Raw genomic sequence first — 120,614 nt, 5'->3', positions numbered from 1 at the left:
TAAGTCTCTTTACTTTGCATAGTTCTCTGAAGTAAGAGTGTGTTTAAGTAATGTTCTTTAAATCTAAGGCTTACTTGAAATTGCATGGTTCCTTCTATGGTTAGGCCATATATAACTATAAATTAAACCTTTCCTCATTCTAACTTAAAAATCCCTTCTCAAAACTATACATGATCTAGATTCATTAATCACTAGTCGGGTAAGGAATATGTGTATATCAAATTATATCGAAACTCTAATCCCAGAACTGAAATGTGGAAAATCTACTTAATAAATAAAGAGGGAGCTTTAGAAGTTATTACAATTGTACACGGTAAAACACATCACACTAACTATAAGGGATGTCACATTGTTCAACTGTACATGGCCAATAAAACAGGGTGGGGAGAAAGATAACATGAACTTTGATTTGTAGACATCACAAGATATGTGATAAGATGATCTATGTGCAAACAGCTGAGAAAATAGAAAAAACTATTTTACAAAGACTTTTAAAAAGTTTTCCCATTAAGATCCAAAGTACCTTAAGTTGACCTTTATCACAACTGCAAATCTGAATCAAGTTGTGTACACCACTTCACCATTACCATGAATGTCAATGCTAAAACATAGCCTAAAGATAAAAATACATAGTACTGTGCAAAAATCTTGAGCCAGTCCTCATTTCGTTATATTAAAGAAAATTTGGAAATAGCTGCAGTCATTTTCTGAAACGTGCAAACATACATGGAAATTAAGCATAGAAGCCAAAAATAGCTTCAACAATACCTTCAAGCATGAAAGTCAATATTTGGCACAACCACCTTTATTCTTCTACAATACCTGTATTAGAACAACAAACAAAAACTATTATCAAAGTACATGAAACGCTTTCCCAAGATTAGCAACAGATTGTGATTATGTGCTGGCTATAACAGCTCTGGATGGTGAGCAGTTAGAGCCTGTGGTGAGACTCGATGCGCTTGGTACTCCTGATACTAGTGGTGTGCGATACTGCATATTTTGGTATCGATCCGATACCAAGTAAATTCGGGCCAGTATCGCCAATACCAATACTGATACGATAATTTTCAATAAATAAGGTGGATGCCTCATTGAATTGCTAAATCGCAATTAATTTTCATGACCTTAAGTGTCTTTTGTGATGTTTCCTTTGGTATTATTAATTAGTTAAAACCCAGGACATAATTAGGAGAAATAATTTGTCTGTATTTGGGAAAATCAGTAAAGATATTGCAATAAAAACACAGAACTTCTTGAAAACAGTTGACTACTGTTTTGTAGGCATCCAAAGTTTAAATAAACACATCTCCCAAAGCCTCGTCAGGTAAGTTGTAATACAGTTTTGTAGTAAAGATAAGGTAGATCTTTAGAGTTATAATACAATTTTAAAACTAAGGATATTTCATCTCTATTTTTTACATTTTAGTTAGTTTTCCAAGTTCACCAAAGTGTTTTAGTTTCTTTGTTTTTTCAAAAGTCTAATTTTTCTTTTTAATTCAGTTGATTAAAATGTTTTTTTTTTTTACGTGTTATAATTATTGTAAACTAGAATGATCTTGGTAAATTCTAACTATTGTACATCAGTCCTGGCATCCTCTTTATGTGCAGAAGACCTTTTCAGTCCAGTTCTTTTGTAATTTGTCAAACAGTAAATGGATCAGCTGACGAGCCAGGTGAATCACTCAGATCTTGAGTAATGTCTTTCCTGGATTTTTTCCCTACTTCTTAAGGACATGACATTCAGGTACTATTCATCTGCAGTATTTTTTCTCTCTCGTTTATTATCCATGTGACCAGTTTCCTTCGATTTTTTTTAGAACATACTGTACACCATATTGAGATACAGTGGTGTGAAAAGTGTTTGCCTCATTTCCAAGTCTTCTGTATGTTCGTCACACTTAAATGTTTCAGATCATTAAGCAAATTAAAATATTAGACAAAGATAACACACATAAACACGAAATGCAGTTTTTCTAAATGAAGATCTTTATGATTAAGGGGAAAGAAAACCAAATCCAAACCTACAGTGCCTTGTATGAAAAAGTGATTGCCCCCTAAACATAATGACTGGTTACGCCATCAAGTTATTACAATTGTACACGGTAAAACACATCACACTAACTATAAGGGATGTCACATTGTTCAACTGTACATGGCCAATAAAACAGGGTGGGGAGAAAGATAACATGAACTTTGATTTGTAGACATCACAAGATATGTGATAAGATGATCTATGTGCAAACAGCTGAGAAAATAGAAAAAACTATTTTAAAAAGACTTTTAAAAAGTTTTCCCATTAAGATCCAAAGTACCTTAAGTTGACCTTTATCACAACTGCAAATCTGAATCAAGTTGTGTACACCACTTCACCATTACCATGAATGTCAATGCTAAAACATAGCCTAAAGATAAAAATACATAGTACTGTGCAAAAATCTTGAGCCAGTCCTCATTTCGTTATATTAAAGAAAATTTGGAAATAGCTGCAGTCATTTTCTGAAACGTGCAAACATACATGGAAATTAAGCATAGAAGCCAAAAATAGCTTCAACAATACCTTCAAGCATGAAAGTCAATATTTGGCACAACCACCTTTATTCTTCTACAATACCTGTATTAGAACAACAAACAAAAACTATTATCAAAGTACATGAAACGCTTTCCCAAGATTAGCAACAGATTGTGATTATGTGCTGGCTATAACAGCTCTGGATGGTGAGCAGTTAGAGCCTGTGGTGAGACTCGATGCGCTTGGTACTCCTGATACTAGTGGTGTGCGATACTGCATATTTTGGTATCGATCCGATACCAAGTAAATTCGGGCCAGTATCGCCAATACCAATACTGATACGATAATTTTCAATAAATAAGGTGGATGCCTCATTGAATTGCTAAATCGCAATAAATTTTCATGACCTTAAGTGTCTTTTGTGATGTTTCCTTTGGTATTATTAATTAGTTAAAACCCAGGACATAATTAGGAGAAATAATTTATTTATAATTAAATAAAAAAAATGTTTTATTATTGTGGCGGCTTCTGGTCTGCGATGCCGCTGCAGGTGAGATGGACTCACCTTCACTGCATCTACAATGATGCCTCGCCGGCTTAAAACCTGTGCGCTGCTTGTGCTGTTGTTATTTTTGGTGTTGATGTGTACAGCTGGCAGCAGGAGGGCTGCAGCCATTGAATGTAGGCTACTGTTACAGCAACCGTGTGGACAGTGCGCGGCTCGGGGTGAGCCGGAGGCTGGCGCGCCAGCGGGACCTGTCAAGCTGGAGACGAAGGTCGAGGTGCGCGGGGGTCCTGTCACGCCTGAGGGCGGCGCGCTGTCCACTTCGGCACGCAGGCTGCATGGTCCTGCGTGCCGGCCGTCTGCCCAGCTGCCTATGAGCCCCAGCTCACTTCCACGCCTGCTGCGTCGCCGCTGCTGCTTGCCATATGGGTGGCCATCAGGCCAGCTCCTGGGCTTCCGCTGGAGGCGCGGGCGACCGCCAGAGTGGACACTTCCCCGTCGCTGGGCTGGGGCATGGGGTGCCGATGGTCCAGGCCGATTCCCTCGCCTGCTCGCGGGGTGAGGTGAAGCGAGCGATGGGAGTATGTGGTAGGGCATGTTCTGCGATGCCGCTGCAGGTTTGGTGGTGGTGATGTGTACGGCTGCCAGCGGGAGAGCTGAAGCCATTGAATGTACTGTTACAGCAACCGTGTGATTATTGTAAGAATAAATGATGCTGCAAAGCATGAAAATGCCATCGGGTCTGCTGTGGTGGCACTTTTTTTTTCTTTTTTAAATCTTAAGTGCACACAAACCAGTAAACAAATTAAAACAAATACTGTTGATAAACGAATACAAAAATTACAATTAAAATTCTCAACAACAAAAACCAAAAAATATAATAAACATGTAAACAACTTCACAACCCCCAAAGTGTCTAAATTACGTGACATGTCAGTGCAACACCGAAACATAAGAGTGGGGGAGATGGAGCAAAGTGTGCCTGCTCTCCGCTGACAAAGGAGCGGTGAGTCCAGCGACCTGGTTGTTTCGTTTTTGCCAAAAGCACAGCATTGTAAATGAGCAGAACTCAAAGTAAAGAATTGATATCACCAGGCTAGTATCGATCCGATACCGATGCCGACTTGGGATCGATCCGCCCACCACTACCTGATACGATATATGACACAGAGTCATTGTATTGCAAGGGAATCCGCACGTATGGCATGGAGAGCTATGTGGAAGTAAGATTTTTTCAGTGTAATTGCTGGAAATGGCTCCATCATCTGTAATTATTATTAAAGAAATCTTCAGGACTAGTCCTCTAATTTTCATGAATATCTTTTTTGGATGTTGGCTGACTTTTGCTTCATTCTCTGTCAGCATGATCCCACACTGCTTCAATAATGTTGAGCTTCAAACCATAGAGCCTTCTTTAATTCATTTTAGTGTCAGTTGATTTCCAGGGTTTATTTTTTTATTTCACTTTAGTTTTTACAATATATTTTTATTATATTGTATTGTTTTATTGTTGGATTGTTTTATTGTTTGCTACTCTCTGTTTTCATAAGGTTTAGTGTTAGGTTTGGTCTTTTTAATGAATATTTTAAACTGTTGTATTTCATGGCATCTGTCTGTATTTGGGAAAATCAGTAAAGATATTGCAATAAAAACACAGAACTTCTTGAAAACAGTTGACTACTGTTTTGTAGGCATCCAAAGTTTAAATAAACACATCTCCCAAAGCCTCGTCAGGTAAGTTGTAATACAGTTTTGTAGTAAAGATAAGGTAGATCTTTAGAGTTATAATACAATTTTAAAACTGATGCTCCGAAGCATGAAAATGCCATCGGGTCTGCCGTGGTGGCGATCGTTTTTTTTGTTTGTTTTAATCTTAAGTGCACACAAACCAGTAAACAAATTAAAACAAATACTGTTGATAAACTATAATACAAAAATTAAAATTAAAATTCTCAACAACAAAAACAATTGGTAAGAATATAATTAATGTGTAAACAACTTGACAACCCCCAAAGTGTCTAAGTCACGTGATGTGTCAGCGCAACACCGAAACATAAGAGGGACGGGGGGGCAAAGTGTGCCTGCTCTCCGCTGACACAGGAGCGGCGAGTCCAGCGACCTGGCTGTTTCGTTTTTGCCGAAAGCACAGCATAGCAAACAAGCAGAACTCAAAGTAAAGAATCCCGTCCTGCCTCCGATCTCCCTCATCCACGTGCTGGCCTCCACCACTTGTTAATTTTACTGAATCTGTGGAAGCTCTGCGATGCCACCACCAAACAACTGAGCTATTTTTACACACCGGCCAGCATCTGGCCAATCCAACACCTTTCATTGTTTATACCGTTACAAAAAAAATAAATAAAAATCATCGAGCCACCGAGCAAATGCCCGGTATGCCCGATGGCCAGTCCAGCTATGGCTGTACCATCAGTTAACCCTTTGGGTGCCAACGGTTGCCGACCCCTGGGATACGCCCTCCCTGCCCAGTGCACGCTCCCGACGCAGGGGGAACAATTCTGTTGGGGATACCTATCTTGGCACAGCACCAGTAACGAGGGAGAAGGAAACTGGTGGGAGCACAGCTGACACTAATCACAGGAAGGAGACAAGGAACATGCACAGGAAAAGGGACTGTCAAAATGACACAGGAAACTAACACTGAGACGAGCAAGAACAGTAACGTAAACAAGCACAGAGACAAGACTGAAAGGGGAACAAAACATCGGGAAAAGACGTGATGTAGTTTCCAGCCAAAGTAAACTTAAGCCTGAACCAGGCACGTGCAGAGGAGGGCAGGGCGCAGAAGGGGCTTGGGCACCTTCCCTTTCCTGATGGGCGCTCCAAGTGCCCTTTTCTTGAGCCTTTTTTATTTTATTTTATAAAAATGTTTTTTATGTGTGTGTGTGTGTGTGTGTGGGGGGGGGGGGGGGGGTCCTGCCTGTGCCCCTCAACAATAACATACAGTAACTATTAATCTCAGTTTTTCTAAATAAAAGGATCTGGCTTGCATCAATCACATGATGACGCTGACTACAAGCGTGCTGTGTGTGAAACAGTACGACAAACATTACCTGTCCTAGATCTGATATTTAGCGTATGTAATTCTATTTTAAATCCTATCTGTTGAAATTAAAAACAATATAATTTAGATTCCAGTTATTGCTATTTTTGACAAGGAGATAAACTTCTGTACTTTATATAGATGCTACATGCTTAATCCAACAATTAGAGATTTATGGCTGATCATTAAGAGCCACCAAAAAGAAATCTTTTTGCAGCTGTAGCTGAAACAAGCAGAACAGATATTATATAAAAAAAAAATACACACCTTAATTTGAGGTAGTCTGAAGAGGGCGGTATAGAGACCTGTGGCAGACAGAGTTCATGTCCTCTTCTGTTACCTGTCCTGTGCCCTTTGCTGCAGAATTAGCTACACTGTGAAATCTAACTGTACAATTTCCAGAAACAATAAAATATTTATCGTTCTTTGAAAACGTTGTGTATAATTCATCAAATGAAAAGAGTACACTTAAATGACTGTTTATAATCTCTAGTCAGTATTACTAGTACATATAAAAGCTGAAAGTAACAGCAGGACAACTGGAAAAGGGTGTTGTTTGGTGCCTGCTAAATAAGCAGCTAAGATTCTATTGCTATTATAATTGTTTTATTTTTTACAAATAATAATAACAACAACAATAATAATAACAATAATAATAATAATAATAATAATAATAATACTTTATCTTTATCTTTATCCTACTCCTCTCTGGCAGCAAGAATGGGTTTCATTCTTTTGAAACTTATTTTTATTATTTACATTTTTAATTTGAAATTATTATTGAATAATTAATTATTTTGAAAAAACTTTTTTTTACTCAGAATTAAGAAACTTCTTTATTTTAAATTCGATTTTTATTCAGTGTTCAGTGCTATTTCTGCCAATTCCTTTTCCATTTAAACTTTTGTTAATTTTCTAAACTTTATTTAGAAATACTCTATATATTGTGTGTACTGTTATATAACATTTTTTCTCATTGGTACATCTGCTGTGCATGTAGTCACTGGTTTTCTGTACTAAATTCTAGCAAGACCTACAGTGGAATTCTTTTTGCATAAATTTTTAATTTCTACTGATATAAAACCGAGAAGAAAACATTGGTCAAAAAGTAATATACAATGGTAGAGTTTGAAGAAATTCAGCATTGTGTGCCGAACAGTTTCTCCCTTCTTTATGACAGTAACCTGGGTAGGAGCAAAATGTGCTAAGCACGACATTACTCTACTGCATGCCAGCTTCACAAATGTTTTTCAGCAAAACTTTTCTGTACTACAAAAAAAAATAAATCTCATTATCGTGGCGATCGTGGCTCAAGAGTTGGGAGTTTGCCTTGTAATCGGAAGGTTGCCGGTTCGAGCCCCGGTTCGGACAGTCTCAGTCGTTGTGTCCTTGGGCAAGACACTTCACCCGTTGCCTACTGGTGGTGGTCAGAGGGCCCGGTGGCGCCAGTGTCCGGCAGCCTCGCCTCTGTCAGTGCGCCCCAGGATGGCTGTGGCTACAATGTAGCTTGCCATCACCAGTGTGTGAATGGGTGGATAACTGGATATGTAAAGCGCTTTGGGGTCCTTAGGGACTAGTAAAGCGCTATATAAATACAGGCCATTTACCATTAACAGAGATGGATGGATAAGTTAAATAAATTAGGGTTACAAATTATGTAATCGTTCATGTAACATAGCCATAATTTTAAAAACAAGAACAACAGCCTAATGCATCTTCTCAATTATTTCAACTCAGGAAGAGTCTGACAAAGAATATGAGTATTTAAAAGCTCTTTATTTCAAAGTGGGGTTTTGTGTATTTAACTACTATATAATATAAACATGAATTAACCATTAAATAAATATCATACTATAATAAATATACAAGTGACAAAAAAGTGATGCGAAATGAAAGTGATCAAAGACATTCAAATAATAATATCATGTTGAATAACACAATGTTTCAGTAAGGAAGGCCAGAAATAAAACAAATAGATACTTATCAAGCTGTTTGAAGCATTAAGGAGTCAACAAGTACTTAGCCTTTTTGTTTTTTACAAATTATAATAAAATATACAGGTGACTCTAAGATCCAATAAGTTGGACTGTGACTTAATAATATAAATGGAATAGTGTTTTTATTAATTGTTTTAAGTGATATGGAATCTCTTGGAGCCACAAATTGCTGTGTCTTTGCTCGCTTAGAATGAGCCCTAAACAAATACAAAAACTAGTTAAATATCAAGTTGTGACTAATTACAAAAATCAAACATAGTCAAGTGAACAAGTGAAGCATTAATGGGAAAAGAAAGCAACATCAAGAAGCTCCTCATCAGTTTAACATGGATGTCCAGGTTTCTGGTTCATGTCCAATAAATAATTCATAAGCCATTTTTCAGGAAATAAAAAAAAAAAAACAACAAAGGAAAAACAATGAATACTTTTTTAAATTCCATGTGATATAATCAAGAACAGTTTATGCACAGAAAACAATTCCTGTAAAAAATGGTGAAAAGCCAGATCGCTCATTAAGTTTCGTTGTGTGCAGTAACTGGAATACAATTCCAAAAAAACACAAAACAAAAAACAAGTCATTGCCATTGTATGGTCAACTCTGTGTGAGTTTTTACTAACTGAAGTCGCTTTCACTGTCGTACTGGTAGTAAGGGTTATCGTAGCCTTGGCTCTGAGCGTGTGGTTTGATCTGGGGTCGTTTCACAGCGTAGAGGTTGTTCTGACGTTGAGCCTGGGAGTTTGTGTTATTTTGGTCACTATATAACTCCTGCAGAGGGAAAACAATACAATTACTTTCACAGTGAAATGAACAACAAACGACATAAAAACGAAAAGCTTCATAAAATCAGGGAGAAATGCAAATCGAAGCCTACATCTCTATGGACACACAGAGACATACTGTCACAATCCTGGGTCTTTTGACCCAGCGTTTTGAGTTTTAGTTTATGGTTTATGTTTAAGCCCTTCAGGTTTTCTAGTTCATTTTTTATCATGCCTAGGTTGTTATAGTTTGTTATTAGATTCCCCTTGTGTCTTCCACCCCTGTTAAGTCTCCCTTGCCCTTCATGTGTTTCATGTCTGTGTCTTACGTTGTCAAGTTCAGGTTGTGATGTCTGCGACTTATGTTTTTTGTTTTATTTTGAAGAGATCTTGTGTTCCTGTGTTCATCGCGTTTAGTTTTACTCTTTCCCTGCAAGTTCATTATGTTCATGTGGGTTGTGCTGTTTTGATCTTTATAGTTATTATTTCCCTTAGGCTTAGTTCTTGTAATATGGCTTCACTGTGTTCCATGTTGTGTCTACTGTGCCTTTCTGTACCATGTTTCAGGTTCCTATGTTCTGTCTCCCCAGTTGCTGTTAAGTTTATATGTTTAGAGTTCAGTCAGTGTGTTTCCTGTTTTATTTTGAAGGTCCGTGTCTCATGTCAGTGAGAAACATGACGCATACTCACTGAGCTGTTGTCCACAAAGACAGGGCTTTGTCGACTGTTTGAAGTTATCTCCAGGTTGGTTATGCTGTTGGTGGTGGTGGAGTTGGTGGCTCGTGGGAGTTTGGGCGCACCATTGGAAAAAATTGGCAGGGTAATGAACCCTTTAAATGTGAATGAATCCTGGTTAATGTGTGGGTTTTCTATATCTCCATCTTTGCCGGTTTTGGAGATTTTCTTTGAGGATCTGATAACAAAATGGTAAAAAAGCATTACAGTTTACTATTACAGTGTTCATCAGGCATTTGCAAACTTTTACATTTAAAATTTGTAATAAAGATGTGGATAAATTAATGTTTAAAGTGAGTGGATGGGTTGGTGGGAAACTTACATGGTAGGGATTATTGGTAGAAGGATGAGGGATATGAGCAGCAGTCCCCCAAGAACAGAGCCCACAATTACCAGAATGAGCTGCCAGTCTAATAAAACACAACAAAGATTTAAGTCCTTAACTAATTTAAGTCCTTAACTGAATTCCCCATTGGTAGAAAATCTATTTTAGTATTTGTTGTCAATACTCATTAGGGTTTTTTTTTCTCAAAAATTATGTTTCAGCTTTCACTTTTAAAAACATACAGTATACTCACTTTCTGGGGCGTCCGTTAATGCAGCTGTAGGATCTGGTGAAGTAGCTGGGGCGTCTGTTACTGCAGCTGTAGGACCTGGTGAAGTAGCTGGGGCATCCGTTACTGCAGCTGTAGGATCTGGTGATGTAGCTGGGGCGTCCGTTACTGCAGCTGTAGGACCTGGTGAAGTAGCTGGGGCATCCGTTACTGCAACTGTAGGATCTGGTGAAGTAGCTGGGGCATCCGTTACTGCAGCTGTAAGACCTGGTGAAGTAGCTGGGGCGTCTGTTACTGCAGCTGTAGGATCTGGTGAAGTAGCTGGGGCGTCCGTTAATGCAGCTGTAGGATCTGGTGAAGTAGATGGGGCGTCCGTTACTGCAGCTGTAGGATCTGGTGAAGTAGATGGGGCGTCCGTTACTGCAGATGTAGGACCTGGTGAAGTATCTGGGGCGTCCGTTACTGCAGCTGTAGGACCTGGTGAAGTAGCTGGGGCGTCCGTTACTGCAGCTGTAGGACCTGGTGAAGTAGCTGGGGCGTCCGTTACTGCAGCTGTAGGACCTGGTGAAGTATCTGGGGCGTCTGTTACTGCAGCTGTAGGATCTGGTGAAGTAGCTGAATCTGGTGAAGTAGCTGGGGCATCTGTTACTGCAGCTGTAGGATCTGGTGAAGTAGCTGGGGCGTCTGTTACTGCAGCTGTAGGATCTGGTGAAGTAGCTGGGGCGTCTGTTACTGCAGCTGTAGGATCTGGTGAAGTAGCTGGGGCGTCTGTTACTGCAGCTGTAGGATCTGGTGATGTAGCTGGGGCGTCCGTTACTGCAGCTGTAGGACCTGGTGAAGTAGCTGGGGCATCCGTTACTGCAACTGTAGGATCTGGTGAAGTAGCTGGGGCATCCGTTACTGCAGCTGTAAGACCTGGTGAAGTAGCTGGGGCGTCTGTTACTGCAGCTGTAGGATCTGGTGAAGTAGCTGGGGCGTCCGTTAATGCAGCTGTAGGATCTGGTGATGTAGCTGGGGCGTCCGTTACTGCAGCTGTAGGACCTGGTGAAGTAGCTGGGGCATCCGTTACTGCAACTGTAGGATCTGGTGATGTAGCTGGGGCATCCGTTACTGCAGCTGTAAGACCTGGTGAAGTAGCTGGGGCGTCTGTTACTGCAGCTGTAGGATCTGGTGAAGTAGCTGGGGCGTCCGTTAATGCAGCTGTAGGATCTGGTGAAGTAGATGGGGCGTCCGTTACTGCAGCTGTAGGATCTGATGAAGTAGCTGGGTCGTCCGTTACTGCAGCTGTAGGACCTGGTGAAGTAGCTGGGGCGTCCGTTACTGCAGCTGTAGGATCTGGTGAAGTAGCTGGGGCGTCTGTTACTGCAGCTGTAGGACCTGGTGAAGTAGCTGGGGCGTCTGTTACTGCAGCTGTAGGACCTGGTGAAGTAGCTGGGGCGTCTGATACTGCAGCTGTAGGATCTGGTGAAGTAGCTGAATCTGGTGAAGTAGCTGGGGCGTCCGTTAATGCAGTTGTAGGATCTGGTGAAGTAGCTGGGGCGTCCGTTACTGCAGATGTAGGACCTGGTGAAGTATCTGGGGCGTCCGTTACTGCAGCTGTAGGACCTGGTGAAGTAGCTGGGGCGTCCGTTACTGCAGCTGTAGGACCTGGTGAAGTATCTGGGGCGTCTGTTACTGCAGCAGTAGGATCTGGTGAAGTAGCTGAATCTGGTGAAGTAGCTGGGGCATCTGTTACTGCAGCTGTAGGATCTGGTGAAGTAGCTGGGGCGTCTGTTACTGCAGCTGTAGGATCTGGTGAAGTAGCTGGGGCGTCTGTTACTGCAGCTGTAGGATCTGGTGAAGTAGCTGGGGCGTCTGTTACTGCAGCTGTAGGACCTGGTGAAGAAGCTGGGGCATCCGTTACTGCAGCTGTAGGATCTGGTGATGTAGCTGGGGCGTCCGTTACTGCAGCTGTAGGACCTGGTGAAGTAGCTGGGGCATCCGTTACTGCAACTGTAGGATCTGGTGAAGTAGCTGGGGCATCCGTTACTGCAGCTGTAAGACCTGGTGAAGTAGCTGGGGCGTCTGTTACTGCAGCTGTAGGATCTGGTGAAGTAGCTGGGGCGTCCGTTAATGCAGCTGTAGGATCTGGTGAAGTAGATGGGGCGTCTGTTACTGCAGCTGTAGGATCTGGTGAAGTAGCTGAATCTGGTGAAGTAGCTGGGGCATCTGTTACTGCAGCTGTAGGATCTGGTGAAGTAGCTGGGGCGTCTGTTACTGCAGCTGTAGGACCTGGTGAAGTAGATGGGGCGTCCGTTACTGCAGCTGTAGGATCTGGTGAAGTAGCTGAATCTGGTGAAGTAGCTGGGGCATCTGTTACTGCAGCTGTAGGATCTGGTGAAGTAGCTGGGGCGTCTGTTACTGCAGCTGTAGGATCTGGTGAAGTAGCTGGGGCGTCTGTTACTGCAGCTGTAGGACCTGGTGAAGAAGCTGGGGCATCCGTTACTGCAGCTGTAGGATCTGGTGATGTAGCTGGGGCGTCCGTTACTGCAGCTGTAGGATCTGGTGAAGTAGCTGGGTCGTCCGTCACTGCAGCTGTAGGACCTGGTGAAGTAGCTGGGGCGTCCGTTACTGCAGCTGTAGGATCTGGTGAAGTAGCTGGGGCGTCTGTTACTGCAGCTGTAGGACCTGGTGAAGTAGCTGGGGCGTCTGTTACTGCAGCTGTAGGACCTGGTGAAGTAGCTGGGGCGTCTGATACTGCAGCTGTAGGATCTGGTGAAGTAGCTGAATCTGGTGAAGTAGCTGGGGCGTCCGTTAATGCAGTTGTAGGATCTGGTGAAGTAGCTGGGGCGTCCGTTACTGCAGATGTAGGACCTGGTGAAGTATCTGGGGCATCTGTTACTGCAGCTGTAGGACCTGGTGAAGTAGCTGGGGCGTCTGTTACTGCAGCTGTAGGACCTGGTGAAGTATCTGGAGCATCTGTTACTGCAGCTGTAGGATCTGGTGAAGTAGCTGAATCTGGTGAAGTAGGTGGGGCATCTGTTACTGCAGCTGTAGGATCTGGTGAAGTAGCTGGGGCGTCTGTTACTGCAGCTGTAGGATCTGGTGAAGTAGCTGAATCTGGTGAAGTAGCTGGGGCGTCCGTTAATGCAGTTGTAGGATCTGGTGAAGTAGCTGGGGCGTCCGTTACTGCAGATGTAGGACCTGGTGAAGTATCTGGGGCATCTGTTACTGCAGCTGTAGGACCTGGTGAAGTAGCTGGGGCGTCTGTTACTGCAGCTGTAGGACCTGGTGAAGTATCTGGAGCATCTGTTACTGCAGCTGTAGGATCTGGTGAAGTAGCTGAATCTGGTGAAGTAGGTGGGGCATCTGTTACTGCAGCTGTAGGATCTGGTGAAGTAGCTGGGGCGTCTGTTACTGCAGCTGTAGGATCTGGTGAAGTAGCTGAATCTGGTGAAGTAGCTGGGGCGTCCGTTAATGCAGTTGTAGGATCTGGTGAAGTAGCTGGGGCGTCCGTTACTGCAGATGTAGGACCTGGTGAAGTATCTGGGGCATCTGTTACTGCAGCTGTAGGACCTGGTGAAGTAGCTGGGGCGTCTGTTACTGCAGCTGTAGGACCTGGTGAAGTATCTGGGGCATCTGTTACTGCAGCTGTAGGATCTGGTGAAGTAGCTGAATCTGGTGAAGTAGGTGGGGCATCTGTTACTGCAGCTGTAGGATCTGGTGAAGTAGCTGGGGCGTCTGTTACTGCAGCTGTAGGATCTGGTGAAGTAGCTGGGGTGTCTGTTACTGCAGCTGTAGGATCTGGTGAAGTAGCTGGATCTGGTGAAGTAGCTGGGGCGTCTGTTAATGCAGGTGTAGGATCTGGTGAAGTAGCTTGGGCGTCTGTTACTGCAGCTGTAGGATCTGGTGAAGTAGCTGGGGCGTCTGTTACTGCAGCTGTAGGATCTGGTGAAGAAGCTGGGGCGTCTGTTACTGCATTTGTAGGATCTGGTGAAGTTGCTGGGGCGTCTGTTACTGTAGCTGTAGAATCTGGTGAAGTATCTGGGGCGTCTGTTACAGCAGCTGTAGGATCTGGTGAAGTAGCTGGGGCGTCTGTTACTGCAGGTGTAGGACCTGGTGAAGTAGCTGGGGCTTCTGTTACTGCAGCTGTAGCATCTGGTGAAGTAGCTGGGGCATCTGTTACTGCAGCTGTAGGATCTGGTGAAGTAGCTGGGGCATCTGTTACTGCAGCTGTAGGATCTGGTGAAGTAGCTGGGGCTTCTGTTATTGCAGCTGTAGGACCTGGTGAAGTAGCTGGGGCATCCGTTACTGCAACTGTAGGATCTGGTGAAGTAGCTGGGGCATCCGTTACTGCAGCTGTAAGACCTGGTGAAGTAGCTGGGGCGTCTGTTACTGCAGCTGTAGGATCTGGTGAAGTAGCTGGGGCGTCCGTTAATGCAGCTGTAGGATCTGGTGAAGTAGATGGGGCGTCCGTTACTGCAGCTGTAGGATCTGGTGAAGTAGATGGGGCGTCCGTTACTGCAGATGTAGGACCTGGTGAAGTATCTGGGGCGTCCGTTACTGCAGCTGTAGGACCTGGTGAAGTAGCTGGGGCGTCCGTTACTGCAGCTGTAGGACCTGGTGAAGTAGCTGGGGCGTCCGTTACTGCAGCTGTAGGACCTGGTGAAGTATCTGGGGCGTCTGTTACTGCAGCTGTAGGATCTGGTGAAGTAGCTGAATCTGGTGAAGTAGCTGGGGCATCTGTTACTGCAGCTGTAGGATCTGGTGAAGTAGCTGGGGCGTCTGTTACTGCAGCTGTAGGATCTGGTGAAGTAGCTGGGGCGTCTGTTACTGCAGCTGTAGGATCTGGTAAAGTAGCTGGGGCGTCTGTTACTGCAGCTGTAGGACCTGGTGAAGAAGCTGGGGCATCCGTTACTGCAGCTGTAGGATCTGGTGATGTAGCTGGGGCGTCCGTTACTGCAGCTGTAGGACCTGGTGAAGTAGCTGGGGCATCCGTTACTGCAACTGTAGGATCTGGTGAAGTAGCTGGGGCATCCGTTACTGCAGCTGTAAGACCTGGTGAAGTAGCTGGGGCGTCTGTTACAGCAGCTGTAGGATCTGGTGAAGTAGCTGGGGCGTCTGTTACTGCAGGTGTAGGACCTGGTGAAGTAGCTGGGGCGTCTGTTACTGCAGGTGTAGGAACTGGTGAAGTAGCTGGGGCTTCTGTTACTGCAGCTGTAGGATCTGGTGAAGTAGCTGGGGCATCTGTTACTGCAGCTGTAGGATCTGGTGAAGTAGCTGGGGCTTCTGTTATTGCAGCTGTAGGACCTGGTGAAGTAGCTGGGGCATCCGTTACTGCAACTGTAGGATCTGGTGAAGTAGCTGTGGCATCCGTTACTGCAGCTGTAAGACCTGGTGAAGTAGCTGGGGCGTCTGTTACTGCAGCTGTAGGATCTGGTGAAGTAGCTGGGGCGTCCGTTAATGCAGCTGTAGGATCTGGTGAAGTAGATGGGGCGTCCGTTACTGCAGCTGTAGGATCTGGTGAAGTAGATGGGGCGTCCGTTACTGCAGATGTAGGACCTGGTGAAGTATCTGGGGCATCCGTTACTGCAGCTGTAGGACCTGGTGAAGTAGCTGGGGCGTCCGTTACTGCAGCTGTAGGACCTGGTGAAGTAGCTGGGGCGTCCGTTACTGCAGCTGTAGGACCTGGTGAAGTATCTGGGGCGTCTGTTACTGCAGCTGTAGGATCTGGTGAAGTAGCTGAATCTGGTGAAGTAGCTGGGGCATCTGTTAATGCAGCTGTAGGATCTGGTGAAGTAGCTGGGGCGTCTGTTACTGCAGCTGTAGGATCTGGTGAAGTAGCTGGGGCATCCGTTACTGCAGCTGTAAGACCTGGTGAAGTAGCTGGGGCGTCTGTTACTGCAGCTGTAGGATCTGGTGAAGTAGCTGGGGCGTCCGTTAATGCAGGTGTAGGATCTGGTGAAGTAGATGGGGCGTCCGTTACTGCAGCTGTAGGATCTGGTGAAGGAGCTGGGTCGTCCGTTACTGCAGCTGTAGGACCTGGTGAAGTAGCTGGGGCGTCCGTTACTGCAGCTGTAGGATCTGGTGAAGTAGCTGGGGCGTCCGTTACTGCAGCTGTAGGACCTGGTGAAGTAGCTGGGGCGTGTGTTACTGCAGCTGTAGGACCTGGTGAAGTAGCTGGGGCGTCTGATACTGCAGCTGTAGGATCTGGTGAAGTAGCTGAATCTGGTGAAGTAGCTGGGGCGTCCGTTAATGCAGTTGTAGGATCTGGTGAAGTAGCTGGGGCGTCCGTTACTGCAGATGTAGGACCTGGTGAAGTATCTGGGGCATCTGTTACTGCAGCTGTAGGACCTGGTGAAGTAGCTGGGGCGTCTGTTACTGCAGCTGTAGGACCTGGTGAAGTATCTGGGACATCTGTTACTGCAGCTGTAGGATCTGGTGAAGTAGCTGAATCTGGTGAAGTAGGTGGTGCATCTGTTACTGCAGCTGTAGGATCTGGTGAAGTAGCTGGGGCGTCTGTTACTGCAGCTGTAGGATCTGGTGAAGTAGCTGGGGCGTCTGTTACTGCAGCTGTAGGATCTGGTGAAGTAGCTGGATCTGGTGAAGTAGCTGGGGCGTCTGTTAATGCAGGTGTAGGATCTGGTGAAGTAGCTTGGGCGTCTGTTACTGCAGCTGTAGGATCTGGTGAAGTAGCTGGGGCGTCTGTTACTGCAGCTGTAGGATCTGGTGAAGTAGCTGGGGCGTCTGTTACTGCAGGTGTAGGATCTGGTGAAGTAGCTGGGGCTTCTGTTACTGCAGCTGTAGGATCTGGTGAAGTAGCTGGGGCATCTGTTACTGCAGCTGTAGGATCTGGTGAAGTAGCTGGGGCATCTGTTACTGCAGCTGTAGGATCTGGTGAAGTAGCTGGGGCGTCTGTTACTGCAGGTGTAGGACCTGGTGAAGTAGCTGGGGCTTCTGTTACTGCAGCTGTAGGATCTGGTGAAGTAGCTGGGGCTTCTGTTATTGCAGCTGTAGGACCTGGTGAAGTAGCTGGGGCATCCGTTACTGCAACTGTAGGATCTGGTGAAGTAGCTGGGGCATCCGTTACTGCAGCTGTAAGACCTGGTGAAGTAGCTGGGGCGTCTGTTACTGCAGCTGTAGGATCTGGTGAAGTAGCTGGGGCGTCCGTTAATGCAGCTGTAGGATCTGGTGAAGTAGATGGGGCGTCCGTTACTGCAGCTGTAGGATCTGGTGAAGTAGATGGGGCGTCCGTTACTGCAGATGTAGGACCTGGTGAAGTATCTGGGGCATCCGTTACTGCAGCTGTAGGACCTGGTGAAGTAGCTGGGGCGTCCGTTACTGCAGCTGTAGGACCTGGTGAAGTAGCTGGGGCGTCCGTTACTGCAGCTGTAGGACCTGGTGAAGAATCTGGGGCGTCTGTTACTGCAGCTGTAGGATCTGGTGAAGTAGCTGAATCTGGTGAAGTAGCTGGGGCGTCTGTTACTGCAGGTGTAGGACCTGGTGAAGTAGCTGGGGCTTCTGTTACTGCAGCTGTAGGATCTGGTGAAGTAGCTGGGGCTTCTGTTATTGCAGCTGTAGGACCTGGTGAAGTAGCTGGGGCATCCGTTACTGCAACTGTAGGATCTGGTGAAGTAGCTGGGGCATCCGTTACTGCAGCTGTAAGACCTGGTGAAGTAGCTGGGGCGTCTGTTACTGCAGCTGTAGGATCTGGTGAAGTAGCTGGGGCGTCCGTTAATGCAGCTGTAGGATCTGGTGAAGTAGATGGGGCGTCCGTTACTGCAGCTGTAGGATCTGGTGAAGTAGATGGGGCGTCCGTTACTGCAGATGTAGGACCTGGTGAAGTATCTGGGGCATCCGTTACTGCAGCTGTAGGACCTGGTGAAGTAGCTGGGGCGTCCGTTACTGCAGCTGTAGGACCTGGTGAAGTAGCTGGGGCGTCCGTTACTGCAGCTGTAGGACCTGGTGAAGAATCTGGGGCGTCTGTTACTGCAGCTGTAGGATCTGGTGAAGTAGCTGAATCTGGTGAAGTAGCTGGGGCATCTGTTAATGCAGCTGTAGGATCTGGTGAAGTAGCTGGGGCGTCTGTTACTGCAGCTGTAGGATCTGGTGAAGTAGCTGGGGTGTCTGTTACTGCAGCTGTAGGATCTGGTGAAGTAGCTGGGGCGTCTGTTACTGCAGCTGTAGGACCTGGTGAAGAAGCTGGGGCATCCGTTACTGCAGCTGTAGGATCTGGTGATGTAGCTGGGGCGTCCGTTACTGCAGCTGTAGGACCTGGTGAAGTAGCTGGGGCATCCGTTACTGCAACTGTAGGATCTGGTGAAGTAGCTGGGGCATCCGTTACTGCAGCTGTAAGACCTGGTGAAGTAGCTGGGGCGTCTGTTACTGCAGCTGTAGGATCTGGTGAAGTAGCTGGGGCGTCCGTTAATGCAGGTGTAGGATCTGGTGAAGTAGATGGGGCGTCCGTTACTGCAGCTGTAGGATCTGGTGAAGGAGCTGGGTCGTCCGTTACTGCAGCTGTAGGACCTGGTGAAGTAGCTGGGGCGTCCGTTACTGCAGCTGTAGGATCTGGTGAAGTAGCTGGGGCGTCCGTTACTGCAGCTGTAGGACCTGGTGAAGTAGCTGGGGCGTCTGTTACTGCAGCTGTAGGACCTGGTGAAGTAGCTGGGGCGTCTGATACTGCAGCTGTAGGATCTGGTGAAGTAGCTGAATCTGGTGAAGTAGCTGGGGCGTCCGTTAATGCAGTTGTAGGATCTGGTGAAGTAGCTGGGGCGTCCGTTACTGCAGATGTAGGACCTGGTGAAGTATCTGGGGCATCTGTTACTGCAGCTGTAGGACCTGGTGAAGTAGCTGGGGCGTCTGTTACTGCAGCTGTAGGACCTGGTGAAGTATCTGGGACATCTGTTACTGCAGCTGTAGGATCTGGTGAAGTAGCTGAATCTGGTGAAGTAGGTGGTGCATCTGTTACTGCAGCTGTAGGATCTGGTGAAGTAGCTGGGGCGTCTGTTACTGCAGCTGTAGGATCTGGTGAAGTAGCTGGGGCGTCTGTTACTGCAGCTGTAGGATCTGGTGAAGTAGCTGGATCTGGTGAAGTAGCTGGGGCGTCTGTTAATGCAGGTGTAGGATCTGGTGAAGTAGCTTGGGCGTCTGTTACTGCAGCTGTAGGATCTGGTGAAGTAGCTGGGGCGTCTGTTACTGCAGCTGTAGGATCTGGTGAAGTAGCTGGGGCGTCTGTTACTGCAGGTGTAGGATCTGGTGAAGTAGCTGGGGCTTCTGTTACTGCAGCTGTAGGATCTGGTGAAGTAGCTGGGGCATCTGTTACTGCAGCTGTAGGATCTGGTGAAGTAGCTGGGGCATCTGTTACTGCAGCTGTAGGATCTGGTGAAGTAGCTGGGGCTTCTGTTATTGCAGCTGTAGGGGCGTCTGTTACTGCATTTGTAGGATCGGGTGAAGTATCTGGGGCATCTGTTACTGCAGCTGTAGGATCTGGTGAAGTAGCTGGGGCGTCTGTTACTGCAGCTGTAGGATCTGGTGAAGTAGCTGGGGCGTCTGTTACTGCAGCTGTAGGGGCGTCTGTTACTGCAGCTGTAGGATCTGGTGAAGTAGCTGGGGCGTCTGTTACTGCAGCAGTAGGATCTGGTGAAGTTGCTGGGGCGTCTGTTACTGCAGCTGTAGGATCTGGTGAAGTAGCTTGGGCATCTGTTACTGCAGCTGTAGGATCTGGTGAAGTAGCTGGGGCTTCTGTTATTGCAGCTGTAGGACCTGGTGAAGTAGCTGGGGCATCCGTTACTGCAACTGTAGGATCTGGTGAAGTAGCTGGGGCATCCGTTACTGCAGCTGTAAGACCTGGTGAAGTAGCTGGGGCCTCTGTTACTGCAGCTGTAGGATCTGGTGAAGTAGCTGGGGCGTCCGTTACTGCAGCTGTAGGATCTGGTGAAGTAGCTGGGGCGTCCGTTACTGCAGCTGTAGGACCTGGTGAAGTAGCTGGGGCGTCTGTTACTGCAGCTGTAGGACCTGGTGAAGTAGCTGGGGCGTCTGATACTGCAGCTGTAGGATCTGGTGAAGTAGCTGAATCTGGTGAAGTAGCTGGGGCGTCCGTTAATGCAGTTGTAGGATCTGGTGAAGTAGCTGGGGCGTCCGTTACTGCAGATGTAGGACCTGGTGAAGTATCTGGGGCATCTGTTACTGCAGCTGTAGGACCTGGTGAAGTAGCTGGGGCGTCTGTTACTGCAGCTGTAGGACCTGGTGAAGTATCTGGGGCATCTGTTACTGCAGCTGTAGGATCTGGTGAAGTAGCTGAATCTGGTGAAGTAGGTGGTGCATCTGTTACTGCAGCTGTAGGATCTGGTGAAGTAGCTGGGGCGTCTGTTACTGCAGCTGTAGGATCTGGTGAAGTAGCTGGGGCGTCTGTTACTGCAGCTGTAGGATCTGGTGAAGTAGCTGGATCTGGTGAAGTAGCTGGGGCGTCTGTTAATGCAGGTGTAGGATCTGGTGAAGTAGCTTGGGCGTCTGTTACTGCAGCTGTAGGATCTGGTGAAGTAGCTGGGGCGTCTGTTACTGCAGCTGTAGGATCTGGTGAAGAAGCTGGGGCGTCTGTTACTGCATTTGTAGGATCTGGTGAAGTTGCTGGGGCGTCTGTTACTGCAGCTGTAGAATCTGGTGAAGTAGCTGGGGCGTCTGTTACAGCAGCTGTAGGATCTGGTGAAGTAGCTGGGGCGTCTGTTACTGCAGGTGTAGGATCTGGTGAAGTAGCTGGGGCTTCTGTTACTGCAGCTGTAGGATCTGGTGAAGTAGCTGGGGCATCTGTTACTGCAGCTGTAGGATCTGGTGAAGTAGCTGGGGCTTCTGTTATTGCAGCTGTAGGGGCGTCTGTTACTGCATTTGTAGGATCGGGTGAAGTATCTGGGGCATCTGTTACTGCAGCTGTAGGATCTGGTGAAGTAGCTGGGGCGTCTGTTACTGCAGCTGTAGGATCTGGTGAAGTAGCTGGGGCGTCTGTTACTGCAGCTGTAGGGGCGTCTGTTACTGCAGCTGTAGGATCTGGTGAAGTAGCTGGGGCGTCTGTTACTGCAGCAGTAGGATCTGGTGAAGTTGCTGGGGCGTCTGTTACTGCAGCTGTAGGATCTGGTGAAGTCGCGGGGGCCTCTGTTACTGCAGCTGTAGGATCTGGTGAAGTAGCTGGGGGGTCTGTTAATGCATTTGTAGGATCGGGTGAAGTAGCTGAGGCGTCTGTTACTGCAGCTGTAGGATCTGGTGAAGTAGCTGGGGCGTCCGTTACTGCATTTGTATGATCTGGTGAAGTAGCTTGGGCGTCTGTTACTGCAGCTGTAGCATCTGGTGAAGTAGCTGGGGCGTCTGTTACTGCAGCTGTAGGATCTGGTGAAGTAGCTGGGGCGTCTGTTACTGCAGCTGTAGGATCTGGTGAAGTATCTGGGGCGTCTGTTACTGCAGCTGTAGGATCTGGTGAAGTAGATGGGGCCTCTGTTACTGCAGCTGTAGGATCTTGTGAAGTAGCTGGGGCGTCTGTTACTGCAGCTGTAGGATCTGGTGAAGTAGCTGGGGCGTCTGTTACTGCATTTGTAGGATCTGGTGAAGTAGCTTGGGCGTCTGTTACTGCATTTGTAGGATCGGGTGAAGTAGCTGGGGCGTCTGTTACTGCATTTGTAGGATCTGGTGAAGTAGCTGGGGCGTCTGTTACTGCATTTGTAGGATCGGGTGAAGTAGCTGGGGCGTCTGTTACTGCAGCTGTAGGATCTGGTGAAGTAGCTGGGGCGTCTGTTACTGCAGCTGTAGGATCTGGTGAAGTAGCTGGGGCCTCTGTTACTGCAGCTGTAGGATCTGGTGAAGTAGCTGGGGCGTCTGTTATTGCAGCTGTAGGGGCGTCTGTTACTGCATTTGTAGGATTGGGTGAAGTATCTGGGGCATCTGTTACTGCAGCTGTAGGATCTGGTGAAGTAGCTGGGGCGTCTGTTACTGCAGCTGTAGGATCTGGTGAAGTAGCTGGGGCGTCTGTTACTGCAGCTGTAGGGGCGTCTGTTACTGCAGCTGTAGGATCTGGTGAAGTAGCTGGGGCGTCTGTTACTGCAGCAGTAGGATCTGGTGAAGTTGCTGGGGCGTCTGTTACTGCAGCTGTAGGATCTGGTGAAGTCCCTGGGGCCTCTGTTACTGCAGCTGTAGGATCTGGTGAAGTAGCTGGGGGGTCTGTTAATGCATTTGTAGGATCGGGTGAAGTAGCTGAGGCGTCTGTTACTGCAGCTGTAGGATCTGGTGAAGTAGCTGGGGCGTCCGTTACTGCATTTGTATGATCTGGTGAAGTAGCTTGGGCGTCTGTTACTGCAGCTGTAGCATCTGGTGAAGTAGCTGGGGCGCCTGTTACTGCAGCTGTAGGATCTGGTGAAGTAGCTGGGGCGTCTGTTACTGCAGCTGTAGGATCTGGTGAAGTATCTGGGGCGTCTGTTACTGCAGCTGTAGGATCTGGTGAAGTAGATGGGGCCTCTGTTACTGCAGCTGTAGGATCTTGTGAAGTAGCTGAATCTGGTGAAGTAGGTGGTGCATCTGTTACTGCAGCTGTAGGATCTGGTGAAGTAGCTGGGGCGTCTGTTACTGCAGCTGTAGGATCTGGTGAACTAGCTGGGGCGTCCGTTACTGCAGATGTAGGACCTGGTGAAGTATCTGGGGCATCTGTTACTGCAGCTGTAGGACCTGGTGAAGTAGCTGGGGCGTCTGTTACTGCAGCTGTAGGACCTGGTGAAGTATCTGGGGCATCTGTTACTGCAGCTGTAGGATCTGGTGAAGTAGCTGAATCTGGTGAGGTAGGTGGTGCATCTGTTACTGCAGCTGTAGGATCTGGTGAAGTAGCTGGGGCGTCTGTTACTGCAGCTGTAGGACCTGGTGAAGTAGCTGGGGCGTCTGTTAATGCAGGTGTAGGATCTGGTGAAGTAGCTTGGGCGTCTGTTACTGCAGCTGTAGGATCTGGTGAAGTAGCTGGGGCGTCTGTTACTGCAGCTGTAGGATCTGGTGAAGAAGCTGGGGCGTCTGTTACTGCATTTGTAGGATCTGGTGAAGTTGCTGGGGCGTCCGTTACTGCAGGTGTAGAATCTGGTGAAGTAGCTGGGGCTTCTGTTACTGCAGCTGTAGGATCTGGTGAAGTAGCTGGGGCATCTGTTACTGCAGGTGTAGGATCTGGTGAAGTAGCTGGGGCTTCTGTTACTGCAGCTGTAGGATCTGGTGAAGTAGCTGGGGCGTCTGTTAATGCAGGTGTAGGATCTGGTGAAGTAGCTTGGGCGTCTGTTACTGCAGCTGTAGGATCTGGTGAAGTAGCTGGGGCGTCTGTTACTGCAGCTGTAGGATCTGGTGAAGAAGCTGGGGCGTCTGTTACTGCATTTGTAGGATCTGGTGAAGTTGCTGGGGCGTCTGTTACTGCAGCTGTAGAATCTGGTGAAGTAGCTGGGGCTTCTGTTACAGCAGCTGTAGGATCTGGTGAAGTAGCTGGGGCGTCTGTTACTGCAGGTGTAGGATCTGGTGAAGTAGCTGGGGCTTCTGTTACTGCAGCTGTAGGATCTGGTGAAGTAGCTGGGGCATCTGTTACTGCAGCTGTAGGATCTGGTGAAGTAGCTGGGGCTTCTGTTATTGCAGCTGTAGGGGCGTCTGTTACTGCATTTGTAGGATCGGGTGAAGTATCTGGGGCATCTGTTACTGCAGCTGTAGGATCTGGTGAAGTAGCTGGGGCGTCTGTTACTGCAGCTGTAGGATCTGGTAAAGTAGCTGGGGCGTCTGTTACTGCAGCTGTAGGGGCGTCTGTTACTGCAGCTGTAGGATCTGGTGAAGTAGCTGGGGCGTCTGTTACTGCAGCAGTAGGATCTGGTGAAGTTGCTGGGGCGTCTGTTACTGCAGCTGTAGGATCTGGTGAAGTCGCTGGGGCCTCTGTTACTGCAGCTGTAGGATCTGGTGAAGTAGCTGGGGGGTCTGTTAATGCAGCTGTAGGATCGGGTGAAGTAGCTGAGGCGTCTGTTACTGCAGCTGTAGGATCTGGTGAAGTAGCTGGGGCGTCCGTTACTGCATTTGTATGATCTGGTGAAGTAGCTTGGGCGTCTGTTACTGCAGCTGTAGCATCTGGTGAAGTAGCTGGGGCGTCTGTTACTGCAGCTGTAGGATCTGGTGAAGTAGCTGGGGCGTCTGTTACTGCAGCTGTAGGATCTGGTGAAGTATCTGGGGCGTCTGTTACTGCAGCTGTAGGATCTGGTGAAGTAGATGGGGCCTCTGTTACTGCAGTTGTAGGATCTTGTGAAGTAGCTGGGGCGTCTGTTACTGCAGCTGTAGGATCTGGTGAAGTAGCTGGGGCGTCTGTTACTGCAGCTGTAGGATCTGGTGAAGTAGCTTGGGCGTCTGTTACTGCATTTGTAGGATCGGGTGAAGTAGCTGGGGCGTCTGTTACTGCATTTGTAGGATCTGGTGAAGTAGCTGGGGCGTCTGTTACTGCATTTGTAGGATCGGGTGAAGTAGCTGGGGCGTCTGTTACTGCAGCTGTAGGATCTGGTGAAGTAGCTGGGGCGTCTGTTACTGCAGCTGTAGGATCTGGTGAAGTAGCTGGGGCCTCTGTTACTGCAGCTGTAGGATCTGGTGAAGTAGCTGGGGCGTCTGTTATTGCAGCTGTAGGGGCGTCTGTTACTGCATTTGTAGGATCGGGTGAAGTATCTGGGGCATCTGTTACTGCAGCTGTAGGATCTGGTGAAGTAGCTGGGGCGTCTGTTACTGCAGCTGTAGGGGCGTCTGTTACTGCAGCTGTAGGATCTGGTGAAGTAGCTGGGGCGTCTGTTACTGCAGCAGTAGGATCTGGTGAAGTTGCTGGGGCGTCTGTTACTGCAGCTGTAGGATCTGGTGAAGTCGCTGGGGCCTCTGTTACTGCAGCTGTAGGATCTGGTGAAGTAGCTGGGGGGTCTGTTAATGCATTTGTAGGATCGGGTGAAGTAGCTGAGGCGTCTGTTACTGCAGCTGTAGGATCTGGTGAAGTAGCTGGGGCGTCCGTTACTGCATTTGTATGATCTGGTGAAGTAGCTTGGGCGTCTGTTACTGCAGCTGTAGCATCTGGTGAAGTAGCTGGGGCGCCTGTTACTGCAGCTGTAGGATCTGGTGAAGTAGCTGGGGCGTCTGTTACTGCAGCTGTAGGATCTGGTGAAGTAGCTGGGGCGTCTGTTACTGCAGCTGTAGGATCTGGTGAAGTAGATGGGGCCTCTGTTACTGCAGCTGTAGGATCTTGTGAAGTAGCTGGGGCGTCTGTTACTGCAGCTGTAGGATCTGGTGAAGTAGCTGGGGCGTCTGTTACTGCATTTGTAGGATCTGGTGAAGTAGCTTGGGCGTCTGTTACTGCATTTGTATGATCTGGTGAAGTAGCTTGGGCATCTGTTACTGCAGCTGTAGCATCTGGTGAAGTAGCTGGGGCGTCTGTTACTGCAGCTGTAGGATCTGGTGAAGTAGCTGGGGCGTCTGTTACTGCAGCTGTAGGATCTGGTGAAGTAGCTGGGGCGTCTGTTACTGCAGCTGTAGGATCTGGTGAAGTAGATGGGGCCTCTGTTACTGCAGCTGTAGGATCTTGTGAAGTAGCTGGGGCGTCTGTTACTGCAGCTGTAGGATCTGGTGAAGTAGCTGGGGCGTCTGTTACTGCATTTGTAGGATCTGGTGAAGTAGCTTGGGCGTCTGTTACTGCATTTGTAGGATCGGGTGAAGTAGCTGGGGCGTCTGTTACTGCATTTGTAGGATCTGGTGAAGTAGCTGGGGCGTCTGTTACTGCATTTGTAGGATCGGGTGAAGTAGCTGGGGCGTCTGTTAATGCAGCTGTAGGATCTGGTGAAGTAGCTGGGGCGTCTGTTACTGCAGCTGTAGGATCTGGTGAAGTAGCTTGGGCATCTGTTACTGCAGCTGTAGGATCTGGTGAAGAAGCTGGGGCGTCTGTTACTGCAGCTGTAGGATCTGGGGAAGTAGCTGGGGCGTCTGTTACTGCAGCTGTAGGATCTGGTGAAGTAGCTGGGGCGTCTGTTACTGCAGCTGTAGGATCTGGTGAAGTAGCTGGGGCCTCTGTTACTGCAGCTGTAGGATCTGGTGAAGTAGCTGGGGCGTCTGTTATTGCAGCTGTAGGGGCGTCTGTTACTTCATTTGTAGGATCGGGTGAAGTAGCTGGGGCGTCTGTTACTGCAGCAGTAGGATCTGGTGAAGTAGCTGGGGCGTCTGTTACTGCAGCTGTAGGATCTGGTGAAGTAGCTGGGGCATCAGTTACTGCAGCTGTAGGATCTGGTGAAGTAGCTTGGGCGTCTGTTACTGAAGCTGTAGGATCTGGTGAAGTAGCTTGGGCGTCTGTTACTGAAGCTGTAGGATCTGGTGAAGTAGCTGGGGCATCTGTTACTGCAGCTGTAGGGGCGTCTGTTACTGCAGCTGTAGGATCTGGTGAAGTAGCTGGGGCATCTGTTACTGCAGCTGTAGGATCTGGTGAAGAAGCTGGGGCGTCTGTTACTGCAGCTGTAGGATGTGGTGAAGTAGCTATGGCATCCGTTACTGCAGGTGTAGGATCTGGTGAAGTAGCTTGGGCATCTGTTACTGCAGCTGTAGGATCTGGTGAAGAAGCTGGGGCGTCTGTTACTGCAGCTGTAGGATCTGGTGAAGAAGCTGGGGCGTCTGTTACTGCAGCTGTAGGATCTGGTGAAGAAGCTGGGGCATCTGTTACTGCAGCTGTAGGATCTGGTGAAGTAGCTGGGGCGTCTGTTACTGCATTTGTAGGATTGGGTGAAGTAACTGGGGCGTCTGTTACTGCAGCTGTAGGATCTGGTGAAGTAGCTGGGGCGTCTGTTACTGCAGCTGTAGAATCTGGTGAAGTAGCTTGGGCATCTGTTAGTGCAGCTGTAGGATCTGGTGAAGTAGCTGGGGCCTCTGTTACTGCAGCTGTAGGGGCGTCTGTTAATGCAGCTGTAGGATCTGGTGAAGTAGCTGGGGCGTCTGTTACTGCAGCTGTAGGATCTGGTGATGTAGCTGGGGCGTCAGTTACTGCAGCTGTAGGATCTGGTGATGTAGCTGGGGCGTCAGTTACTGCAGCTGTAGGATCTGGTGATGTAGCTGGGGCGTCAGTTACTGCAGCTGTAGGATCGGGTGAAGTAGCTATGGCGTCTGTTACTGCAGCTGTAGGATCGGGTGAAGTAGCTATGGAGTCTGTTACTGCAGCTGTAGGATCTGGTGAAGTTCCTGGGGCGTCTGTTACTGCATTTGTAGGATCTGGTGAAGAAGCTGGGGCGTCTGTTACTGCAGCTGTAGGATCTGGTGAAGTAGCTGGGACGTCTGTTACTGCAGCTGTAGGATCTGGTGAAGTAGCTGGGGCCTCTGTTACTGCAGCTGTAGGATCTGTTGAAGTAGCTGGCGCGTCTGTTACTGCAGCTGTAGGATCAGGTGAAGTAGCTGGGGCGTCTGTTACTGCAGCTGTAGGATCTGGTGAAGTAGCTGGTGTGTCAGTTACTGCTGCTGTAGGATCTGGTGAAGTAGCTGGGGCGTCTGTTACTGCAGCTGTAGGATCTTGTGAAGTAGCTGGGGCGTCTGTTACTGCAGGTGTAGGATCTGTTGAAGTAGCTGGGACGTCTGTTACTGCAGCTGTAGGATCTGGTGAAGTAGCTGGGGCGTCTGTTACTGCAGCTGTAGGATCTGGTGATGTAGATGGGGCCTCTGTTACTGCAGCTGTAGGATCTGGTGAAGTAGCTGGGGCGTCTGTTACTGTAGCTGTAGGATCTGGTGAAGTAGCTGGGGCGTCTGTTACTGTAGCTGTAGGATCTGGTGAAGTAGCTGGGGCGTCTGTTATTGCAGCTGTAGGGGCGTCTGTTACTGAAGCTGTAGGATCTGGTGAAGTAGCTGGGGCGTCTGTTATTGCAGCTGTAGGATCTGGTGAAGTAGCTGGGGCCTCTGTTACTGCAGGTGTAGGATCTGGTGATGTAGCTGGGGCGTCTGTTACTGCAGCTGTAGGATCTGGTGATGTAGCTGGGGCCTCTGTTACTGCAGCTGTAGGATCTGGTGAAGTAGCTGGGGCGTCTGTTACTGCAGCTGTAGGATCTGGTGAAGTAGCTTGGGCATCTGTTACTGCAGCTGTAGGATCTGGTGAAGTAGCTGGGGCGTCTGTTATTGCAGCTGTAGGATCTGGTGAAGTAGCTGGGGCCTCTGTTACTGCAGGTGTAGGATCTGGTGATGTAGCTGGGGCGTCTGTTACTGCAGCTGTAGGATCTGGTGATGTAGCTGGGGCCTCTGTTACTGCAGCTGTAGGATCTGGTGAAGTAGCTGGGGCGTCTGTTACTGCAGCTGTAGGATCTGGTGAAGTAGCTGGGGCGTCAGTTACTGCAGCTGTAGGATCTGGTGAAGTTGCTTGGGCGTCTGTTACTGCATTTGTAGGATCGGGTGAAGTAGCTGGGGCGTCTGTTACTGCAGCTGTAGGAGCTGGTGAAGAAGCCTGGGCGTCTGTTACTGAAGCTGTAGGATCTGGTGAAGTAGCTGGGGCGTCTGTTACTGCAGCTGTAGGATCTGGTGAAGTAGCTGGGGCGTCTGTTACTGCAGCAGTAGGATCTGGTGAAGTAGCTGGCGCGTCTGTTACTGCATTTGTCGGATCGGGTGAAGTAGCTGGGGGGTCTGTTACTGCAGCTGTAGGATCTGGTGAAGTAGCTGGGGCGTCTGTTACTGCAGCTGTAGGATCTGGTGAAGTAGCTGGGGCGTCTGTTACTGCAGCTGTAGGATCTGGTGAAGTAGCTGGGGCCTCTGTTACTGCAGCTGTAGGATCTGGTGAAGAAGCTGGGGCGTCTGTTACTGCACCTGTAGGATCTGGTGAAGCAGCTGGGGCGTCTGTTACTGCAGGTGTAGGATCAGATGTAAATGCAATTATTAGTATATGATAACGTGTAAGTGTTTAGATTCAGCTAATTCTCAAATTACATGTATCATTATAATGTATCATAGATAATGAGATAAGTGTTTATTGGGGTTTTTTGTTGTTGTTGTATTTTAAACCTATTTGGTGAAGCCGCAAGGTGCAAGTTATAAGTATTATTATAAACAAAAGCATAATAAAAAAAATAACCACAACCAAAAATATGTGTATATTTTAAATGAAATTTTATGAAGTTTTAAATCATTAATTAGTTTTACATCCAGCATATTTCATGTACCCAAAGGTAAAGAAGTCCCTACCAACAAATATTTTCAGATTGCTCTGGCACAGTATATACTGATTGAATAAAACAAAGCGAAGTCCAACTGTTCACTGTAAAAAGTCTTTGATTGTATGTTTTTTTTTCTGAGAAGCTGCAACCACACAATAGCCAATCCACTGGTTTCACACGAACTTGTGACTGTCACACTGTCTACACTGTGCAACGAACCTGCCTTGACACATTAAGTGTTTCATGGAAAAAGATTTTAAAAGTCAGTTTATTGAAGTATTTGTAATTAAGTATCAAATTAAAAGAATGACTTTTTTTTTGTATTTGTAAATTGTAAAAACTAATAAAAATTAAATAATAAAAATCAAAACTAATTTTGTAATGAAGAAAAGAAAGTAAAAAAAAGCCCCAGGATTGACACAGATTCTGCACTGATACCATACAATTTGCTTAATTTAGCTTTCACACATAAAAAGAAGTAACCTGGCTGCAGAGTGCATTGGTAAGGGAATGTAGTGTAGCAACAGGGTCATAAGATAAGGTTAGACTTTTGACAGAAAGCACTAGTCAAATACTTAGATCTGCTTGTGCGTGTGATAAATGGTTGCAAGGGAAAACCTGAAGCAGGTGTGAAAGTTATACCTTTATTGTTAACACATAATACACGCTCATTTATTTTTCCCCCCAAAATAAATTATTTGATTATTAAAAAATAAAGTTTTTATGTCAAATAGCATTCTTTACTTTTAAGCCATTAAAATGTTTTTACTTTTTATGCTTAAAAAACGCCATCTGGTGGTGGGCCAGTGCGTGTGTGTGAGCGCGAGCGCGCCCCCGCGCTGTGCGAGCTTGTGCACGCGCCTGTGTCTGGGCCTGTGCTTGTCTGTGTGTGTGTGTGAAAATGTGTTAAACAAGAGTAAAAGTGCTTAGTTAAACTTGTGCTTTTGTAACGTTCAGTATGGCGAGACATACAGGTTGCATGCCTCGTTGCAAAACTTTATTTCAATTTTCAATCCGAAAAAGGAAAATGAGAATCAAAGTCTGAGTCGCAAAAAACTCTCGCGATCTCTCAAGCATAAGCTCACTGCGGCAGCAAAAACCCCTAGGTAAACAAGCAGGGAGACCTCCTGAAAAAACCCTCCGTTTTTCTCCAAAAACTTGATACTTGATTACTTGATAGGGACCCCTCTATTCCCAAAACTTATATTCAATAACAGGACAAAAACCCCTGAAAAAATCCTTAGTCTTTTTTCACAAATTCGGCTCCCACCCAATCCTTAGGCAATCAAGCAGGAAACCTCCTGAAAAAACCCTCCGTATTTTTATCCAAAACATGCGCAACAAAAAAACCCTAGAATAACTTGTTAGGGAACCCTCTATTCCCAAAACATATATTCGATAACAGGGCAAAAACTCCTGAAAAAATCCTTAGTCTTTTTTCTTCAAACCAGCCCTCTTACTAGCTCCGTCTCAAATTCAGCGCACAGCCTAAATTTTCCCTCGCTCCTACTCGCACCGAGCCGCAGCCAGCGCACAATTTTTTCCCTTGTTACTCTCGCTGTATCTGATCCTTAATGATTTGGGCTATTCGTTCAGACTTTGCGCCGGAGGCCAACTCCGCTTCCGAGGCATGCCTAACTTCGCCCCGCTGCCAATCACATAACAAAGGGGCGGCTCCCCTCGCACCCCGGTTAGCCAATCGGATACAGGTCCAATTTTTAGGACCTCACGCTGAGGTTAAGATTGGCACAGCGCTCCCAGAAGACGTCTGACTTCTATGGCGTTATTTTTGTGCCACTATTCTGAGCACACGTAAAAAAGTTTGCAGGTGCAAGTGTTGTATTTTGAGGAGAAATTTGTTTTGAGCGAAGAAAAGCTGAATTTGAGTGAACAAAATTCATTCCTGCGTGCAAAAAATGTATTTCAGTGTTTGCTACTATCCACACACACACACAATAGCAGCCCCTTTCGCTCAGTTTTTGCATTGGTGCTCGCTCGCAATGTGATACTTGCGCTCTCAACATTTCTGCCTGTGCGCACTCAACTCCAGGCACGTGCAGAGGGGGGGGGGGGGGGGGGGGGGGCTAGAGGGGCTTGAGCACCCGCCCCTTTCCTGATGGGTGCCCAAAGTGCCCTTTTGTTGAGGCAACTTTTTTAAAAGAAAAATTTTTTTTTTTTTTATGTGTGTGTGCGTGCGTGCGGAGTCCTGTCTGTGCCCCTCAACAATAATATTTAACTATTAATCACAGTTTTGCTAAATAAAAGGATCTGGCTTGCATCAGTCACATGATCACATTTAACCAATGATCGCCCTTGACGGCAGAACGCGCTGGTTACGAGCCAGGAACGAGCTCACAAAGAGCACGCGCATTTTTAGCGGTCCGGAGCTGTAGGAGAAACACAAATTAATTCAGAGACACAGACTGATGTGACAAAACCAGTAAGTAGGTCTACAGCGTAGTGTGTAGCACCCAGGAGTATTAGCTTATTACGTACACGTTGGTAAGTTGTCTTGTGGCAACTGACGAACTGAAACAAACGAGCGTGCTGTGTGTGCAACAGCGTGACAAACATTACCTGTCCTTTTATTAACTACACAAGTAGTGCTGGTGATAGCTGCTGGCTAACTGGGTAAGGCTGTAGCTCTGTCCACCGTTTTAGGGAACATATTTAGTTTTAAAGTATTTAGAAACATATTTAGTTTTAAAGTAAGTTTCCGGGCTTTTCTTGCCTTTCTGGAGGGACTATATTTCACTAAAAAACGATCTAATATGCATGTCCACATAATAATAATTTTAATTATAATATATTAAAAAACACACACTGTATTTTAAAGAACATACATTAAGAAGCAGATTATATTAGATTTATATTTTAAATAAGACAAAATTTGGATTTTACAGCAGTAAAATTATTGTATCTCTACAGTTTAAAAATGTAATAAGCTTTGCCCCTGCACAGAGTGGATAGTGAAACAAATGGAATCATCATAATGACATTATTTCATATTTATTTCTTCCTCCTCCTCATTGCTTTATTATTGTAGCTCTAGTAATAAATAATAATGTAAGGATTCTGGATCAGCACCATGATGCCCATAGTATATACAGTATTCTGAAGAAGGTCTAAAATGTCCCTGTGTGTGCTTGCATGTGTGTGTTTTATTTAGATGGATTTAAAAAAAAAATATTACTCATGATATAACATTGTCCAGACATGCCTGGTAAGGACATGAGGAGGAAACAGTAGGAGCTGTGTGAGGCTACTAAAGGCAGGGCTACAACATTTTTCTGTCATCATTTTATTATAGATTAAGTGCAAGAGTTGTTAGGTGTGGATAATTAGATTATAGTTTATTGCAATAGCAAGTGGAGAGTGATATATGAAATGATGGAAGGAAGAAGAGAAGCAAAGAGTGAATCACAGGCAGAGCCTAAATTATTTCTCACAGTTTTTTGTTGCCTTATGGTTCCAAGCGCTGTCACCAATCTTTGGATTTTGTTATTTTCTCATGACACTTGTTTAATCAGCTACCATCTCTCCTATGGACTTTTTAATGTCTACAATCTCAGATCAACACAGCCCTGCCCTTCCCATGTTAGACTTTTGATGAATGTGTGTTGTTGTTATTCAGCCTGGTTCAATGTGCCCCTTTTTAACTTTGAGCACCCGCCCCTTTAAACCTCTCTGCACGGCCCTGCTCAACTCCTTCTCTACACCATTATATTTGTGCCACAAAACCAGCCAATCACAGACTTGGATGCAAAAAAATCTGATTGGCTGTTCTGGTCTCCAATCAGCTTGAAATGACGAAATGCAATAGGAACACAGAGTGGCGGAGTTTGAAATATTACTCTTTCTGGGTCACAAAATAAACTTTTAAGATATTTTCATGCAAGAATGGTGCTGTGTAAACTTCAAATATCTGCTCGATTCATCAAGACATCACATATTTGCATAAGTGCTCTAACGTTTTCAGAGATGCCTGTTACCCACCAGCTGACCGGGTGGTCACTTGGGTTAAACATAATATATAAGGCTGAACTGACAAAAAAATCACAGACCAGGTGTTATAGGAAAAACCATAAAGCCTTTGAACTAAAACAAACGCTGTTGTAACAGTGATGTACACTGTCTTGTTGATATATATGTATGATTTGTATCACCTTCATGTTTCCAAACCGATATCATGAGCAGCAGCTTTCACAGCTGTGGCTCCAGCAAACATCAGCTGATACTAGAAATTAATTTTAAATAAATTACAACAACAGCTTATCAAGCTTGAACGTGCTGCTGTTGTTGTTTTGCGCAATATCCGCTTGTTTCCTGTTTCTGGCGCAAAGTGGGAGATAAACAAACAAGAGAGACGATCAGCTGATCATTGATTAGTTTCATGATTGAAGTAGCAACAGGAGAGAGAGGGAGAGAGAATGAGGGGAGAAGCGGCAGCTGTGCAGCGTAAAGAAAAAATAACTCCAGCTTTGTGTCTTTTTTTCATTCTAGCTGAAGTACGGGACTAATCGCGTTCCTTTTCCCCTTAATACGGATGTATTGTATTTGGTCCAGCCCAGAGTTGATCATGACGAATTGGCTAATCCACCACCTTCCATTGTTTATACCGTTACAAAAACAAACAAACATAAAAATGAAAAATCACCATCGGCCCATCAGGCAAATGCCCGATATGCCCAATGGCCGGTTCCAGTCCAGCTGTGCGGTCAGCTGGTGGGTAACAGGCATCTCCAAAAACGTTAGAGCACTTATGGAAATATGTGATTTCTTGATGAACCGAGCAGGTATTCGAAGTTTACACAGCTACATTCTCGCATGAAAATATCTTAAAAGGGGTAGCGGTCACGTCCGGTTGGGGGCTCTGTTGGCTCTCAGGTGACTGTTTCCTCGCGGCTGCGTGCAGCGGGGCTAGGGGAGGGTCTGTGCTGACGGACGTGGGTTACTGACCTGGCAACCTGGCTGCCCCTGGGTGGGTCCGGGATGGGCGTGAGGTTCTGGGGGCGCTCCGTCTCTGGGCTGGGGCCCGGGCCGGGCCTCGGGGGCTTGGGTCCTGGTTGGTGTGTTGCCGGGGTTGTGGGCGGGTGGGTGCATGGGGGCCCGGCCCTGGAGCAGGGTGCCGCCGGTGCGTCGAGCCGCCTGGGGGGCTCTTCAACTGGTGGGGGGGATGGTCACATCTTGCAGGAGCTTTCTTCTCTTCAGGAACTCTCTGCAGGAGGGGGAGATACAGGAGAGGTGGAGGAAGATCTCAGCCTGGGCGTTTACCGTCTTATGTAGTCTGGAAGATGTGTGGATGGTGGGGTGGGTGCAGTTTTCTCTGTGGTGGGGTTGGGTGGACTGTCCAGGGCTCTGTGGAGCCGGAGGGCGCTACTGCACTGGGCCCCGGTCTGATGGGCCTGGGCCCCCCTTCCCTGGCGGGTCGCGAAGGGTGGGAGTGCCTACTGGGGTCAGCGGGGGAGCTGGCCCCAGGGAGGGGTTACCTGCCCCTCCCTTCCTTCCCTCCCCATCTCCAGCTGCCTCCCTCTTCCCGCTCCTCCACAACCACCCACACATGCAGGGCTTTGGAGTGGGGGTATGTCACCAGGGTGCAGAGGAGGCTACCCCCCCCCCCCCCCCCCGTCCCCTTCTGGCTGCCTCTGCCTCAATTTGATCCCACAACTTAGACATTCACATTATTCACACTCTCATTACACATACATATAGGATCTTGGGGGTGGGCACAATCACGGAGTCCAAATTACCATCAGGGTGTATACCTCACCCCTGACGTCGTTGCCCACCTCTCAATTTTAAATACACTTAGTCATTGAGGGCTAGCAGGAGGGACTATGCGCTTACCTGCTGCTCCTTGGCAGGTAGCTCCATGCCCTCCTGGGTTTTAATTGCACCTTAGAACACATATGCATCAACACTACAATGAGCGGGTGGAGGGAGGTTTGGAGTCTTCTCCCACCCCCATTCTCTGCGGCCTGCTGGAGCGGGAGGGCTAGTAGGAGGAGTTGGCCGTCCGACTGCGGTCTGGGGTGTGGGGCCTCCCTGCTGCTGCGGAGTCGGGGCGGTCTGCCTCTCCCCACCGCAGGGAAAAGGGTAACACCACCTGGGTCTGGGTGCAATTCCCCCCTCCAGGGGCAAGGGTACCTAGACCCGGTTTGTAGAGTACGCTTGGGGAGTGTGATTGTGTGTACAGCGTCTCTTTATGTCTGTCTCCACGTTGGTTGAGTGTGGAGTGAGTGCATATGAGAGCATGAGGGTGGGAATGGATGTTTGTGTCTGTGTGTGCCTGTATGTCTGTGTCTATATGTCAGGTTGGGTATCAGACGCCACCTCTCTGGGGACACCTCAGGCCCTCCAAGGTTTGGAGGCCTATCTCCACCCACCACCACTTCCCCTGCCGGTGGCAGACTCCCTCAGGTGTCGGTGTGTTGGTGGTTCTTTGTGTCTGGGGGTGGGCGTCCGGGTACACACCGGCTCACTCCTTGGCGGCCGCTTGTCGGGGCCTGGGGCCTGGGGCTCGCTCGGGCCCCTTTGGAGGTGGGGTGCCCCCGGCCTCTCGGCCTGGGGCTCGGTCACTCAGGCACAGCTGGGGGCCGGCGGAGCTCACGGGCGCGTCACTGCAACTCCCCGTGACTTCTGCTCCGCGGCTGCTGGGCGAGCCCTCATCTGGGACTCTCCTCAGCTCTTACTGGAACAGTGGCGCGGCTGCCCCTCTGTTGGTCTTCCATGGTCTCTTGTGTTCTGGGGGCCTCTGGATGTCTGGAGTTTTGATCTCCTCCATACCCGCTTCACACCCTGGAGGACGGGGCTGTGGCCCCCCCACACTCCCTAGCAGATCATTACATGGAGAAACCTTTGGAATGCAAGCATGCTGATCCACACAGGTATGCACACATGGGTATTCACAGACGCGGACTAAAGCTTTCTTGGCTGCTGCCTCAAAGCACACTGTGCGCTGTCTATCTTGCGTGCTGCACAATATCGTTTATTATTTAGTAAATATTGATATCTATGACTAGCTAGTTTATTGTGATGGTGCTTTGTTTTCTCTATTATTATGTTGCTCTTTGTTGTTTGCTGTCTCCTCTGTTTGTTTTTTTTGTTTGTTTTTTTTTTTCTCCATACAGGTGACCCAGGAGTTCTTTTTTTTTTTCTCTCTCTTCCCCCCCCTTCTCACCGTCTCTTCTCCCCTTTGGTTTTCTTTCTTTCTCTCCCCCTCTTTCTCTCATTCATTCCCCCTGTCCTATTTATTAAAAAAAAAAAAAAAAAAAAAGACAAAGGATGAACTGAAGCTCTGCCATCACGTAATGTCGCATACTGCTGTTTCTGATGTCATTTTAAAAAAAAGAAAAAAAAAAAAAGAAAATATCTTAAAAGTTTATTTTGTGACCCAGAAAGAGTAATATTTCAAACTCCGCCACTCTGTGTTCCTCCGCCACTGCCTCGATTGAGTTTTGGATGAAATAGATTCTGGGATATTGCATATCGTCATTTCGAGCTGATTGGAGACCAGAACAGCCAATCAGATTTTTTTGCATCCAAGTCTGTGATTGGTTGGTTTTGTGCCACAAATATAACGGTGTAGAGAAAGAGTTGAGCGCGCACAGCAGAAATGTTGAGAGCGCGAGCAACACATTGCGAGTGAGCGCCAATGCAAAAACTGAGCGAGAGGGGCTTCTATTGTGTGTGTGTATGGATAATAGCAAACACTGAAATACATTTTTTGCACGCAGGAATGAATTTTGTTCACTCAAATTCAGCTTTTCTTCGCTCAAAACAAATTTCTCCACAAAATACAACACTTGCACCTGCAAACTTGTTTTTTTACGTGCGATCAGAATAGTGGCAAAAAAAATAACTCCATAGAAGTCAGGCGTCTTCTGGGAGCGCTGTGCCAGTCTTAACCTCAGCAGCAGATCATAAAAATGGGACCTGTATCCGATTGGCTAACTGGGGTGCGATCAGATACAGCGAGAGTAACAAGGGAAAAAATTGCGCGCTGGCTGCGGCTCGGTGCGAGTAGGAGCGAGGGAAAACTTAGGCTGTGCGCTGAATTTGAGACGGAGCTAGTAAGAGGGCTGGTTTGAAGAAAAAAGACTAAGGATTTTTTCAGGAGTTTTTGCCCCTGTTATCTTTTTTTTTTTTTTTGCTTGTCCCGTTCGGCTCTTTTGCCATCAGAATTATTGTCTAAAGGTGAAGAAAGATGCCCAACAGATTTACTTTACCAAATTGACCATCCCAGCCTTGCCGTAATGGTCCATTTGATTCACCCTTTTATTGTTTATTTTACTTTCTCTTGCTGAATACGGGACAGACTTGACTGGGGGAAAGAAGGGGAGAAAGAAAGAGGGAAAGAAAAACAGCTGAGAAGAGGGATGGGGGAGAAGGGCAAAAAACAAAAACCAACAGAATGAGCAGAGAAAAAAATGCATATATCGATCACCTTGATCACCTGTTGAGAAACAAAAAAGAAAACAAGCAGAAGAAAACAAGAGTAATAGAATAAACAACATCACAATGATATATGGGAATATGACAGTAAATACTAAATATTAAACATTATTGTGCAGCACATAAGATCAACAGAACACAGTGTGCTTTGAGGTAGGAGCCAAAAAGGGTGTAGTTTGTGGGTGTGATCACCCGTGTGTACACCTGTGAGCATGGACACGCTTGTTTTTTTTAAAAGGTTCCTTCATGTAATGATCTGCTAGAGGGTGTGGGGAGCCACAGCCCCGTCCTCCAGGGCATGAAGCAGGTATGGAGGAGATGAAAACTCCAGACATCCAGAGGCCCCCAGAACACAAGAGACCAAGGAAGACCAACAGAGGGGCAGCCGTGCCACTGTCCCGGAAAGAGCTGAGGAGAGTCCCAGATGAGGGGTCACTCAGCAGCCGCGGAGCAGAAGCCAGGGGAGGTTGCAGTGACGCGCCCGTGAGCTCCGCCGGCAGCCAGCTGTGCCTGAGTGACTGAGCCCCAGGCCGAGAGGCTGGGGGCACCCCACCTCCGAAGTGGCCCGAGCGAGCTCCAGGCTCCAGGCCCTGATAAGCAGCCGCCAAGGAGTAAGCCGGTGTGTACCTGGACGCCCACCCCCGGACACAAAGAACCACCAACACACCGATGTCTGAGGGAGTCCGCCACCGGCAGGGGAAGTGGTGGTAGGGGGAGATAGGCCTCCAAATCTTGGAGGGCCTGAGATGTCCCCAGAGAGGTGGCGTCTGATACCCAACCTGATATATAGACATAGACATACAGGCACACACAGATACAAACATCCATTCCCACCCTCATGCTCTCATACGCACTTACTCCACACTCAACCAACGTGGAGACAGACATAAAGAGACGCTGTACACACAATCACACTGTACACACAACCATACTCCGCGACCCGCCAGGCAAAGGGGGCCCAGGCCCATCCAGACCAGGGCCCAGTGCAGTAGCGCCGCCCGGCCCCACAGAGCCTGGGACAGTCCACCCAACCCCACCACAGAGAAAACTGCACCCACCCCACAATCCACTCATCTTCCAGACTACATAAGACAATAGACGCCCAGGCTGAGATCTTCCTCCACCTCTCCTGTATCTCCCCCTCCTGCAGAGAGAGTTCCTGAAGAGAGGAAAGCTCCTGCAAGATGTGACAACCTCCCCCACCAGTTGAAGAGCCCCCCAGGTGGCTCAACGCACCGGCGGCACCCTGCGCCAGGGCTGGGCCCCCATGCACCCACCCGCCCACAACCCCGGCAACACACCAACCAGGACCCAAGCCCCCGAGGCCCGGCCAGGGCCCCAGCCCAGAGACGGAGCGCCCCCAGAACCTCACGCCCATCCCGGACCCACCCAGGGGCAGCCAGCCAGTCAGTAACCCACGTCCGTCAGCACAGACCCTCCCCTAGCCCCGCTGCACGCAGCCACGAGGAAACCGTCACCTAAGAGCCAACAGAGCCCCTAATTGGCCATGACCGCTACCCCGGGTTGAGCCCCCCAAGGAAGATGCCTCCGGGGAACCCCAAGACGCCCTAAGCCTGTCCCTACTCCCACACCAATCACAACAGTGAAGGCGGGACCAAACTATGACCCCCCACCCCCACTAGGTGATGGAGCTGATCAAAGGAGCCCAGAGCAATTGATCTGATGTGGTGGCAGAGGCTGTATCAAGACTAATGTAATCTAATAGATAATTTCTATATTGGTTAGAATTAAGATTATTTTTTATTTTTCCAGTTCATGAGGACTGTTTTCTTGGCTATGCATAGGGCAGTGAAAACCATATGGGCTATATTCTTTTCTGAAGTGACATTATCTAAGCTGCCCAACAAACACACTAAGGGGGAAGTTGAAATGTTACATTTCAGACACTTTGATAAGTCTTCACATATCTCGCGCCAAAACTTCTGAACTGGTGGACAGAACCAAAGAGCGTGGATATAATTGTCCGGTGAATTGGTTTGGCAGTGTGAGCAGTTGTTGGTAGACGTAAAGCCCATCTTGAACATCCGATGACCTGTATAGTGCACTCTATGTAATATTTTGTATTGAATTAATTGAAGACTGGGATTTCTAATTAGATGAAAGGTTTTTAAGCAAATCTGAGACCAGAAGTTTTGGTCTAAGTTAACTGATAAATCCGCTTCCCATTTTGCAATAGGAAGTGATATTGATTCATCTGTTTTAGAAAGCGTTCTGTATATTTTGGATAGTAATTTGGGGGTTTTAAGAGTAAGAAATTGAACCACACTTGGTGGTGTTTGTAGTTCAACTTGACCCGGTTTAAATTTCTTTTTTACTATGGATTTAATTTGTTGATATTCTAAAAATCTTTTCTTGTTGATCCCATATTGTGTAACTAGTCTATCAAATAAAATAAATTCTGTTCCTTCTAGTATATGTTCTAAATATTTGATTCCTTTACCACTCCAATCTGAAAAGTTTATCATATTATTGTTTTGTAATATGTCAGGGTTGTTCCAGATAGGTGTACGTTTGCATGGGATTAATGAAGACTTTTCCCCTGTTATCGAATATAAGTTTTGGGAATAGAGGGTTCCCTAACAAGTTATTCTAGGGTTTTTTTGTTGCACGTGTTTTGGATAAAAATACAGAGGGTTTTTTCAGGAGGTTTCCTGCTTGATTGCCTAAGGGTTGGGTGGGAGCCGCAGGGCGCTGAATTTGTGAAAAAATACTAAGGATTTTTTCAGGGGTTTTTGCCCTGTTATTGAATATACGTTTTGGGAATAGAGGGGTCCCTATCAAGTAATTCTAGGGGGATTTGTTGTGCATTTTTGGAGAAAGACAGAGGGTTTTTTTCAGGAGGTCTCCCTGCTTGTTTGCCTAGGGGTTTTTGCTGGAAGCCACAGTGAGCTTATGCTTGGGGGATTGCGAGAGTTTTTTGCATCTCAGACTTTGATTCTCATTTTCCTTTTTTGGATTAAACAAATGCAAATAAATTGAAATAAAGTTTTCCAACGAGGCATGCAACCTGTATGTCTCGCCATACTGAAAGTTACAAAAGCACAAGTTTAACTAAGCACTTTTGCTCTGGTTTAACACATTTTCACACACACACACACACACACACACACACAGACGAGTACGGGCCCAGACACAGGCACGGGGGTGCGCGCGCACACACGCACTGACCCACCACCAGATGGCGTTTTTTAAGCATAAAAAATAAAAACTTTTTAATTAAAAATAAACTTGATAAAAATAAAGAATGCTATTTGATATAAAAACTTTATTTTTTAATAATCAAATAATTTATTTTGGGCGGGAAAAATTAATGAGCTATGAACTAGCATATTTTGATGAATATCATAATTCTATGGCTACCATATGTTTTATTACTTCCTTTATTGGGGCCACAAATCACTCTGTTTGACATAAGGGGTATAATATCCCTCCTGACATTTAACGCACATCACTGGTAGCTTTCCATTTTTCTACTACAAATATAATAGTGGTTTAGGAATGAGTACAAATATAAAATCTTAACCTAAATAATGGTTTTATCACTATTTATGAAAAGCATTTAAAGACTTGACCTGTGTTAAACAGTTTAGCTGTAATTGCAGCTCAATCTGATTCACATAAAAAACACAAGTTGAAAATGTGTGGTTTTAAAGTTTATGCAATAGGAACAGACTACTTACCCAAAAGGGCTACAAGTATCCAAAGGATAGACAGGCGTATGAATTTTTGAGCCATTGGAAAAAAAAAAATAAAAAAATCACCGTAAACACAGAAAAGACGTCCAATGAAGGTTAGGAGTGCTCAAGTCCTTAGTTCTCAAAATCTTTGTACGGTTAGAATTCAATTGCCCTTCACAGGCAGTTTTAATCGTTAGCCTCTTTTGGACAGTGCTAAAGTACAGGTCCCACCCAAAGAAGATAACCTAAGGGTTCACTTTTCAAGCCATTTATCTATTTATCAATTTTCCATGACATAGAGTATTTCAGTTATCATTTAAAAGTTGGTAAAAAAAAAAAATGTGTCAATGATCTAATGCAATATGAAAACCATCCCAAGCCTTTATATTTACATTTCAAGAAGAAGGAAATTACCATTAACCACTCTTTTCTTGTTTAGCCGCACATTTTTACATGTTGATTTTTTTAAGTCTCTTTACTTTGCATAGTTCTCTGAAGTAAGAGTGTGTTTAAGTAATGTTCTTTAAATCTAAGGCTTACTTGAAATTGCATGGTTCCTTCTATGGTTAGGCCATATATAACTATAAATTAAACCTTTCCTCATTCTAACTTAAAAATCCCTTCTCAAAACTATACATGATCTAGATTCATTAATCACTAGTCGGGTAAGGAATATGTGTATATCAAATTATATCGAAACTCTAATCCCAGAACTGAAATGTGGAAAATCTACTTAATAAATAAAGAGGGAGCTTTAGAAGTTATTACAATTGTACACGGTAAAACACATCACACTAACTATAAGGGATGTCACATTGTTCAACTGTACATGGCCAATAAAACAGGGTGGGGAGAAAGATAACATGAACTTTGATTTGTAGACATCACAAGATATGTGATAAGATGATCTATGTGCAAACAGCTGAGAAAATAGAAAAAACTATTTTAAAAAGACTTTTAAAAAGTTTTCCCATTAAGATCCAAAGTACCTTAAGTTGACCTTTATCACAACTGCAAATCTGAATCAAGTTGTGTACACCACTTCACCATTACCATGAATGTCAATGCTAAAACATAGCCTAAAGATAAAAATACATAGTACTGTGCAAAAATCTTGAGCCAGTCCTCATTTCGTTATATTAAAGAAAATTTGGAAATAGCTGCAGTCATTTTCTGAAACGTGCAAACATACATGGAAATTAAGCATAGAAGCCAAAAATAGCTTCAACAATACCTTCAAGCATGAAAGTCAATATTTGGCACAACCACCTTTATTCTTCTACAATACCTGTATTAGAACAACAAACAAAAACTATTATCAAAGTACATGAAACGCTTTCCCAAGATTAGCAACAGATTGTGATTATGTGCTGGCTATAACAGCTCTGGATGGTGAGCAGTTAGAGCCTGTGGTGAGACTCGATGCGCTTGGTACTCCTGATACTAGTGGTGTGCGATACTGCATATTTTGGTATCGATCCGATACCAAGTAAATTCGGGCCAGTATCGCCAATACCAATACTGATACGATAATTTTCAATAAATAAGGTGGATGCCTCATTGAATTGCTAAATCGCAATTAATTTTCATGACCTTAAGTGTCTTTTGTGATGTTTCCTTTGGTATTATTAATTAGTTAAAACCCAGGACATAATTAGGAGAAATAATTTGTCTGTATTTGGGAAAATCAGTAAAGATATTGCAATAAAAACACAGAACTTCTTGAAAACAGTTGACTACTGTTTTGTAGGCATCCAAAGTTTAAATAAACACATCTCCCAAAGCCTCGTCAGGTAAGTTGTAATACAGTTTTGTAGTAAAGATAAGGTAGATCTTTAGAGTTATAATACAATTTTAAAACTAAGGATATTTCATCTCTATTTTTTACATTTTAGTTAGTTTTCCAAGTTCACCAAAGTGTTTTAGTTTCTTTGTTTTTTCAAAAGTCTAATTTTTCTTTTTAATTCAGTTGATTAAAATGTTTTTTTTTTTTACGTGTTATAATTATTGTAAACTAGAATGATCTTGGTAAATTCTAACTATTGTACATTAGTCCTGGCATCCTCTTTATGTGCAGAAGACCTTTTCAGTCCAGTTCTTTTGTAATTTGTCAAACAGTAAATGGATCAGCTGACGAGCCAGGTGAATCACTCAGATCTTGAGTAATGTCTTTCCTGGATTTTTTCCCTACTTCTTAAGGACATGATATTCAGGTACTATTCATCTGCAGTATTTTTTCTCTCTCGTTTATTATCCATGTGACCAGTTTCCTTCGATTTTTTTTAGAACATACTGTACACCATATTGAGATACAGTGGTGTGAAAAGTGTTTGCCTCATTTCCTAGTCTTCTGTATGTTCGTCACACTTAAATGTTTCAGATCATTAAGCAAATTAAAATATTAGACAAAGATAACACACATAAACACGAAATGCAGTTTTTCTAAATGAAGATCTTTATGATTAAGGGGAAAGAAAACCAAATCCAAACCTACAGTGCCTTGTATGAAAAAGTGATTGCCCCCTAAACATAATGACTGGTTACGCCATCCTTAGCAGCCACAACTGCAATCAAGCCTTTGCGATAACTGGCAATGAGTCTTTTACAGTGCTGTGGAGGAATTTTGGCCCACTTATCTTATCTTTGCAGAATTGTTGTAATTCAGCCACACCGGAGCGTTTTTGACCATGAATCGCCTTTTTAACGTCAGGCTACAACATCTCAATCAGATTCAGATTGAATCAGATCAGGTCAATTGAGCTATTTGTATATATTAGAGCTATTTCTTATATTTTGTGAACTTTCTAATTGTCAAGAGATGTATTCTAAAGACACTTCTTCAGCTGAGAGTCCGAGAGTGGAGACACACACACACTGCAGATTTTACTTGCAAGGGCGGTCACAGAGCGCTCACGCAAGAGTGGGGGCCCTGTGATGTGCGCTCTGAGATAGCTCCTGTCTTTATTATATATACAAGGGTAATACAATAGTGAATACGTCTGTTCGTAGACAGAGGAATGTTGATGCGTATGTAGGTGTATGTGTGAGATTCTGTAAGAAGCAGCCCCTCTTCTTGTTAGGGAGTGAAGATAAGAGTGTTCAGGTCTCCTCTTCCTGGTAGGGAGTGAAACTGCTTGTCCAGCTCTTATTATCGCTGTGGGAAGAAACTTATAAAAGAGAACAGAACAAGTCTTGTAGTGAACAACAGTCTAAGTCATCAAAAGGTCATCATGCAGTATTCTATCATATGCAAACGTATATCATTAAAAGTTTATACTGACTACTAAGTACAATTTTCTAATGACATTCCCTCCTGTTTGTCACGTATAACTTTTGAGTGAGATATCAGTATGTAACATCTTGTTGTACATTTTCTGTCACATCATCATTAATCACACAAAGTCTTCATGTTCCAACAGGTCGGGGTCATCGTCATCATCATCATTTGTCACGGCTATGTATGCAGCAACAGTGGAAATAATTATGCGGTTAATCATGAGTTTTAGACATGGCAGTATACATGTTACAAAAACACAAAATAAAAGTAAAAATACTCCAACTCCAATGAGTAGTCTTAGCACCTGTAGCCAGGAACCAGTGTAAAGCCAAGAAAACCGGTCACTTGTATCGCTTACATAGTCCTGATTTTGGGCCTGTTGGATCTGTCTCAAGGCGTTCAGGGCGTCAGTCATGTTTGATAAGTGTACATTGTCTGGTATGTAAGTGCAGCAGGTGTTGTTGAAGAGGACGCAAAGTCCCCCTTTCTCTGCTAGTATCATGTCCAGAGCTACTGCGATCCGTAATGGATCAATTTCCTGGTTCTGTTGTTTGTTGATCTTGCACGAAGCATCCAGGAAAAGTCCAAAACGGTAGTCCAGAGTTTCAATCCTCAGCATGTTTTATCCGGTTCCCACCCAGGGGAACAATGTATGGAGTACTTTCTGTCCGGTAGTCCACATTTTGAATTCCTTGGGTACATCGCTCCCCCATATTGGGTCATGTGGCTGAATTTTGGGGATCTTCTTTTCCAGCGTACTGTAGAAGTGGTGTTTACTGCGTTCATCCTGAAAGTGTGGTCTGACAGGAATATGGGAGCACATGTTCCTGTCCAGCCTGGGGGCAGTATGAAATACGCCCGTTGTCCACATAGCCAGGCCATTCCTTGCACCCAGTACGTGCCATTAGATGGTCCAGTCGTGTTCACAGGGGCACCTTCTCCTCCTCCAGCGGTCCGGTTGCAGTTAGTGGTGTTTCCAAGCAGCCTGTTACCTTTGTTTTGTTTATAGCACATGGAGTGGTTCTTCCCTGGGGTTTGGTCCAAGAACACTGGGAAATGGATGGATGTATACCGGTTTGTCACATTGAAGTTGATCCAGAAAAGTTGATCACATGCTCCTTTATCAAGTCCAACGTCTTCAGTGGTGATTTTCTTGTATTGTAACCCTCCTAGAAGGTTGACGTGAAGTGTGTAAATAATAGATGGGTTTGTCGCGTCGATGGTGATTTGGCTGTGTTGGAATCCAACCTGCACCCCCACCTTTGTTGGAAGCAGAAAAACAGGGAGCCAAGGTCATAAGTCAGGCTCACTGAGAGTTAGAAAGAATGTGAATGCTTAGTTTGTGGCTGTGGCACATTTTGTATGGCTTCTTTTCTCTTGTTTAGTAGCTTTCTGCCTTCACCTGAGAGGGTGTGCCCTAAGTGTGTGACTTCAGGTCTCCATAATTGGAGTTTATTTAAAGATACCTTGTGGCCTTGCTCAGCCAAGTGACGTAACACAGCCATAGTATTTTGCTTACACCCTTCCTCTGTGTGGCCAGTCACTAAAATGTCATCTACGTAGAGTAGAAACTGTCTCTGTCTCTCAAAAGTGAAGCCAAACAGGTGTTGTGAATCGGGGTGTAAAGGCACTGAGAAAAAAAGCGTCTATCACTGAGAACCATTGTTCTTTTGGAGTGACTTGATTCAGTATAGTGCGGGGATTTGCGACTACTGGTGGCATCATTTCAGTGATTTCATTTACTGCTATCAGATCATGCATTAGATGGTATTTTGCAGTATTAGCTTTCTTCACCACTTAAACAAAACATCACTCTTTGTTTGTTTTATTATTTTTTAAATTCTCCTTTCTCAAAAACAGAAAATGAAATTGTAGTTGTTGGCTGAGAAAAACAAAACCCATTCTCTCTTTTTTTTTCAAGACAAGAAAGTAAGTTTTAACTTTTCTGCCTTATCGCCTAAAACAAAGCAGACAACCCAGCTCTCAGCTGGCTCTAAACTTATCATCATCAAGGTCGCATGATGAGAGCCACTTCAGAAGTCACAGTACTCCTCACTCAAGCAACATTTTAAAAAACAAAAAGCAAAAACTCAGCACACTACACAGAGAACAACAGCCAAGACACAACTGAAGATGCTGTTCTTCTTTGTTTTCCTTGAACTTTAGAATAAACTTCATCTGTATTAGTAAATCATATGCCTAATCATTATATGTCACTGTTATCCACAAGTGTGATCACAAATTTATTTATTTTTCAACCCAACAAAACAAAAAAAACAAAACAAAAAACAAGTTGCTGATGGCATGAACGCTTTACACACATGAGTCAGGATGCAAAAAAGGCATGCAGCTCCTGCTCTAAAAAACATGTTACTTGCTCATCAGCTTAGCAGTGACCACATATTTAATTCAGCTTCTCAATTTTGTAGCTTTAGCCGTTGTATACAGGGTTTAGCTTATTAGTTGTTAGTATAGGTGTGCTCTATATTTCAGTAATGTCTCATCTAGGATGACAGGTTTTCAAGCAGGTCAAATTCGTCTATGCACTTAATTATTTTAGATATTTTCTTTATTTTCTTCATCTCATATGTAATTGTACTGAATTTGAGCAAACCTTAAGCTTGATGCAGACTACTTTTAGCAATTATCCACCTCACATCATAACTGACTAAGGTGCCCCTTCATATTAATATTATTTCATTATTAATGCTATTATCTTTTATATAACAGCAATAGTATATTACAATATTTTATTTATATTTTATTTTGTATCCACCAAGGGCTGCAGGTGATCTGCAGTTCCACCCTTTCTCAAGCTGGAGACATTTTCCTTTTCACACAGTTTCCTTGGCTGAACGATGACACAACCTTAATATAACGTATGCATCTCTCAATTTCATTTAATATGTGTTTGTGTGAATTATGTATTTTCTTTCATTCTATTTATTCTGGGCATGGTCCTCATCCCAACTATGTTTCATTGTTAATACCAGTTTACAGGTTGTTATCCTTGCTGTTATCAGTTTGAATACATTACAGTTAAGCTCTAATTTAATTTAGCCTTTTGTTTATTTTACTTTATTCCTCTTGTATTTATATTTATTCAGTCGGGTCTGTTTCCAACCCTTTTTAAACTTCAGTCGGCTGATAATACAACCCAGTTTCTGTGATCTCTACTTTGATCTCTTATTTTTCAGTTCTCCCTTCAGTTTCGATTTCCCATGCTTGGAAAAGTCTATACTCTTCCTTACGTTTTAATTTTTTTTCTTTGGGTCTTTTGTTAATGTAATTTCTTGTTTCAGGGCAGCTCTCAGCTGAGTAATGGCTGAGGGATTGCACTTCCCTTTACAGCTGCGGTTTTTAGCTTTCTTTTAGCTTTTCTTCACCTAGTTGCACTTATTATTCCCCATTTTCAAAGATTTTGCTGGGCTGTCTCTGGCACGCCAGACTCCGGAGTGGTTTGCTGATACGCCCTTCTACTCCACTCTAAAAAGTGAAGCGGTATCAGTTTTATGAGACTAAACTCAACCGTTCTCCTTTGTCACCAGTACGTGAGCCTCAAGCAAAGAAAACAAAGCAGCGTATTGTGCTGTAAAATCAACTTACTTCTGGACACATACACAGACATTTGCACGCTAATTTGTCATGAAGTACTTTCGGCTACCTCTAACAGCAGTCTAAACACAGTTCCTTTTGGCGAACTTAAACCTTTTTTACTTTGTCTAAACGTATTTTAATTTGTCACGAAGTAATTTTGGCTACTTCTAAAATCGGTCTAAACGTATTTTACGTTTCTTTAAACCTTTGCGGCGGTTTTATATATCAAAATAGTGTTTCTCACCCTCAGATGTCTCACTGGTGGTTCGGATCGTCAGACTGAATCCCACCACCATGGACCAGACTATAGACACCGGCCCGGACCCAAATTCACGTCCCGGGGCTTTCTTCCTCGTCTAAGAGGGCTGTCGACAGACTTTGGCACGGCATCAGGAATCAGTGCACCAGATCCTGGATCAGAGTCACAGATAACAGTTCTGATATTTCTGATCCGGCTCGGAGGACCAAACTAAATGTCAAGAAATGTATTCTAAAGACACTTCTTCAGCTGAGAGTCCGAGAGTGGAGACACACACACACTGCAGATTTTACTTGCAAGGGCGGCCACAGAGCGCTCACACGAGAGTGGGGGGCCCTGTGATGTGCGCTCTGAGATGGCTCCTGTCTTTATTTATATACAAGGGTAATACAATAGTGAATACGTCTGTTCGTAGACAGAGGAATGTTAATGCGTATGTAGGTGTATGTGTGTGAGATTCTGAAGGAAGCGGCCCCTCTTCTTGTTAGGGAGTGAAGATAAGAGTGTTCAGGTCTCCTCTTCCTGGTAGGGAGTGAAACTGCTTGTTCAGCTCTTATTATTGCTGTGGGAAGAAACTTATAAAAGAGAACAGAACAAGTCTTGTAGTGAACAACAGTCTAAGTCAGGGGTGGGCAATCTCAGTCCATGAGGGCCGGTGTCCCTGCAGGTTTTAGATGTGTCCTCGAACCAACACAGCTGATTTAAATGGCTAAATTAGCTCCTCAACATGTCTTGAAGTTCTCCAGAGGCCTGGTAACAAACTAATCATGTGATTCAGGTGTGTTGACCCAAGGTGAGATCTAAAACCTGCAGGGACACCGGCCAAGTCGTGGACTGAGATTGCCCACCCTGGTCTAAGTCATCAAAGGGTCATCATGCAGTATTCTATCATATGCAAACTTATATCATTATAAGTTTATACTGACTACAAAGTACAATTTTCTAATGACACTAATATATTGTATAATTTAATTAGTTCAGTCTGTTACTCTTATTAGTCCCCTTCAGCTTGAGGTTATAAAGAGATGGCTGGACATTCTCCATCAGGAAGAATTTATCATTGCATTTACCACAGCAAGCCTTCCAGGTCCTGAGGCAGCAAAACAGCCCCAACCATCACACTACCACCATTGTATTTTACTGTTGGTATGAAATTCCTTTTCTGAAATGCTGTGTTAATTTTACACCAGATGCAATGGGACACAAACCTTTCAAAACATTTAACTTGTGTCTCATCAATCCACAGGTATTTTTTGAGTATTTTCCCAAAAGTCTTGGATATCATAAAGACCGCTTTTTTCACACAGGGCCATGTAGGTTAGGATTTTTTATTTTATTTTTTTACCTTTAATAATTAATACCTTTTGTGTTTACTTGTGTTCTCATTGTCAAATATTTTGAATTAATTGATGATCTGAAACACTTTAGTGTGAAAAACATACAAAACAATAACAACTCAGGAAACACTTTTTCACACCGCTGTATTTTGGACTCACCTTGTTGGTACAAAAAAACTAAGTGGAGTTTATGGGAATAAATGTTTTGTTTTTAAGACAGGCTGAAACACCTAATGAATCCAAGGTCCACTACTGATGATGTGTCCTAAAGTTTTAATATTAAAATCTAGATCAGTTTTCTAATCCCAAAACCTAACCAGGGAAGTTAAAAAGAAACTAAAAATGGCATTATAGCTTGTGATACAAGACCGAAACACCCTGTGGAGTTGAGGCACACAGCGATGTGTCCCATTGGTAAAGTTTCCAGGCTGCCTTTTCTCATAGTAGCCATTCCTCAAGACCATTTTTTTATTTCTGCAAGTTTCAAAATTTTTACACATTCACAAACAGCGGGACAGAGGAACACAGACAATAAAGACAACAACAACAAAAAATCAAAAACAAAAAAAAGGAACAAACAAACAAACAAAACAAAAACAACAACAAAAAAAACAGAGCAACAAACCCCACAACAGGGTACACGGCCAGCACTTATTAAGAACAGCAGAGAAGAAAAAAAGCAACTGGTATACATGTCAAACAACTCACAATCCAGTGAGTCCAATCCACAAGATCAAATCCACAAGATCAAATCCAAAGATTGATAGGAGGAGCCGATAACAATTATGCAATATGTCTGTTTTGCAATAACAGTTATGGGCAACAGCTCAGAATGAAAGCAGTTAAAACAACGTGGTCAGGACCCAGGGCGTGAACTGTCCTTCTTAATGTGGTCTATAAAGGGCCCCCATATCTTCCTGAACTTCTCCATGGAATCAGATGTAGAGAACCGAATTTCTTCCAAGTATAAACAGGAGACCATCTCCTCGAGCCACCTCTTGAAGCAGGGAGGGGAGGCAGATTTCCACTCCCCCAGAATCAGACGTTTGGCAATCACCATACCAAACACGAGGGCCTGTTGAACAGCAAAGGGAAGTGCCAAGGAGTCACTGGGGCAGCCCAGGATCACCATAAGACAGTCAGGATACAGTTGCCTGTTGTAAACAATGCTATAGAAACTAAAAATACTAGTCCAAAAGGCTGTAAGCGTAGAACAGGACCAAAAAAGATGGCCAAGAGTACCGTCCACAAGTTTACATTCATCACATTAGGGGGAAGACTTTGTTCGGATACAACAACTGGAAATGAGTGAAAAATCAGCCAACGTCCAAATGAATCAAGAGGTGGCTCGAGACTTTTGCATGTTACTGAATGTGTCCATTTGCAAAATCTTTACTACAAACATAGATAAATCTGACTAATGCAAACAGAAATGTTATATTAATGAATAATGTTACTACTTGTTTCTTGAGTGAGTCTTTAGTCATGAACTACAGAATTATATGAACTGTTTATTGTCTCTTTATTGTCTGATTAGTGTGCGTGCAAATGCAGATATCTACCTGCATTTGCACGCTACGTAGGTGCGTGTTTTGCCAGCTACGTGTTTTGCCAGAATGTTTTGTAGACATGCCATGACTACGCGGCAATAACAGCAAAACCTCTTGCAAAATCTAAGTCCAAAGTCACCTATAACTCTGCGCATCTGTATCCCCACCCAAGGTGTTTCTCCTGACAGTGACACATATCCCACCTATGATGACTGTGATTAAGAACATGATTTTCATGAAAGGGAAGGAGGGTGATAACAGCTTGGCACAAAAAGACAGCGCTAATCATTATCTTGAAGAACCCTTGTCCTTGAAGGCTCCTCAACTGATTGGTTTGATTTTTTTTTCCGCCAGCCAATAATGCAGCATCACAGTTCATGGCTCAAATAATATCACATAAGTCACCATTAAAATAGCTTTACTGCTTCTTGACGTAGGCTTGCAAATCTGGAAGTATGATGTGTCAAAGATCATTCTTCCAAAACATCCATTGACACAGAGTATAGCTCCAAACATGAGTCAGTCACTGCACACGTCCTGTGTTAAAAAGCCATTGTCTTTTGGTCACTAGCTGATTTACCCTTCATTTGAACAGGTGTTCAGTCTATTTCAGTCTCAGGAGTGTGTTGAATCTCTTGACCATGTTAGTGTTTTATGCACTGATATGATAAATGGGTTGGGTTGCTATGCAGTTAATTCTGGTAGCTGATTGATCAACAAATCAGTGCTCAGGTTTTGGTTACTGAAATTCTAGTATTTTGTTTCCATATAAGGACTAATTGGCAGGCATTTGTGTCTGTGCAATGTGTCAATGCCGTCTACACATAACTGTATTCTGACCTCTAAACACCAATGTAGCAGAAACTGTGAACTTAAACCTGAGGCTTTAAAACTGGAGGCCACAAACCTGTGTGCTGCATCGTATCTTATGTCATATCTGGTTCCAACATTTGGAGAGCCATGATGTGTTAGTCCAGAGTCCTCTGTGATTGTAATTAGGTGATGAGCTTGACATAATTTTCACACTATAAGTGATCCTCCATCATTCGCTTACAAGCTTTTTGACAACTCCCCATTCATCATTCAGGTATTTACATAATACTGGCCTTTTGAGACTGAAAGCCATTATTTTCCATCAATTATCATTGGGTATATTTATGACAACCCTTTGCAACCTATTACCAGGCAAGAACATAGCTCTGAAAAATTTTGGATTGCATGTCAGAAAATTATTTACTTTATATTTCTCACCACCGCTCACTATTCAGAGAAGTGGCGAGACCTAGAATCACCTGGTAATGCTCATACATCCGATACAGATAACAGTTTACGGGCATGGGAATTAGCATATGTGGCACGAAGGCTATATGGAAGCAAACATGGGAATAGATCAACGAGATTATAACTTGCCCCCATCGTCTGGCAGCAGAGCCTCTTGTCAAATAATACTGTAATAAAAAATTTAATCGTATCCGGGAGGGATCGCATCAGAGACTGTAAACTGTATTTACAAACCCAGTTCCTTGTTTGCCGAAATGGAAGGTTCTAGTGCGTTATTTAATGTCGGTAAGTGCTAATATATTTGCTCCTATTTAAATTCAGTAGACATGGACTACATAAGAAGGCCAATAGCTGTTATTATGCCACCAGAATCTGAATAGTTAAAAGCACCCAGTTATATTTATGTGAATACAGTAGCCTGCTTTGATATAGTACTGATATCTGAAGTTAAATTCTTCTAGTCCATGTACTGATCCATATCAATAAGCATTTCTAATCAACAGTATTGAGGAATCTTTTGGATTTTGATACTTCTGGGAGACATAACGACAAATGCGCTATTTTTTGTAACAAAAAGTTTTTATTGGCTTCTCTAATCCGTTCATCATCTCAATAACAGGTACAGCCTGGGAAATCGTATCACATGGGGTCTAGAACAAATAAGACAAAGGAACGGGGAGGCCTCTGCTACAAAATTTGGTATTGAGGTGACAGTCAGAAAAAAAGCCATACAAAAAAAATGTCTTTATCATGCATACTGAAGAAATTAAAAAAAAAAAAAAAAATGAACACACGTTTTTAGTGTTTTTGTACATTTTTGTAAACAATATCCTTCTAGAGATCATATCAAAACACATTATGGCAAGTAGCAAAAATAAGGGATATAACATGAGAAAAATGAATGTCCTATGAGGCATCTATAATGCAACACTGCTTGGCGTGGATGTTTTTTTACAGAAAAAAAGAAGAAGAAAGAAATACATTTGCATTTTGATGAGTCATTTGCTCTATTATTGTAAACACAGGCAGTGTTAAATGATTATACAATATGTCGAAACTATACTACAAATATTCCCACTACATACATGAAACGCGTGTCCCTGCTTTTTTTTTCTTTTTTTATGCTTTAGTGATATGAGGTATATTTAGGTCAATCTTTTTGTCTTTTTCCCCCCCTCCATTTCACCCACTCTTTTTTTCTTTTATTCCCCTCTACTTTAAAAGCATAGTGTGTGTTTGGAGTGAAGTGGCTGGTCAGTCAGTCTTTGTTCCCTGTGATCTGAGCAGCTTCAAAGTCTCTTGGCTGTGGAGCTCACAGACATAGGAAAAGGAAAGAGGAGTGGGGGCTACAGCTCACAGGAAATCAACTAAATTAAATATCAACCCTGGCTGCCGGGACAAAATGGCTTTAGCCACGGAAGACAAAGAAGGCCATTGTTTATTCTTGCGAGTGCAGGGCTGCATTTATGGGGAAGGGAGGTGGACATAACTTTTTCTCTTTCTTAACTGTATAACCGAACCGATTCCTTGGAGTTACTACATCAGTGTGTTTTAAGCAAATCATAACAAATGAGAGGGATTGGCTGTAGGTCCGGTGATTACTTGCCTTAAAGAAAAAAAAAAGAAAACAAAACAAAAAACAAGAAATCTGCAAAGTCAGTTGTGACTAGCGAAAAATAAATAAGATGGTAAAAGTATGCTGTCAACATACTCATACGTTTAAAGATATAGGGGTTCCAGCATGTCAGCCCATCTCTCGAAAACACTTAAATACAAAGAGGTACTCTCAAAATATTGTATAACAAAAATTATGGCAAATCTTTTTTTTTTTTAACATCACCCGAAAAACCGTAACAAAATAAAAAAAAGGAAAAAAAAAACACAACCCAACCCCCCCACCCAAAATCTTCTAGCCTTGAGAAAGGCATCACATCAAAATACATTTAAATGCCCACAGTCATGCCTAGTCAAACCCTATCAAAGCCCATCAAATAACCCACCCTCACCTCCCTCCCTCCCCATTACCCACCCTTCTATCCCTCCCTCCCCAAATCCCATTCACAGTTTTCTCCTCTTAAAATAATATTAATGATCATTAGCATAATAATGACGTATCACATATGCAAATTGAATGGGTTATTGTTGTTTCCAATGATGATTTGTTTTTGTTTTTTAAAAAGTGCTTGTTTCATTCCACTGACACAAATGAACAGCAAGGAGTGGAGTAGAAAAGTGGTGAAAATAACCCAAAAATAAAAGAAAAGGAAAAAACGGAGTTAAAATCACTTCTCCAACAGCACGTTGAAAAGATCACAGAGATTGGCGTTCACTCTCAAAACAGATGGCTGTAACGGTGGTGCAGAGTTACTTCGACAACCAAGCTGCTGCGCAGAAGCAGAGAGTGTTTGCACAGACTTCATCAACTGACACTGACCAATCAGTGATGTTCAAACATCCTCTTCACTTCAGAGCGGTGTGAAAACAATGCACTAGACTTTGCTACAAATCATCCTAACTGATGTACATGTGGTGCTCAACTAAAAAATAATAATAATAATGTGAATGTCTTCACATTTACAAAACAGTACCATAATCTCGACAAAGCTATACGCAGTAGAAACCATAGATGATCACCTATTGTAATTCGTTGTTCTGACAAGTTAAATAAACCCACCCCTCCCAAAAAAAACGAAGAAAAAAAATCAAAGCTTTGAAGTATCAAGAATACCTGTAAAACTGTGCTAATTGCATCTCATAATACAAAGTCTTATTACACAATTTTGCCTATTTTCCTGAGTTAATACGTTTCTTGTAACAGACAATATATACTTTTTTTGCCATTTGAATTCTGGGCCTTTCCCTGACACAAATGTTATTATTACTGAAATCATCAACACTATTATTACTTTACAATTGTATGATGATTGGTAAAACAAGGGTACAGAAGATGAAGAAAACAAAAAAACAACAGCAAGTTCATAGCTACCATCTAAATGTTTTAAATTACATTTATATCTACGGTACGTTCATATCAAAAATCACTACTCTTGAACAGAAAATTAAGCGACTACATAATAAAAATGATTTTTTTTTTAAAAATTGCATTTGAGGCCATGGAAGACCCTCCCTGGTCATTTCTGTATTAACATTTAATGGCAGTGTTAAAAAAAAAAAAGTTTGCTACAAGAACAAAATTAGGATGTTGGAGGGGGGCTTTTATGTAACAGAACAGCCCCCCCTTACTGGATACACCTCGTTTGACCCTTATCTGAAACTTTGGCTTGTCGGGGTTTTTGATCCTGTACTCACTGGCTCACTGATGTCAGCTAACAAACTGGTATACCCTGAGAATTCTGACACTGGAGTCCGTATTCGATGGTCGACCTCTGTCCCAGGATCACTGCCGTAGCTCAGAGGGGTCCGACGTCCTGACTTGAATTGGGAGCCAAAGGCTTGAGCGAAGTTCTCAATCTGGTATGTGGTTTCTTTCGGGGGGTTCAGTGGGGACAGGTCTGGGTAGGTGGAGCCATTTGTGGGTGCTGGAGCGCTTCCTCCAGCCTTGGATTGCTGCCCCTTGGAGCTCTCTGCCGGGGCAGTGAGGTCCTGGGGAGGTAGGTTGAAGGTGCCAGGTGAGTGCTGCTTCTCCAACTGCTCAGTGAGCTCCTGAGATGGAGTCAGCTGCTGGTGGCTAGCAGATTCCAAGCTTAGGTGGTAGCCTGTCTGGGAGGGGGATCCAACGAGCATACCATAGTGGGATTTTGAGGAGGACGAGGAGGCGGTTGATGAAGGAGCAGCGATGGGCAGCGGGGAGGGGACAGCAGGCGGGTAGCCACAGTCCAGTGGGGATGTGGTGTACACGTGTTTGTCAGAGAACAGGGGCCCTGTGGGACTGGAGCTGCTCGAGAGGAGCGGGAAGGGCCCTGTTGCACCGAGGCTGGGGAAGGGTCCGCTATGGCTGGTGCGTTCCAGAGCCTGCAGGAGGAACTTTGAGTACTCGCTCATCACTGCCGTTTTGTCACCACCATTCGGCGAGTCATCCTCCAACTCCGGAGTAACAGGAGCTGCTGGCTGAAGGTCCACATGGTGTGGGTGGTCTGACAGGTCAAAAGTCACATCATGGTGGTGTGTTCCCTCTGGTTTATGGCTATAATGGTCTAGCAGGCTTTGCAATACCTCATCTGGAATGCCCGACTTGTCGTGCTTCAGTTCCAGCGGCGAGGAGTCTAGCATGGCCAGGGTGGGCTCAGGTCCCAGGGAGCCCTGTATTACGCTACTGCCCTGGGATGCCATGTGCAGGGAGCCAGCTCCAAAGTCATTGTTAACTGCATGGAGGTAGCGCCGCTTTTTCACAAACTGCATTGCATCGTCATAGTTGCTGCTGGTGGTGGGCCCCTGCTTGTTGCCCCCGGGTCCCTGAAGCAGACCCATGTTATCTAGGCCAGAAGCCTCCACGTGATCCATGGAGCTGGGCTTCTGACCCAACAGTTTTTGTCCATCAGAACCATCTTCCAGAGAAAGGAGGCCCTTATCAAGTCCCTTACGGCCAGCCTTTTTAAACACCAATTTGGGAGTACGTCCCGGCATGACCTGGTCAGAGCCCGAGGGGTCCATGCTGAAATCTTGCAGGCCCAAGTCACGGGCCATCCCCCCAGAAGATGAGGCCGCTGCCGCCGAGGCATTCTTCTTTCTCTTGCGTTCGCTGCCCTCCCCATTTTTGGACTTTGCTCTCCTGCGTCCAGAGGTGGTAGAGTTTCCCTGAGTGAGTGAATAGCTGCCCTGGCCTAGCTCTGCTTCGCTGAGCTCCAGCATGCTTGGGTCTAGGCCCTTCTTTATGGCTTCTCCACAAGTCCGTTTGTGCTTCAGTAACCGGTCTGTTCTTGAGAAAAACTAAAAGAGAGAAATGTGGGTTTAGTCTCCGCTGATGGACATTAGTATCTCTAAAATCCCCTTTTTGAAATTTTAACAGAAAATACACTGCAGTGATAAGCAGCTGGGAACATAACCACTGAATTTGAACAACAGAACTTTATATTCGCTGACCTCTTGTGTGATACAGCTAATCCCATTAAGACCAGGGCTTAAGAGTGGCTTAGATATAAATGCTCAGATGCAAATTATGATAATATATGCACAACTGAAAGAAAAAGGATTTCAAACATATTTAAAAGCTCAAGGAAATGTACACAAAACTAAACAGAGACAGAGAGACTACAAAGTGCCTACTTGTTGGCAGGTGTCGCAGCGATATGGCTTCTCGCCACTGTGTGTCCTTTTGTGCCTCTCCATGTGGTACTTCTGGATAAAGCGCATGTTACACTGGTCACAGCTGAAAGGTTTTTCCCCTGAAAAATACAGCAGTGACAGCATCAGGGCCTGTGCAACTCCCAACAAGTTTACAAAATAAACACCCTGTTCTGGTAGAGCCATTTATTTGAGTTACTGTGTCGGGACTCACCACTGTGAATCTTCTCGTGCCGCTGGAGCAAGTACTTCTGAATGAAGCTCATGTTACACTGACTGCACCGGAAAGGCCTCTCACCTGTGCAGTCAAGAGTACAACCATCCGCTCACCACATTAATTAAATCCCAGCCCACGCCATAACTGAAGTCACAATAAAATCTATGCTATTCTGGTCGGGTTGCGCAAATATAAAGAAACCTGTGAGAGAGGTGCAGTAACCAGTAGATATAACAACATATTAGCATGTTTGAGAAACTGCACTGCATTACAGATTGCAGATTGCATTACATTGCAAAGATGCTATTACAAATCAATGTCTGTAATAATGGAAAAACAAGGAAATGGTTTCAAAATAAAACTCATATTGGATGGATTTTCCATTAAATGGTTTATGAGTTCTACTTCAATGAGCTAAGTAAGGAATTCCCAGCACAGAGAATGATTAAGATTTCCAGATAGACATGAGTAATCCGTGACTCAACGCTGGCTTTAGTGACTGTCTGGTTTCAAAAGAGGCCCCAGGTGCTTGTGGTGAAGAGCACAACGCCACATGTGTAGATCCCTCACATCACAAATCCAAATTTCATTTTCATTCCTCAAATTCTGGTAACAGATCTTTACCCCTAATGGTAGATTCCAGCTACCTTGAAATGAATCTGGAGCTATGTGATTTATACAAACTTCAGATGTGTTATAAAGCAAACAGACACAAGAAACAGGCACTTGTAGCTTTCTCTGTTCTGTTACTGATTTAACGCATCCTTTTTGCATCTCTCATCACTTCATATCCCCCCAACTTAAAGCATTGCAAAGCAACTTCAACAAAAAAAAAAATCATTTGAATGTATTTATTGTCTAAATGCATGAAAACAGTGTCAAGAAGCACTGAAAGTCTCTCACCTGTGTGTATGAGCACGTGTCTACGCAAGTGGTAGGAGCTGCGGAAGGCAGCATTACAGTGCTCACAGATATGTGGTTTAGAGTTGGGGGATAGGCAGGCTCCATCTGCATCCAGCATCAAGTTCTAGAAGGGGAAAAAAACAGAAACAAAATACAAAAAACATGAGTATAAGCTCATAATAATAATAATAATAATTTGCTGATTTGAATCAACACTGTAGGATACCTTTCAACTAACAATGCACATCATTTTCTTGTATAATGAGTCTAGAAAAGTCACCGACCTTTGCAGCATCACTGCGTTTCCTTCGAGCTTTGCCTCCCTGTCCATCTCCATTGCTCTTCCGTCCTCTTCTACCTGACGACTCTTTTGGCTCTTTAACTTGTCTCCCAGACATCTAAAGGCAAACACAACAAGCATTGGATTATTTAATTTAGTTCAGTTCATTGTGGTTCTTATTATCTTTGAGCAACTGTAACCACATAATTTCCTTAGGGACTAATAAAGTATTCTGATTCTGATACACGCAGTTAACAGATGGCTGTTATCACTGCTGTCACAGCCAACCAGGCACCATTATATGAAAATTTCCACCCTGAAAGTAAAGGGAAGAAACCAAGCAGAAACAAGGAAACTGGAAAATTTTACACTAAACTAAACAACAATAAATCTGAAATAATATCTAAAAAAAGCAACCCCATCTCACCGGTTCTCCAAGGGTGCGGACATTGCTGAGGCTGAGGTCATGCAGGAGCATGTTCTGGTGATTTTGGTGGTGGGTTCCAAAAGACATATCTGCCATGTCAGTACCACTTTTCCCTGCGCCCCCTCCACCACAATTCACCCCCTGTGCTCCACCCACGCCGTAGAGGGGCATACGGTAATCCAGCTCACTTGGCCGCTCCTGCTTAATGCCCATGCTGTGAAGGAAGCCCCCTGTGTTTGCAGCGGTGCCGCCCTGGTGTTCTGGAGGCGAGTCACGTTCTTTCTTCAGGATCATCTCCTGGGGCAACTCGCCCATGACGGACTGCGAGGCCAGCCGTGTAAAGCTGGTGACTGGCGGTAAGTGGCTGAACATAAGCATACCTGGTGCAAAATTGGGGTCCATGCCTCCGTTTCGCAAAAACTCATTGCCTATCTTGTCCTGAATAATACTCATGGTGGTAGGTTTCCTTTGTGCAGGGGAGGAGGGTAATTAATCTAAAAAGGAATGCAGGAGGAGAATATCCTGAAAGGGAGAACAGATAAAAAGCCGTGTTCATGATAACAGGCACGAGAGTTCACAGATCCAAACAAACCACTTCATTTTGATGTGTGTCCTTATCACAGCATCACTTCCTCAATCTATAACAGCTACAAAGCAGAGCTACAACAAATTAAACCATTATTGATTAAATAATTCCTACATATTGGCTAATTACCAAATTATACAAAAGCCTTTGTGCCCTACAATAACCTCTAAATTTTTAAACTTTTTATTTATTACATAATTTTCTAGGACTGACCAAAACACTGGGTTTGATACCTGAAAACCTCAGGGTATGATTTGCACAAATATATTCAGTTTCCAAATGGAAAAAAAAATTAAATCGTGCGATATGTCCAACTTAAAACAAATACCTCACTTTATAATTTACAACCAAGCATAATAAAACATCTATTACAACAATAGACTGAATTACTCTATAATAACTTGCATCAACACACTCAATATACCACAGAATTTGATAGGTTTCATCAAGAAATTTAAGTTTGAAAATTGTGTGAATGAAGATTTTTGATTTTACATAAAGGAATACAGGTATTTTCTGAATATACCAGAAAAGACATGGTAAGGATTAATATAAATGCATGTGAGCTTAGTGAAGTAAAGTCATAGAAACCCCAAAACTGTTAAGCTTTTTTGAGGGGGCACTAAAACCACACCATTTATATTCAATACCAGCAGGAGGAGGTGAAAAAAATTCAAAGATTGTATCTGAAATATTTAATCCTCCTCACGTATTGTTCTACATCTGACTCCACATGTGACTTGGACGGCAGCCAAAATAAAATCGGCGTAGTAGCTTGATCGCTTAGACGTGCATCCCTATTGTTTTGCACTTTGATGCATGCTGGACCACACCGCTTGCATCTCTGACTAATAAACCCAGCATGAGCGCAAAAGCTGGAGGCACTGGGCTGCAGTACTGGCAATTTAATTGGCTGAGTACACTTGCCTAAAACAAACGATATTTAGGTCAAATCGTGCCAGACAGGAGTGATTTTACGCAGACACAGTCGGGGGACTGTAAGCGCGGTGTTTGTGGAGAACAAGCAGCGTAAGAATTTATTGTTTGGTCTGCACCAGCTGACCATTTGGCTACGTGACACTGCTGTTCAACAGAAAGCGGATGAGCTTTTGTGATGCATAGTAGTTAGCCAGCTAGTTAGCATAGTTAGCTACTCGACTAACCACAATGAGACAACGCATCTCTGCGACCTCAATCAAAACAATCGCCTAAAAATGCCCCAGAAACGAAAACTCAGCCCCTCAAATAAAAGTCACAGCAATACCCAGAGTTACAGGACTCCAAATAACCGTGTGTGTGGTCAGCAATTCATAATTTGATAAGAAATATAATCTTTTAGCATGTTACCTATAGTTGCTATCAAGCTAGCTCACGCTAAAACAGCACCGCTGATTCAATGGTATCAAGGTGAATATTTATGAAATTAACCAGTTTCATTATTTGTAGGGAGCTTTTTAAAAAGTGAACTGGCACGTTTTGGGCAGGAAAATACAAGAAATGGCTAATAACGTGAAGTTAAAACGGACGCTGGCTTTGAAGTGAGCTCAGCGAAACGAAACGCTCATTCTCCAATTCCCCAGCTTTGATGACGCTCGTGAAATCAAATCTGTCTGGCTGCGAGCGACGCTGGCGCTCCGTTTATTGATAGCTAACTTTAGCTGCAATTAAAACCACACAATGCTCACCGGGACAGTCGGATATCAAATAATTCCTCCCCGTTTCCCCTCGTACATGCGGACTTCCGACCTAATAAGCGAGCTACATGAAAACTGCGTGCTTTGCAGCAGCTGTGTTTATAACAATCAACTTGCCACGAGCTAGCTCGTTAGCCGTTAGCTGCCCCGACTGAAAACCCGCATTACGGCCCGTGGAAGAGAAACAATGATGCTGGCTCTCCGTGCATCCCCCGTTTGCGCCGAGCCAGACAATCGTTCGCACGAATCTCTACAAAGTCCTAAGAGAAAATCGCTCCGATTAAAAACCAATTTAATTTCCCACTCACCTACACATGACCGCAGCTGGTTTCAAACGTGCCCGTATTCTCTCTGTAATCGCCGCTTTGGGGTTTTATTGCCAAAACATTGTTCTCCGGCGGTCGCTGTTTTCTTCCATCTTGTCCTGGCGCGGGGAATTATGGGTGTCGCGGACGGGTCGTGAGAGGAGACAGGCGAAGTGCTGCTGAGGTTTCAGAGGTGCTCAACTATGCTGCTTTAGAAACTCCGTTCATTACAGAAGCGTATAACGATACTGCCTCACTATAATGAGAGTTTAAGTGTAGATCTGCGACCGTTCTAATTGGGTTAATGCTTATGTTAAAGGATACTTTCAACTCCTTTGACACACATTTTAATATACATGGTTTGATGTGCACTTTGTGGCACTTCACAACATAAGCTATCTGCTGCAACAAAAGAAAACACGTTTTTCAGCATAACTCTGACACAGCATGTTTAGAATTTTAGAGTTATTGCGCAAATGCAAGAAAGCAGCCCCATAGATGACGATCAGCATGACTCCAGCCTGAGGACATGGTATTTGTCCTTTGGCTCTTGAGCTGTTCCTGATTAGAGTTTGGAGTGTGGCGGTTTATGTCGTCGACATGTGGCAGGCTGCTACGGTTTGGGAGTGCTGTTTACATACTGTGTGGGCTTGGTCTTCAGCTGTGTTTAGTATGATATTTAAAGTAACATATGCCTAAATTCTTGGACCCAAGGTTTCCCAACTTATTATTGCTTTGTAATGAGAGAACAGTATAACTTCAGTAGCAACTTAATTAATTTCATTTGCCAGTCATTGTGTTAATTCTTGTCATTTATCTCAGGTTTGGCAACAGAAAGCATAGAAATCATGGAAATCACAAAACGTTTTTATGGTGTAAGAGTTTGTACAGTCCTAACAAGCTTGAAAGTCAATATTTAGTATGACCACCAGAGATGGGCAGTAACGCGTTACAAGTAACGCGTTACAAGACCGATTAGGTCTGCAAATATTCTTCTTTTGCCTTCTACTTCTCAAATTGTCTTTTTTTTTTTTTTTTTTTTTTTTGCCTGTCCCGTTTGGCTCTTTTGCCATCAGAATTGTTGTCTAAAGGCAAAGAAAGATGCCCAACGGATTTACTTTACCAAACTGACCATCCCAGCCTTGCCGTAATGGTCCATTTGATTCACCTTCTATTGTTTATTTTATTTTCACTTACTGAATACGGGACAGACTTGACTGGGGGAAAGAAGGGGAGAAAGAAAGAGGGAAAGAGAAACAGCTGAGAAGAGGGACGGGGGAGAAGGGCAAAAGACAAAAACCAACAGAACGGGCAGAGAAAAAAAATGCATATATCAATCACCTGGATCACCTGCTGAGAAAGAAAAAAGAAAGCAAGCAGAAGAGAACAAGAGTAATAGAATAAACAACATCACAATGATATATGGGAATATGACAGTAAATACTAAATGTTAAACATTATTGTGCAGCACATAAGATCAACAGAACACAGTGTGCTTTGAGGTAGGAGCCAAAAAGGGTGTAGTTTGTGGGTGTGATCACCCGTGTGTACACCTGTGAGCATGGACGCGCTTGTTTTTTGTTTTTTAAAAGGTTCCTTCATGTAATAATCTGCTAGAGGGTGTGGGGGGGCCACAGCCCCGTCCTCCAGGGCGTGAAGCAGGTGTGGAGGAGATCAAAACTCCAGACATCCAGAGGCCCCCAGAACACAAGAGACCAAGGAAGACCAACAGAGGGGCAGCTGCGCCACTGTCCCGGAAAGAGCTGAGGAGAGTCCCAGATGAGGGCTCACTCAGCAGCCGCGGAGCAGAAGCCAGGGGGAGTTGCAGTGACGCGCCCGTGAGCTCCGCCGGCAGCCAGCTGCGCCTGAGTGACCGAGCCCCAGGCCGAGAGGCCGGGGGCACCCCACCTCCGAAGTGGCCCGAGCGAGCCCCAGGCTCCAGGCCCCGATAAGCGTCCGCCAAGGAGTGAGCCGGTGTGTACCTGGACGCCCATCCCCGGACACAAAGAACCACCAACGCACCGATGTCTGAGGGGGTCCGCCACTGGCAGGGGAAGTGGTGGTAGGGGGAGATAGGCCTCCAAACCTTGGAGGGCCTGAGATGTCCCCAGAGAGGTGGCGCCTGACACCCAACCTGACATATAGACACAGAAATACAGGCACACACAGATACAAACATCCATTCCCACCCTCATGCTCTCATATGCACTTACTCCACACTCAACCAACATGGAGACAGACATAAAGAGACGTTGTACACACGATCACACTCCCCAAGCGTACTCTACAAACCGGGTCTAGGTGCCCCCGCCCCTGGAGGGGGGAACTGCACCCAGACCCAGGTGGTGTTTCCCTTTTCCCTGCGGTGGGGGGAGGCAGACCGCCCCGACTCCGCAGCAGCAGGAAGGCTCCACACTCCAGACCGCAGTCGGACGGCCAACTCCTCCTCCTAGTCCTAGCCCCCCTGCTCCAGCAGGTCGCAGAGAATGGGGGTGAGAGAAGACTCCAAACCTCCCTCCACCCGCTCATTGTAATGTTGATGCATGTGTGTTCTAAGGTGCATTTAAAACCCAGGAGGGCTTGGAGCTACCTGCCAGAGAGCAGCAGGTAAGCGCATGGTCCCTCCTGCTAGCCCTCAATGTCTATGTGTATTTAAAATTGAGAGGTGGGCAACGATGCCAGGGGTGGGGTGTACACCCTGATGGTACTTTGGACTCCGTGTATCGTGCCCACCCCCAAGATCCTATATGTATGTGTAATGAGAGTGTGAGTAATGTGAATGTCTAAGTTGTGGGATAAAATTGAGGCAGAGGCAGCCAGAAGGGGACAGAGGGGGGGGGGGGGGGGGGTAGCCTCCTCTGCACCCTGGTGACATACCCCTACTCCAAGGCCCTGCATGTGTGGGTGGTTGTGGTGGAGCGGGAAGAGGGAGGCAGCTGGAGATGGGGAGGGAAGGAAGGGAGGGGCAAGTGACCCCTCCCTGGGGCCAGCTCCCCCGCTGACCCCAGTAGGCACCCCCATACTCCGCGACCCGCCAGGGAAAGGGGGCCCAGGCCCATCCAGACCGGGCCCAGTGCAGCAGCGCCGCCCGGTCCCACAGAGCCCGGGACAGTCCACCCAACCCCACCACAGAGAAAACTGCACCCACCCCACCATCCACTCATCTTCCAGACTACATAAGACAATAAACACCCAGGCTGAGATCTTCCTCCACCTCTCCTGTATCTCCCCATCCTGCAGAGGGAGCTCCTGAGGAGAGGAAAGCTCCTGCAAGATGTGACAACCTCCCCCACCAGTTGAAGAGCCCCCCAGGTGGCTCGACGCACCGGCGGCACCCTGCTCCAGGGCTGGGCCCCCATGCACCCACCCGCCCACAACCCCGGCAACACACCAACCAGGACCCAAGCCCCCGAGGCCCGGTCCGGGTCCCAGCCCAGAGACGGAGCGCCCCCAGAACCTCACGCCCATCCCGGACCCACCCAGGGGCAGCCAGGCTACCAGGTCAGTAACCCACGTCCGTCAGCACAGACCCTCCCCTAGCCCCGCTGCACGCAGCCGCGAGGAAACAGTCACCTGAGAGCCAACAGAGCCCCTAACCGGACATGACCGCTACCCCGGGTTGAGCCCCCCAAGGAAGATGCCTCCGGGGAACCCCCGATGCCCTAAGCCTGTCCCTACCCCCACACCAATCACAACAGTGAAGGCGGGACCAAACTATGACCCCCCCACCCCCACTAGGTGATGGAGCTGATCAAAGGAGCCCAGAGCAATTGATCTGATGTGGTGGCAGAGGCTGTATCAAGACTAATGTAATCTAATAGATAATTTCTATATTGGTTAGAATTAAGATTATTTTTATTTTTCCAGTTCATGAGGACTGTTTTCTTGGCTATGCATAGGGCAGTGAAAACCATATGGGCGATATTCTTTTCTGAAGTGACATTATCTAAGCTGCCCAACAAACACACTAAAGGGGAAGTTGGAATGTTACATTTCAGACACTTCGATAGGTCTTCACATATCTCACGCCAAAACTTCTGAACTGGTGGACAGAACCAAAGAGCGTGGATATAATTGTCCGGTGAATTGGTTTGGCAGTGTGAGCAGTTGTTGGTAGACGTAAAGCCCATCTTGAACATCCGATGACCTGTATAGTGCACTCTATGTAATATTTTGTATTGAATTAATTGAAGACTGGGATTTCTAATTAGATGAAAGGTTTTTAAGCAAATCTGAGACCAGAAGTTTAGGTCTAAGTTAACTGATAAATCCGCTTCCCATTTTGCAATAGGAAGTGATATTGATTCATCTGTTTTAGAAAGCATTCTGTATATTTTGGATAGTAATTTGGGGGTTTAAGAGTAAGAAATTGAACCACACTTGGTGGTGTTTGTAGTTCAACTTGACCCGGTTTAAATTTCTTTTTTACTATGGATTTAATTTGTTGATATTCTAAAAATCTTTTCTTGTTGATCCCATATTGTGTAACTAGTCCGTCAAATGAAATAAATTCTGTTCCTTCTAGTATATGTTCTAAATATTTGATTCCTTTATCACTCCAATCTGAAAAGTTTATCATATTATTGTTTTGTAATATGTCAGGGTTGTTCCAGATAGGTGTACGTTTGCATGGGATTAATGAAGACGCCGTCAATTTTAGAAACTCCCACCATGCTGTCAGAGAAGAGCTGATGTTGATGCTTTTAAAGCATTCATGTCGTTGGATGTTTGAGCTGATAAATGGTAGGTCTGAGATCTCTAGATTATTGCAGAGTGCTTGTTCTACATCTAGCCAAGGTTCATCTAAGAGGGTGTGTTTTAGCCATCCTGAGATAAACTGAAGCCTGTTGGCTAAGAAGTAGTGCTGAAAGTTAGGCAGTTCTAGTCCTCCTTTATCCTTGGTCTTTTGTAGTGTTTTTAAGCTTATACGTGGGGGTTTGTTTTTCCAAAGGAATTTGGACATACATGAATCTAGAGATCTGAACCAATCTTGTGGCGGTTTAGTTGGGATCATTGAGAATAAATAATTTATTTTTGGTAAGACCATCATTTTTATAGCGGCAACCCTTCCCATGAGTGATATGGGTAGACATTTCCATCTAGCCAGATCATCTTCTACCTTCTTTAAAAGTGGGATATGGTTTAATTTAGTTAGATCTGCAAGCTTGGGAGAAACATTAATACCTAAATATTTTATATTTCCCGATTGCAGTGGTGTAGAAGAGGAATTATGGAAGGAGCAATTAATCGGTAAGACTGTAGATTTTGACCAGTTAATTGAGTAATCTGATATTCTTGCAAAAGAGTTTATCAATTCAATCACCCCAGAGATATTGGTTTGTGAATTTTGGAGAAAGAGTAACACATCATCCGCATAAAGGCTGATTTTATGTTCCACGTTCTTGCATTTTATGCCCTTAATTACTGATTTCTTTCTAATTGCTGCTGCTAGTGGTTCAATAAAAATTGCAAATAGTGAAGGGGAGAGTGGGCATCCCTGCCTGGTGCCCCTCAAGAGACAGAAGCTGGAGGATGTCTGGTCATTTGTTCTAACACAAGCTGTTGGGGAATTATATAATATTTTTAACCAGTTTATGAAAGAGGATCCAAAACCAAATTTGTGTAAAGTTGCAAATAGAAATTTCCAGTTAACTCTGTCAAATGCTTTTTCTGCGTCTAAAGAGAATATTGTAGTTTCTAGGTTTTTACTGTATGAGTAGTCTATCAAATTAAGTAATCTACGTGTATTTGTTGATGAGTGCCTACCTTTTATGAAACCAGTTTGGTCAGGATGAATTAAGAGGGGGGTTATTTTCTCCAGTCTCTTTGAGAGAGCTTTGCAGATTATTTTAAGGTCTACATTTATAAGGGATATTGGACGATAGCTTGAGGGATATACAGGGTCTTTGCCTGGTTTTAGCAGGAGATTAATGTTTGCAGAATTCATATTTGATGGAAGTCTGCCCTTTTCTTTAATTTCCAACAACGTTCTGTAGAAAACTGGTGCTAGAATCGACCAGAATTCTTTGTAGAATTCTGCAGGAAAGCCATCTGGACCTGGAGCCTTATTATTGTGCATACTTATCAGGGCTTCCTGGAGTTCACCTGGTGTCAGTGGTGAATCCAGTGCCATTGCTTGAGTGTCCAATAATTTTGGAAGAGTTATGTTGTCCAAAAACTGATCAATTTCTTTTTTAGATGGGTTTATTTGTGGTGAATACAACGTTTTATAGAAATCCCTGAAAATGTTGTTTATTTGTATCGGTTCATATAATGTGTTCCCAGATGAATCTTGAACAGCACATATAGTTGTTTTTTCTTTATTTATTTTTAGCTGGTTTGCTAGAAATTGACCGGATTTATTACCATGTTCATAATTTTGTAGGCGTAGTCTTTGTACTAAGAATTTTGTTTTTTTATCAATTATCTCATTTAATTCTAGTTTTGTTTTGCGTATTTTGTTCAATGTTTCCTGATCTTGGTGGGATGCGTAGGCTTCTTCTAGTGATTTGATGTTTTTTTCTAATTCCTGAATATTTTTGTTTTCTTTTTTCTTTTTATGTGATGAGAAAGAAATTATTTTACCTCTCATCACAGCTTTCCCTGCTTCCCATAGAACAGAAGCTGATGTTTCGGGAGTGTCATTATAGTCCAAATATGAAGTCCACTCTTTTTTAAAATATTTAATAAAGTCTTCATCTTTAAGTAGTGATATATTAAATCTCCAGTTTTTTCTTGGCGTAGTATTATTCTTGTGCATTAGTGTTAAAGATACAGGACCATGATCGCTGACAGCTATAGGGTGAATCTCAGTGTCTGAAATGTCGTTCAGCAGTGAGCTGCTGACCAAAAAATAATCCAGACGAGAGTAGGAGTGATGGACATGTGAGAAAAAAGTATATTCCTTACTGGTGGGGTGAAGGGAGCGCCATGCATCGCAAAGACCAAAGTCGCTCATATACTGTTTGATTATATTTGTGGACTGCCAATTACGCTGAGTTCCCGCTGTATTGAGCCTATCCATGTCTTCATTTAGTCCAAGGTTGAGGTCACCTCCAAGAACAAGTGTGCCATCTAAGTGTTCAGAGAGTGCACTGAAAAAAACGTGAAAGAATGAGGGATCATCAACATTTGGACCATATACACTTGCAATACATAGCTTTTTATCACGTATAGATAGTTTAATGATTAAGAATCTGCCCTCTGGATCTATAACTGTATCGAGTACTGTGAAATTAATATTTTTATGTATTAAAATTGCTGCTCCCCTTTGTCTAGAATTATAACAAGCTGAGAACACATTGGGAAACTCAGGTGTTTTAAGTTCATTCGAACCTCTAAGAGGTCTATGGGTCTCTTGTAATAGGACAACATCCGCCTGTAGTTTTTTGAGTTGGTTAAATATTTTTAACCTCTTTTCTCTGGAGCCAGCTCCATTTATATTCCATGTAATGAACCTCAGTGCCCCCATAGATGTCTGTGTATAACTAGGGATGTATGCTGTGTGCGTCGCTTAGACAGGTGGAGAGAATACGTCACTTGTTCATAAATAAAGAGAAGGAGAGAGAGAAAAAATGTGTGGCGAGATGCTCCCTGAGTCTGACTTTGTGTATGCATAGTTACTAATATGAGTAGGCTTGGCTTAAGTGTGTGTGTATCTTATATGACTGTGTGCGCTGTCTGACTGATGTAAATGTGCTGCCGTTGAGCGCATGGTGTGTATGTGTCGAAATAAAGGATGTTTGTGGATGAGTGTCGAAGCAGGTGATCGAGGCAGTGAAAGGAATAAAGAAAGAAACCAAAGACAGGGGTGAGCAGCATAAAACCAAGAGGGGGAAAAGAGAGGAGAAAAAAAAAACAAAAAAAAACCGAGAAGAAAAAAACAAACAAACAAAACGTAAACATTGATATTGACATATGATATTTAAAGTAACATATGCCTAAATTCTTGGACCCAAGGTTTCCCAACTTATTATTGCTTTGTAATGAGAGAACAGTATAACTTCAGTAGCAACTTAATTAATTTCATTTGCCAGTCATTGTGTTAATTCTTGTCATTTATCTCAGGTTTGGCAACAGAAAGCATAGAAATCATAGAAATCACAAAACGTTTTTATGGTGTAAGAGTTTGTACAGTCCTAACAAGCTTGAAAGTCAATATTTAGTATGACCACCAGAGATGGGCAGTAACGCGTTACAAGTAACGCGTTACAAGACCGATTAGGTCTGCAAATATTCTTCTTTTGCCTTCTACTTCTCAAATTGTCTTTTAAGAACAGACCATACTGAGATATGGCAAGTTTTCAGCTAAATGATATGGTGGTGCAAAAATGATATTGTATGCCTGCCTGTACATTTGGCTAAAGAAAAGGGAACAAATTATGTGTTATCCTTGAGTTAGGTGAATGGTTTTATATACTTGAATGAGTCATAGGTGAGAGTGAAGTGGCTTGGCAAAACCAAACAAGAAAGAAAGAAAGAAAGAAAGAAAGAAAGAAAGAAAGAAAGAAAGAAAATTCCTCTAAAAATATTAAGGTACAAAGAGTGGACTGAAAATGAGTCACAGCCAATATCCAAAGAAAAACTTTCAAGGCCTTCAGAAATCCCATGGAAGTATTGATCAAGACACAGAAGCAAAATATAAAGAAATAAATACTTAAGAGGTTACAATGAATTCAAAATACTAAAACAAGAAACATGAATTAAGTCTAAAATTTCAACCCACTGCAGCTCGAGGGTCTGTAACGTGAAAAATATTCAGTGTAAAGGTTAAATTTTGCTTGACTTCAATAAATATACTTAGTTTAATTTATAATTTAAAAGTGATTTTCCAAAGGTTGGTTGACTGAATGACACTTTAGGGAGCCAGCATGTAACTGAAACCCGCCTAGAGACAATACACAATCACTACTTAATGTTTTTTATGAGCTTGTTCAAAGGTTAGTGGTTTATATATTTTAATCATTACTGAAGCAGCTGTACGTTGAGTTCCAAGAAAGGGAGAAATTGTTCTATTTTTGTCCCAGTCTTTCATGCTTTAACACGAACTGTTAAGGAATTCAATAGTAGTGGATTTTTTCCTTGTCTTGATTACACAAAATATCACCAAGGCCTGTTGTTGATCCATCAGCTGCACTTTGAGAACCAGTGCTTAAAAAAAAATTGAATTAAAGTCAAGATCACATCGTTCTTATTTTCTAAAGATAAGGTGATGGTTAGCATTTCTTTGGAACAATCTAGAGCTATTGACTCAGCCTATTTTATCACCCGTGTAAATGTTATTGCAGTGGAATAGTGGTGGTAAACATTTCTTTATGGAACATTTTATTTTCTATTGAATAAAAAAGTAATAATAATAAAATGAATGTTTCTTCTGTTGTGTGATGAGTCTTTATTTAGGTTGTCGAAGCACTGCATTTGTCATTGAGTAGAAATGGTTATTCTGACTGATTGCACAGCAATTCTTGAGAGCTTTTTTCCTCCCACGTATGCATTTTCATTTGACAGCCAATATCATAAAGTATATATATATATATATATATGTATATATGAATAAAAAGGGACACTTTGTTTTTTTCATTGTGACCTTGGAGTGTTTTCTTGTTGACTGAGCCGACAAAAAACATCTCAGTCGTTAAGCAAATAAACTGATAACTATGTCTTAATCACAAAGTTTTTTATTATACTTTTATAATCCTCTGATAGGAATTTTCCGGAATACAAGTGCGATAGTGACGTAAGAGTTTTGCAGCAGAAAAGTTTAATAACTTAACAGTTACATCTCCTCCATACCCGCTTCACACCCTGGAGGATGGGGCTGTGGCCCCCCCACACTCCCTAGCAGATCATTACATGGAGAAACCTTTGGAATGCAAGCATGCTGATCCACACAGGTATGCACACATGGGTATTCACAGACGCGGACTAAAGCTTTCTTGGCTGCTGCCTCAAAGCACACTGTGCGCTGTCTATCTTGCGTGCTGCACAATATCGTTTATTACTTAGTAAATACTGATATCTATGACTAGCTAGTTTATTGTGATGGTGCTTTGTTTTCTCTATTATTATGTTGCTCTTTGTTGTTTGCTGTCTCCTCTGTTTGTTTGTTTGTTTGTTTGTTTGTTTTTTCTCCATACAGGTGACCCAGGAGTTTTTTTTTTTTTTTGTCTCTCTTCCCCCCCCTTCTCACCGTCTCTTCTCCCCTTGGGTTTTCTTTCTTTCTCTCCCCCTCTCTCTCTCATTCATTCCCCCTGTCCTATTTATTAAAAAAAAAAAAAAAAAAAAAAAAAATGACAAAGGATGAACTGAAGCTCTGCCATCACGTAATGTCGCATACTGCTGTTTCTGATGTCATTTAAAAAAAAAAAAAAAAAAAAAAAAAAAAACAGTTACATCCGATAACTTGATATAGCGAATGCTTTTACTGTTTTTCATATAAACTGACTCATCAGAGCTCTGCCTGCTAATGTTACTAGATGGAAATTTGTTCTGAGTGTGTGTGGTTCAGGTAAATGATGGCTTCCTGTATTGCACAAATGTTTTCGTTTTTTTTTTAAGTCAAGTATCATTTACAGCTTAATTATTTTTTTTTTTAATAGCCAAAAATCCTTACACTCGGTGCACTCACACAAAGCTATCTTATCTTTGTATGTTGGCATAGTTTAAGAAATGCTTTGATATGATAGTTTGGGAATTAATTTAAATTTGTGGTCCACGGTAACTCAAAGATACGCGATCTAAAGAACACAAGCAGGGAGGAAAATCATCTCATGTGATCTAATCTTCTCATTCATAAGTTCAATATATATCCCACATTCTTACATTTGAATTCAAAAAGAGGAATATCATATCAAACTATTAGAGCAGGATCATGCTGTATGTTTGTGTGCGCTGGTATATATACAGCCCTGTTCCCAGAAGAGTTGTGACACTGTAAAACGTACATTAAACTGAATACAGGGATCTTATACTTCAAGGTATAATTTCAAATACTGAAACATAGTTTTTTTTATTAATCATTTTAAAAAATATCCACAGTTTGAATATGGTGCTTCTAAAAATACAGAACAGAAACAACGGGAGTCTGGAAATGTTGTGTGAAAAATCCTAGTAACTGGTTAACATGGTTGCTTTATAAATAGTATTGCAGAACAGTGCAGTCTTTCAGTAATAAAAATGGAGAGTGATTAACTACAGGTCATTGTGAAAGAAAGTCTGGGCAAATATACAAGACTCTATTGATCCTGAACAACATATACACCTTTCCGAGCAACTTTGATGTTGCTTATTTCAGCAAAACAAGGAAAAACTGCAAGGTGTTTCTAGTAACATGATTTGATTCAGTAATAAAAGGGTGTGGGTGTGTGGGTGCAAAGCCCTCCTGTCTGTAATTCCTGAATAATGAAACAGAAAGTACAACTCAAGACATCCCGGGCTTCTGAAGAACTGAAATCTTTTATCAAGACAGAACAATAAAACACTTAAACGTTTAAAAGTACTCCTCAGTTCCCAAACACTTCAGAGCATTGTTAAAGGAAGAGGTGAGAGAACGCACAATGTTGTGTTTGTAGAAATCTATATATAAAAAAAGAGTTTGAATTATTTGAGTGACATTGCCTTTTCTTGTTGTATGGAAACAGCAGAGTTTTCATTACTTACTAGTTTATGAAGCCCCCTTTCAATACATTGTGTAAACATGTATGTAATTGCACTTTATATATCAGTAATATACAATTGGTAATCCCCACAAAACCTGTATCTTCTGCAAACATCAACCAATATGTTTTAACTTAGTGTTCTGACTGACATTTTTCCATACACAATTATTATGATTTCATTGTAGAATACTTCATTTCCTGCTTTCTGGTGGTTGTTTTATTCTGTGTTTGATCCCGATGACCTGCATCATCCTAACCACTCAGCCAATTCAAATAGCTGTATATAAGCAATTTATTTTCTAAACAAAGTTACAAAGTGCTGAACAAAAATGATTAAAGCAACAAATATGAAAAGTTAAATTAAAAATAAATACCGTGGAGAAAAAAACAATTAAAAATTCAAAAATATTTGATAAAGGTGTTTGCAGCTATAGAAAGCCAAATTCTATTCAATTCAATTTGATTGCATTTATAAAGCAAAGTATAGATCCTTCAACAAAACCGAGAACCCCAACAATCAGAAGACTCCTTTTGAGGAAGCACTTGGCGACAGTGGGATGGAAAAAACTCCCTTTTAACAAAAAAAAAAAGGCTCAGTGAGGGGCAGCCATCTGCTGGTGCAAAAGACTTTAAAGCATGAAACGTCTTCAAAACGGTGTTTTAATCTATTTTCACGTTATAACGTGAAAATAGATTAAAACACCGTTTTGAGTCTATTAAAACACACACACACACACACAGAATATATGCACATATAACATGTGCTGATGACATGACTCATCTCATTACTCCGAAAACATCAGTACCATAGATTATAATTCCATTTTCAATATCAACCGATGAATTTCATATTCTGAATAAACCCTTTTAAATAAACATTTCATCGCTCTCAAGCTGGAACTTTACAATGAACGACCACTGTCATCCGATTTCATTTACTTCCACTGTAGAAACACTAGGTGGAGATAAACATCCACCACCAGGCGCCATACTCGTAATGACACGATTTTATAGTACAGCACAATGTTCTCTGGTGATGGGCACCTCGATAATTTAGTAATAACAAACAGATTTCAAAGCATATAAAAAAACAAGTCGAAAACACAGACTAAGGATAGTAATGCGGTCAATGGTGAATTTGAATGTTTATGCTTTCGAATTATTGGAAACAGGCAAAAAGGAAAAATGAAATAAAAAGAAAAAAGCACTCCCTGGTCTGTATCCCCACGTAAGCCCACCCCCCGTGAAAGTGAAATCTGCCATCCGTGCTGCAGTTCCTCTACAGTCTTTAATTTGAAGTCACTCCTACCAGGACGTATTTCCTCGGGCACAAGCGCGCGCTGGAGCCTGCCGTCTTATTAACGCACAGGTTTACTGACACAGCACTGGATCTACAAAGGACCCAAGGACACAGACTTTTGAATCTAGTTAGCCTGATTAAAAGCAGCTAACACTGACATCATTTTTTGTACGGCTCCCTAAACGGATGGTATCGTAATAAAAAAAAGAAAAAAAGTTATCACTTGGGACCGAAAAAGGGACCGAGTATGAATGATGTATTGCGCAGAATCTCGGCTTATTTAGCCTACGATTAATTTACCGGAGAGAAGCGCATCTCCATCTCGTGGGATGCGAGCGGGGCATGTCTTGGCTGAATGCTGTTGCACGGTTTTGGTTAGACGGTGCCAAACTTGCGCAAAGAGCCCGATTCTGCACAAGAACTGATCGTTGCCAGTAAGGTGACCGAAAGCACACAATGTCAGCCATACGGCGGAAATTTGGCGAGGACTACCAGGTTGTAAACACCAACCGGATCATGACTTTTTCCGCGCCGGTGAAGAAAAAGAGGCAGCGATTTGTAGAGAAGAACGGCCGCTGCAATGTCCAGCACGGTAACCTTGGGAGTGAAACCAGCAGGTACATCTCTGATCTATTCACCACGCTGGTGGATCTAAAGTGGCGCTGGAACCTGCTCATCTTCATCCTCACGTACACGGTGGCGTGGCTGGTCATGGCTTCGATGTGGTGGGTCATCGCTTACATCCGCGGAGACCTGAGCTACGGCGGCCACAACTCGTCCTACACCCCGTGCGTCGCCAACGTCTACAACTTTCCCTCTGCGTTCTTGTTCTTCATCGAGACCGAGGCGACCATCGGCTACGGCCACCGGTACATCACGGAAAAGTGTCCTGAGGGTATCATCCTCTTCCTCTTCCAGTCGCTGCTGGGCTCCATCGTGGACGCTTTCCTGATTGGCTGCATGTTCATCAAGATGTCGCAGCCCAAGAAGCGCGCGGAGACGCTGATGTTCAGCCAGGACGCGGTCATTTCGCAGCGGGACGGGAAGTTATGCCTCATGTTCCGAGTGGGAAACCTGCGAAACAGCCACATGGTGTCCGCTCAGATCAGGTGCAAACTCATAAAGGTAAGCACGCGCGTTACCTGGGTAATAGCCAGAGGATGTTTCTCCTGCGCCACCTCAACTCTGAACGTGTTGTGTCTGAATAAAATACACTCTCAAATTGTTAAGTGTGTGTTAAGTGTTGTGACCGTTTTTCAAGCCATGCACCGAATTTCTGTTAATTCCCAGATTTGACTATTTCAGGGCAAAGATTCCCACTGGATGGCCTGGAATATACGAAGGAAAGCATGGACTTAGAACTTTTAACTGTAACTCTCCAAGTGTTAGAGCTTTTCCTATATATATATATATATATATATATATATATATATATATATATATATATATATATAAACAACAACTTCCATTCACACACTACACCAAAGTAATTAAGTAATAGATAAATTGTACGTTTTTTCTGACCTAATGGAAGATTTATATTTTATAGGTACAGAACAGTCTGGACAATGAACTACCAGAGGTTTAAGATCAGCCTGTACGTGATTTGAAATGAGTTTAGCATCCCTGCTGTAGGGGCTCTGCTTTTATAGCGAGGCTCCATCGTGAGTTGTGCTTTAATAAGTGGCCATTTACTCCCCGGAGCATCCTACTTACAGCTACAGGCTGTGTATTTCAGCTCTGTGTTTATCAGCTCTCCTCTCTTCATTTCTGAGATGCTGAGTGAGCCGCCTGCTTCAGCGAGGGTCATCACAAACTGCCCCCCACCCCTCCTTCAGTCAGCAGTATGGCTGTCAGTGGGTTGTATATTCAAATTCAGCCTCAACTTAAGCTGTCCACAGATGAGATGAATGCCTCCCCCAGGAAATAGTTTGTGGCCAACTACAGCACAAGCACTTGGTTAAAAGATCATTTCTAAAGTTAACCGGCTACAATGGCTGTAATTCCTGTGGCCACTCTTTCCTAAAGACAGGACAAAATGTAACTATTAAATACTGAGACGTGACAGTGATTTGGCATTTTACCAGAGCAACTGCTGCCTTTCAGCGCTGCAAAAAATAAAAATAAAAATCTGGAGGATGAAAGGAGAGCTGAGGCAGCTGCTGTCGGCTATGATAAAAGGGAAGAGGAAAACATTTTGTGTCATGCAATTTCACAACTGAAATAGACTGAAACTGCAGCTTCAAACAGCAGTCTCTCACCAGGGGAATGCTTTTCTCAAGTCCTCTAAGCAACATTTCTTTTTGGCCTGCAGACCTTATGACTGATGGACAGTGCTCAACAGTGTCTGTGTATCTCAGGTGCTGAAAAAAGTCCAAACACAACAATTCATCACAATTTGAGGACTTTGTATGAGCCCGCATAAGCTCCCTGTAGCAGTGTTCATCAGTTTAAACCTTAATAGCCGGCAGCGCTTTGTTGTGACAGTTATCTGTGCTTTTGTTACTCCTTTGGAGTTGTGAGGTGATCTTCAGTGACGGCTCACTTTTATGAACTCACACCAACGAGTTGATTGTACTTAGTTGTTTATTTTGTTTTCTTAACCAAGTCAACAGAAAAAAATGTTTAAAGTCCTTTTAAAATGTTTTAATCCCTCTATTTTTCATTTGACTTCAATAAAAAGAAAGAAATAATAAATAAAAGTCACTCATTATTAAAAGCCTTATTACTGCCACTGTTTCAGCTCTTTCTCCCATTTTTCTTTCATTACTTTATCAATTGTCCTTTAATTAACAGCTGAGAAAGGCAAAGGAAAAATATAGTGTCTTGATTGCACTTAATCACCAGTCTCACAGATGAATAATCACACAGAATGCACCATCATCAACTTTCCTCCCTCTGCAGAGGAGAGCAGTTCATTTCAGGCCGTTTTACACTCTGCATAGTCACCTCTAATGCATTCTGTCCTGTTTGAAATAACAGAGTGAAAGCAGTAAAACAAACACCCACGGGACACACTGTAAAATTTCAGCCTCAATCAGAGCCACTGTAGATTTATCATTAAAGAGGAATTGTTATGAAAGTTTAAGCTGTATTCGGTTCCTGATACTGGAACTGAATTCATCAGTCAGGTGTGATTTGTAGCATTCACAGCAGAACGTACTGGAACAAATGCTGCATTACTGTTGCTGATTAGATACATAATGGAGACCCAGTACTTTAGCTGTGCAGGTAGCTTTCTTGGTCTTGCCTCACGTCTCAAGTTTAAGTGAACGTGCCAGCCTGGAGTGCTGCTTAATTACTGCATGGTAAACATTTGCTGTTTAGAGTGCTTTCATCCATCAGCTTTTTTTTTTCAGACTTTATTTAAACAGTCCTTGGCTTCCTTTCTAAGATCAGTTGATTAAATTTATGTGATGATCCTGACCTGGGATTTCTGCCAGTGAGTAATGATCATTAAATGATATTTTTAAGCTACAATCATTTATGTGTTAATGGAAGGTCAGATGTCCAGGACACATGAATCACGTGTAAAATAAAAATAAAAATAAAAATATTCAATTAACCTGCAGTAAAGGGTCAAAACCTGTTTGATGAATTCATAAGTCTTGTCCACATTAGCTGATTGTGATATTTTAAGAAGAAGCCTTCATCATCTTTGGATCCTGGACTAATCGTGCTGTGAAATCTGTGTGCAGGGTATGATTGTAACACTGCTGCATTGTTCCTTTTTTCCTGCCCATGTACGTCACTGTGTTGTCAGACTGCACAGCGGTGTATTGTAGAGTAGATTGATTCAACATAGCCCTCTAGTACTACAGCTGCACTGTGCAAACGATGCCATGGCTCATGTTCAGGTAGCATGCCACTCAAGGTCACTGTCAGATTTTTTGCCCACAAAGCTGGCTGAAGAAATGAGGCATGCTGCAGTAAATCCTAATGATGGAGCAGTGCAAACGTACGGTGGCACGGAGATACCTAGGCATGGGCCATAAATATGCTGTGGGACCTGGATACTCTGGACTTTTGGGAAAAAGTAAAGTTGGTGTGTGTGCAGTCTGTGAATTATTACAGAAAAGAATACTTGGTGGAGTATTTGGACTCTTCAGCTATGTATTTTCTGACTCTTTTACACAATGATGTAAGAAACTGTCACTGGAGTCCTAAATAATTCCCCCTTGCATGAACATTGCAAGGGGGAATTAATGAACATTAAAGCCAACACTGATCTCCTTGAGTTTGCCCTCTAACTGCTGGATGTGAATTTTACTGAGTTTCATCAGTAGAAGTTTAGAGGACTGAAGCACAAGTAGAAATGTAAAGTAGGAGGTGATGGTGGGCGTGCCTCTTTCCATTTCACATGTCTCTTTTATCGACAAGCTCAGTGACATGTGGGACTTGTCTAGAAGATGCGATAAGAATATAAAAAATTTACTTTAAACATTGTAGCCTTATTTCAATCTCCCACTCCCTTCTTCCGTGACTTGTGACCAAGACTCGGAGATACCTGAACTTCTGCACTCGGGCTAGCAACTTATTCCCAGGTCGGAGTGGGCACTCCATCCTTTCTGCCTGAAAACCATGGCCTTAAACTTGGAGGTGCTAATTTTGGTAAATGGACTGGTTCTTATATAGCGCTTTTCTACTCTTCTGAGCACTCAAAGCGCTTTACACATTTGCTGCACATTCTGAAGCAAACTAACCCATTGCAAACTGGAGGTCATGGCTTGAAGGAGCTATCAGAACTAAATCAGCTGGAAAAAGCAGATCCTGAGAACACCAAATGTGACACCCTCCACCCTTTGGCTGCCACAGCATTTGTGACGAAGAGCAGGAGTAGGGAAGTCCAGCAATGGAAAACATCAGACTTGCTGATAGCAATACAAATCAAATTCCAACTACAGTAATACCAGGATTACCATCCACAGGGCTGCAGTGAAATTCCCTCTCTAAGTCCACAAAACACATTTTAGAATGATTCAAAAATACTCACAAGAACGAAGAGTTAGTTATGGGTTATGGCACCAGGATAAAAACCGGGTTATTCGTCCTGAATGTAAGATTCAAGTAACCAGTTTGCAGTGCTAGATGTGAATTCATGAACCCATTCAACTGCATCCAGTTCAATACTGCTGTTAGACAAGTGTATTTCAAGGCATTTGTTGGCATAGTGTACATACATATAGCCACTTTTAAGAGAACTAGAAAGAATGCAGCTTTAGGCTGTATTATATTTCACCAGACACAAGTAATTAACTTGTGCCTGGTGAAATATAATAGCAGATCCCAATTTTATGGTTACACATAACAAACTTAATTATGAGCAGAAACACAGCTCTCTGGCAGTACTGCCCACCCTATATCCACAATGCATGTTAATGTAAAAACATAAAAGTCCTTGAAATTCCATTAATATTGATGCAGCATTAATTAATAAACCAGTGGAATGCAGAGGTGCTCTGACCCCTGCAGCACAAGTGAAATATAATATTAAAATGGAAACATGCAGGCATGTGGGTTGCCGTCAGAGCGCGGTCGTAACGAGCTTATCTGGCAAGAAAAAAAATTGGTAGGACAAAGGAGATGGAAGCAGTAGACAGCAGCAAGTGTGGCAAACAAGACTGAACAAAAATGCAGCGGGGGAGAGTGACAGCTGGGCGGTGCTCGTCAGTGTCAACAGAAGCTTGTCTCAGTAGGTTGGTCCACAGCAGGAGATAAGTGATAAGGGCGAGAAGCAGAGAGACAGGCATGCATGCAGGAGCTTAGCGAGACAGGCCGGCAGATATGCCGGCATGACTCGCAACATCTGCCACCGTCTAACTCTGAAGGACAAGCAGGGAAAGCAGAAGAAAGAAGAGAAGAAGAGGCAAAAGCGATAATGTTGTGGCAGACAGATTGAGAGATAGAATGCAACGTCTGTGCGAGAATCACATTTTATCTCCCGCTCAAAGCCCAGTAGCTGGACACATGTCCACATTTGCATGTCAAACACAAAAGTAATACATTTGTGTTGCATTGTTGATGTCTGGGTTTAGTATCTTTCTCAAACACATGCATTTGCACACACAGTCCACACAAACTCTCACTGAAGGGGAAGTGAGTCACCAGGGAGAGGGCCTGCCTTCACTCAACTTGAATCTCAGGTGGCTTGGTAAATTAAGCACCCCCTCCATATCAGGACCTCTTCCAAAGGCCATTAATTTCCCCCCTGTGGCGCTGACTGTTTAGCAGCACTAAGAGAACACACAAGGCTTTTACATTGTTAAAGCCATCCAGCAGCTTTCTGCGTCCTTGGCAGGGGTATAATTCTGTTGTAGCACTACAGCGCTAGTGAGGCAAGCAGTGAGGATTTATTAAAATCAGCAGTTTTACCTTTACACCCAGAAATAAATGACTTACCAGTACACTGGTTTCCAAATGGGAAAATCTAGTGCAGTAGCACCATTATTATATTTAAATAGAAGGAAATCTTGAGCTTTGCCTGTTTTTGATGTCATAAAGATTGCTGCTAAAAAGAAGGGCAGTTAGATGGATAATTAAGCTGGATAAAAAGGATTTAAGCAGCAATACCTATTACCACACTGGACTGCATTTTACTGTTCACTAAGTGTAAATATGAAAACATCAGAGGCATAATTGAAGAGCCTCAATGTTAGCATTTTTCCACCCTCTTATCTATACCATAGTTAGACAAGAGGGTTCAGTTCTCAATAATCAAGGCACTTGGTAATGTAAGGTAAAGCCTTAATAATAACAGAGAGAAAACCCTAACAATCAGAAGACCCATATGAGCAAAGACTTGGCAACAGCAGGAAGGAAAAACTCCTTTTTAACAGGAAACAACCATGTGCTGCAGCCAGTTTGGGAGTGAGGGGCTGGAGACAGGACAAGTTCTGTAGCATACAGTCTGTACCAAGCAGGAGGTCATATTTGTCAGATAATGACATCAACAATAAAAACAAACATAAAAAAAAAACCATAAAAATGGGTGTGCTCTAAAAGGAGCTACTGTAAAGTTTTTTTTTATTAAAGGCTGTAAAAGTGTTAAATTCATTGCTGAAGTTGGGTATTTCCCCACAGGAGTCAGTGGGGACTGTCTTGCTTTTGAAGCCAGCCACAAGTAGCCAATGCAGGAACTACTGTTTTTGCTACTCATTTCTCAGCCCTGGAGGTTGCTGCTTTGAAATGATAGCTTTGTGCTGCTAAGCTAAGCAAACTGCCCGATGAATGCCACTTTATATTTATCATGCAGAGTGAGAGTAATATCTCCAAGCTCTCAGCAATAAAGTGAAAAGTATTTAATGTCAGACGATGTAATCCTATAAGCTGGGATTTAGACCAAAAGCAAAAGGAAGGGCTGCTTTTGTAAGGGTGTCTGTTATTTATAGTGGCTACCGGTAAGACAATCGATCCAGGAAGTCCAGCTGGAGTAAACAGATTAATGCATTTAATGGCTTAACAGTTGCCAAAACACTTTACAGCGGACATGACCTGATTGTTTTAGGCATCAAAGATGGAATTACTTTATCTTTAATGGCAAAGGTAAACAGAAGCAGTTTGTTTGGTTTGGCAAAGCCACCCTATGCAGGCACCCCTCCATTCCAGGCATGATCAGACTCTGACTGAGGAGATTTTACATCTCTTCCTTGATGAAATCCCCAAATCGAGTAACATTATTTTATTTGTTACAAGAATAGGTGGTGTAGCTTTTTACAGCTTTTTCTGCTTGTTTCCTTTTAAGTAGAGTTCTCACTGTTACATAAAAAACATCCGCATTTCTTGCTTTTTCGACTTAACTTCAGTGGACATGTTACATCGGCTCCCCGTCTGCGCGTTCAGTGAGCGGCAGCCACTGATGCAGCATGATGGGTGACACTTTCCCTCAAGAAGGCGAGCCGGGGATCTGTGGGCACAGACGTCTTCCTGTGAAATGTCACACCCTTCTGTCCTCAACATCACGGTGAATACAAATGACAGGCTGTTTGCCATCTGTGAACCGATTGGCTCCTTGCTCAAAGGGCCGGGGAGGCCACTCTTCATGAAAGTTAACAGTAGGCGACGGGAAGAAGATATAATCTATTTAATCTACTAATAAACATTAACAACGGGGAAAGATGATTTTCACCCTTCTGTTTATGTATGAAATGTTAGAACTCATATGGGTATTATCAGTATTTTTTCTTTTTGGCCTTTTCTTTGAGCTTCTTTCTTGATATTTTCATTTAACACATACTTTACTTATTTAGATTTGCCCTATTTGGTCTACATTTGGTCAACAATGTTGGTTTTTTTAAGGCCAGACTGTTGCTGAGAATTTCAATGGGGTCTAATCTGCTGGAAATTATGAGGTGTGTACACAGTGAATGAAAAAAAAAATGAAATAAAGATTACTGGTGCTTGGGTTGTCAGAACGAGATGCTGGGAAGGTGAGAGACTATTGTTTTAACACCTTCATTCTCACTTTTACCCTGCATGTCTGCCAGTCAGTGTGACAAGTACATTTCAGTGCTATTGCCTCCTCAGGTCAGTTGTTCTTGCTTTTACCACTATACAGCAAAAATACACTTCATTAGGTCCACATTGCTTACATTGTGTTGGATCTCCTTTTGCATTCAGAACTGCTTTAATTCATCATAGATTTGGAACCATCAGAATTTTTGGTTCATATTGATATGACAGCTTCACACAGTTGCTGCAAATTTGTCGACGGCGCATCCATGATGCAAATCTCTTTTTCCACCACATGCCAAAGAGGCTGTGTTTGACTGAGATCTGTGACAGTGGAGGCCATTTGAGTACAGTGAACTCATTGTTGTGCTCAACAAACCACCCAGTAGAAATTTCAGTACTGAATAGCTGTTAGCTGGTGGTCTTTTCTTCCAATATAACAATTTTTTTTTTTTTTTTTTTTTTTTTTGGCCTGTCCCGTTTGGCTCTTTTGCCATCAGAATTGTTGTCTAAAGGCAAAGAAAGATGCCCAACGGATTTACTTTACCAAACTGACCATCCCAGCCTTGCCGTAATGGTCCATTTGATTCACCTTTTATTGTTTATTTTATTTTCACTTACTGAATACGGGACAGACTTGACTGGGGGAAAGAAAGGGAGAAAGAAAGAGGGAAAGAGAAACAGCTGAGAAGAGGGACGGGGGAGAAGGGCAAAAGACAAAAACCAACAGAACGGGCAGAGAAAAAAAAATGCATATATCAATCACCTGGATCACCTGCTGAGAAAGAAAAAAGAAAGCAAGCAGAAGAGAACAAGAGTAATAGAATAAACAACATCACAATGATATATGGGAATATGACAGTAAATACTAAATGTTAAACATTATTGTGCAGCACATAAGATCAACAGAACACAGTGTGCTTTGAGGTAGGAGCCAAAAAGGGTGTAGTTTGTGGGTGTGATCACCCGTGTGTACACCTGTGAGCATGGACGCGCTTGTTTTTTGTTTTTTTAAAAGGTTCCTTCATGTAATAATCTGCTAGAGGGTGTGGGGGGGCCACAGCCCCGTCCTCCAGGGCGTGAAGCAGGTGTGGAGGAGATCAAAACTCCAGACATCCAGAGGCCCCCAGAACACAAGAGACCAAGGAAGACCAACAGAGGGGCAGCTGCGCCACTGTCCCGGAAAGAGCTGAGGAGAGTCCCAGATGAGGGCTCACTCAGCAGCCGCGGAGCAGAAGCCAGGGGGAGTTGCAGTGACGCGCCCGTGAGCTCCGCCGGCAGCCAGCTGCGCCTGAGTGACCGAGCCCCAGGCCGAGAGGCCGGGGGCACCCCACCTCCGAAGTGGCCCGAGCGAGCCCCAGGCTCCAGGCCCCGATAAGCGGCCGCCAAGGAGTGAGCCGGTGTGTACCTGGACGCCCATCCCCGGACACAAAGAACCACCAACGCACCGATGTCTGAGGGGGTCCGCCACTGGCAGGGGAAGTGGTGGTAGGGGGAGATAGGCCTCCCAACCTTGGAGGGCCTGAGATGTCCCCAGAGAGGTGGCGCCTGACACCCAACCTGACATATAGACATAGACATACAGGCACACACAGATACAAACATCCATTCCCACCCTCATGCTCTCATATGCACTTACTCCACACTCAACCAACGTGGAGACAGACATAAAGAGACGTTGTACACACGATCACACTCCCCAAGCGTACTCTACAAACCGGGTCTAGGTGCCCCCGCCCCTGGAGGGGGGAACTGCACCCAGACCCAGGTGGTGTTTCCCTTTTCCCTGCGGTGGGGGGAGGCAGACCGCCCCGACTCCGCAGCAGCAGGAAGGCTCCACACTCCAGACCGCAGTCGGACGGCCAACTCCTCCTCCTAGTCCTAGCCCCCCTGCTCCAGCAGGTCGCAGAGAACGGGGATGAGAGAAGACTCCGAACCTCCCTCCACCCGCTCATTGTAATGTTGATGCATGTGTGTTCTAAGGTGCATTTAAAACCCAGGAGGGCATGGAGCTACCTGCCAGAGAGCAGCAGGTAAGCGCATGGTCCCTCCTGCTAGCCCTCAATGTCTAAGTGTATTTAAAATTGAGGGGTGGGCAACGATGCCAGGGGTGGGGTGTACACCCTGATGGTACTTTGGACTCCGTGTATCGTGCCCACCCCCAAGATCCTATATGTATGTGTAATGAGAGTGTGAGTAATGTGAATGTCTAAGTTGTGGGATAAAATTGAGGCAGAGGCAGCCAGAAGGGGACAGAGGGGGGGGGGGGGGGGGGGGGGGGGTAGCCTCCTCTGCACCCTGGTGACATACCCCTACTCCAAGGCCCTGCATGTGTGGGTGGTTGTGGTGGAGCGGGAAGAGGGAGGCAGCTGGAGATGGGGAGGGAAGGAAGGGAGGGGCAGGTGACCCCTCCCTGGGGCCAGCTCCCCCGCTGACCCCAGTAGGCACCCCCATACTCCGCGACCCGCCAGGGAAAGGGGGCCCAGGCCCATCCAGACCGGGCCCAGTGCAGCAGCGCCGCCCGGCCCCACAGAGCCCGGGACAGTCCACCCAACCCCACCACAGAGAAAACTGCACCCACCCCACCATCCACTCATCTTCCAGACTACATAAGACAATAAACACCCAGGCTGAGATCTTCCTCCACCTCTCCTGTATCTCCCCCTCCTGCAGAGGCAGCTCCTGAGGAGAGGAAAGCTCCTGCAAGATGTGACAATCTCCCCCACCAGTTGAAGAGCCCCCCAGGTGGCTCGACGCACCGGCGGCACCCTGCTCCAGGGCTGGGCCCCCATGCACCCACCCGCCCACAACCCCGGCAACACACCAACCAGGACCCAAGCCCCCGAGGCCCGGTCCGGGTCCCAGCCCAGAGACGGAGCGCCCCCAGAACCTCACGCCCATCCCGGACCCACCCAGGGGCAGCCAGCCAGTCAGTAACCCACGTCCGTCAGCACAGACCCTCCCCTAGCCCCGCTGCACGCAGCCACGAGGAAACCGTCACCTAAGAGCCAACAGAGCCCCTAATTGGCCATGACCGCTACCCCGGGTTGAGCCCCCCAAGGAAGATGCCTCCGGGGAACCCCAAGACGCCCTAAGCCTGTCCCTACCCCCACACCAATCACAACAGTGAAGGCGGGACAAAACTATGACCCCCCACCCCCACTAGGTGATGGAGCTGATCAAAGGAGCCCAGAGCAATTGATCTGATGTGGTGGCAGAGGCTGTATCAAGACTAATGTAATCTAATAGATAATTTCTATATTGGTTAGAATTAAGATTATTTTTATTTTTCCAGGAGAAAAAGGCTTTTGTGTTTCTGTTCAAGGAGTGAAACTATGGAACAAACTGAATATGGAATTAAAGCAATGTCCAAACATAAAACTGTTCAAAAAGAGTTATAAAAATATGATCTTCTCGATCTATAAAGAAAAGGAAAATATTTAAATTAAGTGAATGTCTCTATTTAAAAACAAACAAACAAAAAATTCATGATGTGATATTATAGTATATAGTATATCAGAAATCTGTTCACTATTTTTATTACAAATTATATCAGTAAGGAAGCTGACTAAATATTCACTGATAATTTATGGGACAGGGGTGGGATTAAATAAGTGTATACTTCTTCCCACTCCCTTTCAACATGTAAATTAATCAGAATGTTTTTTTGTATGTAATTTGTATAGTATATATTTTTTCTCTCATTTCTTTTCTAAATGTACTTGTATATTGTTCACATGTTGAAATAAATTACCAATCAATCAATCAAACCAATCCAGTTCATGAGGACTGTTTTCTTGGCTATGCATAGGGCAGTGAAAACCATATGGGCGATATTCTTTTCTGAAGTGACATTATCTAAGCTGCCCAACAAACACACTAAGGGGGAAGTTGGAATGTTACATTTCAGACACTTCGATAAGTCTTCACATATCTCGCGCCAAAACTTCTGAACTGGTGGACAGAACCAAAGAGCGTGGATATAATTGTCCGGTGAATTGGTTTGGCAGTGTGAGCAGTTGTTGGTAGACGTAAAGCCCATCTTGAACATCCGATGACCTGTATAGTGCACTCTATGTAATATTTTGTATTGAATTAATTGAAGACTGGGATTTCTAATTAGATGAAAGGTTTTTAAGCAAATCTGAGACCAGAAGTTTAGGTCTAAGTTAACTGATAAATCCGCTTCCCATTTTGCAATAGGAAGTGATATTGATTCATCTGTTTTAGAAAGCATTCTGTATATTTTGGATAGTAATTTGGGGGGTTTAAGAGTAAGAAATTGAACCACACTTGGTGGTGTTTGTAGTTCAACTTGACCCGGTTTAAATTTCTTTTTTACTATGGATTTAATTTGTTGATATTCTAAAAATCTTTTCTTGTTGATCCCATATTGTGTAACTAGTCCGTCAAATGAAATAAATTCTGTTCCTTCTAGTATATGTTCTAAATATTTGATTCCTTTATCACTCCAATCTGAAAAGTTTATCATATTATTGTTTTGTAATATGTCAGGGTTGTTCCAGATAGGTGTACGTTTGCATGGGATTAATGAAGACGCCGTCAATTTTAGAAACTCCCACCATGCTGTCAGAGAAGAGCTGATGTTGATGCTTTTAAAGCATTCATGTCGTTGGATGTTTGAGCTGATAAATGGTAGGTCTGAGATCTCTAGATTATTGCAGAGTGCTTGTTCTACATCTAGCCAAGGTTCATCTAAGAGGGTGTGTTTTAGCCATCCTGAGATAAACTGAAGCCTGTTGGCTAAGAAGTAGTGCTGAAAGTTAGGCAGTTCTAGTCCTCCTTTATCCTTGGTCTTTTGTAGTGTTTTTAAGCTTATACGTGGGGGTTTATTTTTCCAAAGGAATTTGGACATACATGAATCTAGAGATCTGAACCAATCTTGTGGCGGTTTAGTTGGGATCATTGAGAATAAATAATTTATTTTTGGTAAGACCATCATTTTTATAGCGGCAACCCTTCCCATGAGTGATATGGGTAGACATTTCCATCTAGCCAGATCATCTTCTACCTTCTTTAAAAGTGGGATATGGTTTAATTTAGTTAGATCTGCAAGCTTGGGAGAAACATTAATACCTAAATATTTTATATTTCCCGATTGCAGTGGTGTAGAAGAGGAATTATGGAAGGAGCAATTAATCGGTAGGACTGTAGATTTTGACCAGTTAATTGAGTAATCTGATATTCTTGCAAAAGAGTTTATCAATTCAATCACCCCAGAGATATTGGTTTGTGAATTTTGGAGAAAGAGTAACACATCATCCGCATAAAGGCTGATTTTATGTTCCACGTTCTTGCATTTTATGCCCTTAATTACTGAATTCTGTCTAATTGCTGCTGCTAGTGGTTCAATAAAAATTGCAAATAGTGAAGGGGAGAGTGGGCATCCCTGCCTGGTGCCCCTCAAGAGACAGAAGCTGGAGGATGTCTGGTCATTTGTTCTAACACAAGCTGTTGGGGAATTATATAATATTTTTAACCAGTTTATGAAAGAGGATCCAAAACCAAATTTGTGTAAAGTTGCAAATAGAAATTTCCAGTTAACTCTGTCAAATGCTTTTTCTGCGTCTAAAGAGAATATTGTAGTTTCTAGGTTTTTACTGTATGAGTAGTCTATCAAATTAAGTAATCTACGTGTATTTGTTGATGAGTGCCTACCTTTTATGAAACCAGTTTGGTCAGGATGAATTAAGAGGGGGGTTATTTTCTCCAGTCTCTTTGAGAGAGCTTTGCAGATTATTTTAAGGTCTACATTTATAAGGGATATTGGACGATAGCTTGAGGGATATACAGGGTCTTTGCCTGGTTTTAGCAGGAGATTAATGTTTGCAGAATTCATATTTGATGGAAGTCTGCCCTTTTCTTTAATTTCCAACAACGTTCTGTAGAAAACTGGTGCTAGAATCGACCAGAATTCTTTGTAGAATTCTGCAGGAAAGCCATCTGGACCTGGAGCCTTATTATTGTGCATACTTATCAGGGCTTCCTGGAGTTCACCTGGTGTCAGTGGTGAATCCAGTGCCATTGCTTGAGTGTCCAATAATTTTGGAAGAGTTATGTTGTCCAAAAACTGATCAATTTCTTTTTTAGATGGGTTTATTTGTGGTGAATACAACGTTTTATAGAAATCCCTGAAAATGTTGTTTATTTGTATCGGATCATATATTGTGTTCCCAGATGAATCTTGAACAGCACATATAGTTGTTTTTTCTTTATTTATTTTTAGCTGGTTTGCTAGAAATTGACCGGATTTATTACCATGTTCATAATTTTGTAGGCGTAGTCTTTGTACTAAGAATTTTGTTTTTTTATCAATTATCTCATTTAATTCTAGTTTTGTTTTGCGTATTTTGTTCAATGTTTCCTGATCTTGGTGGGACGCGTAGGCTTCTTCTAGTGATTTGATGTTTTTTTCTAATTCCTGAATATTTTTGTTTTCTTTTTTCTTTTTATGTGATGAGAAAGAAATTATTTTACCTCTCATCACAGCTTTCCCTGCTTCCCATAGAACAGAAGCTGATGTTTCGGGAGTGTCATTATAGTCCAAATATGAAGTCCACTCTTTTTTAAAATATTTAATAAAGTCTTCATCTTTAAGTAGTGATATATTAAATCTCCAGTTTTTTCTTGGCGTAGTATTATTCTTGTGCATTAGTGTTAAAGATACAGGACCATGATCGCTGACAGCTATAGGGTGAATCTCAGTGTCTGAAATGTCGTTCAGCAGTGAGCTGCTGACCAAAAAATAATCCAGACGAGAGTAGGAGTGATGGACATGTGAGAAAAAAGTATATTCCTTACTGGTGGGGTGAAGGGAGCGCCATGCATTGCAAAGACCGAAGTCGCTCATATACTGTTTGATTATATTTGTGGACTGCCAATTACGCTGAGTTCCCGCTGTATTGAGCCTATCCATGTCTTCATTTAGTCCAAGGTTGAGGTCACCTCCAAGAACAAGTGTGCCATCTAAGTGTTCAGAGAGTGCACTGAAAAAACCGTGAAAGAATGAGGGATCATCAACATTTGGACCATATACACTTGCAATACATAGCTTTTTATCACGTATAGATAGTTTAATGATTAAGAATCTGCCCTCTGGATCTATAACTGTATCGAGTACTGTGAAATTAATATTTTTATGTATTAAAATTACTGCTTTAATTCATCATAGATTTGGAACCATCAGAATTTTTGGTTCATATTGATATGACAGCTTCACACAGTTGCTGCAAATTTGTCGACGGCGCATCCATGATGCAAATCTCTTTTTCCACCACATGCCAAAGAGGCTGTGTTTGACTGAGATCTGTGACAGTGGAGGCCATTTGAGTACAGTGAACTCATTGTTGTGCTCAACAAACCACCCAGTAGAAATTTCAGTACTGAATAGCTGTTAGCTGGTGGTCTTTTCTTCCAATATAACAATTGAAAGACGTCACAGATGTTACTTTGGCATTGGTTTGAGGTACTTCTTAAACATTGCCTCGATATCTTGATTAGACTTTGTAGAGAAAGTTTGCATTTAAGGTTTTTTTCTTTGTTGTTGGTTTGTTAGTTAGAATAAATGAAATTAAATTAATTATAATTATTGAGAAAAGAATTATAAGAAGAAAAAAAAAACCTAAATGGTGGATTGATGTAATCTATTTCACATGTTGTAAGAGATGTTCTGACATGAACTCTGTATAGGAGCATGGTCTGTCCGTCTATGGTTAAGTTGTACTGCAACCAGTTTTGATCAGCGTTAGGGGTTTAATTATGTTTGCTGGAAAGTTTAAGATGGTTTGAGCTTCATGACACGGTGCGTTAATGTTGCTGGAAGCAGCCATCAAATGATAGATACATTGTGGTAATAAAGGGACGGACATGGTCATCAACAATAATCAGCAAGGCTGTGGAGTTTAAATGATGCTCAGTTGGTGCTAAGAGGCGCAAAGTGTGCCAAGAAAATATCCTCCACACCAATGCACCACCACGACCAGCCTGACAAGCTGATACGAGGCAGGATGGATCCATGGGATTTATGTTGTTTATGTCAAATTCTGACCCTACCATCTGAGTGTTACAGCAGTTGGGGCTCGACAGATTGCTGCTGTAACATTAACAGATTTTTCCAAAGCTTTTTGTCCCCATCTGACAAGACGTGTAGGTCTGTCGAAGCAGTTCTGGGAGCGCTTTGTATTTAGTTGCTGTTGTTTTGCAACAGTACTACCACAAGTGAGCCTGGGACCAAAGATAATGTCTACATCTTCTTCATTACGGTCCCGTTTTTCAATAAGTGTGGCTGATGGAAGCAATTCTCAGCGACCACTTCTAGTTTACAGGCTTCACCCTGTCTGCCTTTGAGCACCAAAAACAACTCATTCTCCCCACTTTAACTCTCTAAGTATCCAATTTCATATGGTACCATGTGAAATTCCAGAAGGAAATTGCCTTTTCAATGCTATTCCAGTGGACTTTAAACGCAGCTTCGGTTACCTTTTGATCAAGGTGTTACGTTCCCCTGAGGGGTCTAGGCGGTGAGGGGGAAGTAACAAAAGGTGTCCAGGTCAGAAAAAGGAGTCAAGGAGGCAAAAGGGTTAAATTAAAGAGTTTTATTAAAGTAGCTCAACTAAGAGAGACGGACAAGCCGTTATCACCATAAAACACCAACAAAACAAACAAAACTCAGGCGTTGGTCAAATAAAGCAAAAAGTCAAAAGGAAAGCGCAGCTCACTAGCTGGACAACACACTACACAGCTCACTAGCTGTACCCACACAAAATGGCACTCTGGCCCAGAGCTCACCCTGCTCTGGGCTTAAATACCCTTAATTGCTGATGGGAGTCAGCTGTACAGGAGGGAAAGGTGGCACCTCAGGCAGGAGGTAGTGGGACACGCCCACACAGGCACCCTCAGGAGAGAGAGAGAGGCCCTGCTAGGGCCGTAACACAAGGATAAAGAATATGTGCATATATATAGTAGCAGTAGTTGGGTTTCACATGAAAAGTACTCACCAAGTGGTAGGTACTGCAAAGGAGAGGTTAAACCTGACAGATTGACAATCTGTCCTCATCAACTCAACTATAGCCTGTAAAAAGCTATTTTTGTGCAGGAATATTAGCTTCAATCAAACACACTGACTTTGAACCAATGAGACTCCAGGCTAAAAACTGGTTAATGCTTCAGTGGCTTTGGACCCTTTCACTCTCACATGCACCTCTTTCGGGTGATGTGTAGGAAAGTTCAGGGCTCTAAAATGTGTGTTAAAATGGGTCATAAAACCTTTTAGCTGTGTAGGTAGAGTCATTTGCATGTTCTACATGAAAGCAAAACAGTACTTTGAAATTCAGAGGGTTTTTTTTTTAACATGACGACAATATGATTCAATTAATTCATTTTGTCAGATGTGTTTTCCTCAGCTGGAAATACACTTCCATAAACAGCAAACACCACACTGATAATGTCCTAAAGATAATTTAGGTGACAAGAAGATTCTCGACACTTTCATGTCTGCATGGCAGATATGACCGGTAACTTCTTTGAGTCTATGCTGGTTGCCTGGCAACTGGTCCCAGCATAGTCTGACCACAACCTAGTACAAAACTGTGAATTGGCATGAATTTTTTTACACTTTGCTTTCTGCTTTGTTTTTGTTTTAAATCAAATAAAATGTAACAATAATGTCAGGTTTTAAAGTGTCCACTTCATATCAGTGATTTTAAGACTCTCTTGCTAGTTTATGAAGTTGCTAAATGCCAATCACCAGCATTATCTCAGTCAGGCTTTCTAGTTTATGTAGCTAGGTCCCTCACGAGTCAAAATCTCAGGAGTTCTGACTTGAGGCTGCAGAGCAATCTGCCTCAGAGTCAGAAGGACTCCATCTTTGTAGAAACCCTCAAAACCCCTTTTATGAAAGATTAGAAAATCCATTTAATGTACATCTTTTCTTCCTTACACTGCCTTGGTGGGAGTGTTGGTATAAACTTCAATGTTTGTGCTAAAATGTCCTGTTCATTTGTGTCCACAGTCTCGGCAGACCCCAGAGGGCGAGTTCCTGCCTCTGGATCAGTGTGAACTGGATGTAGGTTTCGGGACGGGGGCGGATCAGCTCTTCCTAGTGTCACCTTTGACTATCTGCCATGAGATCAACAGCAACAGCCCGTTCTTCGACCTGTCACAGCGCTCGCTCATGAACGATCAGTTTGAGATTGTTGTCATTCTGGAGGGCATCGTGGAGACCACTGGTAAGAACGTATTCTTATTTCTGAGGTCCTTTTGCTGTCTTGTTTAAAAACAACTAACTTTGTGTAAGCATCGCTGTCCCTTATCATTTGTCTCATCATCATTTAGCAGGTGTTAGATGGAGCTTCTCAGTAATATAAAATGAAATATTTAACACAATGTTTAATTTCATGGTGTTTAATTATTCAAAACACAAGGCTGCTTCCATCTCTGTTAGTTTTTCATGTTTCCCTCTCCCTTGTCCCTGAAGCAGTTCACCACTTTCATATCAGCTTCCTGTCTGGCTGTCAGTCCATTTTTATTTAATTCAGTTTTCCTCATAATGTTACAGTGTGTTAGTCATCTCCTCTTTGTCTTTTCCCTGTCTGTATTTGAAAATTTTTTCTACTCTGTCTTTTCTCTTCATCTCAGGTATGACATGCCAGGCAAGGACATCTTACACTGAAGATGAAGTCTTGTGGGGTCATCGCTTCCTCCCTGTCATGTCTCTTGAAGAGGGCTTCTTCAGAGTTGATTACTCCCAGTTCCACAACACCTTTGAAGTCCCCACACCTCCCTACAGTGTCAAAGAGCAGGAGGAGAAGTCCTCCCCGACGTCACCCAACCCCCTGCCTGTTGCGCCTACTCCCCCTTCGCCTCTGCTGAAGAACAGCAGCCGAGTAGGCCGCAGGGAGAGGCTCCTGTCAGCTGACAATGCAGACCATGTAGACGATCAAGTCTCCAGGCTGCCCAGCAAACTCCAGCGCATGAGCTCCAGCAGGGAGGAGCATCTCTGGAGGGGGCTGAAGACTGGGTCAGCCTTGCCTGGGGGGAAGGCCTCCAGCACAGGAGATCTGCCGCTTAGTATTCAGAGGCTGAGGTCCAGCTCCATCCCTGTAGTGAGGCAAGGACATCCGGAGGAGCAGGTCCAGCTGTTGTCTTTGGATGGAGAAGCTGAGGAGAGTGAGCTGGAGAAGCACAGATTGCCCACAGCCATTAGCACCATTGCTGCTCCAACCCCAGCACCAGTCCAGATCTCCTTGGTAGGGAGTCGGCCAGAGGACAACCTGCCTCCCAAACTGCGCAGAATGAATGCTGACCGCTGACATCTGCAAACTACCTTCAGGACTAAAACTAATTTGAAAAATTTATCAGGCTTGATGGGCATTGCATATAAGTAAAGTCTACTGTGATCTAATTTTGTTTGTTTTTTTGTAATTTCTGCAGATTCTCTCCAGTTTTCAGTATTTCTTATCAGGCTCTTTACTAAGTTGTCCATTGCCACAAATAGAAGGACAACACCAATAAGCCATCCATCCGCTCATACTGTGACTCAGTTTTGATATATCACCATCTGTGCCCCCCACTGACTTTTAACATTTATGTCCTTGTGCTTGTTCCTTTCATTTCTTTTCCCAGAAGTTGCATCAAAGACTTTCTTATGCCCTCAAACTGCTGTATCCACTTTTTAAAATTGAACAAGCACCAAAGTGGCAGTTATAAATCAGACTGATCATTTGCTAAACCAGCTCCCTTAAAACAGTGACTGTCCAGTGGCTTCTTAGCAAAGATAACCAGGCACGGCAAGTCTGTCAAGCTTTGGATTCACTTATTATTCTTGATTTCTCATATAATAAGTGTGCAGTGGTGTTTAAATTAAGCCTTTACCAAACATAAAACAATGTTCAAAAATATAAGAAAGTGTTTTAGAGGTTTGCTCATTTGTATCAATGTAAAATTTATCTGTAGCAGATGCTGTTTGCTACGGGACAACCTACTGTAGTAGTCAAATACTACCTAATCTCTAAAAACAGATTTTGCATATGAATATGTACAATCTGTAGGCAAGACACAACATTTCTGTACCAGGCACACTCTGGTTTCTTTTTGTAGTCTTTTTGTAGTCCAGGTGCACTTTACTAGCAATGCGCCGATATGATATTTGGATCAGATTTTGGTCCGAGCCTAATTGTAAAGGCTGGATTGGATATTGTTTAAAACGAGATGATCTATGACCAATCTATTCATTTTTACTGTATTTGATTCACTCAGCAGCAACAGTGGTTGCTATTGGCCAAGCTAACAAAGTACTAAGTAAGCTAACAGCAAAGCAGCAGTTGATGCTTTCTCTTTCTTGGTCCTTCATTTGTTTGGAAGCTTTTATTACTCTTTATTACACTCTTGGTTACATAATGTGCTTGTGCCAGCTCAACTTCACACCAATATATTGAGGAGCAGTAAAAGCAGGTGAACTCAGATTGAGAGGAAGTAAAGGAGACACTTGCATGACTGTCAATGAAAGCAGTGTGCAGTAGGCTTGCACTGAGCTCGGACTAATGCAAATAAATTAGACAAATAATAAAATAAATTTTTCCTGTTGTTGTTTATTATTTTATTAATAAATATAAAATCAAGTACATTTCTATTCTTGGATGCATGTATTTGTTAGGAAAGCATGATTTAAGTTGAGCCTGGTGCTAGCTAAAGCATAAGGAATGATACTCTTCCTCACAGTGAGGATTACAGTTTACTGATTTATCTCTGGTACCGGATCAACAGATACTCAATGCCAAGATCTCAGTATTGGATCAGAATTGGTAAAAGCAGGATTGGTGTGTCCCTATTATTGACTAACTTTGGTTGATAGTCATTTTGTAGAACAATAGAGGAATATGCATTAGCTAAAACACATCAGATAACTATCACCTATTGCCTAACAATGATTTGAGTTTTTATTTGCTTTTTTGCCTGACATCACAAACACTAATCAGAGGATGGAAAAAGAGAGTAAGGTTCTAAGACTATATCATCTTTAATTAATTAAATTTATTTTTACGTAAAATCCAGCAGCTTTAGCTTCAGTCTTTTTGCACAGTATCATGTCTGAAGACATCCAGTGCATATTTAGATAATTTTTTCAAGATTAGGCATTGTTTTGTTTTTTTTGCTAACATTGACCTTTCATCCCACATCCACAGCTTACATTAGCCTAATTAGCTAGTTAACATAAAGCTAACAAAAAATCAACGGCTTATCTACAATTTAGTAGAAAAACTGCATGAGTGCCATACAAGAAAGCAACAGGGGGACAGGGTTTAACTTTACACAATTTAACCTGAAGTGGATCCCTGATACACATGTTACATTAATATGTTTTAGGGACTACTATTTATTTGGATGCTCACATGAGCAACTGCATTACCTATTGTGCAATTTTAACAATTTTTACCTCTTGGTGCACTGTTTGCATTGGACCATTACACATGGGGTGCCAAATGCAATCACAAATCAATTTTAGACTGCAGATTTTCTGTCATTATTAACTGGTTTATCAAAATGTAAAAAAACAACAGCAACAAAAAAAAACAATGTAGGAATGCAGGGAAGATGACGTCAGAGGATCTGTGTATTATTGCCAATATAAAGGAAAGATTACTTCATATTGCAACTGCTAAATAATAAATTCTTTGAAAACACAACTGTGCCTGTTAGCACTGATTTTTCCCTATGAAAAAAAAGCTGTATTGCCTTTTCTGTTTGACTCAGCTTGTATATTTGCACACTGTACTCAACATCCAGAGCAGTTTCATCCTGCAGAACCTATCAGCGGCTCATGTGTCACCTGCTGTGATGGCTAAATCAGCATTCATCAAATATTAAAGCCTTAAACGTGAGCGTGAGTTTGTTCTGTTTTGAAGCAAATTTTAGAACGACAAGCAAGATCCTTCAGACAAAATCTTCAGGTAGTTACCCCTGGCTGGAAGGTTAACCGAGTTAAATCTAGGCCCTCAACCTTCTCCTCTGGCTGCAACTTATATTATATATATTTACTTATATTTTAGTTTTCAAGCTGCCAAAAATCACAGGTTAAAGGAGCTTGGTAAGTGGCATAATTGCTGCTGACACATGTACTCCATACGCAGAAAATCTTGCAGAGATAAGACTTAAACATCAGAGGATGTCAAGCGTTTATTAGTCATGCTGCAAAGAATAGCAGAAGAATGAAATGTGATTATGTAACTAGTTGAGAGTAAGAAATGACCTCCGTCCAGCTTAAGATAAAATTAACTCAGATAAATGGTGGTGGGAAAGAATAAATCAAAGACATAATGCTGTATAATGATGGACCAACTGAAATATGCATTCATTATTCAGTGATCATTCAAATGTGCTTGGGGAAAAAAGATTAGTGTAATTTTCATTCAAAGGCACCTCCTTGATAAAAATTTTATATATATAAACAGTTTGCATCATTTGTATTCACTGACTTATTTCATATTTGGGTTATGCTAAAAAACTAATGAAATTGCATTTAATCAAGCAAAAATAAAACACACAATAAGTGCTTATCATTACCTTGAATATCATAAGAAGAAAAAACCTTCAACAGGAAAATTTTAATTTAAAATTGGTAGATTTACTGGAGCAGCAGGGAGGAAAAAACATCCTTTTAGTAGAAAGAAACCTCCATCAAAACTGAAGACAGACATAGGCCTTGATCACTTAGGGATTGAGGGAAAATAAAAGAGAAAAAAAAACAGATCATAGAGAGGACAAAACACGTAGTATGTGAGAAAGAAGATAAAATTCAATTTCATGGCTGCAGTGTAAATATATATAAAAAAAAAACACCCAGCACGCCCCTGCGGGCGGTTTATCCTTCAAGCTCGGGTCCTCTACCAGAGGCCTGGGAGCTTGAGGGTCCTGCGCAGTATCTTAGCTGTTCCCAGGACTGCGCTCTTCTGGACAGAGATCTCCGATGTTATTCCCGGGATCTGCTGGAGCCACTCGCCTAGCTTGGGAGTCACCGCACCTAGTGCTCCGATTACCACGGGGACCACCGTTACCTTCACCCTCCACATCCTCTCGAGCTCTTCTCTGAGCCCTTGGTATTTCTCCAGCTTCTCGTGTTCCTTCTTCCTGATATTGCTGTCATTCGGAACCGCTACATCGATCACTACGGCCGTCTTCTTCTGTTTGTCTACCACCACTATGTCCGGTTGGTTAGCCACCACCATTTTGTCCGTCTGTATCTGGAAGTCCCACAGGATCTTAGCTCGGTCATTCTCCACCACCCTTGGGGGCATCTCCCATTTTGACCTCGGGACTTCCAGGTTATACTCGGCACAGATGTTCCTGTACACTATGCCGGCCACTTGGTTATGGCGTTCCATGTATGCCTTGCCTGCTAGCATCTTGCACCCTGCTGTTATGTGCTGGATTGTCTCTGCTGGATTGCAGAGACAATCCAGCACATATATATATATATATATATATATATATATATATATATATATATATATATATATATATAGCACTAATCATGGCAGCACAAGAACAAGCTCTGAGTACAAGATCCATAGAGGCTGGGGTCTATCACACCAGGCAAGACCCCAGGTGCAGGCTGTGTAAAGATGCCCCAGAGACAATCCAGCACATAACAGCAGGGTGCAAGATGCTAGCAGGCAAGGCATACATGGAACGCCATAACCAAGTGGCCGGCATAGTGTACAGGAACATCTGTGCCGAGTATAACCTGGAAGTCCCGAGGTCAAAATGGGAGATGCCCCCAAGGGTGGTGGAGAATGACCGAGCTAAGATCCTGTGGGACTTCCAGATACAGACGGACAAAATGGTGGTGGCTAACCAACTGGACATAGTGGTGGTAGACAAACAGAAGAAGACGGCCGTAGTGATCGATGTAGCGGTTCCGAATGACAGCAATATCAGGAAGAAGGAACACGAGAAGCTGGAGAAATACCAAGGGCTCAGAGAAGAGCTCGAGAGGATGTGGAGGGTGAAGGTAACGGTGGTCCCCGTGGTAATCGGAGCACTAGGTGCGGTGACTCCCAAGCTAGGCGAGTGGCTCCAGCAGATCCCGGGAACAACATCGGAGATCTCTGTCCAGAAGAGCGCAGTCCTGGGAACAGCTAAGATACTGCGCAGGACCCTCAAGCTCCCAGGCCTCTGGTAGAGGACCCGAGCTTGAAGGATAAACCGCCCGCAGGGGCGTGCTGGGTGTTTTATATATATATATATATATATATATATATATATATATATATATATACACAGTGGGGCAAAAAAGTATTTAGTCAGCCACCGATTGTGCAAGTTCCCCCACCTAAAATGATGACAGAGGTCAGTAATTTGCACCAGAGGTACACTTCAACTGTGAGAGACAGAATGTGAAAAAAAAATCCATGAATCCACATGGTAGGATTTGTAAAGAATTTATTCGTAAATCAGGGTGGAAAATAAGTATTTGGTCAATAACAAAAATACAACTCAATACTTTGTAACATAACCTTTGTTGGCAATAACAGAGGTCAAACGTTTACTATAGGTCTTTACCAGGTTTGCACACACAGTAGCTGGTATTTTGGCCCATTCCTCCATGCAGATCTTCTCGAGAGCAGTGATGTTTTGGGGCTGTCGCCGAGCAACACGGACTTTCAACTCCCGCCACAGATTTTCTATGGGGTTGAGGTCTGGAGACTGGCTAGGCCACTCCAGGACTTTCAAATGCTTCTTACGGAGCCACTCCTTTGTTGCCCGGGCGGTGTGTTTTGGATCATTGTCATGTTGGAAGACCCAGCCTCGTTTCATCTTCAAAGTTCTCACTGATGGAAGGAGGTTTTGGCTCAAAATCTCACGATACATGGCCCCATTCATTCTGTCCTTAACACGGATCAGTCGTCCTGTCCCCTTGGCAGAAAAACAGCCCCATAGCAATATGTTTCCACCCCCATGCTTCACAGTAGGTATGGTGTTCTTGGGATGCAACTCAGTATTCTTCTTCCTCCAAACACGACGAGTTGAGTTTATACCAAAAAGTTCTACTTTGGTTTCATCTGACCACATGACATTCTCCCAATCCTCTGCTGTATCATCCATGTGCTCTCTGGCAAACTTCAGACGGGCCTGGACATGCACTGGCTTCAGCAGCGGAACACGTCTGGCACTGCGGGATTTGATTCCCTGCCGTTGTAGTGTGTTACTGATGGTGACCTTTGTTACTTTGGTCCCAGCTCTCTGCAGGTCATTCACCAGGTCCCCCCGTGTGGTTCTGGGATCTTTGCTCACCGTTCTCATGATCATTTTGACCCCACGGGATGAGATCTTGCGTGGAGCCCCAGATCGAGGGAGATTATCAGTGGTCTTGTATGTCTTCCATTTTCTGATGATTGCTCCCACAGTTGATTTTTTCACACCAAGCTGCTTGCCTATTGTAGATTCACTCTTCCCAGTCTGGTGCAGGTCTACAATACTTTTCCTGGTGTCCTTCGAAAGCTCTTTGGTCTTGGCCATGGCGGAGTTTGGAGTCTGACTGTTTGAGGCTGTGGACAGGTGTCTTTTATACAGATGATGAGTTCAAGCAGGTGCCATTCATACAGGTAACGAGTGGGGGACAGAAAAGCTTCTTACAGAAGACGTTACAGGTCTGTGAGAGCCAGAGATTTTCCTTGTTTGAGGTGACCAAATACTTATTTTCCACCCTAATTTACGAATAAATTCTTTACAAATCCTACCAAGTGGATTCATGGATTTTTTTTTCACATTCTGTCTCTCACAGTTGAAGTGTACCTCTGGTGCAAATTACTGACCTCTGTCATCATTTTAAGTGGGGGAACTTGCACAATCGGTGGCTGACTAAATACTTTTTTGCCCCACTGTATATATGGGGAATAAAAACGGGGTAGTGGAGGAGTAATATATAGTGACTTATCCAGCCCTAAATATAATGATTATTAAAATGGAAAGCAAACTGAGAGCTGGTTCTATAGGACAGTGTCTGATTAGCTATGCCTCCCATTCTACTTAAACCTACAATCTGAGACTGAAACGTTCTATTAGGGTAATATAATACTAGGAGGTCTTTAAGATGTGATGGGGCCTGATTATTGTAAGATGGATTTTATATTCTATTTAGGATTTAACAGACAGCCAGGGAAGATAAACTAATATGGGAGAATATGATCTTTCTCCCGTCTGTTACCACTCTCACAGCAGTATTTCTGGATAAGTAAAAGCTTTTCAGGGAGCTTTCAGAACTGCCTGATAACAAAGAATTGCAATAGTCCAGCCTAGATGTAATGTGTGTGAATTAGCTTTTCAATATAACTGTTAGAAAGAGCGTTTCTGATCAAATGGTCCTACATACTTGTTTAGTATATGTGCTGAAGGACATATGCTAATCACAAAAACCCACCAAGAATTCTCACAGTGTTACTGGAGGCCAATGCGATGTCATCCAGAGTAAGTTAGGTACCATGTTTTGAAAATTTGTTTAGGGCCAATTATAATACCCTCAGTTATGTCTAAATTCAGAAACAGGAAATTACAGGTCATCCAGCCATTCATGTCTTTAACACATCCCTGTAATTGTAGTAATCAATTTGTGTAATCTGGCATCAAAGATGATTACATAATTTGGTATCATCTGTATGTGAATGAAAAAGTATAAAGTGTTTTCTAATAACATTACTGAAGAGAAGCATGTATAATGTAAGAAGTATTGGTCCTAGTACAGAACCCTGTGGAACTCCATAACTAACTAATGTGTGAAGAAGGCTTCCCAAACTTGATCAACTAAATAAATATAACTGAGACTGTTTTAAGTGCATTTAATTCTTCTAGAACAGCATTACTTGGAAACTTACTAGGAAACTTTATACATTTACTGCGCTTTATCACTTAATTTGACTATCTCAAGGAATTAAAAGCTCTCACCTAGCTGTAACATTAAAGTAGTGTTTATGTGTTGATAGTTATCATATTATTTTGACTCATTGTGCATAAATGGTTTATTTTTTGTAGTTTGTAGATTATATGCACATACTGAAAATGGCCCTGCAGGTGAAAACCACCTAAAAAGTAAACAAAAACAGAAATGTTACTTTAATAGTAATATGTGTTTTATCACATCAACATTCAATGCTGTCATATTAAGCATGTCATATTTTGATTCTGTATATCAAAGAGGAAGAGTTGGGTGTATAAATTGTTATACACTCATGGCCATGACCCCCCTTTTGAATCCAAAATATTTACAATTTGGTGGAAAGATTCCTCTGAGATTTTGGACCATGTTGAGATGATAACATCACACATTTGGTGCAGATTTGTTAGAACAAACATCCATGTGAATCTCCCATTCTATTGCATCTCAATGATGACCCTGAGTACCCTGTGGTTATAAAGGGATGGGAATGTTCATTAGGAATACTCAGGTTGGTTGTGGTGTTTAAACCGTACTCAATTGGTATAAGGGTGCCAATCTGTGCCAATAAGATTACACCAGTAAACACCATCACTGTCACCCTGAACTGTTGATACAATGCATAATCGATCCATGTTTTCATGTTTACATCAAATTTTGACCCTGAATGTGGCAGCGGAAATCAAAATTCATCAAACCAGGCCACATTTTTTCAGCCTTCTAATGTTTAATTTTGGTAAGACCCTGCGAACCGTAACCTCAGTTCTTCGTTCTTAGGTGACAGGCGCAGCACCTGGTGTGGTCTTCTGCTGCTGTAGCCCATCTGCTTTAAGGTTTGACGTGCTGTGCATTCAGAGATGATCTTCTGCATACCTTGACTTCAACAAGTGTCTTTCTTTCTTTGGTTACCGTCGCCTTCCTGTCAGCTTTTAGCAATCTGACCATTCTCCTCAAACCTCTGGTATACAAGGTATTTTTTAAATTACCACTCTCTAGATATTTTCTCGTATGGGCCATTCTCTGTAAACCCCAGAGATGTCAGGCCACTGTGTGTGGCACCAGAAACCATGCCACATAGTATGTCATTTAAATCACCTTTCTTCCCCTTTCTGGTGCTTGGTTTGAACTTAAACTGGTTATTTTCATTACTTTTACAAGTTTAAATGTGAGTGTATACATTTGGGTTTTTAATATTTTACAGACATATCAAGTCATCTAAAAGTAATCTAAAAAGCAAATAGTTATTGCTAAGAAGCACTGTTTTTGTATTGAATTGTAGTGGAGTACAAAACAAGTATATCAGCACTGTATCTAGTTACAGTGATTAAGAAAGGTTTCCACTATGATTATCCTTTAATAAAACTCAATTTCCACAGTATGTACTCAGTGAAAAGGGAACTTTATTACGAAAGTAAAGCAAACAAAGATATGCAGCTGTATTACTTCCAGCTTCATTGCTTTTTTAAACCCCCAAAAGAGACATTTTCACAAATCTTACCAGTCCTAGACAGTAAGGCTTCTAAAGTTTGACTGTAGACTGTAGTCCTTTTTGTACCAATTTAGATTTCATTTTGAATCATTGTCATGTCTGTCTCAAATAGCATTTTTATGCAACCACAAAGGCAGAAGTGAAAGTAGGACGTGACTCCACGAGCCCCATATATCTGCATGTTTTTCTTTTGCGTAGGGAAACACAGCGAGAAGCTCTCGGTTGGAGCACCATGATCACACATCCACATTGACCAGATGCTCATGCATAGTCAATGAGTACAAAAATCGCTGCTTCTCTACACTGTTAACTTCATGAACTGGATGATCATGTGAAATAAGAGATCATCTGGGATGTGGTGGTACAGCTCAACTGCGTTTTGGCCTCTTGACACAAATACAGCCATTTACATGCATGAACTATTAATAAATCTGCACCTTGGGGCTACTACTGCTTTGAAAGTATAATGTTAACTGGGAGTTTCTTGTACTATCCAGATGATTCAAACTCCACTAAAATGCACAAATAAACTGACTCGGTTTTGAAAAAGAAAGAAAAAATACCACAAGTAAAAAACCTATATATAGACATATATAATGTAATTCAGAATTTCATGAAAATATCAAAGACAAAACCTTACAATTCCAAAATATTTTGCACAACAGAAATTATGCCTGAATAGCAATGAGGAAATCAAGCAGATTTTTTAAAACATTTCCTTTTGATCAATATAAGGCATCATTTATTTGTGCTGCCATCTGTATAATGTGCCCACAGGCTCACTCTGGGCAGCATAGGTAAATAGTGCTCAGCTCTCCCTTGCAGAATCTCAATTGCTTTTCTTTCTTTACTTTTTCCATGACTCACAATTCGAGTGCATTTTATTGCCATGGTGTCCTATCTACTGTGATTCCAGAAGAGGGAAGGAAGAAAATTTACTTGTTTCTGTAACTCAAGAAAGCGTCCACCTGAAAAATGACTGTCTCAAGGTAATTTTTCCCTTGAAGGTTTCCCCTTCACTACACACTACAGAAATGTAATTTCATAGGTCTCTATTCATCAGACTTATGCTGTAAGGAACCACATGAATAGAATGACTCCACGTCAAGTTAATGCACCATTTTGCTGATAAGTCAAACTGTTATAGAGAAGAGGCAAATGAATACATATTTTTAGTTGTTTAGTTTTTCAGTTGTAATTATTTAAAATGAAATTTGTCTTTAAGAATATTATTTTTTGGAAAGTCTGTAAAACTTCAAATCACTGGTTTTTCTCAGTAACATTAAAGCTGCTATTATCAGTGGAAAATAGCAGCTTTGGTTATTTTTACGTAATTATTTGAAATTAGGAAAGGAAATAATCTGCCTTGATGAGACTATATGATTGCAGCTTGATTACATTTGATTCTAATGCGTCAGGTTTTCTATTCAAACTCTTTAAAACTGTGAATGAAAGTGTGCAGATACAGTAATGTTTCAAATCATTGAGAAGTGATAAGAAAAAACACAAAGACTGAAATCTCTTGTATTTAATGACCAGGACTGTGAAAACATCAGATCTGAAGGGACCACTTTACTGAGAAAATGAGGAATAGGCAAGATTTTGCCTTAATATCCTCAGATAATATCCAACGGCGACTCACATACTTGAAATGTGCAATTCCCTTGTATTCTTCCATCCATCCATCCATTCGCTTCCGCTTATCCTTTTAAGGGTCACGGGGGGCGCTGGAGCCTATCCCAGCTGTCACAGGGCGAAAGGCAGGGTACACCCTGGACAGGTCGCCAGTCTGTCGCAGGGCCAACACACAGAGACAGACAACCATTCGCACTCACATTCACTCCTAGTGGCAATATGGATTATCCAATTAACCTATCCCCACAAGCTGCATGTCTTTGGATGGTGGGAGGAAGCCGGAATACCCGGCTTCCTCCCACCGGAAGGAAAACACGGGGGGAACATGCAAACTCCACACAGAAAGACCCCAGCCTGATGGTGGAATTGAACTCAGGACCTTCTTGCTGTGCGGCAACAGTGCTAACCACCATGCTGCCCATGTATTCGTATTCCTATTTATTCTATTTATCCCTTTTGTATACTCTGTATTTATAGATGTGTATATATGGTATATTTCTGCTCACATTCTGTATATTCTGTCGGTGCTGTGCTATTGGAAACCGAATTTCCCGGAGGAACCCACCCGAGGGATTAATAAAGTTTCATCTAAACTAATCTAAGATTTTGATATAAACCCTTTTTTGATATAAAACCTCTTGGAGTCTGCAAAAGACTTGAGACTGTAATTGCAGCAAAAGGTGGTTCTACAAAGTATTGACTCAGGGGGCTGAATAATTACGCACACCCCACTTTTCAGTTATTTATTTGTAAAAAATGTTTGGAATCATGTATGATTTTCGTTCCACTTCTCACGTGTCCACCACGTTGTGTTGGTCTTTCACGTGGAATTCCAATAAAATTGCTTCATGCTTGTGGCTGTAATGTGACAAAATGTGGAAAAGTTCAAGGGGGCCGAATACTTTTGCAAGCCACTGTAAAAGCTGATGTGTACCATAAATCAACGCATACGAGTGAGTATTTAAGGTTTGACACCATCATCCACTGGAGCAGAAACTGGGTGTCATCAGGACGCTACAACACAGAGCGAACACCATCCCCACAGACAGAGTGGCCAGGGAAGCAGAAGAACATCACATCAAGAAGGCCCTGAGTAAATGTGGTTAGGCACCTAAAGAAAGCTCCAGCCGATCGAGGAGAGAAGGAGGACAACTGGTGTTTACGTGAAACCAGGGATTCCTTTTGTGTCAAGGGTATCGGAACAGCTGAGATGGATTTTCTCTAAACACTAAGGTTGGGAAACCTACAGTGAGCTGAAACTGAAGAAGTCACTTGGATGAGTGATGAAACGTATCTCCCACTGAAAACGCTACGTCCAAATGAACAGAATCAACTTTTTGGGTGGCGTCTGAGCTTCTCTGGGAATTGCGCCCTAGCATCTGCATGTAATAAACATTTGAATTATTTATCACTCAATCAGCCACCACAGCACTTTCTGTCACACAGAGTTGTCACAGACTAACTCTGTGTGCTCAGCTCATCAGATTTAATTGCGTTGGAAGCAGTTTTATTTGATAGGATCCACTTGAACAAAGCTTGAAAATACTGACCCAATAGAGAATAATAAAGCCAATATCCTGTAGTGGATTGAAATTATTAGAGTTGAAAAGAAACGTTTCACATGGAACACATCTCATGTGTTGCAGTTTGGAGATAATCTTCCAATCTAAAAGATGTGAGGTTGATGGAAATCAAGAAGAGGATCTGAGACGTCAGAAAATATGCAAATTCTTCTGGAAATATGCAAATTTTCTGGGTCGTGAACAAATCTTTCTCGAGCCTCTCTTTGAAGATTACTAAATTAGCCCATATGGTATTTACTGGATGTGTTACTTAGGTAATCCAGAGGGGGAAGATAAATTATAATGACGAAGACTGCAAATTGTGTGAGTAGTACAAGGCCTTTTTAGATCAAAGGTTTTAGTGTTCCTCGGACTGGGATGGCGGAGTGGGATTTTTTTGTGTCTTTTCTCCCATATCAAAGCCAAAACAGACAGGCAGTGATGTCTTTGTCACTCGCTGAAGGTCTCATCTAAATGAAGGAGCAGTGTGTGGGGGAGAAGCACAGAGGACTTTAATTTGATTTGAATAACAGTAGAACAATGTGCACCTTGAAACAAATTGAGTTTTCAGCCTTGCATGGATCAAAAGCAAATGAAGATCCACTCCTCTGAGTTACTGAATTTGTCACAAGAAACATGATAAAAAACCAAGCCTCTGAAGCTTGTAATGAAATGGCTCCCAGGCGTAGCTTTTAACCTAAAATATTTAGGTAATTGTTTTTTATTTAGTGCTCTTCATATCCGGATGAAGTCACACATTTAACAAGAGGGTCTTCCCCAAGCAGTGCTTCTCACTTATTAAAAGATCAATCAAATATTTATTAGACAAGCGCGCGCGTTACACAAGAGAGTTGAAAGTGCTCACGAATTTTCAGCCTTGAACTAGTTTGACAAAGACCATAAATGATTCTGTCTGCTTCACTAACTCTTCCCTGAATTTTGTAAAAGATTTAATAGTCCGTCATTCAACAGGAAAAAAAAAACCCATGAAAAACTGAAGGACAATTATTCATTCAGAACTGTATTTGCTCCTGAGGTGCATCATCTGCTAATGTGCGCTGAGTGATTTTGCATTCACAGTGGTGGGATTGTAATTCAAAGGGTTTGAAAAAGTCTTGGTGGGAAAACCCAATTAGACTGCCAAGAAGGGGCATGTAATCAGATTCTGCCACCCTGTAATAGAGTGACAGGACTGGTAATAAGTCGGGCACACGGTGAGTGTTCCCTGCGAGCAGATTTTAGTCAGGGGTGCCCTGGGAAGCATGACTTGGTTCAAAAAGAGCACACAACATCCTCCCCTGCTAGTCTGATAATTATGAGATACACACTGTGCAGTTTTAAGACAGGAGATATTGTGTGAAATACATTCAAATCACATTTTATTGAACTAACCTGACAAAAAACTCCCAAAAAACTAATTAGTGAAATGAATAAATTATCACTGTTTTGACAGGCGGTTGAAAGTCATTTATTTATATTCAAATTATAAACAAAAAATAAAACCATCCAAGCGAGAGATTTTTCTGCTTTTCTCCGTTACACATAACCCCAATCTCTTGAGATCACTGCAGATACGGGTTACACCAAGGTAATTAAAACAGGCCATAGTCTAAACTTTCTATTGATGCTTTTTAAGTGCAATTTTACACAGTTGCATAGTAGCAGCAGGAGTATATGTGCATACATCACAGAACTTGTTAAAGACCGGCTAATACCTGATTCAGCTGTGTCTGATATTTGTGTTCTCACATGTACCTCTGTCACAGAGGTAATCACCGAGCAGTAGTGACTCTTGAAAATACTGTAATGCAAACCAGAAACCGACTGCTCACCTTCAAGGGAAATTTGTCCATTACTGCGGAAATCGGCATCTTTCAAAAGCTGCAACTTTTATTTTTAAAAGTTAACAACTTAGAAAGTAGATAGAGGGTATTTGCAGACAACTTGGCACCCACTACAGCCACCCACAGCAGTTTGCTAGTGACTAAAGCAATCACATACATTTGGTGCAAACCAGTCCAGCGCCATATACCTACTGGGGGTTCACTGACTACTATTCATTAAATCTGTGTGACTGAGGCCTGAAGTTGTCATGTTTCTGTGGACATTCATGACAGGCACTGTTGCAGTGTGAGGAGCATCATTATTCCAGTGATTATATTACACAATCAATGTTTTTTCCACAGTCTTATATTAAGGCCTGTTGTGCCCCTACTTTACTGTTCCCGGTCAGAATCGACCAGTCCGTTTTAACTGCTCTTAAATTAGCACAATACCCATTTATCACCACCAAATTTTTATTCAATATTCTTTAGCTGTGAACAATGTCTCCAAGTGGTGTTTCACATGAATTAATAGAATTAGACATAAAATAACTGCAGTGAAAATACAAATAGACACTGAGAATGTATTACAAAATGAACATGTAATGTAAAAAACTAAATGGAAATAAATGGAAAACCAAAGACCAAACTCAACATGTGTGTGTGTTCATCCACATGAGTGGCATGTGACACTCAGATGAGAGTGGCCTTTGCAAACATAGGCATCACATTTGCAGCATCTCAGGCTTGTTTTGTTGTCTCTACGGGCACAGAGCTCACACCACTTCCTGTTCATGTCCTTGTTGGGGGAGAGCCAGAGCAGTGGCTGGGGCTGGGGCTTGCACCCTTTTAACCAGGCTAGCAGAGGCTGGTGTGGGGGGAATGTGCTGGCGCCGTTGAATAAGAGGAGTCACCAAAGCTTTCCCCAGCTCTGCTAGGAAAAGTCTCGTACTGAAATGCTATCTGTGATTTGAAGGTTGGGTCCATCCATCCTTCTTTATCTCTACTTTAATTTCAGGGCCCTCTTCATGTCCAGAAACCGGACCAGAACCTCTTTGACAGATAACCACTTGGTCAGACGCCTACTCATTGTGGTCAGAGTAAAAGGAGTGCAAGGCAAACACTCCAAACAGACCCCTATATATATGGGGTCTGTGTGAAGATGATGGAAGGTGTGGTTCACATGGGGGATAGGCACATAATTCAGTGGGTCGATCAGTGGATTGTTCAGTGGGTCGTGGGTTGAGTGAATTCCCATTCATTTCCTATGGAGGCAACACCACACCACAGATGTAACAAGGTTGATTAAAATACTCAAAGTTCAATGAAAGAGATGCTCATCACTTTTATATGTTCAAGTGCATAGTGTAGAGGATCCCATAAGGCCTTGAGGCAATCAGATGTAAAACACAATATTTATGAGTGTTATAAGTTGTAAATCGGGGCGATTTGACCGAATCACGACAGGAAGATTAAATCTGGGACTCTCCACCATTTGACCTTAGAACTGAAGAAGCTTCTCGGATGAGAGGTGAAACGTCTTCAAGCAATTTAAAGTCCAGATGCTTGTCTTTCCAAGATCCTTAGACTAGAAGCCACCCTTCTACTCGAATGATAGTTACCTTGAACGTCTACGTTGATGTAACACTGACAAAAGAAAGGAGGAGAGAAAAGACTTTTTGACAAATCCTGGTGTGAACAGGTCTCTTGACCCATATCAAAGGCACACGATTTGAGACACTGCACTAGGTCACCAAACCTCCCATGGTGGATACCTTTAATGCTCATTTCATTTCATTTAAGCCCTGTAAGAGACTTTGCTTGACCTTGGTGGTAGGTACACGGTGAAGGAAAATGGCATACGCTGTAGATTTCCCAATATTATTACACTGTTTTTCGATCTTATTATCTATCATGGCTCTGTGACTAGTTTGAAGTATACTGACCAAATGCAGTAGTTGTGCTAATTGGAGAGGTAAGAAGTCACTCTTTTGTGCCATAGTTTTCATAAAAGTAAAAAGTGAAGAGCAAAAACTACTCCAAATTATGCCCACAAATAATTTTGTAACAAATGTTCCTTTACACCAGAAGACAAGGAACACTCGGGTTTGCTTTGTAATCACGGATGGCCATCTCCCTCACTAACTGGAGACTAATGATATTCCCCCAAGTGCAAGTCTTGTCAGTGCATTAGCTGTTTTAGCATGCCCATCAGCTGCTGGCACTCTAGTCACAGATGGTCAATGTAAAGTGTAGAGGAGGATTATGTAAATGATAAATGGTAAGAATCAAAATTAAAGCAAATATATTCAATAAAATTTTTAACATTTTTTTTAAAGGAGGCAATTTAATTCATTTTTTTTAGTTTAACATCTGCATCTGGACAAAAGGAGTACTGTTACATTTAGTCAATGACTAAGGGTGTAATTAAAGAGAATTTCCATGTATTTTATCTGAAATTGTTAGATATTTATTTTTTTATTTGTATTTTTTTTATTTTTGCTTTTTGTCATATGTTTACCTTTTGTGTGAAAATGAACGTGAGGAGGAAGAGGAAGGTTCTCTGGCCTTTTTCTTTGACGAATGAATTCTCTCTGATGAAAAAGAAAACAAAAAAACTAAACTGTACCAATAAAAGTATTGGTAGTATAGCAATTAGGAACAGTTTCTATAGTTGTGGTTTTGCATATAAATAAAAAAAACTAATTACTCTATAGCAGTCTTTCTTCATTCACATTAATCCAATTATTTTGTACTTTTCTTATAGTTCCTTTAAAAATTCTGCTGCACTGTTTGCTGTTTATTTTTAAGAAAAGAAGAACAGTGGTTTATATAATAATCTAAGAGGAGAGTTCAATAGTGGATGAATGATGCACACTTATATAATGCATAATAAAAATGGAAAAGACAAGGATAAGCCCGTACCCCTAAAACTACAGCATGTATGCCGCTTAAGACGGGGACATTTGGTTTTACCTGGAAATTACTCATTACTTAGTATGCATAATTTATAATTTCTTCTGTCCAATAAAAACTCATTATCTCTTCATAATAGTATTATAAGAAATATCAGTCAGTAAATAGTGGAGTTACACCCTTAGTCATGGGCTGTATTATAAAGTGATGCCATAATAATTATATAAATCAGTTGTAACTAGTGGGAGACATGTACAGTATCTGTTAGCTTGAAATCAGCTTTCCAGCCAGAGCACTGGAGAGTCAATAAGCACTACTGTATCTGCTGTTTTCTGAGTGATCACCACAGGGACTTGCAAGGTAAATAATGCAGAACTAATTGACTGAGCTACTCCCAACTGATTGGGGATGCCAGTGCCAGTGTAAAACACTGCAGAGGTCACTGCCATTGCCATGTGAGAAGAAGACATTTAATAGAAGCTGTTGCATCTTTTCAAAAACTATATTAGACATATATATAGGCCTAATGTGCCATTCTCTCTCAGGTTAATTTAAACCGTGACTGTGGTCCAGATTCATATGAGGTTTTTTCCCCCCTCAAATGCTGCTGGCTGTGCAGTGCTGCTGCTCTGCTCGCAGCTATTACCCTGAAACCAGAATAATCTGCTTGTGAAGTATGGTGAGAGGTGAGGTCAGCATTCATGGTGCAAGTGACTCATTTTCCTGCCTCACCAATTTGTCCCCAAACCATGCAGTGATTAACCTCACCCAGAGGCTGTAAATCAGACTGGCAGGCGTTTAAGGCTCAGGGTGCATACGTATGCAGCGTCTGCTAGTGCTGCATCATTTCCCAGAAGACAGACTGGCATTGTGGCCAGTCTGGGACATGTGCACTCAACGTTTATGCGTTTGGCAGACTGGAGAGCCTGTTTGCTCAGCTGCTTTTTGGGCATTTTTTCCCTTGAAACTGGCAAATGTGTGAGACAGTGTTGTATTGGTTATTATTCTGCAGCACAAATAGCAAATCTGTTCCCAGTTTTGCAATCAAAGGCTTTTAGTCGTGACAAGATCCATTTTCAAAGACTGTCAAAGATAACTAAATGACCCAACTACCCCCTTTTTATTTATTTTACCTAATATAAGCTCTATGGGAGTGTGCCCCCAAGAGGGACATGGACCCCCTAATGATCCTCAACCTAATCACACGAGCCAAGGTGTGAAAACGGGTGTAGGTCACAATCAGCCAAGGTTTCAGGTGACCCCATTGTGAGACTTTGCCCCACCCTATCATGTGATGTCTTGAGGTCAAAAGTCCCAGGATGTGAATGGGCATTAAGGTGTCTGGGAAGGGATCTCTACACTGCATTATAGATGGCAGACAGTTGGTGTTGTAAGCCACCGCCTCTGTTCAAAGAGGATCATTCACAGTGGACATGGATGGCTCGCATGTTAAAATGCACAGCATGCATTTACGGTTTATGCTATGACAGAATGGCAGATGTGATGTTTTTAGGCTATAAAATGTGACTTTTGCAACCATATACAAGCAAACATTCAAGGTACAACTCATAAAAACACAAATCTTTCATAACCACTCTCATCACCATGGAGATACGAACATAAAACTTGACTTTAATGTCATGTGTGCTTGTTTGAAAGAAGCATTGCCTGACAGGGTAGGCTAAAGCACTAATTTACTTTACAATGAAATCCCCTCAACAGCCAAGCATTTTTGTGCATTACACAGACAGGCTTTTAAGTGGCACAATGAGCTCTTGTTCATTACCTGCGGACTGTACTTCAGATTTCTACCACCTGGTGTTGGTTTCCCCTTTAACCCGAGTCTCTCTGTGTATCACAATTGCAAAACCCAGTCCTAGAGACATCAAAATAAAAATCAAGTTTGATGATGGGTGGGCTCTGAAAACTCTCCAACACCGCTCCACACACACAAACTTTAATAGGTACATATTTATAGGTACACGTAAGCAAGAGAAGAACTTTTAAATGCATTGATCTCAAAATGAGATCCAACAGAGGCACAGGAAGTGAAAACAGTGGCTAATGTGACACGAAATATCTACACAGGAGATACTAAGCAGACATTCGCTGTCATTTGATGATTTCCAACACTAAGTGGATTTACTCTTTAACTGACTCACTTCCAGTTTTGCACGGAGACGCTGCAACTCCTTCGCTCTCATCAGTATTCACAGCGTCTCCTGTGTCCTGAAATGCACTTGATAAGACTTGCCACGCTCTAATTTACCATAGAGGGGAAACAGGCAAACGAAATTGCTCCTCAGAATATCATTCCCATGACAAATCAATATTCCAAGAAAAAGCCTGGTACTTTGATTTTTTTCTTTCTTTCCAAGATTGACCTTTTGAACTTTTAACAAAAAAGATGTGAAACCTGTTTGGATGCACAAAGAAATAAAGTGCTCAAGTGCAGCACACTGGCTAAGAGGCTGTTTACGAGTTTTTCAGTGTTTAATTCAGAAATTGCTGCAGTTTTAAAGAGCCTTTTGGTTTTAGGGTTGTGTTTAATTTGTTCCACATGATCAGCAGCTTATGACTTTAGTTTATAGCAAGTATTTCCTCTAACAAAAAATAATAATGAAAGATCACATCTACATAATTGCTGAATTCACAGTGCTTTTTATGAAATCCATAGCATCCTTCTCTGTGATAAAGCCACTGCAGAAACATTATAGTATATGCATGAAATAAGCCGTGTTTTTACACCTTTGTCCTCTCCTAAGGGTGTAAAGTGTTGTTTCACAGAGAGTGCAAGCTGTACAAAAACGAAGATTGAATGAGTATCATGTTTTTTATTGGTTTGTGTTCTCAACTCATATTTCAGGCCGCCTTTCACGACTGAGGTAATCACTCATGTCAAAGGTTCCTTCAGAGCTCAGGACAGTGTCAGCGAAATCTGTGACAGTCAAGACCTGTGATGTTTGCTGACTGACTTATCTACATCCACACAAATTAAAAAAATTTCGTTTTCTCTCCGTTTTGGCCTCCCGTCCACACTGAGACGGCGTTTTCACTCATTGAAAACACAGCATTTACAAAACGCTTTCGAAAACGCATACATTTGAAAATGGTGCTTTCGTGTCGCAGTGTGGACAGCGAAAACGCAGACCTTCTAAAACGATGACGCATGTCAGTCATATGATGCAGTCATGTGACCAATAAAACTAGGATAGTGGAGGGCATTATGCAGCAGTTGTTTTGTTTGCTCTGATTTATGACAGTCCTATTAAAGATTAATATCAGTCTGTATGTGCTCCAGATAGCTTTTCTTCAAATTCTTTAATTCTCACTCACTTTTGCAACTTTGTACTTTTGGGTTACTCGCAGCAACAACTCCACCTCATTGTTAGTCCATTTAAAAAACTCAGTGCTTTCCTCTACATTTTGTAAATAAACGGCAGACAGAAATGAGGCGGGTTGAATCTTCTTGCGTTTCACGCATGCGCAGTACTGGAACGTAACCATTTCAATGTGGACGCGCAACTCTGTGAAAACGCCTGAAAACGCTAGTGTGGACGCGGAGCGTTTTCTAACGAAAACGGCGTTTTCGTTTTCAAATCTATCTGGGCTAGTGTGGACGTAGCCTTAGCAAACATCACAGTTTGCTAAGTCTATGACTTCGTCCTGTGGTGTTGTTACTCGTGTTTAGCAAGTGTGTCATCAACACTGTGACAGTTTTGTGAGTCCCTGGTTTTTTGCACACATTAAGGATGAACCTTTTTGGAGTTTTTTGGTGCCTCCAGTTCTAACACACTAAAATTAAACTATTTAAGGGAAACTTTACATTAAAAATCATATAAGTCTAATATCAAACGTCTCTACAATAACCAGAGGTTTTTATTTTGTTTCCAGATGTGTTGCACACTCAGTCTCCTACCTAAGTCCAACTGCGTGTCAAGATGAGACGCTTAATTCTTAAAGACAAAAATGAAAATAAATTCATACTGACACTTGAAGCACTTTGCTGAGAGTAAAGATATGCGTTTAAATGGAAGTAAAAGCGACCAGACCAACTACACCGCTCTGCATCCTCACTTTCTGACTGCTGAGACTGTGTGTGTAGACAGGTTACATTCATTTTCATTAAGAACGGACAAATTACGTTTGGGAGGGACTTAATCAGATTGTGTGTTCTGTGGAAGTCTGTGGTTTCTTATACAACCTTGTGTTCCATCAGCTGGGTGAAATTTTTAGATTTGATTACTTGATTGATTTGATTACTCTGATTTAATCAACAGAGTAACTACTAAGAAAATTGCTGCAGCTTGTTAAGACTGTCCTTGACTAGGGCAGGTAACAGAAGGAAATTTATGAAAGTGGTTTTTTTAAAAAGCAAAAAAAAAATCACGTCTTTTCATATTTATTGCCAATTCTTGATATTTGATCACCTTCAAAGACCAAAAACTAAACAGATTTATTAAAATTCTTTGACAATGAACTGTTCACAAAGTGAAAAGCAGAAGGAGAGATTTAAGGATGTTTTCACGAGCGGGATAATTTGATTGTTGTTGATCGTCTTGTCCTCAGGTGACCTCGAGTCTATTTACTGTAAAACTGTTCAAAGACACAAGTTTTTTGTGTGTGTTTCAAATCTGATCAAAAATTACATTTCTATGATGACCTGAAATCAACCTCAGAATCACAAATTCATAGTAATGCAGTACTGCGCAAAAGTTTCTTTAAATTTGTTTTCCAAGCAGCAAGACTTTCCCGTCATATTTCAAAAGTGGTTTCGATAAATAGTTCTTCAGACTTATTTTTAGTCAAACCCTCATAAAAAGCCGACTCTAATCAAGGGATGAAAAAATGTCATTTCTGCATATTGTGGGGGCTGCATTTCTGCCAGTGGTGTTGAAAATCTTAAAATTAATGAAATCATAAAGGCACAGAATTACCGGCAGATTTTGATCAACACTGCAGTACCATCTGGAAAGCATGTGATTGGGAACAACTTCATTTTTGAGCATAATAGCGATCCCAATCACACTACCAGTGCCTGGATAGAAAAACACTCTTAGTCATGGATTGGCCTCCCCTGAGTGAGGACTTCAACATTATTGGATCAGTGTGAGATCAGAAAAAGGAGGGCTTTGAACGTTTTTCAAGAAGCCTGGAGAGCCATTCCTGAAGGCCGCTTAAAGAACTCACAAGAACGCGTAACTAAGAGAGTTCAAGTTGTCTTGAAGAATAAGGATGGCCATGTTAAATATTGACTTTGAGTTCATTAGAACTATACAAACTCTATTTTGCATTACATACTATACATATACACATTCCAATAAATCGCGGCATTAGAAAATTATGCCTGCTAAAAAATATATATATATATATATATATATATATATATATATATATATATATATATATATAAAACCTGGTGCATGTTTTTTGTATGTTTTGTTTTCTTAATCAGTAAGAAGTGTTAAATTCTATGTAATTATTTCATGTGTGAACAAAAGAATATGGGAAGATTACAGACACAATGAGCAAGTGATTATTTGAGACAGCGTGATGCAGCATGGGTAATCATGTATAGAAAAAATGAATTATGGTAGTGTAGCATTATTGAAAATCAAACAACATGCAGTGCACAAAAGCAAGATTCTTAAGATAGCAGTGCACCATGGGGAATTTGCTCATTTAGTAATAAGTCACATAGCTCTCCTATGTTGCTTCTGAGGTTACTGCTCCCTGTGCATTAAGCCAACTACATTATGTGATATATGAAATGATATATAAGGACTGCTCTGCAACAACTAGCCAGGATTCAACTAGTATAAGGATGTTACCATAGGAGATCATCAGCCTACATACAAACTGATTCCTCCAGGTCCTGCTATTTCTGGGCACTTAGTTCAAAAGTTATTTGAAGAGAAATCTAAATGCAATAATCACTTAAAATATTGGCCTTGAAACATTGCATTAACCCTTTAAGCCTTTGTTAACCTGTTAAAAGCTTTTTTCTTCTGGCAGTTATATGTCTGTCATCATCTTTACTGGTAAAATATTCAGATTTGATGAAAGTTATCACTATTACAAGTGCAGGACTCAAATGCAGGACTCTGAATGAAAAGTCAAAAGGTGGTTTATTTAAACAGGTGTCACCAGGTGAGATATATACATATATACAGTGCTGGGGGGAGGACCAGGGCAACCAGGGGAAGGTCCAAACTCCTCTTCACACAGTCTGTGACTCACGACAGTCTACACACTAATCCAGTCCAAACTCACGCTCACTCACTCAGGCCAAGTGTGGGAGCAGTCACTGATAATGGACAGCAGGTGAGTAATTATTCATCATAGGTGACAGGTGAAGAGGCTGCACAGGTGAACACTGAGGTGGGGACCAGGGCCAGACTCTGCCCTGGCGGTGAGGATTAAAGGAGAAACAACAACAAACAATCCAGAAAAACCTGGGAACATGACAAAGTGTTGTGTATTTTCAATAAAAAAAGAAAACAAAAGAAAACAAAAAAACAACTGTAAAATAAGTCTTTGTATGAGGGGAAGATGTTGCAGGGCCATCTGTTCATAAGCATGTCTAACCACATTCTTCAAAAGAAAAAAGAAACAAAGACGGACAAAGACCGAGCTGTACTTCTCAGGTGGTAAGAGACAGTCTGACTAGACTTCTATTGTAGGTAGAAACAGTGCTGATGTGCATCCGTCTATATTGCAGCTTTTATAGTCTCATAGTTTTGACCAGGGAGATGATGCCAGGGTTTCAATCCATCTAGAAGTTGAGAAAGTTCATGCCAGAGGGACAGAAATGAGTGATTACACGTATTAAGTGAACTGAAACAGTGCAAGGTTATTTGTGATTTCCACCTTTATTCAGATGGTTTTTTTTTTCCTATGCTGGGTGAGCTATAACAATCTTTTCACAACAACTTTGTTTTTTACAGAGATGTGAGAACGGGTCAAATGAAGCCACAACCCAGGAAAAATGAGAATCTGAGAGGCTTAATGAATAACATGGGGTCAGACTCGGAGGCCAGTCTGGAAGTAGTTTTCCGAAGAAAAAGCACGACTTGCTCCTAAAACTGAAGGAGCACTACTTAATCTTGACTCATTCAAGCACTCTTCTTCAAGGTCGACAAGTCACACATGATTTGACTGATTTAGCCACAGTTCCAAAGGCTTTTGTATGTTTTTTGTGATGAAAAAACCCATCTGTTTTCTTGTGAAGCGAATGTGAGATAAGATTTAAAGATATATTTTATTTATTGCAAAAATAGGGAGATTATGCTGTCACAGCAGCCAAAACATTAAACACTTCTTTACTGTCTCATTGCACAAACAACCTTTGCTAAATAAAAACCACAGTCTGCCGATCGTATGGGGAAATTTCTAGAATTTTGGTTGCAGTGAATTTGTGCCTCAGCTTGACCTTCTAGATGTGCTCACATAGCATATTTCCATTAGTATTTCAAGGTAAAAATCCCCCGGTTCAGCGAAAAGAATGAAAGGTCGTCTTACCCGTAGGCTCGGAGACAGTTGGTGATTTCTGGTCAATATTCATGTCCCATAAGCTGATGTGCTGCAGCATGCTAATAACTTCATCGTTATACCAGGGAGCAAGCAGACCTTATGACATCCTTGAGAAAAGCTGCTTTGGCAGACAGGACAAGGCAGGAGAAGATCGGAAGACTCTGAAATATAAACACAATGTAATTATATATATATATATTTTTTTTTTATTTCATTTATAGATTTTTAATTTATTTATTAGATTTGAAACAGAGAGTTTCAGAGAGTTGCTGATTCCTTTGTAGGGTAAGATTTAGTTTGGGAACATGTTTAGAAGTGATGAGGTAATTGCCATTACGAGAATTGAAAAACAAGAAGCAGAGGCACAGACGGGGAAGACTAGAAACACTTACAATGCTTTCAAAATTCATTTGTTGGATTGTTAGAAATCCTAGCAGTATTTCAGTTACAAATTTCTGCATCCCCTTGAGCCGAGAAGCTAGCATGCTTAACCTCAGGTTTGTACTGGCTTATTTGCAATCAGAATATTAAAATATTAGATTTTACTGATTAATTCCTTAAGTATAGATGCACAGCAATTTATCCTCTTTAAAGGTGAGGTATTCATATACCCAAGAATCTGGAAAACCAAACTATAAGAGAAAAAGCATAAGCACAGTGCATGTGCTGTAGCATATAAATATTTAAAAAGGCACATATATGCTTCTTACACAACGCTGGGTGAGAGGTGTAACACAAGACGTCTCCACTCTTCTACCCTTAAGGCCTGAAACAGCTGAGGCCACGGGAAACAGATTAAACCAGAGATATTAAAAATGGAGACATTTATACTAAATACAAGAAGTGCTGTTTAAAAATGGATTACCCATAAAGACATGTTCCTTTGTAGCTTTGGCCCCGAGAAAGAAAACGTGTTTTGCTGAGA

The 120,614-nt window shown here is 42.9% G+C and overlaps 4 protein-coding genes across 9 annotated transcripts; 1 reads left to right on the top strand and 3 right to left on the bottom strand.

The window, feature by feature from the left end:
- Positions 1-7,857: 7,857 nt before the first annotated feature.
- LOC309713157 (uncharacterized protein) lies at positions 7,858-13,411 on the bottom strand (the record flags this gene model as incomplete). Its single annotated transcript, XM_082544558.1, has 7 exons — positions 7,858-8,841; positions 9,525-9,747; positions 9,892-9,979; positions 10,148-10,558; positions 10,590-12,250; positions 12,707-13,120; positions 13,377-13,411. The coding sequence occupies 7 exons, from the start codon at positions 13,409-13,411 to the stop codon at positions 8,689-8,691; spliced, it is 2,985 nt and encodes a 994-aa protein (XP_082400684.1). The 3' UTR covers positions 7,858-8,688.
- Positions 13,412-22,600: 9,189 nt separating this feature from the next.
- Positions 22,601-41,789, bottom strand: LOC309713156 (uncharacterized protein; the record flags this gene model as incomplete). Its single annotated transcript, XM_082544557.1, has 3 exons — positions 41,430-41,789; positions 26,055-28,963; positions 22,601-22,636 (listed from the first exon to the last, which is right to left on the bottom strand). Exons 1-3 carry the CDS (start codon positions 41,482-41,484, stop codon positions 22,601-22,603), a joined length of 3,000 nt encoding a protein of 999 aa, XP_082400683.1. The 5' UTR covers positions 41,485-41,789.
- Positions 41,790-54,737: 12,948 nt separating this feature from the next.
- Positions 54,738-62,941, bottom strand: znf281b (zinc finger protein 281b). 3 transcript variants are annotated; one of them, XM_082543585.1, is made up of 7 exons: positions 62,067-62,371; positions 59,796-60,317; positions 59,373-59,486; positions 59,090-59,212; positions 58,183-58,276; positions 57,951-58,069; positions 54,738-57,614 (listed from the first exon to the last, which is right to left on the bottom strand). In XM_082543585.1, the coding sequence occupies exons 2-7, from the start codon at positions 60,246-60,248 to the stop codon at positions 55,992-55,994; spliced, it is 2,526 nt and encodes an 841-aa protein (XP_082399711.1). In that variant the 5' UTR covers positions 60,249-60,317; positions 62,067-62,371; the 3' UTR covers positions 54,738-55,991. The 3 variants fall into 3 exon arrangements, with proteins under 3 accessions (XP_082399711.1, XP_082399710.1, XP_082399712.1); XM_082543584.1 differs by lacking the exon at positions 62,067-62,371 and adding an exon at positions 62,384-62,941 and having other exon boundaries at positions 54,739-57,614; XM_082543586.1 differs by lacking the exon at positions 62,067-62,371 and adding an exon at positions 62,384-62,940 and having other exon boundaries at positions 54,739-57,614; positions 58,183-58,266; positions 59,089-59,212.
- Positions 62,942-73,814: 10,873 nt separating this feature from the next.
- On the top strand, positions 73,815-96,756 carry LOC309712414 (G protein-activated inward rectifier potassium channel 1-like). Of its 4 annotated transcripts, none has more exons than XM_082543166.1 (3): positions 73,815-76,462; positions 93,816-94,032; positions 94,442-96,756. In XM_082543166.1, exons 1-3 carry the CDS (start codon positions 75,794-75,796, stop codon positions 95,113-95,115), a joined length of 1,560 nt encoding a protein of 519 aa, XP_082399292.1. In that variant the 5' UTR covers positions 73,815-75,793; the 3' UTR covers positions 95,116-96,756. The 4 variants fall into 4 exon arrangements, with proteins under 4 accessions (XP_082399292.1, XP_082399293.1, XP_082399294.1 ...); XM_082543167.1 differs by lacking the exons at positions 93,816-94,032; positions 94,442-96,756 and adding exons at positions 76,643-76,721; positions 76,887-76,925; XM_082543168.1 differs by lacking the exons at positions 93,816-94,032; positions 94,442-96,756 and adding exons at positions 76,643-76,707; positions 76,887-76,911.
- The last annotated feature ends 23,858 nt before the right edge of the window (positions 96,757-120,614 follow it).

Source organism: Aulonocara stuartgranti (genome assembly GCF_965226115.1).
Source record: "Aulonocara stuartgranti genome assembly, chromosome: 8".
NCBI lineage: Eukaryota > Metazoa > Chordata > Actinopteri > Cichliformes > Cichlidae > Aulonocara > Aulonocara stuartgranti.
This window is presented reverse-complemented; position numbering and strand designations above follow the sequence as displayed.

Bases quoted from the DNA above. Each gene is read 5' to 3' on its own strand.
- znf281b (XM_082543584.1), bottom strand. From the start codon at position 60,248: ATGAGTATTATTCAGGACAAGATAGGCAATGAGTTTTTGCGAAACGGA. The intron at 59,487-59,795 runs GTGAGATGGGGT...GTTTGCCTTTAG, and splicing joins TCCGCACCCTTGGAGAACCG to ATGTCTGGGAGACAAGTTAA. The intron at 58,070-58,182 runs GTGAGTCCCGAC...TGTATTTTTCAG, and splicing joins GCACGAGAAGATTCACAGTG to GGGAAAAACCTTTCAGCTGT.
- LOC309712414 (XM_082543166.1), top strand. From the start codon at position 75,794: ATGTCAGCCATACGGCGGAAATTTGGCGAGGACTACCAGGTTGTAAAC. The intron at 76,463-93,815 runs GTAAGCACGCGC...TTGTGTCCACAG, and splicing joins TCAGGTGCAAACTCATAAAG to TCTCGGCAGACCCCAGAGGG. The intron at 94,033-94,441 runs GTAAGAACGTAT...TCTTCATCTCAG, and splicing joins GGGCATCGTGGAGACCACTG to GTATGACATGCCAGGCAAGG.